The 136,439-nt window shown below is 41.7% G+C and overlaps 11 protein-coding genes across 17 annotated transcripts; 5 read left to right on the forward strand and 6 right to left on the reverse strand.

Moving 5' to 3' along the window:
- The first annotated feature begins 1,987 nt into the window (after positions 1–1,987).
- suox (sulfite oxidase) lies at positions 1,988–9,792 on the forward strand. Of its 2 annotated transcripts, none has more exons than XM_069155988.1 (5): positions 1,988–2,084; positions 4,176–4,243; positions 4,438–4,585; positions 5,538–5,807; positions 8,026–9,792. In XM_069155988.1, the coding sequence occupies exons 2-5, from the start codon at positions 4,188–4,190 to the stop codon at positions 9,247–9,249; spliced, it is 1,698 nt and encodes a 565-aa protein (XP_069012089.1). In that variant the 5' UTR covers positions 1,988–2,084; positions 4,176–4,187; the 3' UTR covers positions 9,250–9,792. The 2 variants fall into 2 exon arrangements, with proteins under 2 accessions (XP_069012089.1, XP_069012099.1); XM_069155998.1 differs by lacking the exon at positions 1,988–2,084 and adding an exon at positions 2,111–2,129.
- A 3,583-nt stretch (positions 9,793–13,375) lies between these two features.
- mmp19 (matrix metallopeptidase 19) lies at positions 13,376–17,644 on the forward strand. Its single transcript, XM_069156011.1, has 9 exons — positions 13,376–13,471; positions 13,638–13,723; positions 13,899–14,029; positions 14,653–14,865; positions 14,947–15,192; positions 15,970–16,095; positions 16,480–16,644; positions 16,751–16,878; positions 16,974–17,644. The coding sequence occupies exons 1-9, from the start codon at positions 13,376–13,378 to the stop codon at positions 17,202–17,204; spliced, it is 1,422 nt and encodes a 473-aa protein (XP_069012112.1). The 3' UTR covers positions 17,205–17,644.
- Positions 17,645–17,992: 348 nt separating this feature from the next.
- LOC138202202 (transmembrane protein 198-like) lies at positions 17,993–30,238 on the reverse strand. Of its 4 annotated transcripts, none has more exons than XM_069156023.1 (5): positions 29,887–30,236; positions 20,512–20,762; positions 19,830–20,405; positions 19,143–19,291; positions 17,993–19,000 (listed from the first exon to the last, which is right to left on the reverse strand). In XM_069156023.1, the coding sequence occupies exons 2-5, from the start codon at positions 20,663–20,665 to the stop codon at positions 18,851–18,853; spliced, it is 1,029 nt and encodes a 342-aa protein (XP_069012124.1). In that variant the 5' UTR covers positions 20,666–20,762; positions 29,887–30,236; the 3' UTR covers positions 17,993–18,850. The 4 variants fall into 4 exon arrangements, with proteins under 4 accessions (XP_069012124.1, XP_069012132.1, XP_069012150.1 ...); XM_069156031.1 differs by lacking the exon at positions 29,887–30,236 and adding an exon at positions 24,939–25,003; XM_069156049.1 differs by having other exon boundaries at positions 18,854–19,000; positions 19,214–19,291; positions 29,887–30,238.
- A 3,643-nt stretch (positions 30,239–33,881) lies between these two features.
- On the reverse strand, positions 33,882–45,553 carry timeless (timeless circadian clock). The gene is made up of 30 exons (XM_069151213.1): positions 45,482–45,553; positions 44,550–44,687; positions 44,307–44,460; positions 43,929–44,043; positions 43,767–43,829; positions 43,565–43,666; positions 43,314–43,469; positions 43,075–43,208; positions 42,185–42,272; positions 41,909–42,085; positions 41,250–41,467; positions 41,062–41,165; positions 39,993–40,162; positions 39,762–39,887; positions 39,506–39,657; positions 39,160–39,257; positions 38,931–39,051; positions 38,616–38,817; positions 38,360–38,499; positions 37,831–37,910; positions 37,607–37,730; positions 37,420–37,502; positions 37,113–37,267; positions 36,766–37,000; positions 36,446–36,514; positions 36,185–36,303; positions 35,774–36,029; positions 34,713–34,764; positions 34,566–34,624; positions 33,882–34,384 (listed from the first exon to the last, which is right to left on the reverse strand). Exons 2-30 carry the CDS (start codon positions 44,629–44,631, stop codon positions 34,254–34,256), a joined length of 3,765 nt encoding a protein of 1,254 aa, XP_069007314.1. The 5' UTR covers positions 44,632–44,687; positions 45,482–45,553; the 3' UTR covers positions 33,882–34,253.
- An 827-nt stretch (positions 45,554–46,380) lies between these two features.
- Positions 46,381–52,147, reverse strand: prph (peripherin). Its single transcript, XM_069151226.1, has 9 exons — positions 51,543–52,147; positions 49,841–49,901; positions 49,626–49,721; positions 48,978–49,142; positions 48,762–48,887; positions 48,445–48,665; positions 48,124–48,176; positions 47,216–47,289; positions 46,381–47,095 (listed from the first exon to the last, which is right to left on the reverse strand). The coding sequence occupies exons 1-9, from the start codon at positions 52,088–52,090 to the stop codon at positions 47,024–47,026; spliced, it is 1,416 nt and encodes a 471-aa protein (XP_069007327.1). The 5' UTR covers positions 52,091–52,147; the 3' UTR covers positions 46,381–47,023.
- A 5,348-nt stretch (positions 52,148–57,495) lies between these two features.
- pmela (premelanosome protein a) lies at positions 57,496–64,439 on the reverse strand. Its single transcript, XM_069151236.1, has 12 exons — positions 64,388–64,439; positions 63,193–63,288; positions 62,938–63,084; positions 62,554–62,688; positions 62,188–62,349; positions 61,823–62,107; positions 60,925–61,740; positions 60,652–60,816; positions 60,435–60,537; positions 59,232–59,437; positions 59,052–59,148; positions 57,496–58,053 (listed from the first exon to the last, which is right to left on the reverse strand). The coding sequence occupies exons 1-12, from the start codon at positions 64,437–64,439 to the stop codon at positions 57,903–57,905; spliced, it is 2,415 nt and encodes an 804-aa protein (XP_069007337.1). The 3' UTR covers positions 57,496–57,902.
- Positions 64,440–78,334: 13,895 nt separating this feature from the next.
- On the forward strand, positions 78,335–81,817 carry cdk2 (cyclin dependent kinase 2). Its single transcript, XM_069156075.1, has 7 exons — positions 78,335–78,776; positions 79,781–79,858; positions 79,971–80,091; positions 80,207–80,377; positions 80,965–81,066; positions 81,155–81,358; positions 81,713–81,817. Exons 1-7 carry the CDS (start codon positions 78,661–78,663, stop codon positions 81,815–81,817), a joined length of 897 nt encoding a protein of 298 aa, XP_069012176.1. The 5' UTR covers positions 78,335–78,660.
- Positions 81,818–82,772: 955 nt separating this feature from the next.
- On the reverse strand, positions 82,773–86,242 carry olfml3b (olfactomedin-like 3b). The gene is made up of 3 exons (XM_069156062.1): positions 86,127–86,242; positions 84,792–85,077; positions 82,773–83,815 (listed from the first exon to the last, which is right to left on the reverse strand). Exons 1-3 carry the CDS (start codon positions 86,223–86,225, stop codon positions 83,031–83,033), a joined length of 1,170 nt encoding a protein of 389 aa, XP_069012163.1. The 5' UTR covers positions 86,226–86,242; the 3' UTR covers positions 82,773–83,030.
- A 4,043-nt stretch (positions 86,243–90,285) lies between these two features.
- Positions 90,286–97,984, forward strand: avil (advillin). 2 transcript variants are annotated; one of them, XM_069156088.1, is made up of 19 exons: positions 90,286–90,345; positions 90,518–90,592; positions 90,751–90,947; positions 91,024–91,132; positions 91,224–91,334; positions 92,167–92,372; positions 92,461–92,539; positions 92,636–92,734; positions 92,824–92,977; positions 93,110–93,210; positions 94,014–94,151; positions 94,264–94,422; positions 94,523–94,702; positions 95,736–95,893; positions 95,980–96,124; positions 96,218–96,406; positions 96,482–96,550; positions 96,735–96,845; positions 97,281–97,984. In XM_069156088.1, exons 1-19 carry the CDS (start codon positions 90,286–90,288, stop codon positions 97,392–97,394), a joined length of 2,454 nt encoding a protein of 817 aa, XP_069012189.1. In that variant the 3' UTR covers positions 97,395–97,984. The 2 variants fall into 2 exon arrangements, with proteins under 2 accessions (XP_069012189.1, XP_069012200.1); XM_069156099.1 differs by having other exon boundaries at positions 96,482–96,535; positions 96,720–96,845.
- LOC138202256 (uncharacterized) lies at positions 97,978–105,147 on the reverse strand. Its single transcript, XM_069156132.1, has 6 exons — positions 104,927–105,147; positions 104,560–104,634; positions 102,048–102,083; positions 101,612–101,773; positions 101,386–101,469; positions 97,978–100,830 (listed from the first exon to the last, which is right to left on the reverse strand). Exons 1-6 carry the CDS (start codon positions 105,023–105,025, stop codon positions 100,300–100,302), a joined length of 987 nt encoding a protein of 328 aa, XP_069012233.1. The 5' UTR covers positions 105,026–105,147; the 3' UTR covers positions 97,978–100,299.
- A 3,144-nt stretch (positions 105,148–108,291) lies between these two features.
- gdf11 (growth differentiation factor 11) lies at positions 108,292–130,917 on the forward strand. Of its 2 annotated transcripts, none has more exons than XM_069156113.1 (3): positions 108,292–109,132; positions 122,981–123,354; positions 127,365–130,917. In XM_069156113.1, the coding sequence occupies exons 1-3, from the start codon at positions 108,718–108,720 to the stop codon at positions 127,743–127,745; spliced, it is 1,170 nt and encodes a 389-aa protein (XP_069012214.1). In that variant the 5' UTR covers positions 108,292–108,717; the 3' UTR covers positions 127,746–130,917. The 2 variants fall into 2 exon arrangements, with proteins under 2 accessions (XP_069012214.1, XP_069012223.1); XM_069156122.1 differs by having other exon boundaries at positions 108,293–109,132; positions 127,368–130,917.
- The last annotated feature ends 5,522 nt before the right edge of the window (positions 130,918–136,439 follow it).

Raw genomic sequence — 136,439 nt, forward strand, 5'->3', positions numbered from 1 at the left:
TCATCTATGGTACAAAATATAATTAAAAGATTCAAAGAGTCTGGAGAAATCTGTGAACGCAAGGAACGAGGCTGAAAAATAATATTGGATAGTCGTGATCTTCGGACCCGCAGGCAGCACTGCATTAAAATCAGACAATTCTGGAGTGGAAATCACTGTATGGGCTCAGGAACACTTTTGAAAACCATCGTCTGTCAAATATAGTTCTTTTCTGCATCCACAAGAATAGGTGAAAGCTGTTATTCAAATATGACTTCCCCCGCTCAGGCTGAAATAATCCTAATTCTGAGCACATAAATAGTTTGCTTCATCGAAAGCAGTCTGACGATGGGTTCCTAAATCCTGGATGAGGTCATCTCGCCCGACAAATAAAAGCAAAGTGAGTAGAGCTGAAATGATGATCAGCTTTCATATAATTGGCTGAGTTGTGATCATGTGATTGCACTGGGGCGGATACTTGGGGATGAACATAGTTACATGGTGCAGCAAACCGTCAAGAAACCTGCACAGATTTCGGGTTTGATAATTTTGTTGATCTGACTTGTTTCAGATTCATTTTAAACCAGCTTCAAAAAGACAGAAACTCCAAACTGATGTTTAAACCATTTTTCATCCATGCATGAATCACAGGGCTGCAACTGGAGGCAAAGTTTACTGAAGATTTGATTTTATATTACCAGTAGATAGCGCCAGAGAGACGAGCAGGAACAAACAACTGGGTCACTATTCAAGATTTATTTGCACAAGTAAGTGACAGAATTTCTCTACAGAGTTAAATACACAGACTCTAGTCTGCATTTGAACTCCTCAGGAAAGATGAAAAACTACAAGTTTTATAAACTAAACAAAAACATAAACTATGTGTAGTTTAAAAAAAATTTTAAAAATGCATTCAACTTATTTTCACCTAAACAGAGCTTCACAGCAAAGATCCTCACAACTCTAAAACTGCACAAACTACACACAGTGTGGCCAAACCATTTTACTTAAAGGTGTGCGTAAAGTTTCCGCTGTGGCTTGTTTGTCTCTACGTATGAAAATGTCAGATTTTTCCAGTAAAAATTAGCTGAAGGAGCAAAATGTTTTAATGAATAACAGGATGTTCTAGTTCGTTCACGTCTACGAAAGATGTCAAAGGTCACCTTAAACACACAGTGAATTACTTGAAAAGCTAAATCGATCGCATGCGTCACTACGCAAATAGAAAAATACAATACTTTTTACATGTCACGTTTTAGATGTCTGAGTTGTTAATAGCTCCAACGAATAGTGATTTAACCTTGCAGGGTGTTCAATGCTGTATATGATTTTATTTGAATGACTATTGTCAATAAATCTCTTTTCTTGTGTGTGTTACTTCTATCTGTCCATGTGGTGGATATTCTCCTTTCTCCCTTACAACAAAATGTGATTTACAATATTCCCTTGACTGATTACAATATTTGATTTTGTTCAAACATCTCTGCATGTCACACTCTGGTGCGTTCAGGGTTTAGTCTGATTACTGGAAGTGATTGTAAAATCAGACATTTGTAGTGTTTTTTTATTCGTATCAGCTGTAAATTCTAATAAATGTTGTCTATTTCCAGCCATTTTTCCAAATATAGTTGATCTTCTTACTTAAAAAGGATTTTTCAACAAGACTTATAACTGAACTTTACTGCTATTTACTGATATTAATAAATTAATATTAAAGTAATTAATTAAATTATTTATTTATTTATAATAATTTAATTATATTCATTTAATTATTAATTAAATTAATAAATTACTACTAATAAAATAAATGTATTAAATAAATTAATAAATTATACCATTTGATGAATTAGCTGCCCGTGTTCATCGACAAAAATAATTCATTGATTTCAAAGAATACACAAACTCATCCAAACAGTTGCTAACAGAAATCGTCCAGGTCGCCTGACGTCACAGAGGATCTGTTTGCAGCACGTGACTTCGAGCAGACGCGAGCAGCAGTTGTCTTGAACGCGCCCCGGTCTGTGATTATGAAACGTCGCGAGCAGCGGAGTTTGTTTCGGGACAGCGTCGCGGAAAACATCTGGATATAAGTCGAGTCAACAGAGGTGAGTTCGCTGGTTTGCAGGAAGAAACAAGGTGCTGTAGTGAAGGTTTGTCCCGTTTATGAATTTACTTAAAATCAGCGGGATAACGAGTGTCTGACTTAAACGTCAGCCAACTTCAGTTGTGAGGATGGTAATGACGTCACGAGAAGCGTTTGTTAGCTAGCTCACGTTAACGAAGCGTTTAGCAGGCGTGTAAATAACCGCGTATGAAACGTGTGTGAGACACGCTGCCGATGATTTTAGTCGGTGTTAAATACCGGCGTTATTTTTAAGACTGATCCTGTCAGACGGTCTCGTCGGTGATGTCCACAGATACCAGAGAAGCTGCGACAGAAAAGGGCAAAATGCGGACAAACTCCGTGATTTAAAGTGTGTTTACAGCTGCAGCTTGTATTTGTAATGTCCTCAAACCTTTTCAACGACACACCTCGTTTTATAACATCCATACTATCTGGTATCTCATTATGATTTAGTGCTTCCCAGTACTGATTATGTTAAACGTAAAGTACCCGGATGTCCGATGGTGCTACAGTGGACGAAGCTTTTGGGTCTGAAAAATTAAGCAGAAGTGTCTTCAGCTGCAGTACCACCGAGGGCCACTAGAGGTCGGCTCCGAAAAGCCTCCGGCTCCATAGACTCCCATTCAACTTCTCTCATCAAATGTGACGTCAATAACAAAAATTCTGCAAGTTATCTCTGTGTTTTTAGCTGAAGTCGCTCCTTCTTATTAGTTTTCTGGTGGTCCATCTGAAAAATAACCCTGTTGTTAATTAGAAAATGAACCTTTAAAAAAAAATAATTAAAAAAAAGATGTTTTTGTGGGCGTGTCTGATTGATTGACAGGCCTGTGGTGCAGTCAGGTTACAGCAATCGGTGGGCGGCACATAGTATCGTCAGGTTTCTAATCAGATTAGTCGGACCCCCAGCTCGTCCAAATATGGTCACTTCCTACTCCAAACCACTTCGAACTAGCAAAGATGGCGACGGACAAAATCCGAACTCAATGCCTCATAACGGCCGTTCACAAACCGACGGGTCCCTTTAGTTTGCTGCTCGGTTGTTTACCGGTACACTGGTACAGTTGTATTATTGTCCTGTGCTCAGTTTGATATTAAAGACTTTTAAAGGGATCAAATCACATGTTATCCATTAAAAGATGTGACTCTGACCTTTTTGTTAACAGAATAATTTTCCCAGCATGGTTTTGAGTGATGCTAACATATGGCTGTCACGCTTTGAGACAGACAGTAATATAATGCTTGAGACAGTTGTGCTGCCACCATGAATGCTGCTTCAAGATAACTGGGAGTAATCTTAATGGCCACGGTGATAAAACAGCTGTAAGCTGCTGATAAAGCAGAGCTCCTTTATGCGCTATACTGTTGTTTTATGAGTTGCCTGGAAGTCGTGCTTTTTGCAGCGTTTTGTCGTTTACTGTAAGCGCTCTACAACCTTCGTCCAGTCAGATTATTTCCACATAAATCAGCCTTATTCTAACATGTTTTCGAAATGCTTGGAGATATTTGTTTCTCTCCTGAATCATCACTTGTTTACTCATTGTACAAAGTGCTGTTAAATTACCTTTTTTTTCCCCCCTCCATTCGATATGAATTTGTTTCATTTAGTTCAGTTATTGTGTGCAGGGCAGGACAACATGTGCGTTTTCACTCCTCGTCCGCTGGTTGGCTGCTTTCTGAAGGTGAAAGCAGCAGCTGGTTGGTCAGTTGAGGAGAAGTCGAGAGGTTTGAAGGTCCAGTTTGTCATTTGACAGGAACACATTTGATGTAAGAGTACAGAAAAGTTTATAATCGTAACGGCATGTTTGTTTATTATGTGAAAAATAAACATCAGCCAGCAGCATTTTTTTTTTATTATTTTTTTTAAACTGCTTTAAACAAAACTGACACTGAAGACAGTTTTTTTTATAATTCAAACTAGCAGGCTGATTATAGAGGATTGATTTGTGGAAATCTGGTTGTTATTCAGCATGTTTTCAATCCCTTTAACATCTCAGGATGTATTCGGTGTTTGTGGGTAAATGTTTTAAATGAGTTTGAGCTCACCTAAGATCATGTTTTTTCTTCTTCCCAGAACATCAATGCAATGCTGCTTCTCCGACGCTGCAGCAGCCTGACTCGACTTCCTCTGAACAGTCAAAGGTACAGAACTGCAACAAGACGCTCGTTTGTTAGCACAAAATACACCTCTTTTTTATGCTTTTGGGGACTTTTACAATTAATCTCTGTCCTGTATTTCGCCGTATTTATGGCTATTTGTGTTTTATATGTCTGTTTCCGTGTTCACCTTGCTCGTCTGGCCGATAAAGCTGATTCTGATTCTTTTCTTTTCTCAGGTATCAGGTGGCCTCGTGTGCAGTTCGTCTGTGCAGCGGCAGCAGCGAGGACCAGAGATTGAACCACCGTCCCAGCTGGAGACATGCCCTCGCCGGGCTGCTGGCTGGGGCCGGAGCCGTGCTGGCGTACGACCTGCACCGCCACAAGGTGAGGACGACATGAGGCCTGCCGGTGCTCCTGAATGTGACGTCTCAGCGGCATCTGGAAGGAATGTCTTCAAATCCAGCGTTTAACCTTTTCTTTGACCCGAGAGGTGAACGGATTTGACTTTTTGGTGGTCAGAGGTCAAAAGGTCACCGTGAACTCGCGGAAACACGTCGGTGGCCATGACTCCGAAATGAATGCGCTAGTTGTGGACAAAATTTCCCACAAAGGTCTTAATACGATAAATTATGAAGGGAAGAAGTTTTATATCCAGAAGGTCAAAGGTCAACTTTACAGCAGCGTCATTATTATTTTCTGCAAAATGTATGTATATATTTTAAACATTATTAAAGTTATTAGTTATTAAACATCATAACTCGGGAACAGACGGAGAGATCGGGGTCATATTTCATGTTTAAGTTAAGTCTTCACTGCATGAGACATGAATGATGTAAACTGTAACAGAGTCAAACCAACACGAGCTGGTAGTTGAAGTTTAACTCCTGTCCAACTTCAAAAGCAATTTGAAATCACACACACACACACACACGCACACACACACACACACACACACGTGAATAATTAACATTTCTGAAGTAGTAGCAGTCGTGGTACGAATCCTGCATCTCGTTCATCTTTCTGCTTTAATGTGTTTCGTCCTTCACAAGTAATGTTTGTTTTTAAATGATGGAAAAAATAACCTGCTACCCGACAAACAAACGCACGTGTTGTTTGCACAGAAAGACGAAGGCCTCCAGTTTCACTGTTGGTGGTGAAAAGGCTGAAACTCGTTACTTTCAAACGTTGAATTTGTTTTTTAATATTTTTCTGCCTGCAAGTGATCGATGACCCGATGAAGTATTAGAAGTCTGCAGGTATCTCGGTGAGTACGTGAATACTCTTGTTGTTTTTTTTGCCGGGTCATTAAAGTGCCGTCGCCTCTTTCCCTGTTCAGGCTAAGCGGGTGGACGTCGCCGTGCCGACCATAGGGAGAAGCTCCTCTCTTCCCGTCTTCAGCCAGGAGGAAGTGGCGAAGCACCGCTCTGTGAAGGACGGCGTGTGGGTCACTTACAAAGGTGGCGTCTATGACATCACCAAGTTTGTGGCCATGCACCCCGGCGGGGATAAAATCTTGATGGCAGCGGGCGGCGCCCTCGAACCCTTCTGGGCGCTGTACGCGGTGCACAACCAGGAACATGTGCTGGAAATCCTCTCGGAGTACAAGGTGGGACACTTGTTGGTTTCTGTTGATGATTAAACTGAAGGGAACTCTGGTGCAGCGTAGATTAGACTTTCCAAGAACCACCAGCGTCAAGAGAATTACAATCATCTTTATTTTGTATTTTTTTACACTAATTTTCTTTGGGCAAGAAAAGACACAAAAAAAAACCCAGAATAAAACTAAACAAAACCACAGCAAAACAAACAACAGTGCAGCACATCAACAAGGTTACCAGACACTTACCTTAACTTCAACCATAAAATTTGTCCAATAAACAGAACAGTCAACATTACTTAAACTTGAATGTAATTATACACAAATGGCACAGCAGCCTGCAAGAGGGAATTCATTAACATTTTAAGAGACAAAAAACAACAACACATGCGTGAGGTTAGGGAGGTGAAGTCACCGGCCGATTTCCTTATTCTGACAAATGTGTCTTAATCTCAAAAGAAAAGTTAGCGTTTACATATCATGAATTTCTTTGATGATTTCAATCCAGTTTTCTACTGAAGGTCAGTTTGTAATCATTTACGAGTATTTGCTTTTCTTTTTTTTTGCGGCTACAGTTAATAGTTTTACCGTTTTCAGGATATAACTGTCATTTCCTGTTATTCCTAGCAGGTGGATCGCCCAGAATAACTCTAATTTAAAGAAAAAGGTTTATTTGAATCTGTCAGTGTTAAGTGGGGTTAACAGCAAAATAATAAACAAAAGAGAACTGTGGTTGAAACTTCTGAACTTACCTACTCAAAAAAAGAGACGAAAAACACAAGGCCCAACCAAACAAGTAACTTTACCAAAAAAAGAAGCAAAAACGGATTAAACAACAATAAAATTAAAAAAAATAAAAAAACTGGAGCTCACCGCTACGAAGTCTCTGCATTTATCAGTTTGTTGAAGAAGAACATGTTTGACTGTCTGGTGCAGCTACAGAGAGGAGAGCCTGCAGTCGCCTTGGCGACCTGACCTTTAACCTGATAGGCTGCAACCAATCGGCTCGGACGGGTCCTCAAACATGCACAGATTCATAATGTCAGAAGAAATGGAAATATTTACTTTTAACGAGCGCTGGAAGAGTTTGTTTAAATCAAAATGCAAAAACAAAAAAACATCAGTCAGACTATAATCTTATATCTTCATAAATACAAACATTTATCTCACTCATCAGTCATGGCTTTTTAACAGTTTTGTCAGTTATTGACCAATTTTCTCCATCATCATCATATATTTTCTAATGATTATGTTTAAGGCTTTTGTAAAGAAGACCCCAAACTTCAGCTGATTACATTTGTGATGGAGGTTTTGAGTATTTACTATGAAACTGGTGGAGAAGAATATCAACGATGGAGTCACTCAGGAAAATACATGTTTTCAGTAAACAGTCTCTCACAGCAGTCAACGATAAACAGTGGAGCATCACTGACCTCCATTTAACATTCAACAATAACAAACCCGGTGTGCAGCTTCACCACGAGTTCTGCTTCACACTGGAAAAAAAAGAACTTAAATGATATTAAAGAGTAGAAAACGCATGCGCGAGGAAAACAGATCAAATTAACGTCGTTCGGTTACAAAAATCCATCACAGATCAGAGTTTCTGGTTCATCTCTGACCTCCAGTTGACCTTAATTTGCTTAAACAGATTTACAGCCAATAAGATCACCTGACAGATCCTGTTTATAACCCAGTAAATCCTCTGGTGTGTAAAGTTTTTAGCACAGCTGATAAAAATCGATGCCAAGTTACAATAAACCTTTGTCTTTATTTCGGTACTTTTCGTGTGTTGCAGTTCAGTCACGATAAACATTTACCAAACTCAGTCATGCAAACCCATTAAATATTGTTTGAGGTGTCTTTGAGACATCCAAACAGACGTTGACATGAAAGTGTCGTTGCCGTGGGTGACATGAATTGAATATCTCCTCACATGAACTTGTCATTTCTGACACACGGCCGCTGCAGACAGGAGAAGGTCTGCTGCGGTCTTCTGAGGAAGAACTGAGTACCAGCACGCTCTCTAGTGGTCAGTGAGAGAACTGCGTGGCTGACATTTATCAGCTTAAAGTGACCCTGTGTAGTTGTTTTTTTTGTTTTTTTTTTGTAAACAAGGTCTTCACCTTTTGGATTCTTATTGTTGATGAAAAGTTGAACATATGTCGACTGGTGGTGTTGGGTTCGTCCCGATGAATAAAACCTGTGTGTCTGCGGTTGATTGAAGGTTGGTGAGCTGAGCCAAGAAGACGTGAAGAAGCAGCAGGCTGTAAAATCCTCGGACCCGTACTCGTCTGACCCGGAGCGCCACCCCGTCCTGCGCATCAACAACCTGAAGCCCTTCAACGCCGAGCCGCCTCCCGAATTCCTCTCCGACAGCTACATCACGCCCTCCGCCTTCTTCTTCAAACGAAACCACCTGCCGGTCCCTCAGGTGGAACCGGCTTCCTATCGGCTCCACGTGGAGGGACTCCCCGGAGGGGCGCTGACGCTGTCCTTAGAGGACCTGAAGACTTGGTTCCCCAAACACACCATCACGGCTACGCTGCAGTGTGCCGGTAACAGACGCAGTGAGATGAATAAGGTCAAGCAGGTGAAAGGACTGAACTGGGGCATCGCCGCCATCAGTAACGCCACGTGGAGCGGCGCCAAGCTCAGGGACGTCCTGCTGGCCGCCGGCTACAGCCCAGACGTGACCCAGTGGGCGCGCCACGTTCAGTTCGAAGGACTAGACTCGGACGTGATGGGGACCACCTACGGAGCTTCGGTCCCTCTCAGCAAGGCGGTCAGCGAGGAAGGTGACGTGCTTCTGGCTTACGAGATGAACGGCGAGGACATCCCTCCGGACCACGGCTTCCCTGTGCGGGTGGTGGTGCCGGGCGTGGTGGGAGCACGCAACGTGAAGTGGCTGGGAAAGATCGTGGTGAGCGGAGAGGAGAGCAGCAGCCACTGGCAGCAGAACGACTACAAAGGCTTCTCCCCCGGGACCGACTGGGACACGGTGGACTTCAAGTCCGCTCCCGCCATCCAAGAGCTGCCCGTTCAGTCCGCCATCACTACGCCGGCGGACGCCGCCGTGATCGACCGCAGCGAGGAGACGCTGACGGTGAAGGGCTACGCGTGGAGCGGCGGCGGCCGGGAGGTGGTGCGTGTCGACGTGTCGCTGGACGGGGGAAAGACGTGGCAGGTGGCCCAGCTGAGGAGCGGCGATAAGGGACGAGCCGCCGAGCCGTCGCCGCCTCTGGGACGAGCCTGGGCCTGGAAGCTGTGGGAGGTCACGGCGCCGCTCCCTGCTGAGGTCGGGGAGCTGGAGATCGTTTGCAAGGCGGTCGACAACAGTTACAACATGCAGCCGGACTCGGTGCCGCCCATCTGGAACCTGAGGGGCGTCCTGAGCAACGCATGGCACCGAGTGAAGGTGAAGATCAGAGAGGACGAGAGCAAGGAATAAATTTTTAAGGTTTTACAGCTGAAGCAGAGTCAGACTGGAGTGAACTTGATTTAAATATTCTGCAGGAATAAGGAAACACAAAGTGCCATATTGTGAAGTATTTTTGAAACACAACTTGGGCTGGGTATATATATATATATTATATTTATAATATATATATATTTATATATTATAAATATATATATTATATTTATAATATATATTTATTATATATATTATAAATATATAATATATATATATATATATTATTATGATTTTATGGGTAATAATTTTAATCAAGGCCAGCAATTAATGTTGAATTATTTGACTGAACAGAGCAGCTGGATACTGAGAGCAGGATCGACCTGAATTATCTCAAACAAAGGAACGCTTCTTTACCTGCAGCTGTGTCTTTGATTAAAAAGTAATCTTGCTGCTCAGGCGACGGCGTGAAGGTTTAGCCGTGTTTATACTGTCCTGGATTTTGTTATTTTGACTTTGAAAAAGCTTGATGCAGTTTTATAAGTAAAAGAAACTCACCAAACATTAAAACATCTTCTTCTACTTTGACTTATTGATTCCTGAATGTGGTCACGGAGGAAACAGGATATGAATGGATTCAAACCACCTCCTGAAAAATGTTGGTTGAATGTGAACAGGAGGTTCAGAGGGGAGGACAGTTTATTCAGGATAAAAACTAATTGGATAGAATACCTTTATTATCTCTGTACATATTTATAAAACAAAATGTGCAGTGCAATACACGCATTTATAATAATATAAAATACAAGTATGATAAAAAGCAGGTGGCATCCTGTCAAACAGTGTATATAAAATATTGCACAATTTCCCGTAAATTATTGCACATCTTGCATCATCGACTCTGAACACATCTACAAGTGAAGCCGTCCTCACAACCAAGCAGCCAACCACGACAGGTTGAAACACCAATGTTCAGATTTATTCCAAATAAACAACTTTAACCATCAAAGAAACATGAAGTGTGAAGATGAGTGTTGAAGGTGGAAGGAAAAGTTCAACCAAACCAAAGCAGGAGATGTGGAGCCTCAAAGAGAGAGAAGGACAATGAGGGCTGGTGTTTGGAGCTCTGGTGGAGACCTGCACAGGTGCCACCACGTTACCTTAACGACCACCACGTTACCTTAACGACCACCACGTTACCTTAACGACCGCAAGCTCATGCAGGAAGAGGCCACATGAGCCACGGCGAGCAGAAATAGTCGTAACAACCTGTATTAAAATCCTGCTTCATAATCTGGTGTTTTCTGGGTTGAGGAATGAACCAGGAGTCAAGATGTTGTAATTTTTATTTGATTTTATACACTTTATTAATCCCCGAGGGGAAATTTCGTCGCTACAGCGGGGGGGCTCTCAGGGGGGAGCTGCTGCAGCAGGCTGCCACTAGTGCGGCGCCAGGTAACCTGACCTGAGGTGCATGTTTTTGGATGATGGGAGGAAGCCAGAGAACCCGGAGAGAACCCACGCAAGCACAGGGAGAACATGCAAACTCCGCACAGAAAGGCCCAGGACCAGATTCGAACCCGGAACCTTTTTGCTGTGAGGCGACAATGCTAACCACTGCACCACCGTGCCGCCCAAATGAAGAGGACAGATGTTCTCCTGCATGTTTAGTACACAAAGAGGTTCAAGTAGTTCCCATAAACCGGATATATTTCAGTAGTTTCAGGGATGCATCTGTGACGCACAACTGACTAAAAGCTGTGGTAAGCAGAGCTGCGTCAAAAACAGATAAAGACATCGATACAAACAAATTGTTTTGTGGTCCTTGTATGAGTGTGTTTGGTGGAGTTCTACGCTTTCATGTGTAAAAGGAAAACAACATTCCTCGTTTCACCAGACTGACCCAAAAGCCAAAAGTGGCGTAATTCTTGCTTGTTCCTGCGTTTGGTTTCTTTATGTTTCCTGTCAGAAGTTTTTAATGACATACACAACAATGACAAATACAGGACGCTGACTCAGACTCAGACAGAGTTTTTCTGTTGCTCAGGTCTGCACATTGTATCACATTGGTGATAAATGCAAACCAGTGCAGGAGAGCTCGGTTTTATTTGGTCTTTGTGGTGAGTTGTGATGCAGTGAGGAATGTGGAGAGTCTTCGAGGATGTTCTTTAATAATCACTGAAGGAAAAGGAGTATTAAGCCCAATTGTCTATATGACAACATTCGAAACTTAGTGCTAATGTGCAAAGGTCTGCATCATAGCATAGTATTGTAGGCTTTATGTTAAATTATTATTACTCTTCCCTCTCAAAAAAATTTAACTTCAAGCTCTGCTGCTGGCATACGGTACAAATATAAACTCTGTGTGGTACCTATGAGGCTGTATGATGCCAACCATGCACTCACATCTTGAGAGCAGCTGGTTGACAGGCTCACACTTCTGTTAATGTCAGTTTCATAAACAGCAGTCTACATGGATCTCCTCCCAAATCTGGAAAGAATGCACATTTTGAGACTTTCATAAGATAAAATCGGCCTTTTTGTAATCCGTAGTTGAATATTTGACATAAAAGCAGATGTTACATTTTACACAACTGCAAACTAATCTAAAATGATCAAAAATATGACACTGCTGATGTGCTTAGATTATCGGGAACCAAAAGGGGAATAAAGATTTGGCTGACAGTGACAAAACCCAAATTATATTCAATTCTTGGAAATAGTCACACATTTCTGGTAAAAACTGATCAGTATGATTCAATTTAACCAGTTCTTCACGAAAGAGACAAAATACATCAGCTGTTAAGTGATCTAAACACCTTAAGTCATCTTAGGGCACCAAATATGGTAAAGTCGAGACAAATTTCACAAGACAGTTTTCCACTTCGCCTCAGTCCATCTGAAATAAGCTCCGCCCAGAGAAGCTTATTGTGTTTCTGCATCATGTTTCCATCCGGTTTCTTCTTTGCATCGAGTTTTAACCTGCATCTGTGGACGCAGCGATGAACCGTGTTCACAGACGATGGTTTTCTGAATCGTTCCTGAGCCCATGCAGTGATTTCCACTACAGATTCATGTCTGTTTTTAATACAGTGCCACCTGAGGACCCGAAGATCACATCCATCCAATATTGGTTTTCAGCTTTGTCCTTTGCGTACAGTGATTTCTCCAGATTCTCTGAATTTTTTCAGGATATTATGAACCGTAGTTGATGAAATCACCAAGTTATTTGCAATTTTAAGTTGAGAAACATTATTCTTAGAAATAGTATTGCACTATATGCCCACGCAGTCTTTCACAGTATAGCGAACCTCTCCGAGATGCTCTTTTATTTCCCAATAATGTTACACACCTGTTGCCAGTTAACCTGATTATCTGAGGTGATCCTCCACTGTTTTTTTTTTTTTTGCATTACACAACTTTTACAGTCTTTTGTTGCTCCTTTAAAAAAAAAAATATTAAACTTGTTGCTGGCATCAAATCAATCAATTTCAACATTTGATATGTTGCCTCAGGTCTATTTTCAACTAAATATGGTTTTAGATGATTTCCAAATCATCGCATTGTTTTTATTGACATTTTACACCGTGAGTTGTAAACATAAATATTTGTCCCAGGTAATACAAGTGTGGTGAGGACAGGAATGTGGAGACCGAGGGCGAGGGTCCTTCTGTGGTTCGGGCCCATAATTGAGCTGTGATACAGGTCATCTAGTACGGTAGTAACACCAGGGATCAACAAAACAGCTGTGAACCTGGAGAATAACATGGGGGGTGTCTTAGAGGTAGATTTGTTCAGGGAGAGTGCCTTCACTTCAGTGCCTTATAAAGAGGCTAAAAGCTCACTACTGTAGGCTCGACTACGGCCTGTTGACGCCATAAATTGGTGGAGATGGAGGAGTTTAGTCCCATGTCCTCCCTCAACAGCTGTATAATTTAACAGCAGACACACTGGCAGGAGGTCAACTGGCTGCTCTTGCAATCCTCATTCTTCAGAGGTGGATCATCACAGCCACGGGGCTGACTCATGCAGCTGACTGATTTAAAAACTGCCGGAGCGCCCAGAGAACAAAGAGTCTGCTGTGGAACTCTGCTGAACACTTCTCAGGCTGTGAAGCACCAGCGGTGGATATCTGGGACCGAATCTCTGGATGATAAATTTGACTATGGACCTCACAGGGCTGCTGGCGCTGCTGCTGGTGCTCAGCCTCAGAGGAGGCTTTTGTGAAGTGGTGCAATGGACAGAGTTAGATGAAGCAAAGGTAAGATTAATGTGTGAAAGCTCACTCTTACAAGATATTTTTAAATGAATCTGAACAGTGAGTCCATATCTTGCATGTGTGGATGTGGCTTTTAATATTTTGTACAAAATAAGTTGATTTAAGGTATTTGTTCAAACTCATGAGAGCTTTGTGGTTTTGCTTTCAGGCGTATTTGAAGCAGTATGGTTACCTGAATGACCCCGCTGACCCACAGGACCCTCTTCACCTGGAGGAGGTCATTGAAGCTCTCAGGTAACATAGCGTGTGTTTAGCCTAGAAAGGGGACTCATCTAAGTATGTTCATTACACAGCAGCTCTTACATCAGGGTCCTCGTGGAGCAACTCTCTCTGACAATTAATGTGGTTAGTGTCTGTGTTTGGTTTTTTTTTAAGTTTGCAGATGTTTGACAGCCTCTTGTCTCACCAGGGTCTTGCAGAGGGTGAATGATCTGCCATCTACTGGAGAATTAGATGAAGCCACCCTGGAGGTGATGAGACAGCCCCGCTGTGGTTTGGAGGATCCCTTCAACAAGAAATTCCACAAGTACAGAGTGATGGGTGAGTCCACAAAAGAATAAAAACAAAAATGACAGGGAAGAAGTTTTTTTTAAAGGCTCCAAATGAATGAATGAAAGCCTTTGTGGAGGAATTTTCTTTGCACAAGAACATCAACCACAGAACACCACATAATTTGACAAGACAACATCAGACAAATAAGGATAATAAAACAACATTAAAACATCACAAAAGCCTCATTTGGAAAATTAAAGGACATTAAGTGCAAAGGATGTGATGCCTTTTTTTGTCCTCATCCTGGACATGCAGTACATTCACCCCAAAGACAGGAGTGTGTATTCAGACCATAGAGGGACCTTGTGAGCTAAACTCGTAGTGTATTGTCTGTCATGTGATGCTGCACATTGGTACAAAAGATAGCTCAATCTTTAAAGGCAGCCATTTCCATCTCCTTCATTTTAAACATGTGGTAAAAGTATGACTGTAGAAGTAGTCTTTCCCATGTTAAAGCTGACAGTCTGATTCTCATGGAGTTTACAAAATGTGTTAAAGGGAGTGAATCAGAACGTTCAGTATACCTATGTTAAATAAAAGTTGCCAATGTAATGTTTTAATGTGGTCAAATCAACAAAGAAAACTTTTTCAACATTTTTGTTCTCCTTCAGGTCATTGGAGAAAAAAGAGTCTGACCTACCGCATCTACAACTACACCCCTGACATGGTGAAGACAAAGGTCAGTGCAGCCATCCGCTCTGCCTTCCAGTACTGGAGCGACGTAGCGGCTTTGACCTTCAGAGAGGTCGACTACGGCAGAGCGGACATAAAGATCTCCTTCCACAAGAAGGACGGCTACTGTGCGGTCCCGTTCGATGGCCGAGGTTAGTTTTCTTCATAAATATACTGTGGAGAATCACCGGGCCAGCCGGGTCATGTAATCTCTTCTGTTGTACCACCTGCAGGTCATGTACTGGCCCACGCTGAGTCACCAGAATCCGGTATTGTCCACTTTGACGAGGACGAGTTCTGGACTGATGGAACATATTATGGCACTAATCTGCGTATTGTAGCGGCCCATGAAATAGGCCACGCCCTCGGCCTGGGTCACTCCCAGTTCAGGAGCGCTCTGATGGCACCGGTCTACGTTGGGTACCGCGCCAACTTCAGGCTGCACTCAGATGATGTGAAAGGCATCCAGGCGCTCTACGGTGAGTGTATCAGTGGAGCTGAAACTGGACCACGACTTCATGTGGTCTCTATGCAACTGTTGACTGTGCAGATATTATAAACCTAATGAACGCAAAACACTAATAAGATGTTAAGAGAACGACTAGGATAATAATTCTGATTGTTATAAAAGAAATTGCAGCAAAGCTAGATTGTCCAACTCAAAACACTGACAGCATTAAATCAGAGTCTCCCGCTCGGAGTGTTCCTGAGCCCATGCATTGATTTTTAATAACATTAAAGGGATCATCATCAAAAAATGTTTGTCATATGTTCATACAAAACTCAAATATCAACCGATACACATAAATACTTGTGGCAATATTGGCAAAAAAAAAAAATCCTGACACTTCAATGTGTGCTGTCCACCATGTTTGCTTCTATTCTGCATTTTTAATTGGTATTTATGATGTCTGATTCAGAACAGAGTGCTTCCTTTTATCAGAAATGGAGCCTGTCCACATTAGAAAATCCATCTGTGTCCCTGTCAATCAACAAAAAATGTTTTAATATCTTCTATTGATGCCACAATTTGTTGTCTGATATTCCTGTTAACTGTATGAGGTCTGTTTAGGACCCTTTCACACTCTGATCCACTAAGTATCTGATAGAAGTAAACAAACAGGAGTCTAAATCATTTAATGTTGAACTATGACGACTGCATCTGTCTGGAACGGAAACTTTATTCATGTAGTTTGCAGATCTCAAAATGAGGAAAACGTTCTTTCATCCTAAAATCTGTAACTTCTCTGTTTTAGGTAAACGCATCAGCAGCACTTTAGCCTCTCCAACAACTCCAGACAGTCTGTTTCCAACAGAAAGCAGCCAAGGAACTGAGGACATCCCTGATCCCTGCACTGCCTCTCTGGATGCCATCATGTTAGGTAAGTTATTGATCAACTGGAAAAAAGCTCCAACTGCATGCATTGTGATCCAATTTAACGTTAGACTATGACGTGTAAACATCCTCAGGGGACAAAATTATGTATTTTTAAGTTAGAAGTATTTGTGAGCTGCAGTGTATAAAACTCCAAAAATGAACATTTCAATCTGTGAGTTTTCAAAGCAACACGAAACAGGAATCAATAAAGTTTCAAAGGAACCAAATCATAAGAGAACATCAGTCAAAAAAGCACCAAGCAGTTTTAACGATCAAGTTTGTGCAACAGATATTTGTTGGCTTCGAGTCCTTAACTATGACGACTTTGCGTTATTTATGTCCTGATTTTTATAAATTGTTATCAACATGTTATCGTTGTTTTAATCAGGTCCATGGAGGAAAACCTTTGCTTTTAGTGGTGATTATGTCTGGACCATCTCCAACCTGGGACACAACACGCCGATGAAGACTGACCAACTGTGGAGGGGTCTCCCTGGAAACCTGAACGCTGCTGTGCACTCTCTGAGAACCAACAAGACATACTTCTTTAAAGGTGGACTCGTGTGCAGTGTACTCTCCGGTCTGCATGTAAAAGCCTGAACGTAAAGTGTTCCTGAGCCCATGCATTGATTTCTAATAAAAGCTCTGTCTGGTCTCAGGCGATAAAGTGTGGAAGTACACCCAGTTCCGGCTGGACTACGGCTACCCCAAACGAGTGAAACGGATCCCTCGTGATATTGATGCAGCCTTGTACCTGGAGATAAACAAGAAGCTGGTCTTCATCAAGGTACCTATGAGGAGAAGCAGCATTAAAAACATCCATATTTAACATCGTTCTTGGGAAGAAATCCTTGATTTGTACTCCCTCTCTTGCCTCTGTAGGGTTCAGAGCACTGGCAGTGGGACGAGCTGAAGTACAACGACTTAACTTTCTACCCCAAACCGCTGAGCATGCTGTTCACCGGAGTCCCGTCCGCTCCCGACGCGGCCTTCACCTGGACCAACGGCAAGATCTTCTTCTTCAAGGGGGACGAGTACTGGCGGGTGAACAAGCTGCTGAGAGTGGACAGAGGATACCCGCTGAGCAAGAAGGAACGCTGGATGCAATGCTAGAGTTTATCCATCGGGGGGCACTAGAGAGCTAAAGCAGGGCTGCTGGTTCCACTCCAAGGGGCATTGACAACCACCCAACCTCAGCCGTAGTCATACATAGTTAATACTCAGTGATCACATGAATACAAAATAAGAGTAATGATTGATTTTATTTCACTGGATCTAATTACAACTAAGCTGGCTGATATTTGTTCAGTCCTTGTAGTTTGTGTTTCTGTGACTCAAACATTGTGCAACCTTTTGTATGATCTGGGGAAGAAATCAAAGCCTTCTGCCTTTTTTTGTTGTTGTTGTTTTGCGTTTTCTTTCAGCCATATGTGTTGGATTATGTGTTGTAATATTTTCCAAAAGATGTAACGTGACGATGGGAGTGTGCACTCCGTTCAGGGCACACGATTTCTCATGAATCACACTGGATCTGTGACAAACAGTGGGACAAATTAAAGAAGACGTAAAGTCCAGTTAAAACTTCCTCTCTGATTGCAGTTCTGTCACCAGAAAAGTTGTTCCCACAAAAAAGGGGAAAAATAGAGAAATATGTAGTATTCACTGTGATGAAAGGGCGGTCTGTCCTGCATTGTGCTGTCTGCAAAAGAGAGAAAAAAAAACAACCATTGGAAGCGCCATGGCAACCCCAACCAATCGCAGAGAAGGAAATCCTCCCCATGACCTCTTTCTTGGGGATGAAAAATCTGGTGAGTAATGCTGCCAGTGTTGCTAAGAGCCCGGAGAGACAAACAGTGCAACCGATCTGACTCGACAGATGAGCAGGACAAAAAAAACCTGTTTTTATCAAACACATTTATTCATCTTTGACATTTCTATCCACAAGTATTTACAGATTCAGGTAACAAGTGCGTTTGTCCCCGCAAGAATTCAAACAACAAACAGATAATTATTTAAAATGCTACAAATTAACAAACATGCTTTGTTTTTTTTGTCCTTTTTTCAACACTACCAGGTATTTTGTCATTTTATAAATTAAATTATAAAAACTTTCCTCCATATGCAACAGTCTAAATTCACCGCCTGCTGTGTTCTGATGGCAGCTACATAACAGGAACATAAAAAAGGCCACAGAGCTGTCAGACTGCTGCTAGAAAAGAGCTTTTAAATACAAACTGTTTCTTATTTGCATCATTTAGTTTTTGCTTCACTTTGTCATACTCCACACATCCACATCATATTTGACACTCACCACACTCCATCTAAAAAAAAGTACACAAAACAAACGTCGCTTTAAACTCCCATAAATCCTACGAGCACACAGTTATACGGGTAATAACACAACAGTTCATGGCGATGACTCACTTCTGAAGTACAGTACGCGTGATGGCAAACAAACTGCTCGGTCGTGTTCACGACCGAAACAGACACACGTCGGTTTTTTGAGGCTCGTACTTGTTGTTATGTATTTAATACACGATGAGTGGAAATGAGTGACTCTACTGTGTTAGTGTCTGTTTTTAAGCGTTCCTCTGAGGAACACGCCGGCTGCAGTGGTTGTTACGTCATAAAAAAAAAAAAATAGAGTTCTTACTTCTTCCCAGAAAGCAGGACTCTTGTTTCTCTGAACGCCCGGCGCTGACTGAGCAGAAAGTCCTTCCGCCGGAGAAGCCGAGAGCACGGAGCCGCCCCTCCTCGTCTCAGACCCTGACGACGGGAGTCGTAGCGGTGAGGGGCACGGTGGAGCCGGTGTCGTAGTCCAAGTCGATCATGGTGTGGTTGGCGGTGCCCAGGCTGCTAAGGGAAGTGCCCGTGCCCATCTGTCTGTCCCGCAGACTTTGCAGGTAGCTCTGAGAGGAGGAGAAAACACAGGGAGAGATGAGAGAGGAGGACAGAAACCATCTGAAAACAAAAGTCTGCTCTGACTCAGCTTTCTGTTGTGAATGATGCAGAATAATCAGGACGGCACACATCATGTTGGGCGACACTGACCGGTGCTAGAAGGTCCCCAGCGTAACGTTTCACTGGGGTGGCTTTACGGCGGTACGTGCCTTCCTGCCCACCTGCCTGCTGCCGCTTCTTGGCATCCTTCTCTCGAATCCTCATCAGCTGGACTCTCTTCTGCCGCCGACTGATAACAACTAGGAGAGGAAGGAGAGTTCGAGAGCACCTTTCAGCATGTAAAATCGATATTAAACGTTTAGTACATGTTTGGACTTAAGTGGAAAAATTTGTTATTATTTGTTTTTCCAAATTTCGACAAAGATTTTCATATTCTATACATATCAAATGTATATCGGTTCCAAATGTCGGTTATCGGTCTCCTTGATTTCCAATAATCGGGATCGGCCCGGAAATTCTTATCGGTCATAGTCCTTATATTCAATAGAGGTTGAATTTAGCCTTTTATTTGCGATGATATATGATTGGATTATTATTTGTTATAAATAAAACACGTTATTGTTTATTCTTAAGTGAATTTCTGGTTCAGGAATTAAGGAATTCACAAAAAAGGTCAGACATTTTTGTATCTTTCCTTTAAATCTTCAGCTCTCGTCTCGGATAAATGTGTTTTACTCTCCACACTCAGGGAAGATTTCTGAGCCTTTTACTGAATGCAATTCTTTCAATTCAGGCCCGACCCAAACCTACAACAGCACCCGTGATTATCACCCTCACCTTCAGTGTGTGAGAAGCTGTCGTCCGTCAGTTTCCACTGGACCAGCACTCCTATGAGGCTGAGCGCCGGCCAGATGCCCAGAATGACCCAGCTGTACCAGCACAGCGCCGGCCCGGGCGTGAGGCGCAAGCAGTCATACACGTGCGTGGCAAGAACCAGCATCTCCACGAAGTAATCCGCGCACACCGTCATGATAGCTGCCCCGAACACAGCGGTGGAGATCATGGTGAAGATCTTCTGCCACTGCAGCGTCAGCACAGCGAACAGCATGCCGGTTCCCAGCAGAGTACCCAGCGGCACCCAGATGGTGGTCGGCGTGTAGAACTGGTGGGTGACCAGCAGGGCGGCGAGAGCCAGGAGGAGGCCCAGCAGCAGGCCGGTCATGAAGAGGCCGACGCTTCGCACCAGCATGGTGACCAGACCGCACAGGAGGCCGATGCCGAGGCCGATACCTGCGCTGGCCTCCACGCTCAGCTGGGTGTCCAGCACATGCTCCTTGTGGCACAGCAGGAAAATGATGACGGAGCCGAACATCAGGCCCGACAGGAACATGACGGCCTTGAAACAGCGATAACCTGGAAGATATTTACATTTTAAAGAATTAGGGAGGGGGAAGGAATTTAATAATAAGCAGTTATCCTGTTATAAGACCGTAATGTGAGCACAGACGGAGATCCTCACCGAAGAAGCAGTAGATGATGCCAAACAGGCAACACATTGAGCAGATGACGGCAGGGATGATATCATACTTCCTCTCGATCTCCAAACTGCAGGTGTCGACCTCAGCAATGCCGGCCCCCGCCCCCTCAGAGCTCGGCCCGGTGGGATCTGCCATGCTGACTGTCGGAGGCTCCGGGACGGGCCGAAGTTCAGGATGAGGGTAGAACTTCAGTGGGCGTTATCTCAGGTCCATCGGAGCAGGTTTTCAGTGACTGGAAGAGAAAGTGGTGACCGATTATGGAGAAATCTCATTTAGGATAAAAGCGTTGTTTTTTTTTTCCAGAGACGAACACAGACGAACAAAGTGCTCCAGAGGTGAAGGTGAAATCTTCAGGTCGACTGCGACTTGTTCCGAGCTGCTCTGTATGTGCAGCTGTCACCGCTGCAGCAAACACACAAACAGCTCATGGACTCACAGACGAACCATGTTCCAGTTTTGTTCCCCCCCGACAAGCTTCAGGTCATGAACTCAGGCGGTGGTGAGTGGGGCGTCGACTGAGTAACTTTATCTTTCTCCTGCTCCATTTACAACTGTGATATTGCATTTAATGTGTTTTTAATCAGTTTATTAATCTTGAAAAGAAAATATTTTTTCTCCAGTTCAGAATTTAGAAACAACCATCAACAATTTGGAGACACATTGTTTAGAGCAATAAAATCAAGATAAACTACACTAGAGTATAAAAAGTCCACTTTTCTGTGTAGCTAGATTCAGAACGGAGGTTATTCTGGTAGTTTATATTTCACCTCCACCGTCTCCCCTCCTTCTTTATCTTTCTCTTTCAGGACCAACTAGTACTCCTGTCAGATTATATATGCTATCCAAGCCGGCAGGCCTGCAGGGAGCCACGGAGGGCTGCAGTGGGGCCGAAGGCTCGTGGGTGGACGGCTCTCTCCGAGGCTGCTGGCGGGCCTCCTGTATGATCTCACCACAGCGGAGATCCGATTACAGCTAACTCACGTTTTCTACTCGAGAGAAGCGGTCAGGAACAGTCGGTCCGGCTGCCTTTTCTCAGCTCCTCTCCGTTCTGTTTACCTCCCCGTCTTCCCACCAAAAGTAAATCTGTTTTCTTGTCCATGCTGAAATGTGGCTTCTTTGTTTTGCCTTGTTGTCAGATGTAGGACTGTGTAAATTGTGTTTCCTGCCTTTGAATGAGTTTAAATGGAAAAAATGAGACCATTGGAAACTTTTCTTCTTCAGTCCCTCAGTTCTTCAGGACTTCTTCTTCTCTCTTTCTGTTTTTTATCTGACAACTACAGTGTCTCAGATCTGTGCTGAAAGACGAGACAGAACTGGGGAAGAAAATACGTGGCCAGCCGCAGCGCGTCAATTAACACTTTAAAGTTCTGCATTTATGACTTTTCTTAACAATAAAAATAAAATTCACCAACAGAAATGACTATTGCTGCCTTCAAATGGAACTCATGAGCTCGTGGTTACAACACGGGAAGTCGTGTGCACCATATGTTTTCCTTTTAAGTGGTTAAGTCGTAAAAACACCGTTACTAAGCAACGGCAACGTGGACGGCGTCTGGACGCCACAGATGCTAACTCTTTAGCACGTTAACAGGGCGGGTAACGCGATGCAGGAAATGCAAAGGCACAGCGGGAAAAGATGAGGCCGGTGGGAAGATCAACATTTTCCTCAGATGTAGAATATCCTCTAAATTATGAAGACAAACTCTAAATGACTAAAATTACAATATCAGCTTAACATCCAACACAAAGTGAACTTCTACGACCTTTGACCTTTCTGTTAACGTCAGCAAACACGTCACAACACCTGAACTCCAGGCGGAGAACATTTCAAGTTCCGACATCGTGAACACCACAAGAGGGCGCCGTTCATACGGACTCTTCTCATTTGAACACAGCAAATGATTTGTCAGGTTTAATATTCTGCTACAAAAATGTGTTTCTTATGAAATAACTTCAAAAACCAAACTTGTGGCAAACTGTCCTGACATCAGCAAAAGGAGAAATTACCTCTCCGTCCTAGAAGACTCAGAGTAAATTCTAAATGTTTATGTGCATCCATGTGTTTTTCTACCCATGTTGCGATAGACCGGATTCTCTTACTCCGTCAGCGAGGACTCCAGCTCCATCTGGCCCCGAACAGGATGAGAGGTTAAGAAAAAAAAAAAGCCCTCCCTGTTACGAGATGTAGTTTGGATGGTGTTTGGGCGGTTCTGCGATCTGCCGTCATACGAGAAGAGAACGTTTTGTTAACGTTTCAAAGCGGAACAGTTAAAATGTCAAACGAGGGTGTGGACCATAAAGATATTTACGTATTAAAGCAAAGCAACAGTCTTCAGAAGATAAACTCTGCCTCTGACATTTAGTACACAACTTGATGCTGCTGCTTCGCCTCCGAGCATTTTTACCTCGTTGGCGTTCGTCCAGTGTGACACCTGTTGTGGATCACCTGGTGTGTCTAGATATGAAATACCTGTCCCAGCCCACTTCCTGCCTGGAGCTTACCTGCTTACCTCTATTTGCCATTCAAGGTATTTACTTTAGAGGGTGTGACGCAAATAAATAAAGAGACGGGACTCCATGTTGTGCTACTCAGCTGGCACCTGTAAGAAACGACATCCTGCAGTTTGTGTTTGAGATAATGACCTAAATCCACACGGCGGATGATCCAATCTGAAGGGAGCTTTGTGGACAGATAATAGCCACATTACAATGAACTGTAGCAGATTATAGTATTTACTCTAATTAGACACTAACAAAATGTGCTTTATTCCACTGCGTGCAGCAGGCTAAGAGCTTGAAAGAATGCTTCGTGGTCAGCTTATTGGATTTAGTTAAACCATGAAAATAAGACATCAGCACCGATCAAAACGAACAAACTCCGGTTCACTTCCTGTCTGCTACACAGCGTATTTGTCAACTGATAAATTCAATACAGAAATAGCACTCAAGAGTGCGAACTAGTTCATATTTCAACACCATCCTAACAGTGATTGACTTAATTCGCACACATACGTACACCCATGTACGTTCCCATGTCTCTGCCTCATGTTACCACCTCCTTCAGCCACAGTGGTGTCCTGTGTCGAGCCGGCATGGGAGTCATTGCTGCTGTGGGAGAATAGCGCCATTATGGGTCGAAACAAAGCCTCTGAGGCCCAGGCTGTGACCTCTAGTGGCACTCAGAGGAAACCAAGCGGACCAAAAAAACAAGGGGCACCGCATAAAGATGCCTGAGAGCTGCGAGGAAACTGCTACATCCCGAGTTGTTTGCTTTAAAATGGGTGCCAAAGTATTTGCCTTGGGAGGGCTGGTGAGTGATGGAGGTGGGGTGTGTGTGTGTGTGGGGGGGGGGGGGGGACTCCTAACAAGAGGCAGAACTATCTATCTTACTGACTGGACTCTCTGGAGGCCCCCAAAAAAAACGCCCAGTGCCGAAGTTCCTACTGAAGCTGCCCGGCAACTAATTCAATACAAGGCAACTAGACCGAGAGGCGGCCGCCATGCTAGCAGCTCTACGAGGCCGAGTTAAATCAGAACGTCACCGTGATTATGGGCCGATCGTGAAAATGGTATTTTTAGAATTAGCACCCGACAAATCCCAATTATTTAACTCTGAATGCTGCTGGAGGTCGTTTTACTTCTACAAGATCAAAGCATCTTTGGTCTATGTTTCCTCTATTTGTCTGTCATGTAAATTGCATTCATTGTTTACTGTTTTATTTGGACTACTTTAACGTCGGGTTGTATGAAAGCGTATCTTTGCATTGTCCACTATGTAAATTACGAGGACCCAAGGCAGGAAGAAGAGCTGCTGCCATGCAAAGGCTGATGGGGATCTAAATAAACAAATAAACAAACAGGATGTACAGGTGAGGCAAAGGACTGAGCAAATTCAAATTTAGACGTGATGATGACAAATCGGTCAGAGAGTTTTCAGAGAGATGTCCTGATAACCACACGGTTCATCCAGTCCTTGTTTCCTGTCTAGCGCAACACTCACATTTAACCCTCGTGTTGTCCTTGGATCAAAATGACCCGCAGCTGTGTTCAACCAAGTTCTATTTTATTTTCATATTTTTTGGGCTCATTGGTGACAAGGAGGCTGTGAGGGTTTCTTTAAAGAATGATGATCCTAAAAAATATAAAAATACAGAAATAAAATAGAACTTGGTTGAACACAGCTGCGGGTCATTTTGACCCGAGGACAACACGAGGGTTAAAAAGCACAAAAATCAACAAACAAAGTAAATCAAAACCAACTGACTGTGGCTGAAACTTTTCGTAACTATTTCACTACAGATGTGGACTTTCTTGGGTATTAGAGGCTATAAAAACTTCAAATCTCATTGAGAGAGTTTCAATCAGTAAACATCTAGATGTTAAAGGCAAGAAATAAAGTGCGACTTACATGAACTCAGAGGTGTCAGACAGGAATTGAGAGTTCGCACACCAGCATCAGCTGCAGATGATCTCTGGGAACATTGTTCTGCCCTCGAGTATCCTCCCCTCCAACAAACCCTGTGGGGGGGCTGAGCCGTGCACATTTGAGTGTTCAGCTGCTGAGGAGCAGGCGAGGCCGACTACGAGTTCCCCGCATATTTGGGTGTGTTTAATCAAGGGGTGGGCGAGCGCGGCCCCAGCCCGGGATCCTGCGAGCGCTCCAACGACTTGACGGCCGCGGCCAGCTGAGACGCCCAGAAACCTGCCGCGTCGTGACTTGGCTGTCAGACAACTTAACTTCGGAGAACTCGGGGAAGAATTCGAGATGCGGCGCGGTCTGAACAGTTGGAGCTGTAAATCACGGCACCTTCAGCTGAACACCCCAACCAGCTGAAAGATGGACAACAGAAGCCAGGGGAATAAAGCAAACCCTCACAGTGCAGGGTGTGTGTGTGTGTGTGTGTGTGTGTGTGTGTGTGTGTGTGTGTGTGTGTGTGTGTGTGTGTGTGTGTGCATATATATATATATATATGATGCCATATTGTGTGAAGCGTAAAACTGTCCATACATCTTAACTCTGAAGCACATTGAGCAAGACATCAAATGTCCCGTCGAGCTTCCTGCCCCGCCACAGCAGGAAGCTCAGGACCAGAAGAGGAAGTGGAACATCAAGTTTCAGCAGGAAGTGACCTCTGTGTTTGTGACACGGAGCGGAGGCACGACGTCACGGTTGGACTGTCAGCATTTAACAAGATTTTAGATTTCAGCTGAGAAATTCAGACTCAAAAAAACAACAAGGGAGTATCCTGGGCTTGTTCTCTGGTAATAAATAAATAAGTGAGAAATTTGGCCTTCGGGAAGCAGCAGGTCAGCAATTCAGAGGAAATAAACCTGTATCTGTCTGGCTCGCAGGCTGATCTGAAACACACACAAGTGGCTCCGCTTGGGTGATTGGGACTATTTCAGAGGGGGTTTTGTGCAGAGCAGCCGCTGAGATATTTGTTTGCTGTAACTACTTACATAATGAACAAAGCACCACATGATGGCCTGTTTTCACTTTAACCAACTCAAAGGTTTCATAATTCTCCTTCATATACTCTGAACTGGAGCCTCGTGTGATCGTACTCAGACCGAACTGATGCACTGATCATCAAAGTGGGATAAAAAAATAAAATAAAAATAAGTGACAAACAAAACCCCTGAGGTTTAGTGACAAGTGTTTGGTCTGCTGTCGGGCTCTGAGTTCAGCCCTTTTACTTACTAATTCAGAATCACCTTTCTCTACTCACACTTCCTAACTGCTGAAAAACCAAACACAAATAAACAAAATAAAACAAAACAGCAATAAAACTAGAACATCGCTGTGATGATTTTGCAACTCAACTCATGTCCTGGCTTTAAATTTTTTTTGGTAAATTTGTAAAAGACACTGCAGAGTTGACTGTATGTGGCCTCTGGGAAACATTTGCACACACGTCACACGTGTCAAACGTGTGCTGCTCTAAGACATCTTCTGGCCTTTTTTCATTCCTGTTTTCTCCACTCGCACTTCCTAAAGATCTAAACATATAAATCAATAAAACTAGTGCATTACAGGTGCTTTTTTTTTTTTACTTAAACTCCAAAAACTGATCCAAGTCAGTCAACCACCATCATTTTTTCATAAGGCTGGTTGAAGATCCTAAATCTCAGACATAACCAAGAATGAGAGTTTTGCAATATTTGGTTGCACTCAATCGCTTGCACGGACGACATGCGAGTCATTCACAATCTCTAATTGATTCCACACCGATCAGTCAAGTTTGTGTTATCGCTGCCAAATCATTTTCCCTATGTGGCTGTGTTTTATTGGTAGTGTGACACTTCTTTTTCCCTCTTAATCTCCCAGTTTCATGCTCGCCTGACTTTAGTCTAAACAATACGGGTCTTTCAGTGTAAGAATGCAGAGAGCTGCTTATAAAGGAAAGAAAAAAGCGAAACACAATGAGGAAACCTTTTGAAGAGAGTCACATGTCGATGGTGCATGAGTGTTTCGCTGCACGTCACGGCGACACGCGGTCCTTAACGCGGTGAAATCCACACTAAGGAGTCGTGTAAAGCCTGCAGTCGTGGTGATTCAGCAGCAGGGGAAGGAGAGCAGCGTAAGGAGGGGCCGACCCACAACGCTCCATTAAGGTCTCTGTGGTGGAGGGCAGAGTTTAGGAGGCGGTGTGGAGGACTCTGATGTCCATATGTTAGAGAAACTGACAGTACAGCACTGTAGAAGAGATAATATATGCTGCTGATGAACACGAGGTTGGAGGACAGAGTCTAAGTGGAACCATGCAGACACCACCACCCTTCATCTCCACCTCCAAGAACAACTTCATCATAGTTTTTATCTTTGCTTTCTACAAAGGGAGTCGCAGCACGACAGACAGAGTAGACATCATTTGTCGATAGATACAGAAGAGGAATCGGGACCCGGCGGTGGTGCAGACCTCCAGTGCAGTGCCTATATATGTCCACAGCACTTCCACTGCAGATCTGTCATTTAGAGCAGCCATTCAACTCTCTTTGTAAAATTCCAGTCTGCAATAATTGTACCTCCTACGGCGATCCCACGGCCCTAAAATATCACGTATGTCCTGCATTTTTCCCAGCCAACCCGACTCCCCTTTCACGTCACAGCTACAACCAATGTTTAAAGCACTATAAGTAGTCTATGGATGGCTGTCTAAATTACTGCCATCTCTTTTTCTTATGCGGTTTCCATGTGACAATAGTGTTTTTCTTGCACCCGGGAGTCACCAGATGCTCCGAAGTCTCCGAGTCTAACACAAACTCGTGTTGTTCTTCAGCTCGGCTCTCCCTTAACTTCTGTCAAAAGTAGAGGTAAACAAGTAGAGGGTTGCCTTATTAAAACCATATTCAGCAATATAAAACATGACTCAAACTCAAAACGACCTGTATTTTACTTTCAGAGTATTTTCCAAACTGATCGGGACAAAGGCCAGAATGAACAGGAAGTAAAGAAAATCAACAGAGACCCAATATTACTGGGATTATTATAACTGTACTCTGTGTGTTTACCTCTCTTTAGTATTGTTCTAGCCTTCATGAATAAATCTGTTCCAGGAATACAACCGTGATGCACTTTCCTGGAAGAGGAGAGAGCCACAGGTACCGAGCGCTATTAGATTAACTACATTAATAAGTCCTGCACAGAGTACATAGTGCGGCTCTTCCTTAACACTGCTCTTATTCACGATGACATACTTATGAGTAAATGCATTTTGTCCACGTGTGAGTGCGTACTGACGAATGCAGGAGGCCACGTGATGATCCAACAGTCAACTCATCTCAACCATCATGATTAAACATGGTCGTGATCAAAGTGCATCGCGTTGCTTGTGATGCCTTCAAATGACACATGATGACTAACATCAGAGTAGAAAGTATGATTTTGTCCCTGGCTCCCAGTGATTACTCGTGAATATAGACTATTAACACTTTTAAATGAATGGCTAAACTGGTTTTTAAGTGACCACACAGAAAGTGATGGAGACTCGTCTTTTTTTCCAACTGAAAATAAAAGTTGAATTTCCCCATTTGAGCAAGATTTTGTATTGAATATGTATTATGACGTAAACGAAAAAGAGAGAAGTATGCCTTTTGTTGATACTATAAAATACTATGGACACGTTTCAAACTGAAGAAGAGGGCAAGCCGACCGATATTTCAATAGGTCTGAAAGAAACTTTTGGCTGTTTAGTTTTGAGGGGAAAAACTAAAACACAGATCCAAAGCAGATCCAAACACAGCCATTATCTTCAGATTAAAACATGTCCTCGTAAAAATTCCTCCTTTGCTGTGCACGCTCTCGTGGTGTTGTCACTAAAGTGTAGTGTTCAATACTTCTTCATATTGTGTGTTTTTAATCATTTAAGGTGTGGTGTTGGCACGCTTCAACACCAAAGTGCTAATTAAAAGGTCCAATGAAAAACAACATGTGCAGTCGAACCTTCATCAAACTGCTCTTCATGCCTCTTTTCCTGCCTTCTCCTTTTCCCCCGAAGCAGGGAAGGGTTTCCTCTCTGCCATTTTCAAAGGGGGCCAAACCATCTGGTGCAGGCTGACAGAGTAGGTCAAGTAAAGATGGGGGGGGGGGGGGGGGGGTGCACTGAGGGGCTGTAACTACAGACTGGGCTCCCCCAGTAAAGACAGGACCTGCAGGCTATCATCACACTGCCCCAAAAAAACCAAAGAGGCACTCCCTGGCTGGATCGCAGAGCAGAACCGCAGGGCTGGGCTCTCTGTCAGGAGGCATGAAGTGTTTTCAAAAGCTCAAAGATGGCTCCACATTGTTTAGCAATACACACTTCAACATCATGGGTGAGTACAGAGGAAGGAACCCAACCACCTGTAGGAGTTCACAGTCCTGGATGGGGATTTCATTTTGGGGGGATTAAAACCTGCAAGGAAAGGCTAAATTTAGCATGTTCCTCTCAGAACTTCAGCAGAACTGACCGAGTCCCGCCAGTAGTGATTAAAGCACATTACACTGGGTCCAAACGTCTGGTTCACTGCACACCAATAAAGCCTGTATTATCCTGGATCATTGTGTCTCTGTCCTCAAAGGCTAAAAGCATAACTTGTGCCTCGAGTGTATAAAAAAACCAAAAAGCCTTGAAAGAGGAGCAGCTATCATTTCCAGCTGGAGAGTTTGGCATCGATCAGTTTGGGATCATTCAAATATAATCAATCATCATCCCTGATGAAATATGAGGCTTTTGTTTCCCTGCTGCTGTAAACTGAAAACAAACGTCCACTGACACGGATTTACAAACAAGCATGCTAAGATCAACAAAGCAGGACGATAAGACTCAGGGATATCTTGATCGTTCGTTGTCTTTAAAGTGAGTTTGAAAACTTACCGATGTTCGGTTGTAACGTCTCCTGTCAGGCAGGAAAACCAGCAGCGGTCGGGTACCGGTCGGGTACCAGGGAGAACCGGTTCTCTCTCACCGTTATCCCCAGGCTCTTTTTTTAAAACGCTCACCACACCGACGGCATGTCGTTTGGTTCCCGTCGCTTCTTTATGCAAATCTTCTTAAGAAGGGACCAAAAAAAACCAAAAACCCAACTGTCTGACGGCAGATGTGAGGAAGGTTAGCTGGCTTCCATTCTCCCCGCGGCCGCCTCACTCTCTCCCGGAGAAACTCTGAAATGAACCGTTGAAGACGTCCACGTCCCGGTCCTCCTCTCCCTCTCCCTCCCTCCCTCTCTCCCTCTCTGTCTCTCTCTCTGGAAAATCTTAACAACCCTCTCTCACACACCTCCTCTCTTTTTCTCTCCCCGCTGTAGTAAATGGCACTTTAAAAAAAACAAAGGAGGAAAAGTTTTCCCTCTCTGCCCTCCCCCTCCCTCCCCCTCATCCAGCCGGGGTTGGCAGTTGAGCCGTTGGAAGGCGGGAAGGGGGGGGGGGCTTCAAAGAGCTACCGCCAGCCGTACCTCATATTAAATGATAACAGTCAGTCAGGATATTTTGAATTTCTGCTCTCTAATTCAATACAATTCAATTTGAAAAAAAAAAAAAGATATTGCCGAAGCATCAAATTAAAGTTTATCCAAATATTTGGATCGTACCAACCGGCAGTGACGTCACCCGTTTGGCCGTTATGAGGCCTCGAGTTCCGATGTTGACCGCCGCAGTTCTTACTTATTTCTGAACGATTTGGAACCAGAAGTGACCATATTTGGACGAGCTGGGGGAGGAGCGAGAGGTGGATCTGACCGGATTTGATTGGATACCCGAAGCTACTACCGCCTGCCCACAGATAGCTTAAACCTGACTGCAATGCAGACCTGTCAATCAAACAGACACGCCCACAGAAATTCAGCATTTGAGGCCTTTTTTTGAATTATTTTTAAATGGATTTATTTGCCAGAAAACCAATAAGAAAGAGCGACTTTAGCTAACGACAACATAAGAACTTGTGAAAAAAATTTATTCACTTTGTATTTCATTGGAGAAGTTGAATGGAAGTCAATGGAGCCAGAGATGTTTTGGAGCCAACCTCTAGTGGCCCTCAGAGGTATTACACTTCAAGGCACTTTCGCATCAGCCTTATTTTTCAGACCCGGAAGCTACGTCCACTTTTATGGACCGTCTATGGATAGTACACAATAACAGCGCTGCATATTTTAATACTGCTGGTCAGCTGAATGTGGCGTGACTGACACAGGACGCTAACATTGGTCAGCCTTCTCGTATTCGTTTCAAATTAAACACCCCATAATATTAAATACACAGTCCAGCTACGTACTAGGCTTTGACCTGCACTGTGGCTGCGTTCCAACTGATGTACTCCTCTCAGTGTACCAGGACAGGGTGTAATACCCCGGCGGAATAAATTCAATTTGCTGGGCTCACTTCAAGCACTGCACAAGTAAGAGTCCCAACTTGTTGGAGAACTGAGTTTCAGTCCTACTTTCCAGCAAATGTTATTCATGTATTACTGTTTATAATTACAGATATCTTATTTGCTTTTGGCTTATTAGAACTGAGAAATATGTGACCCTCATTATTCACTTTTCCCCACATATAACCGAAGATTTCTCTTTCTTCTAATAATGACTTGACTGAGAGGGATTATTTTTCCAATCAAAGACCCCCAAAATTGACCTATTTAATAGCATATACCTGCTCCATAAAAAAAAAAGACAAATTTATGTTTTAAAAAGTTATTTTAGACATTTTTGATCCTTTATATCTTTTTACAAAATGTTAAAGACATGACTAGTGTAAACAAATGTCTACAATAACTCCTATAATGAGGTCCATGAAGACCAGTGTTTGGATGTGAAGATGGACTCATTTAATCCGATGTTAACCTGTTTCTGTTTTTACGTTCATGGAGGGAATTTGCCGGGAACAGAGAGGAACAACTGGTGACACGGGTCCCCGACTGGTCCGACTGGTCCACTCAGGAATGAGCTGCAGCTGTGAGCTCTGTTTGTAGAGGCACTGCTTTTCCTCCGCGGTGTCTACCGGAGGAGGTGTCGTCTGCGTGTGCCAAGGACGGTCTCACAGCCGCATCAACCAACCACAACACCAACAGTTAACACCTCCACGGGTGGTGGTGGTGGTGGTGGTGGTGGTGGTGGAGAGGGGTGGGGGGCACTCCTTCTACACTGACATATGGAAATCAGTCTGATCTGTTCAGTCGAGCTTAACTGAGCAGATAAGTATCGACATGACTTGAAAATACGGCAGAAACCTAATATTTTATTAACACATTTAAACCCTCTTCACTGCATTTCCAGTAAGACAGATGATGCGTCAGCGATGCGCTGCAGGCAGCTGGGAATAACACAAACTCAGATAAGTGCAGGTGAGCTATCGAACGGTTCTCCGATATCACCACCTCATTTTTTTTCTGTTTTAATGTATAGGAAAAGCATTAAGTACTGTGAAGTAGTGCAGAATAAAGCCACTGTTCTCTCCCTCCACATCTCTGAAAGGTCAGAATCACAGCTTGCCAATCGAATCCATAAATACCTGACACACATGAAACCAGAGAGGTAAAAGGCCGCACATCTCTTGCTGTGTTGCAACACGAAGCTCAGTTTCAATCCACGGTGAGTTCTGGGTAAAAGAGACGTATGGCAAACAAATCAGGTAGGTTTGCTTTTTTTCCCCCTCACACAACTCAACAGACATGCAAATCATTTTTCCATGATGAATTACTCGAGCATTAGACTGAACTCCAAGGTAACTCACAGCCCACTTTCTGCAGCCCACATGATGCAACAACCTTTGCACAGATCTGAAATGACATTGTGAGCAGAAAATATACCTTAAGTGTCTTTTCTTATGCATTTCTGTAAAACATAAAACATTATAAGGACCTTGTGGTATTTTTTTTTTCTTAACTGCTGTTTAAATTGTCCAGATTTCACTCTGAAACTCAGATTTTAAGCTTTAATGGGGCAATAAGTGTGCAAAAAAGAAATTCAAACAGCATGAAATGATCCTAACAACTACTAAATGATTGTTTCCTGTTTAAACCAGCATAATTTTTCAGGGGTTATTAACCATGAACATGTTATTTGCTTAGGAAAATATATCAACTTGAAAACTTAAAGACTGATTTCCAACACTTTTATAACTTCTGAATGAAAAGTCATATCTTCATTTGCACAAACAATGCATGTGAATGGTTTCTATTATCCGAATGTTTGATTTAATGACTGGCACAATGCATCTGTTACTCATGTTTATGCATTACGGCCTCCAGAGAACTGCTTTTGGACACAAAACAATGAGTCATGTCTGTTTAATATACAAGCTGTCAAGAGTTTAGCTTCAGTTCTTGGGGAACCTATGGGGCTTTTCTCAGTGCGGTAGGAAGTGATCTACCTTTCACCGCTTAGCTTCACGGTTTCTACCCGCACACCACCGAGCTCACATGCTTAACTCACAACAGTATCTGTGGATTATCATGGTCTGCTTCTGGCTGGGACAGGAAGTTACTAACATGGTCCAGATGTGAGGACAAGAGACCACCTCCGACACAGCTGGAAAACGTGGATGACTGCAGGCGGTGGCTGCAGACGCAGACACAGGGTACGGGATTCATCGGTGGAAGAAAGATCCATCAAAAGACCGTTATTGAGGTCATTTTGCAGAAATATAAAAAATAAAATAAAAATGTATGTCCCTCCTTTTTTTTTGGTGCTGCTCCATAGTCACTACAAATGATCTCTAAATCAGCTGTCAAAAACTACATTTTATGGGTTATTAGGTAAATATAAATAGTTAAAAATGTGTCTATTAATTCAAATGATCCTTTACTCAATCCACAAAGTTAATACGCCCTCTAGTGTTAAAATAGTACATTGCAAGGAAGTCACATTAACAAACAGCCAGAGCCAACAGTGCTGTTTTATTAATCAGTATTCAATAAAGATTATATTTCAAAGTCAATGTGAAAAACTACAGAAAAATATAAAAGAATTTGTACACATGCAACAACTTTCTGATCTGAATTTTTCAAGGAATGATGCAAAACCTTCTCAGACAACTAACAAGAATACAAGTTTGGCAGAAGTTATTTATCACAACAAACCAAAGGCACTAATTCATTTCACATCAAAGAAATGATCAAATGAAATTGCTCAGTAGGACCTCTATTGTTTGGTGCTCCATGAATAGTTTGTGCTGTCTGGACTGCAGACCTCCGGAGGGCTCATCAACATGAGGGACCTTTATGTGTCTCCTGTCCATTAAAGACTGACACTAATCCTCGTCTTCCTCCTCATCGATTAAGACCATCTTCCGCCGTCTCTTCACAGGAGCAGAGACATCCTCCCTGTCCGAATCTGCATCCCCGTTAGTGTCCGTGTCCATCGCCGCGGTGGAATCGTCCTCTGTAAAGACGTCAACGTTTTAGTCACATGCTGCAGTTTTACATCATTAAAAACACTGTTTACTGGTCGTTTAAAGCTTGGCATCAAATGAGAAGCGACGATCTGAACATATTTCACTTTGAACCTTTAGTTTAAAACGTTTTCTGTCTGAGTGGTCTGCTAGTAACAAACGCATTAATACCATTCTCCTCCTCGTCGTCCAAAACTCGGCTCCTTTTAGTTGAAGTCTTCTCCTGGGACCTGATGTGCACAGAAACATATGAAGATTTAAAACAATTCAGAAGACTCTCTGTTGGGAGTTTCATGAAATCGTAGGACAATACTTCACCTCTCAGTTGGACCGTCTGTCTCATCAGCAGCAGTGCAATCTGACACGGCAGCTTAAAAACAACAGAGGCAAAATATGAACAAAGTCATCTCAATCGTGTCTCATCCTGACTGTGATTAGAAGCAGATTTAAGATCTGAACTAGTGTCAAAAACTACAACTTGAAGGCTTTAAACAACATTTAAACATTCAAACAAATCCCAAAAGGTTTTAGAAGTTCCTTCCCATCTCGATTAGACAGTAGCAGAAATATCTTTTAAAACGGAGCAGCAGAGGAATGTTATTATATATGTGTGATTTCACACCTTCCATTTTTAACCTTGTGGTTATGTGTTGCTGCTTATTTATGTTGTTTCTTTCCAGCAACTAACAAAACACAGGATTGGTGGGATTAATTCATCATAAATCAAAAGCACCAATAAATTGCTTGCAAAAGAAATGCCCAAATAAAACTGCTTCAGAGGATCTATGTACCTAAAACAGCAGGTGTAAGCTCCCATTTCTTTGGGTTGTTCGGTATTCATTATTCAGAGTTTCCACCGTCCCGACTGCAGATATCCAGAGGCAACGCGAGGGACCTTAATGGATCTCCTACCTGCCATTTTTACAGTCCATTAAAGGCCGACACTAATCCCCCTCATGCTCAGACTGTCTCCTGGAAACATCCTCCCGGTCTGAATCTACAACATCTGCATTAAGCTGCTGAACTATTTTCTGAACTGATACACCAGAGGAAACAGATTACCATGCGTGAATTTACACTTTCTATTTTTAATCTTGTGTCGCTGTTTTTTTTTTATGTTGCCTTTTCAAACAAAGAGTTGATTCTTTACAATCAAACTTACACTTCTGATTTGAAGATAATCAAATGTCAACATGGCCTTTGTACCGTGTTTCTGTTATACACAGACTATCTACATTTAAGAATATGCAGTATTGATAGCACATTCTTGGCTATGTGACCGGCCAAAGACTCAATAAAAAGCACCGTGTAACTCAATTCTTCACCGTGTGAGAAAGCTGTAATTAAATGGTGCAATGTGATGAAACTCCCACACATACCTGCACCGTTGGTGTGCTGGTGTTTCCTCTTGCGTGCGAGCAGCAGAGCTCTCAGAGCCTGAGCTCTCTGCTCACCTGACACCTCTTCCTCCTCCTCCTTCTCCTCCTCTTCCTCCTCCTGGGGTTCTTGGGTTGGGCTCCCGGGCCCGTCCTGCTCCGCACCGTTTTCAGGCTCGTCCTCTCTCGGGCTGAGAGCTGCGGCTGCACTCCACAGCTGAGACACGGTGATCTTTGCTGGGATCCTCCAGAAGGACTCCTGCAATCAAAATAACTCAAAGTAATTAATAATAATGAATCAACTGTATGATTTAGAAGCCACACTGTCTCAAAGTAAAGCACAACAAGAAGATAGAGGTCAAATGATTGATTTGGTAGTAAAATAAAACACACACAACATGCACACAATCACACCTGTTCATTTGCAGGTGGTCGCATGCCAAGTTTGCGTAGCAGCTTCTGGAAGCTCTTGTTGTCCATGGCGTCTTCAGTCGCCTCAGCCAGAGGGACAATAGGGACCGGCTGGGAAAAACCTGGAGAATGGATCACAATAAACTTTATTATCAGGCCAAAGCACCTCATCACACATGGTGAGAGAAGTTTAAACTACAGCTGATAGAATAAAGAAACAACAAGCAAAATGTTTAAATACGTCTGTTTGTTGGACAAACTCACCTTCGTCTTTGCGATCATTTGCGGTTCTGTTTAGACAATTCTGGATCCACAACAAGGGTCCAGACATGCCTTTTGTAAACAAAACAAACAACAACAACAACAAAATCCTGAGAGTGCATAAAGGAAAAATTTTATTCCTGTAGTCTTAGAGAGATTATTTCTGTGATTCATCTAACTAATGAGAATCTGATAAAAAAAAATAAAAATAAAAAAAACCTAACTTTATCCATATATATTATTCAGTAGTATTACATTTGACCTTTCACCTCTGACCTCCACCCAACTGAAGAGATCACAGAGCAGTTTGCTCTTCGTCTCACCTTCCTGCTGAAGAGCCGACACCATGCTGTCGACGTCCGCTCTCCTCTCCACCGAGCGCTGCGTGCTTCGGTTCCTGCTGCCACCGTTTTGTGATATTTCTCTCTCCTGCGCTTCATCGTCCTCTTCCTCACTCTCCTCAGACTCATCGTCTCTCTCGTCTTCATCATCTCTGTCCGCAGGATCGTCCGGGGAGCCTTGTGTTAGTTCAGCTAGGAAGTCTTCCTCAGTCTGAGGCTGAAAATATGAAATCTCATTTAGATTTATGAGCATCTTCATCTCCAAACTTTTAATAATCTTTTATAATATAAATGTGTGAAACACCAGAGTCCATCGAAAGGAAGCGTACCATTCCTCTTCCAGAGCTCTTTCCTTGAGCACCGCGGCTCCTCTTCTTATAAAGTTCCCGTCTCTCCGACACTAGACCCATGCTGAGCAGCTTGTCCACCACGCGTGCTCGGGACCGCTTCGCTGTGACCTTCTTCAGGATGTTACCCAACACGTCTGTAAAAAAAAATATAGAATCAGTTTTTATCGCTAAAAAGTCACCAGAGAAAACATGAAGTATTCATGAGACGACTGCTGGACGGGGACTGAAACGGAGGACAGAAATATAATCTATAGTAATTAAACAACAGTGATGTGGCGTCCGTTACCGTCAGAGTCTTTGAACTCCTCAAAGAGCATCTGCAGCTCCTCCTCCTGCTCCTCGGTCCACAGAACGATCCGAGTACCTTTCCTTTGAACAAGAAATAAAAAAGTCTTTAACAATCATGTCGCGTAGACTGTCGAGTTATTCTGCAACATGTTCCTCGCTTCATTTACACAAACTAGACTACATACTTCTGCTTCTTCAGCTCTTTGGCGTTGTCCACCAGACCCAGATGCACCAGCTGAGTCACCACCTGCCGCCGGTTGCGGCTGCTGTTGCTGAGTAACGGCAGCAGAGTCTCCACGATGTCCGGCACTGGAGCACAAGAGTCGGCAGTCAAAGGAAGAATCTCGGCGCGGAGTGTGGATGTCCGGTGAGAAAACACGTGCAAACAACAAACAAACGGAAAGCAAACCTTCAGAATCCCGGTGCTCCTCGTAGAGCCGACGCAGCTCCTCCTCCTCCTCTTCAGTCCACGTGGGTTTCTTTCCCTCTCTGACAATGAGTGGCACCACATTAAAACAGGGACATAAAACAAACACTTTACAGTTCTACACGTGTGCATATTTAACCTGTAATCAAGCTCTGCTGAATACGGCACACACACATGAACACCAGACAAACACAGACTAGAGACGGGACACAATTTTCAAATATTAAAAAGAAATGAATTAGTATATGCGACTATCATTCTTTTTGTTATTTCCCCCGTTTTTACCAGCACCTGGTTGTAATATGAAGGTGGAACTAAAGTGCCCTAAAATCTGTCCGTCAGCCGCCATTAAACAACATAAGCAACGAAGACTACAGCCGTCAAAAAGTTTGAAGTTGAACTCAGTCAAACTCTGCAGGGAAAGCTAGCATGACAATCTTAATTTTTTAATAATAGTCATTATTGTTGAAATGCCCATCCCCAACACGGACAGACAATAGAGAGCACCCACCCGTCTTGGCTGTAGCCCTCCGTCATCTCACGTACAGCCCCCACATTTTTCCAGAACAGCAGCTCAACATATGCCTTGTCGTTTTGTGCTGCCAGTGAAAAGAAGCGGTTCAGCACATACTTGGCAAAGGTCACCAGCTCCTGTGAAGAGAAAGAAAGAAGGTGTGTAATCTAGAGGATGATTCTGCATCACCAGCAGTTTACTTGAATGTTTTTCATTCATTTCTCTTGTGGTTTTCAAAAAAAATTTTTTTTACCTTGTACGCAGCTGCAGCCGGGTCGCTCAGGATTTTGTTGAAAAGGTGAAAGACGGACAGCTGGAAAAGCTGCGCGTCCATTTTGAGGTCGACAGCCAAGCGGTGCAGCATTCGAGCGATGCAGTGGTTTGTGTGTGGGGTGTTTTTTGAGTATGATTTTAAAAGGAGGAGGTACGGACGGACAATACTGGGGTTGGCAAACCTGCGAGGGCCGAGAGGAGGAGGAGGAGGGGGTCCCACAGGGAGGTCACAAAATGTGTCACTGTCTGGACGGCATTTTTAAAATATCTAAGTCACTATAACATTTCTCCTCACCTCTTGATGAAGTCTAGATAGTTAAACTCTTTTTCAGAAACCTGGACCGACTCCAACTCTTCCTCCTCCAGCTCTGCTCCATCCTCCTCCTCTTCCTCCACCGCAGTCTCAGGAGATGACCCTGAAATTAACAGCTCGCTTTAAATGCTGCACAGATGCTGGTGACACAAAGGGTTAAACATTCATTTAAAAAAAATAAAATAAATAATAATTTAAAAAAAAATCCTACTTGGCAGGTTGGCATGGAGGATCTGCTTAAGAAGTTCCAGTTCCTCTTCAGGCTCCACGTCAGCTGATCCGAACACGTCTCCCTCCGGCCACACCTCCCTGAGCACGACAGGAAGAAAATCTGAAATAACTGAGTCTGAGAGGATTATGGGACATTTTCTGGATTCATCTTTTAGGTTTGCAGTTTTTAAATCATGTAAAAAGTTCAAATTATTTTGGTTTCAGCTTCTCACGTGCAAATTTGCAGCTCTTCTGTCTTTATTGGATTTTAAATTGAAAATCTACATTTTAAATGTTTAATAGTATAATTAATAATTTTATTGAGAAAAATGCAGAGTCTTACTGACCTGGCTGCACGCAGCAGCCCCAGAGCTTCTGGTCCCAGTCGGAAAAGCAGAGCGTCCTGCACTCGGACCATCGCTTCAGTCCGCTGGTCCTCCAGAGGAGTTTCAGACGTGGCATCAAATGGCACAATGCTCTCCGTTATAGACTCTGACAGCTGCAGACAAAACACACAGAGGTGAAATATATTGTTGGTAAAGTTGTTGTGTTTTGTATCTTGTGTAAAATCTGCTCCCCCTTGTGGTTCCCTCTCACACTAACCTGAAACCCTGCAGCCTTCAGCTCGTCCTCCACAAGCTTCCAGGTGTCCGCGAGGGCCTCTGGACTAGTTTCTAGAGCAGACTGCTTCTTTTTACCTTGAGACTTTCTCCGCCTTGTCTTCTTCCTCTGCATAGATTACAAACTCCAAATTAACTTTCACGGAGGGTCGAAAAGCAAAAAAATAAAAAATAAAATATTTACAAGCACTTAAAATAAAACACCAGAACGGACCTGCACCACCAGGTTTCTGCGACCTTTGCAGAAGCGTTCCAACATGCGCAGGAAGAGATGCGTGGACTCCACCAGGTCTTTGAGGTACGAGTGAGGCTGGCTGGTTTCATCATACTTCCTCAGCAACGTCAGGAAAATCTCCCGGTACTCCATCAGGTAGAAGATGTTACCTACAAGGTGAAGGCGAACACATGAAGCACTTTAGCAGATTTGAAGACACAAACAAGATTATAAACCAGGGTTCCCACTACAAATTAAAAATGTCAAACTCCCTGACTTTTCCCGAGTAAAAACCTGAAACTTCATGACCTCTAACGAACAGGGCTGTTGAGCTGAGCAGATAAGAAACAGACACATTATTTCATTTCCAAAACTTTTCACTGCTTAAACCTTATAAACACACTGAGTCTTGTGCAAAATACTTTTTAAAAAGGGGACAAGTAAGAAGCCAGCAGGTTTCTCATTGTTGCCGTGGCAGCGATCTATTCGATAGAGCTATAGTAGTTTTACAAACTTTACATTCAGCTTTTCTGTTGTCTATTTTTATCAGCCAGTCTTTGAAGTCTTCCATTTGGAGCCAAAACTCTTAAAATCTATATTTTCTTGCATGTTTGCTTCCTAAGCAGGAACAAGAAAAGACATCTCTTTACTGAAGTGTTGACAAACTGAAAAAGGATAAAACCACTCAGGCAATACTGGAAACTACTGAAATGATGCAAAAAAAAAAAAAAAACCGACATGGAAAATATAATTTTTTTGTTAAATGGCAACTAACATATAAACATGCACACAAAATTCCCTGATATTCCAAAAATTGGCCCCAAAAAAATGATCAAATTACCTGACAGTCCCTGTCTGGAAAAGAGTTTTAAAAACTCCCTGATATTCCATGAAATTCCCTGACCAGTGGGAACCCTGTAAAAACTGAACATTGTCCATAAACTTGACGCACTAAGCAAACATGAGACCATTAAAAAAAAAAATCTGTGTTTGACTTCCATAAATCTGATAACATCTTAAAAGTGAACTGCTAAATGAGGAATCTTAATTGGAGCTGGGAGCTTCTTACTTTTAATAACATTACAACTCTGGCGGATGCTTTCATCCTGTGAGCGGTCCATCTCGTTCACAGTCAGCAGAAGCTCCTGATACGCCTTCAGTGCCAAGTGCATCCTAAAAAAAAAGAACAAACGATATTAGTCTGGAAACAACTCGCACGTTTGTTTCTATCCACCTGCCTCCTCACAACCTTCCTACCTGCGGGACCAGGACGTGGCCTCTTTGCGGTCCGTGAGCAGCATCTCGTAGTAGTTGGTGATGTTGCGCTCGATAAAATGAAAAGCACGGATAGACATGGTCTCAGAAACCAAGTCGGCACGGAAACCGTTGCCACGGTTGAAGGCCATGAAAAAGCTGAGCGCCCAGAGGTAATACGTCTCATCGTGCTGCTCCGTCTGCTCTCGAATCAGACTTTCCTGTAGAGGACATGAGGAAGAGCAAAAGTCTGGTGAGTGTCCTGCTTTGTCTGCGTGTAAAGAACTTCTTCCTCGAATAAAACTCTCTCTTATTGCACTAAAAGGATATTGGACAACCTCATAGCATGTTTTATATATATTTCAATTTAAAAAACACAAATAAAAGCACGAGTCTGTTAAGTTCAGGACAGAAAAATAATTAATTTGATCTTTTGTCCAGAAAATGTTTAGATGATGAAGACTTCAGATTTTCTGTGACGTTACTGAACAATTTGAATGAAGGCTGAAATAGATAAAAATCCTTTGCTCCCCCCAGTAAGACATTCCAGTGTGTGTTGCCTAATAAACTACATTTTATATTTTCCTTTTGCGGTGCCGGGCCTCCGTTTCTATTAAAATGCTGCAATAAATAAATAAGTCATTGGTCTCACAGTGGCTTACCTTAACGAGGTACATGAGTCGATTGTAACAGTTCTCCAAGAAGTCGACACAGAACTCTCTCAGGAAGAGTCGAACATTTAAAGCGGAGCGCCGTTTGTCTTTACTCTCCTGCGCCCGGCGATTCCTCTTGGGAACACGCCGCACCGCTTTGCCGACGTCATGAGTGTAATTCTTGAACTGAAAATTTAAAAAAACAGACATTTACATTTCAATTATTATATCTCACGTCACTATTCACATTTATTTTTATATCAAACATCAAGCTGCACAACTCACATCCTGAACCTTCCTGTGATAGATCACATCGTTGTCCCCGATCGCCTTCACGCCTTCAACAACAAAAGAGCCTCCAAAGCGAGAGTGTCTAAAACAAACATCCACATCCGATCAAACAAACAGTTTGAGACACTTCAACGAGCTGTGAAGTGATGACACTTTCAAAATGTAATGCCTCTAGTAGTCTTTATTTGTCAATTAGTTTTACACAACAGCAGAAAACTAAATTAAATCAATAGTTGGTGCAGCCATTCTTTGCTTTGAAGGGATAGATCCAGTTTACATTTCAAGAATAAACTGATTAGAAACCAATATCCAAATTGGTTTGGACAGATCTGGACGACTTGAGTGATTTGTGAAGGTTCACATCTGCTACGCTGTAATTCCAGTTTATCGTGAAGCTACAAACATACAAATATCTGCAATGTTTCACTTTTTTGCAAGAAAAATTTTTGTAAGTCTAAAATCTGATGTTTCCTACTGACACACTGCTGCAAAAATATATATTAAACATATAGGAAAAAAAATGGTTCTGTGCCTTTAGACTCGCATACATCCAGCAACCCTGATTTGTGTTTTCCATTTTGTCTCGTCAGGATAAAAGCGTGAATGTGAGAGTAACATGCAGAAGTTCTGTAATATATTTCATGCCGAAAGAATAAAATTATCCACCTGTTGTTATTGGAAAGAGGCGTGAACACGGTTCACCTGTCGTGGACATTTTTAAAATCAGGTTCGAAGTTTGGTTTGACGAGATGTTTCCTTCCCGCCCAGAAATAGTGTTTGCATATTTTAGTATGAAAATGTATTTTTCTCTACAGCTTCAGCTACACTGAAATCTTTGATTAAGAAAGTCTTGGTGCCATGTTGTAACTTCTGCTCGTCCGTACCTGGTTCCTCTTTGAAATGTGCGAGAACGTTTGGCTGCCTGCTCCTTCTGCCTCAAGCCCTCCAGTTCCTGAGAGTCCTTCTGCTTCTCTTCTGATGAACGAGCGTGACCGGCGCTCACCAGAGCTTCTGGTGTCTGCAGGAGAAAAAAAAAAAAGAAGAAGAAAAGAAGACGACGCTCAAATGCAGAACGAATGGAAATCTTCATGTTTAAAACCAAAAAACGTTTCTTCAGTCCAACCTGGTCTCTGAACATGAGGGAGATTATTTCCAACACATGCAGACTCCACTGCTGCTCGCTCTGGGCCGACGCCAGGAACTTCACCAGGTCGTCAAAACCGCTCATGTGAACGGCCCACAGCACCCGGTCGTGGATGCTGGCGTCATCGTCCACTTTCTACAACCACAGATGAAGGAAAGAGGCAGAAATAAAGGTGAGATGAAAGGTGTAGAAGAAGCACATTCAGCATGAGCAGAAATGTGTTACGTTACCTTTTCTTCACGGGGGTTCGCCGGGACATGAAGCACGTTCCTCACCAGCAGCAGGATCCTCTCGATCAGCAGGTTGTCTTCCTCCTGTCTCTCCTCCCAATCCTGAATGTGAAGAGGTTAGTCGGTAGAAAATCAGAGAGAAACTCATAAAAAAAATTAAAAAAACAGAACCGTCTGACGGTGAGACGATGAAAACACTCACGAGCTGCAGAAGGTTGTACAAAGTCTCACTTAAGATGCCGAACACGCTCTCGCTGGCAAACGCCTGAAAATGAAAGAACAGGACGCGCGGAGGTCACAAAGCTTTTTATAGCCACAAAAAACAACAACTGCAGATATAACAAACTATAAATAGTCACAATACCTCTTTATAGGCTTGTAAATGAGACGTCACTTGCAGGAAGTGATGCCTGAACACCGGGTCGTCTGGGACTTTTCCAAAGCACAGCATGGCAGGCTGAGTGAGGTTGACCATGAGCCTGACAAAAAAACAAAACAGACAGGAGTCATTTGGACAACAGAGTTTCTAATGTAGCTACTTCTTAACCTTCAAAATAAAACAGAAAATAGACAAATAGCTTTGCGAAATGAACGCTAATATGTTCCAGTGTTGTTTTGTACGATGCTGTTGGGAAATGTATTGTTATTATGAGCAAATAAATACTTTTTCATGTGTCTATTTAAAATATTCGTGAGCAGCCGTTTTATTTTGAAGAGAGTAGCTTCCTGTTCGGGCTCCTACCTGATGCAGGCGTCAAATAAAGCCTTGTCTTGTCTGTGCTGAGTGATAATAGGTAGAAGGTCGTTCTGTACGATCTGGCCGGCACCGAGCTGCTGGCGGACGTCGCGGGAGTCATCCTCATGGCGTAAGTACCGGATCAGGTCTTTCACACTCTCTGAAACACAAGAGACCGGATCCAAAACAATTACTCATTTATTCATTACAGAAACTCGATATTTTTTTACCACTTTAAAAGTCACTCACCCAAACAATCAGCCTCCTTGTGGTAGGTGTCTCCCTCCAGATAACCAAGAGCGCTGCACGTTGCCAAAAGTTCACAGTTCATCCTGAAGACGTCCGTCAACCATCAGGGGTTCAGTCTAATGAGCTAAATTTAGAGGCCTATTACACACAAATAGAAAAGCCAATCAAATTTAAAGACCAGCAGAACATCAGAAAAAAGTTATACCGACAAAACTCCATGATATTCAATGAAATCCTCTGACTGTCCATGTCTGGAAAATGTTTTTTTTTTATAATTCCATGATATTCCAGAAAAACCATGGCCGGTGGGAACCTTGTGTTAGAGATGAAACCTGTTTGTCTTCTGACATGTTCCAGATATCGGTGAGTCGTCAGGGTCACTTTTCAGATGTCTGAGTTGTTAACAGCTTCGAAAATAGTAATTTTTTTCCCCCTCTTATCTGTCTTACAAATGAATATCTCACCAAAATTCAAAGATGAGAAAAACATCCTCATTTATTTGCTGTATAAAGTCATTCAGACCAGCTCCAACATGCTGCTGTCTCAGTGATGCTTCAGTATTAATAATCTAATTAAGTCATATAATTATATATCAGTCAGATGGACCAAACCAACACTTTTACTTTAAAACTATTAGACTATGTTTTTTCTACGAAAACTTCTGTGAATTAATTTATGTAGGATTTCTCATGCAGGACTTTTACTTGAAACGGAGTATTTGTATATTTCTGTATTGGTACTTTTACTTAAGTTCAGGCTCTGAATACTTCTTCCTCTGTAAATGTGAATAACTTGAGTTAATTATCCGTATGTTGCTGATGTTATGCAGCCGGAGCAGCTAGCTTCAGATTCAGATTCAGCTTCAGCAGCACTGACCGCGAAATAAATAAAGTTCCGTTCAGACAAAGAAAGAAAAACAACAACAGACTAACCGACCAGTCGTTGCTCTCCCGGTGTCGTGTTCACAAACCGCCGGTTTCCCGTCAATAAACAGTTAGCTTCAACCCGCTGTTGTTTTTTGCGTTCCGACAACTCGGACAAGTCTCGCGCCAACACGGCGGCGTAAGCGGATGTAGAATGTCGTCACGTCCTTCCAAATCTGAAACCCTGAGTCTTGTATTTCAGGCATCACTTTTCCAGGAGAACTGACAAAAGTTACTTTATAATTAGTGACATGCCTGCGAAAGGTCTAGATGAGGAAGGTTGGAAGGCCGTGGTTCACGTCTGGATGAGCCAGACTCCGGAAACTGTGGAATTTAGCTGCGGTTTGAGCTAACGTGTCGCCTGAGAGGTTTTACTCAGGGCACAGTAGATACAAAAGTTTTGCAACACAAAAGTCACTGTGGGCAGAGGAGTTTCCTTTTGACTCATTGTTTTCTAACACATATTTACATATTGTTTTCAGTGCATTACACATTTTTAGAAATGGAGTTTGTTTAAATAAAACAAATTCTAACTTTTTGAATGATGTCGAGAGTCTGCGTGTAATGTGACCTTATAGACAAGTAATATCCCTGTATGGTAACACCTATAGACTGAAGAAAAAAGAAATACCATGAAGTTAAAGTTTTGTTTTCTGAGCTGCTCTGTAAAGTTTCACCCCCAGCTGTTTAAAAGTTGACCAAATTTTCTGAATTAATGTCACAAAATCATTCATTATAGGGTTTTTATGGCCCCTATCCCTGAATATGTGTACGCATCTACGGATCCTGAATAAACTAAAAAAAAAAAAGTAAAGACTACGGACACTTGCTTGAATGGAACAAAAAGGAGGAAATTAGATCAGTGATCAACACAAAAACAATCAACTTACGACACAGATTGGCTCCAATTCATTTTATTTGCACCAACATATTCTTCCATCAGTCGTGCCAGATACACACAGCATTGCAAAAGCACATTCAGCAAAAGTCTTTTCGGTCAGAGACTGTCATATTATCAATGTCATCATTTCCTGTGTTGCATGTTTTCTTAATTCGCCATGTTTTTGGTGAAAATACGGTATGCCTTATAAGTTGGTAGCAAAGCTTGTAAATAAAATGCAAATATGTTTCTTTGTTCTGTCTATTAAGGTGTGTTGGCTAAAGGGCAGTGTCTGGAAGTTTGTTAGTAATTCGTATCTGTGAAACAAACCACTAAAATCGTGTATTTAAACTACCTGTTTTAGTCTGCTACAAACGTGTGGTCGTCCAAGGAGTCCACGGGGATTGCACTGTAACTCAAGGCCTCAAGTGGTACGTTATAAAGTGGTTTTGCTTTATCCTACAGATGACACCAAGTGTTTAGCAAAAGTTGGGTGGCTTAAATAGCACCAAATTCATCCAACATTGCACCTCTGCTGAAAGATGTCACCAGACAATGAAACACATAACTAGAAGGAATGAGGACTATATAGGTTGGTGGTTGTTTTATCTATTTTTTTTTTTTCTTCTATCATGGCACTGGCCTTCACATTGTCTAATTATTTTTTTGATCTACTCGTCATCGTCATCCTTGTCGTTCCTACTTGACTCTCTTTCCTTCTCCCTCTGGGACTCCTTCACCACCTGATGAGGAAAACAACACCCAGATTAGTTTAGAAATTGTATGTTTATGTTTACGTTACAAATGATCAAAATGATGCCAAGCTAGTTATTTTGCATTATGTCTTATGTAAATCATCGTACCTCTCCATCTTTAGTTTCAACTGTCTTTATCACCACAGTCTTCTTCCTCTGGCTGTCTGGAACTCTTTCATAGTCTATGAAAAGTCAGATTGAAGCGCCGCTCAGACTTTTACATACAGATATACTTGCATTCACAAAATAGACGTTTAACTCGTCTGACTTGATTTTGTGAGATTTAGTTCACCTCACTGACATGAAGAGTTACTATTGAAATGCTGCACAACATGATACAAATAATCTGCAAGTAAAAATACATTTAGTTTTCTCCATGAACAAAGAGGACTGAACACCAGATCGCTTCGACGGCTGCTATCAGCAAGAAACTCTCCTCGTTAATCAGAACAAAGATGATCTGATTTTGAAAATCTTTTCAACCTCTTTTTAACTACAACTTCCAAGGTGCATTTCAGCAAAAAAACAGCCAATCACAGCGTTCGATAGAAGCCATAGATTACGCTGTTGAGACACTTTTGCATTACAATTCGCAGCCTTTTGCCAATTTTGAATGAGTTAGGTTCCTATGGTCTGGTGTTTTGTTCCCAGCTACAGCAAAAAAGCATTTTGAACTCACTACGACTAATTGGTGCATCTAACTGGCTTCTTCTCCATAGCAACGGGATCTGAGGCTCATGGGTATTGTAGTATTTAGAATCGTCTCGATACCAAACTGACACATAAAACTAGTTCAAAAAGGAAGCTGAAGTAATTCAAACCTTTATTTTTTCTATGCTGAATTTTAATTGAGGATATAATTAAAATAATAATGTTTAAGAAGAGTCAATCACAGCAGGAAAAGTGTCACCAAATCAGGCAGCTCTCCAATTTCACAACTTTAACTGAAATACAAAAGGGAACTGTGACTTTAACTATCTTACATTTGAGCTTGGAAAAAGAGAATTGAAGCTTACCTCGGTCACTAAAGTGATTGCTCATGCCAAGATTGAGCATGGGAACAGTGATCCTGAAAAGGTAGAATACAAATATGTGTTACATCCTGTAAGGAAAATCTAATTGCTTTACTTTACTTGAGGCTAAATTTGCATGAGGAAAAAAAAAGACCATCTGGATCGTAGAATTGTGCTCAGATCCTTTCAAACATTTAATAAACTGCCCATGTTGAAACAAATTTACAAGAGGACACCAAAATAATTAAAAAAAAGATATATGTAGAAACATTAAAAAAAAATCCAGCCCCGAACCAAACAGTGGAGAAGCCTGTTCTCGCTCACCTGCTCTCCTCTCCCTCCAGCAGTTTGCGGTAAGTGGCGATCTCAATGTCCAGAGCCATTTTGACGTTGAGGAGGTCCTGGTACTCCCGAAGGTGGCGAGCCATCTCATCCTTCAGGTGGCGGATCTCTTCCTCCAGATGGCTCACGTTGTCCTGGTAGTTACCGATCTCGTTACCAAACTGGTCCTCCATTTCACGCATCTGCCTCAGCAGAGCTTCATTCTGGGGGGAAAATTCAAGCAGTTTAAGCATCTGAAATACTGATACCAGTGTATAATACATTATTATTGATTAATGACGGGAGATATTCGGTCTCACCGTGTTCTTCATTGCATCAATTTCACAGTTGAGGGACTGAATCTGCCTCCTGGACTCGTTGGCCTCCTGCTTGGCCGTCCTCAGAGCATCAGTGTTGCGCTTTGCAGACTCAGTCAAATCAGCAAACTGTGAGGACAGAAGATGAATCACACACAGAAAACATTTATAAACTGATTGTTTTTATGTTCAAGTGTGGGTGTCGGTGTCTCTGCCCACCTTGGACTTGTACCAGTCCTCAGATTCCTGCATGTTCTTGGTGGCAATATTCTCGTACTGGGCCCTGATGTCCCTCAGGGCACCGGTGAGGTCGGGCCGGGAGGTGCTGTCCACCTCCATCTTTAGCTGCTGCGTCTGGACGCTCACTTGCACATCCTGGATTTCCTGATAATACGAGCAAACAAATGGACACACGTACAAATGATGAAATCCCTTTTTCTCCTCCAGACACAACATCTACAAGCTCTGTAGAATCTATTTTTCTGCATCATTGATGACACACTCAAAGCTCAGGTTATTTGTTAGCTCAAGCAAATGCTATCAGGATAACCTCTTTTACAAACGTCCTCCCAAACAGGCCTCATGTCTGTTTTCTGTTCCTACAGCGTAGTGATGAAGCTGGCGGTAAATCTCCTACGACAACCTGCACACTAAAAGACTAAAGCATCTGATCTGACACCACTTTAGTGTTTAGTCTTCTCACTATTGATTATCTAATCACTGGAATCAGGTTTAAATCAGATATTCTTCTGGTTTAACACAAAAACGGAGGATCTTTAGGTCCCCAGATGATATATTTTGAAAGGTGCCTCCTGAAAGAAAAGGACTTTCCCATTTCTACTTGCACGCAGGAAAAGAATCACTTACTTCATCATGGAGTTTCTTAAGGAATTCGATCTCATCCATCAGAGACTCGATCTTCCTCTCCAGCTCCAGGCGGGACAGCGTGGCATCATCCACGTCCTAGAAAAGGCCATTTACAAGACACTTCTTATTTCTTATTACAGAGGATAGAACGAAGCTGTTCATTATGACCTGTTATCTGAGACTGTGATGAATATTATGGTCCCGGGAGTGTTTACCTTGCGGAAGGCAACCAGGTTCCCCTCGGCATCTGCCCTCTTCTGGGCTTCTTCATCCAACCTAAGAGCAAGACAAAGTATTTCAAACAGCATCCAGATGTCCTTCAGGGACCAAGAATCTGCTTTCTACAAAAAGGAGAGGGAGAGAAGAACGTGTTCACGTCTTTCCAAAGACACTCTTTGTCTGTGAAAGGTTGCACCCCGGCATCAGCTGGCAAAAAGCTTTCCGAATCAATTTGTTGATTAACTGTCCCGTAAAAAGGATTGTGGCAGTGTGTCCGCTGGGATCAGCAGCCGCTCCCTTCTGCTAATGTGGCATCTCCAGAGTTCAATAAGGTCATCGGCTCACAGTCGGTTTACGTACACTTCTTTTCTTTTGTTTGTGAAATGTGGTTTGGCAAAGTCAGACTTAAGTGGACTGTCAAGAGCCGACATGTCAATTTTCTTCAGCTTCAAAATTGAGCAAAGACATGAAATGAAATGAAAAAATTATTTTTAACTCCATTTCAACCCTTGTCATAACGCTCCACCAGAAAGTTATTGTTCAAGTTATATCTCAGTGCTTAATAAATTGGTTTATTCCCGACTAACTTTGCGACTGAACGTGCTGTGTACGAGGTCGTTACATGAAAGTTCAGGTGAATCCGGCTCCGTCTGTTCTAGTAGACGGCGGTCCTGCCCGAGCTGGACATAAAGTAGATTAGTGGGTCCTGCTTCCTCATCTTTAATTCATGCTGTGTTACACGGGGCCCTTTTTGTCCTAATGGGCTCTTTGGCACCGTCCCATCAGCACAGAGGGACATTAGAAACACACCTAATGGAGTCTATCGAGTCACATTGATTTTTCCTGACGCTCTTTTCACCCCATTTGATATCCAACCTCTCCCCCTCTCGTCCCATTTCCTCTCTCTCATCCCTCCCTGCTCCTCACCCGGCCCCACCCTGAGTCCGCTCCATCCAGCCTCCTCATTCTTCCTCTAATCTCACCAGAATTGTGTGCAAAAGTGTGTAAAGTTGTGTTTTTTTTAGGAAACCCATTATTGTCAGAAACACCCTGACTTAGTTGGTCTTCTATCCATCTCATTTCCTAACTAAAGCACTTTCAGATGAGAGGTGTCCCTCTGAAGAAGTATCTCATGGCGTCCAATCTAATCTATTAAAACAAATTCCACAGCTTGTTTAAAAGGAACAAATAATCTTTGTATGTTCAGTCTACAATTGGTGGGATGACCTCATAGTCTCAAGCACTTTTGTTCCTTTTCCAAAGAAAGTATTGGTTTTCTTTTGATCACGTTTTTGCCTCACGAGCACACGAGAAAGTCAGTAAAGAAAAGTCAGTGAAAATATCTCATCATACATGAGCTCAAGCTGCACACAGACGATGCAGCGCAGCATCCTGTATCATGCCTCTCCTCCTGTGCCACGCCCTACACCACCATCACTGAGGGAGGCAGGTGGCAGATCCCGAGGGACTCTCTGCCTCCTCTGTGTTTAAAGTGGACCGTCTATAGTGCGCAATAAAAGTGTCAGTGGAAGATGAGACGATGATTTGCAGGGTTACTCGCACCGAAGAGGGGGAGATAAATGTTGACTTTGTCAGGATGTCATTGAACAGGACACAAATCTCTGTCTCTCTCTGCATCTACCTGTCTATCTTTCTAATTTTCTGTCTGTCTGTCTGTCTCATTACATTGGTACCCACCTCTGCCTGAGTAGCACCACGTCGTCAGCCAGGTTGTCCCTCTCCAGCTGGTACTGGTCCCTCTCCTTGCCGACGGCGTCCAGCTGGCGTCGCAGCTCCCTCAGCTCGTCCTGGAAGAGGTCGGTGGCCCGGCTCGGCCCGCCCTGCTGCTGCTGGCCCTTGAACTGGTTGAGCTCCTGCTGCAGGGCGCCGTTCTGCTGCTCCAGGTAGCGCACCTTCTCGATGAAGCTGGCAAAGCGGTCGTTGAGCTCCTGCAGCTCGACCTTCTCGTTGCTGCGGGTGGTCAGGAACTCCTGGTTGATGGCCTCGGCCAGGCTGAAGTCCACCTTGTCGTAGGTGAGGCGAGGGGGCTGGGGAGTGGGACGGGAGCGCTGCTGGTGGTAGGTGGTGGGGCGGGACACCACCGCAGGGGGCATCGAGCGCATGTAGCGTGCCCCGGATGCGGGCATGCGAGAGGACACGGGGGAGTAGGAGGACATGGAGATGGGGTGCGGACCTCCGAAGGTGCGTCTGTAGGAGGTGGAGGTGTTCATTGAAGAGTGGCTCATGGTCGGTCTGGTTCTGTTCTTTGTCGCTGTGGAAAAGTAAAGAGCTGGAGGCTTCCAGATGCTCGTGATGCAACAGGACATCAGACCGGAGAGGACTGAGGGCTTTTATCCACTCCGGCCAGCCCCCCCCCCCCCCCCCCCCCCCACACACACACACACACACTCCATTAGCATCAGCTCCTCCCTCCTCACCCCACCCACAGGGAGCTTTCCTCTCTCAATCACTCCCCAGCTTTTGGCCCCTCCCTGCCCCTCAGAGACAGACCCGTCCTCTCTGTGCTGTCTCACTCTGTGTCTCTTCACCAGAACACTTGGCAGGAAGCTTCCCACATTACTGTTCTGATAACTAAAGATGTCTCCCCCTCCTCCCCTCTCTGATTCATGCCCTCGTTGACACTCTGCACTGCTGCTTACCGAATCACTTTTAGATCCATATGGTTCACACAGCACAGAAACATATGGCTTCGACTCTCTCCTACACTTCTAAACTTCTTCATATTACTACCAAACGTGTGTCGAGGATTGTGTTACCTGACTCTCGATAGGAAAATGTGAAATTCTAACCTTAAATTGAATCACATGGGCGCATTGATTCGATTCTTTCCCCCCTCCATTTGTCTCCCTCCGTCTCCTCTCTGTCTCTCTCCTTTTACTGTAATGGAACACTTTATTGGTATTCTGGGCGTCTGGGGCAGAGCTATGACTCTGCAGTTATTCCATCCTTCGGCGGTCCAGTAATTCCTGTTAGAGTATGAATGGTCAGATAAATGTTTGTATTTCTGACCAGATGAAGGATTTTCACAGGTCACAGGAAGTTACTGTCCATGAACTCAGTGAACGACCAAACACAAACACCAGCCAGCTTCAGAGGCTCTGAGTTTGGAGTAACCTTGAAAGTGATGGTTTGATAAGATGTTGCACCAGCTGTCACGGTTTTAGTCTGTGTACTCATTTTAGGTTTAGTTTGTTCTCTGTGTTTCTCATTGAAGGATTGTATGACAGTAAGTCACATTTTCCACGACACCCTGTTTGTACTTGTGACTGTTTCCTCATGCTTAGACTCACTGTTGCCTCCTGTTTTAGACTTACCTGTTTCTTCGTGTATTTCACTGTTTCATCTTGTTTCAGACTAACTGTTTTGTCGTGGTTTGGACTAACTGGTCCCTCATCTTTTGGACTTACCTTTCTCCTCCTGTTTTGAACTTTACTTTTCCTTTGTGTTTGTCCCCATTACCTGTATTTAATTTGTAAGTAAAGTTCTTTTGTTTCCCTTATTTTTGCGTCATTCTGTCGTGCGTTTGGATCCTTTTCTCTGTGACATGTGACACCACTCAAGCACAGTTAATGCTGACACTTTAGTACATTTAAAAACCCACGTTTTATTATAACATATCTCAAACAATGTATTTTGCCATTTTATATTTGGTATCATCATATATCTTCCATAGTTCATCAGGTATCAGCTGAAGTGACTGCAGCCAATATAAAACACATGAAAAGGGATTTAAGGGACAAACTAAAAACTAGAAATAAAATAAAATCGGATATAAAGATATCAAAGGCTGATGAACAAAAAGCACAAGAGTAAAAAAAACTCAAAACTTATGATTTTGAAATATTAAATCATGGAGTTTTAACTCAGGATGACATGGCAAAAAAAAATACTTTATCTATATTTAAAAGGTCCAGTATTTTCTATTAAATGTCAGAATATTTTTACATATACAAGTATGTACCATCATTTTAATCTGGTATATGCTTTAGTACATCTTTTTCAAATCTTTCTGCAGTCTGTGTGTACATGTGTGTGTAAGTCATTTTAATTAAGTTCTGCAGACAGGCTACAAATCCAGCAGAAAGTTGACGTAATACAGAGCATGCTCTGTGTGGACTGGGTGTGGCACTCTCCTCCCTTTGTGTCCCCGTTGATGCTCGGGACTTTTAGCAGAACTGAATGCATCCAATCCTCTTGTATATTACTATAATACACAACCAAATGTCACTGTGCCATATTTGTGTCTCCTTTAAACACACAAAATGTTATATATGAATCAACAGTGAAACTCAGCCTTTTTCTGATGAAATTAAACTTTGGGTTTCCTCTTCCTAATGGAGCATCTGCAGCACATTGATGTGGTCATCTCTTTTTCTGTCTGTCATTCACAAACACACAGGCTCGGTTTGGTTTCTTCTACATGTGCAGGGCCTGCTACTGTCACGGTCTGCCTTCTCCAGCTCTGTAATCTAATAAACCTGCCTCATGGTCAGTAACTCTCTCCTCCTCCCCCCTTCACACAGAGCACGTCACAATTTCTATTCTTTCTCTAGATCCTGCTTCAAACTGCCATAATGGACTCTGTCAGAGTTTCTTATCAATGTTAATACTGCAGTTCTGCACTATAATTAACAGGTTCAGTAGACTTACAATCACGTGCAAGAAAAAGGCCTACACCTCCCTGATTTTACACTGGACTGTATCAGTGATACTAACCATCAGCCAGATGTTACCATTAGTAATTCATCCCTCTTGGAGGATTCACCGAGGGGCCATAAATTCAATTTTTTGTCTTCGACACTGACAGGCTATAGCAGATCTGTTCCCACTGCAACGCACTGAACACAGTGTATGTGTCATGTTTCAACTCTAAACAGGCATTTAGATGTCATGTGGGAAAATATAAAATAAATATAAGCTGTTCTGATTTTATTATGGGGGTGATGGGATCCAGCCTATATTCCTATATGAAGTTCATGTGTTGGGTGTGGTCTCTGATGGGAAACCTGATCATACTTGACTTAAACAGCAGCCAGCAAAAAACAGGACAGAATATTACTGCATAAAAAAACTGAGCTTTAATTTTATGTAATTTCTTGATCACCTTTTATGTAGGATCTAAAAAAAAAATCGGATTCTACTGAATATACACAGAAAGATTACTGCAAAGAAACCACAGTTGTTTCTATGCTATAAACTATTACATCTAAACAATGAGTGAACATGCAACACTGGATGTGTCCAACTAAGTTTTAAAACTTCTAAGTTTTTTAAGTACTTCATGAAGAGAAAAGAAATTTGATGTTGAATGTTACAAATCAAATCAAATCTGCCACTTTAGGAAGTTTAGGAAGCTAAAAATCAATATATGCAGAATTCAGTGGGAGCTCAAACAGGGCAATACAGGAAGAACCATGATGGCGAATGCTTTCAAACAGTTTCTCTTTGAACTGCTGTACACTTAAAGAGTGATGACATAGTGTGAAGTATGAAGGGACAACCTGAGAGAGAAATTTGAAAAGCTGCTCACTGCACATGTGGCTGGCCAATCACTTTCTGAAATGGGCATGAACGTGGAGGTTGTTGAGCCCACAGACGAAGCCTCAGGGGTCTGAAACGTGAGACCAATGCTATAGTGCCTTAATGCAATACCACTGGTGGTCACTAGGGGCTGGCTCCAAAAAAACCCTCTGACTCCAATCGATTCAAAGTTAAAAAATATCAACTTTTTAAAGTCAGTAATTCTTTTCCAAGTGTCATTAAGGTGTCTTTAGTTCTCAAGGTCCATCTGTAAACATGTCCATAATTAATCAGATATTAAGCATGAAAGAGGGGAGTCATGTGCACCGTACGCTTGCCGTTCAAGTGATTATATCATAAAAACACTGTTGCTGGGCTGATTGTGGGCTGCAACAACATTATCAGTCCATCCTTTTTGTCACTGCAGCGTTGAGGAAAGATGAGGGAAGCTGCATCCCTTTTAAGATCTGTTGCCAGGGAGTGGCGACCAATAAAGAATCACTCATATTAATCAGAGCTGTGCGGCTCACCTCTCCGGGTCGTCTCTCTTTCACAGCCTGGGATGAGTTAAAAAGGTCAAGAAAAACCTAAAACCTTGTGAATATTCTCGGTGTCTGCTCTGACTGGGAAACGTGTGGAGGACGCAGCGACTTATTGAAAAGCTAACAGGGCTGAGATAAAGATCATCTGTGCAAAATGACGGCCTCCCTGAAGGGCTGTTGGGTTGTGTGTGCAGAGCGGATCATGTCGGGAGTGAACAGAGGGAACATGTGACCGGGAGACATGTTAATGGTCGGAGCATGATGGACGGCTGTGTTCGACAATTACTGTAATGGACCACTGCAGTGTGTTGGAGTGTGAGTGTTGCATGTGTGCAAGTACAGAGAGGGACGGTGAAGGGACGTTGTGGACGAGTGGACGCAGGAATGATACAAACCCTGTCTGGGTTTTAAACGTCGAACGATGTGCATCTGTTTCATCTCATTCTGCCGCCTACATGACCTCAGTGACTCTTTCCCCCCACACAACGAAGCGACTAGAATAAAAAGAAAGAGAAAAATATGATATAAATGAATGCAATGTTATGATAATCCATTTCCTTTTACTTCCACACCTTTTGTTCCTGCCATGTTGTCCCACAGCTTCTTCCATTCAAGATTCTGCTGCAGTGACGTCAACCCTTTTTCTTCCTGCACTGCAGCGTGTCATACGAACTAAATATTTCTATCAGAAGTGCTTCGTTGGTGCAATGCATGAAGGAAGCCTGTAAAATGAGAGCTGTGTCTGATGGTAGTATTTTTTTTTTTTTTGTACACTCAGCTACAGTAGTTCCTATAACCACAACACTTCCTGACCGGATGTGCTGCTCCCAAATGGGCATCTAAATGTTCACGATATGGTTTATGCATATTTAATAAAGTAGTAGTTTGCTGCAGTCCAAACTCATTTCATACGCATTTAATTTCAAGTTTAATGTGTTTAAAGTCAAATATTTTATTTAAAGTTCATTTAAAATCAACTCTAACTTTAAAAAAGCAGTTAAAAGATAGAGATTTATGTAAAAATAAAAAAAAGTGGCCATGAATTTGTTATAATGTAGTTAAATCATTAACAATCTTTAAGATTTAACTAAAACGCTATTACAAAAATACTAATAATAAATACTAATGCTACATTAAAGTAAGGGAGTAAATGAATTACCCAGTTGAATTGGATATAATTAAAATAAACTAATGCAGTTACTTGAAGGTATAACTTTTTTTCTATTAGAAATTGTAAAATGTGTTTTGTTTCTGTACCTGAGAATTTCCTGCGTTTGTGTACAACATGAAGGTAAACAGTATTGTAATATCTCAAAAAGGAAAATGTGGCTGCATCACACGTGGAAATAAATCTTGGTTTATCTTAATCTCAGTTATTTAAAATTAATGCACCCTTGAATCAGAACAAAGGGTTTTCAATGGTAATGCCACATGGTAATTCAAATATTTTTTTATTTCTGTTTGTAATGATCAGATTGAAAATGGTCTCCAGCTTCATCTCCTCCTTCACCGCTGAGGACATCAGGATGAATGTAGATACACCAGAGAAACACACGGTGGTGATAAAGTTCCACTTTATTCATCTCAGAGTAGCAAACATCATAATGTTGTGTGATAAAACTTGATTTAAATTACATTATATAAAGAAAATAAACTAAATAGTGTTAGCATTCATTTTTCTAATTGTTTGGTGCGAGTTGGCCACAAATAAAAACATGTCATGGCTTCTCTAAACTACCGGTGCCGATTAATACAAATATTAGAGGTCAAAATAAATATAACTTTGCTCTACAAATGTTTCAACATCTTTAATACACTTTGTTTTTGTTTATTACACAAAGGACTCTGATTCCTTCACAATGTTGCACATGAACATGGTCTGGTTTAACGTCTGGGAGTTACAGGGTCACTACAGACAGTATTTGTCTATAAAGCTGTTAGCGGATGTCGAAGATGTTCAAATTGATGCTGATATTCACACAATCCGTCCCTGAAGCAGCGGACGACTTTCTCCCGGCGACTGTCGACTCAGCAGGTTCCACAACAGCAGAGGCACCGACGTCACTCCGGAGCTGCCGCCGTTGTCGGCACGGTCATCTCTCAGCGGCTGGTACTGCTTGAACCGCCTGTTCACAAGCAGGACACAGGTGAGACAGGTGAGGAGAGTCCACTCGGGATGAAGTTAAACAAAATATAAAGAACTTCCTTTATATATGTTTACAGTGTGTGGGAATAAGTAAAGGAGAAACTAAAAAAAAAAAAAACAACAACCACTAAACACATTAAAAACACTGGAGATAGGTGGAAACAGTCCGCCCTGTTTTTCCCAAACTTTGACAATGTAAATAACAGCAGCATCACTAAAGCTCAGTAATTACCATGTTTTCTTTTTTTTATTTCTTTTCTTTTTTTTATCAGTACACACTGAAATATAAAAACACTGCATTCCTGACTTCCTGAATCTTGTTGCTGAGCAACGAGCAGGCGGTCAACACATAACCACCTAAAAAACACAAGTTTGCTTTCTACAATTTAATTTGTTCAAAATTTTAAAAAACAGAAAACAAAAGAACAAGATGTGTGTTAATTATAGACTGCATAGAAATCTTGAGTTCATGGAGGCGAATTTTTTTAAAATTTGGTACAAATTTCAAAAATCAGACTGTTTCCCAGACATTATATCAAACTCGGCAAACATGCTGCTTATTGTAGCAACATATTTAGTTTAAATTATATTAAGTTACTCTTTTAATTTGAAAAATATTTATTTTGTTTGTACAGGTTGATGATTTTCTTTCTTGCATTATATAACTTACAAACAGACCTAAAAGTAACTGCGGCAAAAAAAAACTATTTTTTTATGTGTGCTTTTCTTTCAATCAAAAGTCAAAATACGATCAAAATATGAAAAAGGGAATTATGACTGATGCTGAGGATGACATTAAAGTAAACAAGAGAGTCAAAAGAACTTCTATATATAATGATTTACCATAATAAAAGCATCCTTGCTTGAAACTTGTTAATTTATGTTTAATTAAATTTTCTACATTCATATTTTTCCTGTTTTTGCTCTCAATCTTTTCATTCATTGACCATCATTTAATTTCTTAAATCCGGCACTCACCTGTACATCAGACCAATGCAACAGATGACACAAGCCAGGATCATAACACTCAGCACTATGGCAGCAGTTCCAGCTGGAGTACCGCCGATGGCTGAAACTGAAGCACATCATACTTTCTAGAAAGAAAAACCTAAAAGATGAATTTTAGTGGCCTTGAATAAAGATTTTCTTTTCACTCACTTGTTGTCACGCTGACTTTAGCGCTCGTTACAGCGAGACTGACATCGTTGGTGAGGGAGACGTTGAGGCAGAAGACTCCGGAGTCGTTGAAGAACTGACGGAGGATCATCTGACAGTCCGGAGACGGTGTGGCCGCGTTACAGACCGTTTCTACCGGCGTGATACAGTCGGCATCAGAAATGATGGTGCAGATCTCAAGTGGCAAACTTCAGGAAGGAGAGAGAGGAGGAATGATGCTTCAAGGTCATTAAAATATACTTAAAAGAAAATAAGAAATTCATGTCAGGTGTTAAATTCATAAAAATATAACTAAAAAGAGAAAAAACAAAATTACTCAAAAAGTCTGGAGGCTAATTTGAAAATCCTAATGTTAAATTAAAAGATACGATTATCAAATTATTGCTTTATTAGTTATTTTAAAAGCATCCAGATGAAACCAAATCCATTCATCTCTCATGATTTTGATTTGGAGGAACTTTATTTCTGTTTGTGTAGAAACAACTTTTCCTAATTGTGTCTATAGTAAAGTTTGTAATTCACCTTTGTTTTTATATCCTAATTAAGGTTTTTTTTGTAAATTTGTACAAAATGAATGCAGGTGATTTCACAAAATTATCACAGGAGACCAAATGTCAAAAATATCATGAAGAACAAACTGGAGAAATCAATGAAGTGTTGGCTGTTTCAGTGTTTTTTACATCTGTACCTTTGATAAAAAAATTATATTGAGGCCTGAAGATACTAAATTGTTTGAACGAGATAAGTTTATATATAATGATGCAGCGTATTGCCAATAATATAATCCATAAACTCTTAATATCATCGTTAATTGCCTTTTACTAACAATAATCCTTTCCATCTCTTACATTACAGCTTTCCTCAGTAAATGGAGTTTGTTTGCTTCACAACAGCCAGTCTGACTAATCCATGACATATTTTCGCATCTCGTGGCCTCGATATAATATTTTTCTCTCTATGGTCACTCCCGGGCTCCGTAGATATCAGAGAAGTCAAGAAAACATGGTTACGGATCAACAATAGTCTGGATTAAATGTGCTCCAATGTTTTTGACATGCAGATGACTAGAAATCTACTTTGGGATTATTTTTGATTTGTGTGACTTTTGACTAAACTGAATCAAGCACAACAACCGCCCTGCTGTTCAGTTAGTTTGTGAATTTACTGGATGAATGTTGTACCCACCTTCCCTGACATGTGATCGTGATGTCCACTGCGTTCTGATCCAACTCAGTCGCCAGAGATACAACATTGGACACCTGCACAATCTCCACACTTTCAATCCCCTCTGCAGAGGGAGAGAGTGGGTGGAAGAGCGATTATAACACTTTTATAAACCAGATACTGCTTGAGTGTTTGTCCCCGTTTAATGTATGAGACACAAAGAAACGTGTTGACTTACGGACAACATCCACAGACTTGGCGAGGGAGCCGTAACGGTACACCGTGCAGTCAGCTGTCAGCTCTGGTGCTTGTCTTTTAGCCAGAACGAGGGCGACCTGTGTCGCATCCGCTTCCACCTCAGCCTGAACTTCAGCTTCAGCTGGAACAGCCTCCTCTTCACCTGCTGGTTACCCCGAAGAAAAAAAAGAAAGAAAGAGAGATTTGATCCTTAAACTTTTCATACAAGAAACATCAGACTGTTTTGTGTACAGCTATTTGAGTAAAAGTTCACCTGCTGCTACTTCATTCTCAGTTTCTACAACTTCAGCTTCAGCTGCTGCCTCCTCTACAGCTTCAGCTGCCGCCTCCTCTACATCTGTTGCTGCCGCCTCCTCTACATCTGTTGCTGCCGCCTCCTCTACATCTGTTGCTGCCGCCTCCTCTACAGCTTCAGCTGCCGCCTCCTCTACATCTGTTGCTGCTGCTTCCTCTACATCTGCGGGCTCAGCAGGCGCCTCCGTTCCAGCTGGGGCGAGCTCTGCAGCAGCAGCGGCGAGAGCTTCAGCTGCTTCAAGAGCAGCGTCAGCTTCAACTTCTTGCTCCAAGGCTGCCACGGCGGTGGTCACGACCTCAACATCAGCAACTTCTTCCGCTGCGACAGGAGCGACGACATCAACAATCACAGGTTCATCATCTTCAACTGCGTCAGTCACCGCCGCAGTGTCGTCTGCAGCGACTGCATCAGCATCTGCAGCTACCGCGTCAGCATCTGCAGCTACTGCATCAGCATCTGCAGCATCAGCATCTTCAGCAGCATCCATCTCCTCTGCAGCAACATCTGCAGTGAGAGCGGCAGCGTCGGCGGGATCTTCTTCTACAGCCGCAGGTGTCACCGGGACGACCTCCACGACCTCCACGACCGCCGTGCCGGCGTCAACGACTGCATCATCTGTGTTTGTGTCTGCGTCTGCAGCGAGTGCAGTGGCAACAGAAACGGGAACGTCCAGAACAACCGCGTCTCCTCCGTTGACGGGGTCCGCTGAGAGAGCCGCGGCGGTGAACGCCGTCACGACTGTCGCCGGAACAACGGACGCCTCAACAGGTGCAGCTGGAAGAAAAGTGTGAAACAGCTGAGACAAGCAGGATGTGTGCAGAAACTAAACGGGGAGAGATCGGTTTAAACATCTCACCGGCGGTCGGGTTTTCACAGCCGTTGGGGATGCTCGCCATCAGCACCACCTGAGGCTCGAAGGTCCCGACTGAGAGGTACGTGTGCGTGACGGTGAAGTCCCTGGAGATTAGAGTCCCGCTGTTGTCGCCGAAGTCCCAGCTGAAGCTGACATCGGCGTTGGTCAGGTACTGGCTGGGGTCGTGGAGCTTGATGGTAAAACCAATGGCTTGGTTCCGGATGAAGTTCTGGTCGTTCTGGTTTACGTCATTGATTTGGGTGAGTGATAAGGTGAAGGGAACCTGGTCTGATAGAGGAGGAGGAGATAAGAGCCGTTAAAGACGTACAGATGTTGGAGAATAATTTAGAAACCGTTGGATGGGTCACCTGTGATGGAGAAGACGGTGGAAGCGTAGCCGAGCGGGATGAACTTGTCTCTGCCCCGGCAATGATAGATGACCAGCTCCATGTTGTAGGAGCCCAGAGGGACGTTGTCTGTGCTGATGGTGAGCGAGGAGGACGGTCCATCAGCCACCTGCCAGTAACGCCCTGTTAATCAGTAAGAACTTAGTTTAAAGCTTTCATTGTGTTGCTTTGGGACAATTTGAGGATAATTTTTTTTTACCACATACAGGTGTTATATAACCGTGTAATATCATAAACCTCAAGTGACCCACAATGTTATAATCTATAATAATTGCAAAACGTCAGTCAAAAGCTGCTTATGTTTCAAACAGGCTGGTTATTATTTACCCCACGTCTTCCAGACGAACACATAGTGAGGTTTCTTGCTCTGCTTCCGGCTGAACGGCGTGCCGTCTGGGAAAACTTCGGTCCCGTTGGTGCCCCGGTCCGGATACACAGCCTGACCCTTCTGGTACTGTCGCCCTGAAGAAAAAGACAAAAAACATAAACTTCTGATAAATCTGATAAAATATCTTCTTATAAGAAAACAAGTTAATGAATAGATTGAAATAAAGCAACTGGAAATGTCAATATTTTCATCATCTATGAATTAATTAAAGAGAAAACTTCTTATGAGGAGATTCATAAAAACAATTCAATGAAGCGCAAAAGTCTAATTGTTTATTTAGATTTTTTTTTATGTTATATTTATTTGTTCTACAGTTTTCTCACCGTCGACGGTGCAGTTGCGCGACCACACCACCTGCCCGTCGGGGAGCACCGTCTGGTTCGGTGGGAAGTTCAGCTGAATGGTGAAGGTCGCTCTTGCTCCAGTCAGGGTGGGTGCGTCATTCTTAAGGTTAAAGGTTACTTCACCACCTAGGAAAAAAAATAACAAAAATAAATTCCATTGCATATACAAGTTTAACATCTTTAGACAGACTGGCAGGAAGAATGAGAGTAAGTAAAGTAAAGAACGAGCCTCACCGGACCAACAGTTTCTGAATCTGGAGTCTCCATCTTTCCACACCGGGTACATCCGCGAGTTCCACGACCGATAACGTGTGAACTGACTTCTTTGCTCTGCGAGGAATATCACAAATTATTTATTCAACTCAAAAGTCCGCCAAATACCCCCGAACAACCTGCAATTATTGACTGAAAGAATTCAATCACACAGCTGGAAAAATATATTTTTAAGTTTTTCTTTTGTCAGTGAAGTTTGTTAGATTTCAATAATCAACGTAATGTTTGAGATGCTTATGTAAATAAGAGCAGGTCCATGTTTCACAGGGGGTGAGGAGAGTCAGGGTTCAGTGGGAGTCACATGACTTGCAATCCCCTCCCCCCCTCCCCCACCGCCCTGCAATCCCTTTCATGTGACTGTCAGCTGAGGAGAAACATCAGTAATCCCAGTGAGAGGAATGAGGGCTCCCACACACCGACTTACTGGTGTTTCTTTTTTTTTGTGTGCGTGAACGGATGTGAAAAAGACAAATCAGATAATCTGATAATAAGAGAAAGAAAACACCTCATGCAGTTCTCTGAATTAACGCACACACCTCGGAAATGATTTAAGTCTGTGGTCATGAATAGAAAAATTGTCATAAGAAATACCGTAATGGTGTCATATTGTAAGTCGCTTTGGATAAAAAGCATCAGCTAAATGAAATGTAATGTAATGTGTAAAATAGGTGTGTGAAAAATTTATACATCCGTCCCTGTCTTGAACAAAGCGCAGTGTGTCTCAGCATGAAACGAGCGTGATAGCTGCTTAATGTTTTGTCCAAACTCAAAGACTGAAACCAGACCTTGTAATTGAAAAGGAAACAGAAAAGTGTCAAATTAAGCACTTTATTTAGACTCGTATTCAACTTTTAAACTTGGATTTTCCTAAAAAGACAAACTTTCATTGGGGTGAGATAATTATTTTATCCCTTTGCTAATATCTTTTTTTTTATATAGATATTATATATATTAAGTTCAAACAGCTGCTTTGAAAAACAAGAGTTTAACAATCAAGAATGTACTTTAAAAAGTTGTTTCAGCTTTTGTTTGCAGAACGGTGATAATTTAATGTATATGACATATATGAGAAAATGTAGGTCTCTCAAGATATTCACTTGCAGCACAACCGACACGAACATGTCTGACTAAAACCTGCAGTTTCATTTGTACTCACTTGTTGCGGTGGCCGCAGCGAAAGCCAAAACGAGGAGCACTAAAGTCCTCATCCTGTATTTGGTCGTCCGTCTCCTGTCTGAGCCCTGATCCTCACCCTGCAGTCCTGAACCCGAACACAACTCCCAGAGGCCTGGCAGAGGTCGTCTCGCTCTCTTTAAGAGGGCCTTGGTCCTGAATTACCATAAAATGTTCTCCTCACCTCTGACATCATTGGGAGTCTGCAAACTGGCACCACCCCTGTTAAGAACAATAACAAGTACAGTTTTGCAAACCAGTGCTGCGTTTAGCCAGAACTGTTTGTTTTTACCTTTCTTATTATTTTATTATGAAATTTTACATTCTCACCTGAGCTAACACTGTTTTTACTTCAAATAAAATGTGTTTTTCCATGGTGGGTCACATTTAAGACAAATTTAATCACCGTTTTATCTCCAGAAAAAAAGCATCAAAGTGAAATGTAATACTTCAAATAAAAACAAAGTAAGAGACATCCTTCATAAGTGCATCATTAGAGGATCAGAAGATCCTTTCTGCACATTATAAACTCAAATGTTGTCTGTGATTTCCGCTTTAGGATGGAGAGTGTGAGAGTAAAGCTGGAGCCGAGCCTGTGTTTGACATATGACCTAACAGTTATGCGTGCATGCAGGTCACAAGATGAGTGTGTGCACTGAAAATCAATAGCATCCTTTTATTTCCTGTGCCATTCCTCCGCATGCTCCTGTTCACCTCGGGCTGCTGCAGCTCGAGGAAATCTGCGCTCGCAGTGACGCGGTTTCATTCAGAGGAGGAGAGGAACACATTCAGGGTGGAATTAAGAAATGATTAAAAAAATATATATACAAAACCAGTATTTTTTACATTATTAGTTAGTTTCCACAATGATTGTTTTCCTGTTGTTTTCAGTTTTCTTTGCAAATATGAATGTAATGAAACATCCCTATGCAGCATCTTCAAGAAGCATCCGTGTCCTGATCAGCTACATGAATTCTTGAAGTCTAGCGTGGCTCCACCATGCGTTTCTATTTTCTTCTTCTTGCTCTGACTTAGGTTTATAACTTCTTCTTGAAATATGAACGAATCCAGAAATTAGATATCACTCATATATTGCAATTTATTATTTGTTATTCTGATGTGCAACAGTGAAACTTGTATAAAGCTGGAGCAGAGAAGCAATGTTTTATTTTGTAATGTTATAACAGGTAAGAGATCCTGCAGTCATAGACTCAGACCTGTTTGTGATACTTTACAACATTAAAGTTAGTAGTAGTAGTTAATAGTTAGTAAGGAACCATTTCAAGTTAAGGTACTCCTAATTTTTTTTTTAAATGTGGAAATTGACATTTTACTTGAATGGGAAAAGTTTTTACAAAAAAGTTGAGTTAAAAAAAGCATTTTTTCTTTCATTATTTATACAGTTTGAAAAATATAAAAAATAAAATTAATATTTTGATTCATTAATAATTAGATAACAGATCTGGACTCTGAAGACAGAGTCGTTCTCTTCTCTCTCCTCAGTGATTGGTTTCCCGTTGTCTCATGCCCGTCAGACTGTTCAGGCTGCACTACATGTGACCCCTCATGTGCTCACAACACAGTTCAGGAGGAAATAAATCCTCCCAGAGAGCACCTGACTTAACATACCACAAATAGTCAACCGTTCGCTTCTTTCCTCATTAATCTCCACTTTTCATTATCTTGAAGCCGTTTCTGGGATTCAGGAATATCTGGAATTACCAATGGATTTAAATGGGATATCATGGGAAATATGCTAAAGATATATTTCTTAATGTAATGTAACATCAGGACTTCATCTCAGGAATTTTCTACACAAAAAGTTCAAGTTGGATTATTACTGATTTTGAAAACAAAGCATGACACAATTTGATTTTTTTTTTTGCAGCTGAAACTGCCAGTAAAAAAGTAATGAAAGGTCATTTAGAATTGACCAAATGCCAGATCAATGAGGCCATCTGTTATTTAAAAGTCAATATAAGACCAGACAAGACAGAATAAAGCAGCAAACCCCCTTCAGTGGATTCACAAGGCTTAAACAAACTGATCCTAATTCATTCCGTTCAGTAATTTGTAAAACATAAAAAAAATGGAACAAAAGATTGGCCTAATTCGCACCATGAAACAGGGAGCTTACAGTACGAACACTTCTGCAGATGTAAAACAGAATTATACTCGTCCAGCGGTGAAAAAAAATCCAGAGTATGAAAAACCATCAAACTGCCTAATCTGCTGTACCTATGCCAAGACGACTCACTGATTGATTGCTTGATGGGAACTAACTGAGTTTTATGAAACAAAATCATATCACAATGTCAGAGTAATGATTTAGGAAAAAGTAGATCCGCTGACAGGAAACATGCTTCTTAATTAACAATGTCCAGATGGATTATTTCAAAATTTATGAAACCAACACTTTAGGATGAGCCATTTAGCTATTAGAAATAAACTTTAGACAACACTTGTGCCTTTATAAAATCCATGAAATGAGAAATAACTGTGGTGCCATGAGATGTCACTTCACATAAATCTGCAGGGTGGAGATGTGTCAAGCCTCCGGCCTTTGATCATGTGCAGTGTTGGTATGAATGCTTTCTATGTCTGGAAACCAGACTGTTTCTTCATGCAGCAGAGGAAATGTAATGACTTAGACAATCCTGCTTCATATTTCAGATCAATAAAAACTTTTTTTTTTTTTTTTTAAAGAAGACAAACGTTCTTGTCATGTTGGAAAAAGCACATATTTGCCTGTTGACATCAACGATGACTGTATTGTCCTCAAGCGTCACAGTGAGCCTCTATATCAGGACCACACACACTCTATATAAAAGTGTTCTTAGCGTCCAAGTCTAAAAAATAAGGCCGATGCGGAAGTGCTTTAAGGTGCAATACCACCGAGGACCACTAGGTCGGCTCCAAAAAGCCTCCGGCTCCATAGACTCCCATTCAACTTCTCTCATGGAATACAAAGTCTATAAAAAAAAAATGTTCCACAAGTTATCTCGGTGTTGTTAGCTAAAATCACTCATTAGTTTTCTGGAGATCCATCTGAAAATAAACTTAAAAAACATATTTTTGGGGGCATGTCTGTTTGATTGACAGGTCTAAAGGTGCAGTCAGATCTAACTCCTCCCCAGCTCGTCCAAATATGGTCACTTCCTGCTCCAAACTAGCAAGACGGCGCCGGCCAAAATCCAAACTCGAGGCGTCATATCAGCCGTTCACAAACTAACGGGTGACGTCGCTGTTGGTTGCTGCTCGGTCAAGACATATTACTATTCACACGTTCTTTTGCTAATGTGCAAAGTCAAAATATCCTCTGTGGCACCGCTACATCCTGCATTTATTTATGGTCAGACCACAGAGGTGTTTTCCCTCATCCAAGCTGAGTAACCGCCCTGCTGAAAGTTTCCTGTCATCACCAAACTCCATAGTAGAGAATACTTAAAGGTGGAGTAGGCAGGTCTGTTGGGAAAAGCAAAAAACTAAATTTGAAACTACATCCCAACCCTTTACCCTTTCTCTAAACCCCGACCACCGGACAAGCGGGCGCTTGGTACGAACATGCAACCCAACGGCTGCCTGCATGGCCGCCCGATTCTGGGTGGGCCGCCGTGCTCTCCTCAAGTCTCCTCCATTGTTGAGGGTCTGCAGAAGTGCTGACTGGTCGTCAGCCACAAAGGCCCAACCGAAGCACAACGTCCAACGCTGCCCGGCCCTCTCGGCACCGAGGTAGCAGCGACTGAAGCTCAGCCAACAGGAACGCCCTCTCTGAAGTTACCAACAGAGTTGGTTACCAACAATTATCCTGAAGTCTCTATCAAGGAGTACATATTATAAACCATCCAAGGGTAAGTGCAGAGGTTGAGTGTTGTCTTAAACCACTTGAAATACAATTTGCTGAAAAGTTATTTTGCCAGTTTATTACAGGTTCAGAGAAAAATAAATAAATTTAAAAAAAAGACCAAACTAGTCATGCTACAGTTAAACAGACATTATATTAACTTGCCAAATACAGGTGCATCTTATGAAGTTGTTAATCCCTGGGGTGTATGATAATTGCTGCAACAATGCCTTCATTAATGTTTTTAAATACATCAGTTTTTCCAAATCAAAATGTGAAAAATGTCAAAGAAAAGTTTACTTTGGCGCAAAAGGGAAATAAAGGGAGAAAATTAAGAATTCTCTCCAGACCAGGGTGTGATTAGTTGGACTTGCTGCCACTAGAGGGTGCTGGTCTTTTCTCTCCTCTCCCCACAGTAAAAATAAAATAAAATACTGCTTTAATTTCACAACAGATGATTTACTCACAAAAATTGTACAAAATGCTTCCATCTATGTCCTTTAAATGTATCATTCAAATTTGGAAAACAACTTTAGAGACTTTAAAAGTGTGATTGTATGATCAAATAATATCAATGGATTTTTATTTTTGTTAGATGGTCTAAATTTTTGAAAACACTTGTAGAATAAAAGCTCAATGCATCTCAGGAGAACAAAGTATTTCATTTTCTCCATAACTATGATCAGCCCAACCTGTTGATAAGATTTAGATGACAGATATGAACCAGGTGAAAAAAAAACTTAAATTATAAATAATTTTACTTAAGATAAACATTTTAACATACAATACCAATCAAGATTTTTAAATCATTACAGCTGTTGTAGACATCACTAGATTCATCTTTATAATCAATCCTATTACATTTAAAAATCAAGTTTGCAGAAAAAAAAGTGGAATGTGATTTAAAAAAAAAACTCAGATAAATGCTAAATATATAAATGCAAAGATGTGACAAAGTCACCTTCACAGTAGTCAAAGTATTATATGGTCAGGGAGAGGAAGGCAAGGTATCACCATTCAAACAAAACAATCCAAAGTACATCAAGCTATTTAGAAAATAAGATGACACTTAAATGAATAAATCATCATTACATTTGGAGACATTAAAAGAAGGTAAACGATTACCCTGACAGCTTATCAACTGTTTTTATAGTCGTTGCGCTCGTCCTCATCACCACGGGATAGAAAATAAGCAAATAAACCCAAACTGGGTGTTCAGTAACTTACCGTGGTCATTTGAGCTGTCTGAGTCGAACTCTGTCAGGCTGACTTCATTCAGAGAAACTAAATGCAACGCTGCCTGCCTAACAAGGACACCCCCCCCCCTCACGAAAATGGCCAATCTATCATCTCATCTACGAATCTCCAGCAATTTTAAATCACTGAAGTAACGCTGTGCAGGGGTCAGCTGTAACGCCCCCTGCTGGGAGGCCTCCCAATATACAAAAGGATGCGAATTCAACACTAACACACCCGAACTACTCGTCTTCTCTTGAGTCAAACTTGGCAGAGCAAGACCAGACAGTAATAACCACAATATTTAATTAACAATGCTGAGAAATTAATAAAAATGTAGGTGGTGATTTGGACAGCAGAACAACTACAATCACTGAAGTTGATTAAAGGATTAATATTAATCTATAAATCCAGCATGCTTACAAGCACAGATGTACATGAATTGACAGTTTTAGCATTTGAAATGATACAATTAGTATCTTAGTCCTTGTTAAGACCCTGAACATCTGCATTAAGCACGACAGTCTTTTCAACAGTGGGAGGTGAAGAGATGTGACATCAGCTGCTGATGAAGACGTTGTGAGATGAGGAGGCAGAAGTCTGTTTTTGAAGGGGCAGGAGAGCTGGTGGCAGACACTCATTTTGCATTCTGTCCTATTATTTAATCGTCCTCCAATTTACACAGTTTAATAAATTACATACCTTTATTTCAGCCGAGTTGTTTCTTGGCAAGCTGTGAAGATGGTGGCGTAGAGGATGGATGGGCCTTCGTGGCGCTGGGCCTTCATTTTGGGCAAAAGTGTTTGGCTTACATCTGAATTTTGTTCCTAAATGCCTCGAGGTCAGCCGAAGATCTATGACAAAACATTTTCAGTGTATTCATTTCCCAATGTTGAGGTCTTTCTCATGAATAAAACCAAAATTACCTGAAGGTCAAGTTTGCTCACATCCTTCAGCCACCACATGCGCTAAAGCACATTCAGGACAGCCTTGTTGCGTCAGGAGGTTTCCTGGGTGAACTCCTTGTGGCTCCAGACAACCTCGACTCCAACAGCTCAGGTGTGACTGTCAAACACAAGGTGGATAAATCCAATCTGAAAGGCTTTACACCATTAGAACTCAATATGTGTTCTGTTTGTCAAAAGTTTCCTTCCCTCTGCAGTTGACCACCACCTGCTGATTATTAATTAAAACAGACATGCAACATTGTCTACCCTTCAAGTTACTTACAGATTACTTGGAAGTCATTTGTGAGCGAAGTTGGAGCTCTTCAGCAGGTCAAAGGAGTCTCCATCTCCAGAAAAAACAGACCAGTATTGAACCTGGTCTTCCTTCTGTCTGAGGCCTTTTTAGCTGAATAGTGTAGTTTCTTTGGACACTGAAATATCACCATCTTTGTCACTGCGTCAGCGGCATAGTCATCAAGGCACAGCTTCATCTTCTTTACAGCCATCTGGGATCCAACTTCCAGCATCTCACATCACGTCCTCTGGTGGCCATGAATCTGCTGCAGTCATCATCTTCATCCATGACATCCCAGATTAAGTCTTGTGATGATATAAATGGCTTTTGTGTCCAACTAGTCAACCAAAACAACCTAATAGGCTTTTCAATTAGGTTCACAGTCATCACTGCTGTTCACTTCATCACCACTAGATGGCAAACAAGTACCTGAGCTGTATGTCCAATAGCTTCTTTTTATTTGATTTAAGCAGTCATCTCTCTGCCAAGCTTACTCCAGTGCAAGAACCTAAACACATTACAGCCTGGTATCCTGCAGTCGAACCCTCCCGTCTCCAGCCTGACCCCCAAGCCATCTGACGTTGCAACGGCCCAACATATTGCTGAGTCAGTGAATCCTGTCAACGGTTGACACTACTGGATATTAAAGACAACACTTTGCAGGGGTGGAATAACATCCCCTGCTGGGAGGCCTACCAAAATAGCAAAACTAACACGCCACGCCTGCTTGCACTGGAATTCAACTCTGCAGAGAAAGACAAGACAGGATTTACCTCAACAGCTAATGACTGATGAGGTAAAATAAACAAAGATTCTGTTAAAATCTGGGTGGTGATAAACTGAACAGCACAACTCTCGCTTTGGAAGATTATCAATAATCTAGAATAAATTCTGCTCAATGATAGAATTAACTACTTCTAACTGGTCTCTGGTCTCCTGTTCACCAGCACTGAAAGTTTCAGGAGGTCAAATTCGTAAAATTAGTACAATATGGTTGTTCTTGTTAAGTGTGTGTGCGGGGCATAATGAAGGTGTTTGGGAAGGTTGCTCTTCACAGGGAACAGTTCTGTTCAGTCACAAGCTGATGATTATGATGATGAAGAAGTCCTGAGGAAAGGAGGCAGAGGACTCTTCCATCAGTCTGACCTGCCCCTTCAAAACCAGGCAAAAATTAAAACATTTAACAGTATTTGTTTCAATCGTATAATCTCTGTACATTAATATCTTCCAATTACATATGTACAAGATTTTATGAACTACATACCAACAGCTTTTCATTGATTCTTGAAACGTAATTTAGTTGGTGGAAGCGGTCCAAACCTTGCCGGGTCTTCTGGGGAAAGAGTCCTGAGCGATGCAGGGCCACAATCCTGACCAGCTGTTTCCTGAGGTATTAATATATTTTGGGAGTCGTGCCAGCTTACAGGTACGTAGAGGCCTCGCAATGTGAAACAGCTGTCCAATAGACAGAAAAACAACATGCATTGCTGTCAAAAAAAAAAAGTTCTTAGGAATTGAACATGAATATGCTTGTGTGGCTTTAAAAACTCACGTATTGAGAGAGTGACAGCTGTCCGTTCAGGTGAAAGTTGTAGTCGAGTAGGAAGGAAAGCAGAACTGTGGCTTCATCTTCTGGTGTTGAGAAAACACAGCGTTAGCTGACGTACATCTGAATGTGGTTCCTGAATACCTCCGAATCAGAGAATCTATGAAGACTTCAAACATATTTGTGCATTTATTTACCATTTTTAGGGTTTTACATTAAAAAAAAAAAATTTACCTGCAAGTTAAGTGTTTGCAGACATCGTTTAACCACTGCGTGTTGTGAAGTATATTCAGAAGGCCGTGATGTTTCCTGAGTGAATTCTTCATGGCTCAAGTCCTCCAGATGGCATCGAGCCCAACAGTCCAGGAGTGACTGCCAAACACATGATGGATGATTCAATCTGAAGGGCCTTACAGTAATAGAAATCAATACAGTTAATCATATTTGTTCATCATCATTAATTCAGCAGCGGCCCACAACTCTAACCACCGCTAAATGCTGGTCACTAATGAAAACCGACATGTAACACAAGATACTTACGCATCAAGATACGACGTTTGAGTCCAGTTGGAGCTCTTCAGCAGGTCCTTCGTTCAGCATCTCTGATACGGACCCCAGTCTTTCTTTTTGAAGTCTTTTTAGTGGCAGCGTGCAGTTTTTGTTGGACATTCTGGAAGGTCGCCATCTTTGGTTTCTTTATTAAATGTGAGGAGAGCCAACAGCTCACCACAGCCGGACCATCTACAAAAGCAAAGAAGCTTAGATTAACAAAGAAACTTCTATATCTTTACATTTAAAAAAATAGTATGTTATCTTAGAGATCACTGCGTCACAAAGAAGTTTGGACTTAAACACAAAGAAGGGGTTTTAATTTATCGTCTACTCAGGACACCATTACGCCACCCTATTGAAGAAAGAAAATAGCATGTTACCTTTCAGACATCACTGGGTCAAAGCACAGCGTCGTTCTTTGTTACAGCTTTCCAGGACTCTACTTCTGCGCTGCACTTCCACATCAGTTCCTCCGGAGGCCTGGTGAACCGCTAAATCCACTCCAGCCGCCATCTTCATGCAGGAACCCACCCCAGATGAAGTCTAGTGATAGCTTAGCTGGTGCGTCCTGAAACTATATAACTAAAGAGTAGAAGGAGACGTGTTCCCTCTCTCGCCACCTCTGATGCTCCAGAAATGGGATTTGTGAAGGAGAATAAACACAAAAACCTTAAAGAAATAAAAGTTTGCACCAATAGTGTTGAAAGCAGATTAGACAGACAGAAAAGGTCACCATGGTGGAGTTCTTGGAGAGAAAAGGATGAGAGGTACAGAGACAATAGATTGTTGTCAGGTAAACACCTTCAATGCAGGAAAGACGACCAGCTGATGGGACAGCTGGTGGGAGAGGGATGAAAACACCTAAAACCAAAGAGTAACAGACAGTCAGTGACCAAGAAAGAAACTAGATTAGAGAAAATTACACTTACTGTGTGTAGTGATACCTGAAGAGTTGCCTCCCTCTGGTTGGGCCGTCTATGATTGACGGTTTGGAGTCATGTGACCTCGGCATCGTGGTCGATGGTAAACTAGTGTGGTGAGTGGGCGAGTGGTATTTGGGTTTGCTGCCGGTGCTAATGGAGGTTTGATTGGTTTATTTAGCATTATTTTTTCATTAAATAAATTAAGCGTCTGAGTATTTTGAATAGCACTACATAAACTACAATTTAAGTAAGTTTTACAGTCGTTTGAGGAAAGCTGACTTGTGTAAATATAATTTGCTGATTGCAGTGAAGCGAGCTGAATTTTATTTTAAGTAGCGGAAGTTTTTTTGGAAAGCTTTTAAAAGGACCGGCCGACACGGCAGTCGACATGGCACGGCGCCCATGTTGGACAGAGAGATGGAAAAAGAGGGAAAGATAGAAGGAGGCACGGCTCCCCACACAAGGCGAAGTCACAGCACAGCGGCCATGTAAACAGTTAATTAAAATGACACTTACCCTTTGTTGATATACCTGAAAAAAAAATCAAGTAGAAAAGCTTGGAAATGAAAGCTATGGCAAGGCAGCCATGTTGAAAAGATAGACATGGACACGGCCATGAGAAAGGACAGACCTGGCACGGCGACCAAGAGAAGGCCCGGCAGCCAAGGACAGCAGGAAATAAATAAAATGGTACTTGCTGTTTGTAGATCTGACTGCAGCCTGTGGGGGAGAAAGAAAAAAAAAAGTCAAGTTTGTAGCTTCTAAAACTTCAATGTTAATTGGCCCTACTATTTACACACAGCACTGGTGGTTGGACTGATGCACACAGGTGGGGAGTGAATTCAAATGTGGCAGAGCAAATTATGGTAAACAGAGAACCAATGCTTAAAAAAAAACAAAAAAAAACGTTTCTGGCACTGCTGATTCTCTCACTGAACTTGTCCATATGCAGTGAAATATTCAGTGCTGTCAAGTTCATATAATTGTTATAATCATGTTTTTGTAGATTACAGAAGCTCATCAATAAATAATATCATTAATATTATAATAAAGAATTGTCCTTCTCTGTCACCAGAACACTGATCAGAAGGAGTGAAAATAGCTTTTGACACCATAATGAATTGCAGGAAAAAAAAGATTGCATTTCATGAAAGGCGAGTCTTTTTGAATGAGAGAGGTGAGCCGGAGGCCCTCAGTGGTATTACACTTTATGAAACTTCCAGAGTCACTTTTTAGAATCAGAGACTAACTAAAAAAACAAGTTTTTTTTAAATACACAGTCAGGCAGGAGCAAGTTCACATGACTGGGGAAGACAATGAGCAAAACTGGTGAGCAGGCAAAGAAGGTCTGATATGGTGGTGGTGGACAGGTAAGTTGTGAACAAAGCATTCACAAAATACTTTTCATACAGAGGTTTTCATAAATACAGGACAAGCATAATTAAGGGTTAATTATGGTTCTTTTCAGAAAAAGTAAGAACACTGACATTAGATGAAGCAGTGAGCGGTTGAACTTGGGCAGTTACAGGAAAGGCAGGAAAGGTTTAACAGGACAATTTGAGGCTTAAATAAACAATATTATTGCGCAACTTAAATTGCTCAACAGTTATTCACAGCATTAACAAAAAAAAAAAAAGGTGCCAAAAAACTCAGTATGTTGAGCTCAGCAATGCAATTTCCCTTGAAGTGGTGAATGGGAAGCCAACTTCCGCTTCCCACCAGCAACAAGACAGCGAGCCTGAACGCAGACCAACACACTTGACAGCAATTAAACTCTCCATTGCCACAAATGTTACACTCAAGTCACAAATAAGTTAAATTACAGACTTTAACTGACCTTTTTGAGTGAGTTTTGTCAACCCGGTGCTCGCAAAGTCCATCCAGCTGAGCACGTGTCCGCCGTTGGGCCGTCTCAAGTCTCACACCTGGTAATAGACAGAAGCACTGTGAGCTAAACACTTACAGGAGAAAGAATTAAAACTTCCCTGTCAAAAAAAAAAACTGCTAAATAAAACAGTATTTTAAGAGCAAAATTAACTTACTTACTCGATGACACTCTCCGTCCGGCTTGAACACGAAACCTTTTGGCTAAGAGGCACCAGCACTAACCACTGCACCACCAATCTTCCCAGGATAAGCTCTGCATTGTGACAAATCTTTAGCTCACTGTAACCTATAACTCCACCATCCACAAATATTCATTCAAATGCGACCAGAATTGCCGCAGACATTCTTTGGATAGTAGATATACGTGTTTTCAAGGGGGTCTGCAGTGATATTAAATATCTTCCTGTAATGTGTAGTGTCTGCAAAACGTTTTCAATTTCTCCAAGCGTTTCAACTTCACTTGTTGAATCTCCATCAGCAGGCCAGGGTGGAATCTGAACCATTAATATCAACCTTGGTGAAGTAGAATCTTTTACCGGTTGAGTTAACCAGACTGTCGGTTGAGTCGCTGAAAGCTCTGAGTGAACTCCATGAAACACTTTCTCCTGCCGCATCATATCCTCCGGTGCCGAAGATAGTCGAGCAGTCTACGACTACGCTTCAGAGCTGGAAATGACTTCATTAAAACACCAGTTTGAGCACCGCTCAAAGGTAATACACATTGTTCATGGTTCATGGAGCACAAGTCCCCCTAAGGCGATTCCCTCTAAGGGTAAGCCACATACGTTTGGGTTTGCATTGCATTCACACTAATACCAAACTAAAGGTCAACAACAAAACAAAATCCTAAAACTAGAGGGTGTCTTTAAATCTTCTTGGATTTCTGTCCGAACTACCACAAACATCCCATTAATACATTTGAATGTCATGGTATGACTCTTTTTTCATATTTGGGACAACATGCTGTAACCAGTAGAGCAGTTTCCTCATAGTGAGAAGTAACAGGGTTCAATCCCAACTTGAGGCATGCATGTCAGTGATAAAAAAGTCATATAGCATGTCGACCCGCTGGATCCCCAACGTGAGGGCCCACATATCACTGGTTGCAGTCTTAATTTTATGTTCTTATTGGCTGTTGGACAACTGTTTCAGTCCTAAATGATATTCAAAGAGCCTCTTTACATTTAGCAGTAGACAGAATAGTTGGTTTTGTTACATTGGATGCGTTTATTTCAATAGTTAGTAGCTTGCTATACATATAACTGTAGCTAAATGGTGAAGAGGGCCACTTAAGAAAGGCTTTTGTTCTTGTGTACAGTATTGAGGTTCAGTTCATGCAAACATTTTATCATTCAAAACACACGTGTTCACTTTTGTCACAGAAACTACATGCAATCGATTTAAATTTGATGATACCAGTAAAATCAGTGCTGGTAGGCCTTCTTCTGAAATACTTTGACTTGTGGAGGATGTCAACCTTCATACGAGTAAGAGATGAGAGCACATTTCTTATGAATGGTAAAAAAAACAAAAAACTTTTTTTTTGTTGAGTTAGTGGAAAACACACCACAAATCTTTGCAAATAGATGTATTAAAATGCAGAATACCCAAAATGAACGACAACAAGATGGCAGTTTTCTTTGCTTTGGATTTTTTTTTTTTTTTTTTTTTTTTTTTTACCCAAATGCATTCTTGTACTTATTGTACATAATGCTTTCACACTGACATGTATTGCACTATGAGCACCCAGAAAATGTTTCAACGGTCCAAAAACTGTGATTCAAATGTTGCCTGGAAAGTGGACCAGAGCAGGTGTCAGAAAGCTGCAGTGAAGGAAGTACAGGAAGTCACAGAAAGACTCAAATCCAGTTACATCTGATTCAGATTTAATAAAATGTTATCGGTCTGTCTCCATTTTTTTGTAATGACAGGAGAGCAGATTAAAATGCAATAAAGGCAAGCTGCAAACTTAAATGAACCTTTGCTGCTGTAAATGAATCCATTGACCAGACCTGTCCCTCTCAAACTGCATGAATAAACTGAATACATTAATAAGTAAAAATAAAAAATACAGAGGAAAGAAATACAAGACAATAGTTTTCTTTTCTTTTTTATATGTTAGATATTGAAACTGCAGGACTCCACATCTGTACAGATGTAATTTTAAGAATTCCCATCCCACTTACCAGAAGGTTTTACATTATGTAAAATACTTTAATAAATAAATCAGTCCAATGTTTATACAGCAGACTAGAACAGAGATATACAATCAGTATGTTATCAGAATAAACTTTAAAAATCATCTGGAAATACAATGAAAATCTCCTCAATTCAATGGAGTTAAGATAAGATGAAACAAACAAAAACAATTCTCCAATTGACGTTAATGACGTTAAACGTCATCACCGTCTGACCATGTGACCTGTGGGGTTCGTTCGTTGGTTGCTCTTTCTTACCCCGGCGTCGCATGACTTCATCTCCCGCCCTCCAAACATCTGCAAGAAAACGAAGAATTTAAACTGAACCGGCAGCGAATCTAAAAAGTATTTTACTTACTCGCCGACGTCAGTGTCACACACAACAGTTTCCACGGAGGACGCTGCGGGAGGAGCAACCGCAAAAACTTTAAAACTCCACCCACGTCCGCTATTCGGTGTGTCCTGGATGAAAAAGCGAACGCTCCCCGGCACAACGCGGGAAATGCTGTTATGTGAGTTCGGTGTTTTCTACCGAGGAGGAGAAGCTGTCGCGCCAATCCGCATATTTATTATTACCAGGGACGACAAATGAGCCTCTCTCCCGTGTCGAGCTGCCTCCCTCGGTCCTGAGAGAAAGTTCGTCCTCGACGGGATCCGTATCCTGAAGCCGCCGCGGGTCCGGACCGCTCGAAGCAGCCGTTTGTTGTATGTCGGTGCTCGCGCTGCTCGGTAACGTCCGCCGCCGTAGCCGCCGAGCAGTTGTTAGCTCCGACACAAAGAGAGGAGACGCGCTAACCGGCTGAACGCGCTCCGGACCGGCCGCGGAACATGGACACGTTTCAGAAGGTGGAGAAGATCGGAGAAGGGACGTACGGGGTGGTTTACAAAGCCAAGAACAAGGTGACCGGAGAAACCGTCGCTCTGAAGAAAATCCGACTGGACACGTAAGTTACCACCCCGGTGTGCTCGGTTATCACCTGGGTACCACCGGGGGGGACACGGGAGGGACACGGGAGGACACGGGAGGGACACGGTGCTTCAGAGGTTATAAAACTGTTGCGTCCTCGTGGCCCATCAGGGCGTGACAGGGAGACGTTTCACTCCGCTGGTTGTTCTCCGGATAAATAGATTCCCTGTTTGGGTTTTAAAACAACAGAAAATGGTCAAAAGTAAAACATGTCAACCGGTGTTTCCCAAAGTGCAGCTTAAAATGTCTCGTCACAGTCCACAACCGAAATACATTTATCATCAACACCCGGAAATATTTACATTCAAGAAGCTGGAATCAGAGAAATAAAATAAAAAATGTCATCAAAAATTACTCAAAACAATCGATTGATTATCGGAATAATTTGACTCACCAGTTAACTTCCTACAACCGCACTGACAATAATAACGTGACTCAATGTTTTCTTGAAGCCGCAGCTGGACTTGAAGTTCATATCGGAGATGAAGTGCTTCATATACAGACATTAATCTAACTCTTGTGTAATATAAATGAACACAGAAGCGATGGTAGGCGTCCCAAACCTGAAATAAATCTGAGACGTCACGATATTAAAAAAAAAAAAAAATCGGATTTTTCTGCAAGTTTAGATTTATTTTTTTTCGTTTAGATTGAACTAAACTCAACTTTGCTTAAACTGCTCACAACTTTATGTCTAGAATATTTGTGATTAGCGGTCACGAAACAAAAAGGGTGGGAACCGTTACATATGCATATTTACAAAGTTTACTCATTTATTTGGAGTTGTGCCAATTATCAAATATTTCCAGGGCTTCAGCAGGTGGCATCAGAGAGTCACCGAATCCAGTGTTAGTGCAGGAAACCTCATTTTATTACTGGACATGTAACCCAGATGATGTAAATACCAACAAAAGTGAAAATGATGTTATTATAACCTGGAATGAGTGAAAGATCTTTTGTTGTTGTTGTTGTGTATTTCAGGGAAACGGAGGGCGTCCCAAGCACAGCCATCAGAGAGATTTCACTTCTCAAAGAACTCAGTCACCCGAATATTGTCAAGTAAGTACCCGACGTCACAGCGTCGCCTGAAATCCTGTCGGCTCGATTCTCGTCTCGCTGGTTTTTATGCATGTTTTTTTTTGGAGCCAACCTTCCCGTGAACGTGTTTCAGGTTGCGGGACGTCATCCACACCGAGAACAAACTCTACCTTGTGTTCGAGTTCCTGCATCAGGATCTTAAAAAGTTCATGGACTCCTCCTCGGTCGCCGGCATCCCGCTGCCTCTGGTGAAGGTAATCGCCTCGTCGTCTGTTGGAAAACAGACCCGTCTTTAATATCTTCAGGGATTAAATGTCCTCTGGATGACTTACCTCGGGTTCATATGTTGTTGTTGTTTTTTTGTTGCAGAGTTATCTTTTCCAGTTGCTGCAGGGTCTGGCCTTCTGCCACTCTCACAGAGTCCTTCATCGAGACCTGAAGCCCCAGAACCTCCTCATCAACGCCCAGGGCGAGATCAAGCTGGCCGACTTCGGTTTGGCGAGAGCCTTCGGAGTACCGGTCCGCACGTACACGCACGAAGTACGGAGTGCACCAGAGTTACATCGCACGCAAGATGCTCTCTGATCAAAAATCATTCTGCGTAATCGGCAGAAATATTTCCATTAATCTGTATAAAAACAGCTTTCTGAAACCGAGAGACGTCATATTTACGTCAATATTTCCACTTCATTTTCCACCACATGACGTCTGACCGGCGCCCCGATTAATGATGTCATCTCGTTCTGCTACGGTATAATGGACCTTTCTGACGGCAGACATTTGGACACGAGTGGAGAATTGTCTCCTGATGGACGTCATTGATGAATTTACTTTCATCGCCAAACATCACAGCCAACAAAGAGCTCATTCAGTATTCACTAAACCATGATGAGGATTATACTCCACCAGTGACATGAAATGCACGGAAAGAGAGAATTTTATTTATAAAATAAAAATTTGCTCCGGTCACAGCAACGGAGGTTCATGACACTTCAAATTCAGACAAAATAGACAGAAATCATTTGCATGTGAATGTCAGAGCTGTTTCACATTTGTTTGGATATTCTGCCTTGATTTATTTCTGTCGGAGAAACTGTATTTCCTCACCACGCTGTGATTTCCATCAGGTGGTAACACTTTGGTACCGAGCACCGGAAATCCTCCTGGGCTGTAAATACTACTCCACAGCTGTTGACATCTGGAGTCTGGGGTGCATCTTTGCTGAAATGGTGAGGCCGTCTCACAAAACGTCGGCGGTGCGTTTACGCGTCAAGACGCATCGACGTCTAACCGGCGTTTGTACCTTTCCGTCCGCAGATCACCAGGAGGGCTTTATTCCCCGGCGACTCGGAGATCGATCAGTTATTCCGCATCTTTCGCACTTTGGGAACGCCCGACGAGACCGCCTGGCCCGGAGTCACCTCGATGCCCGACTACAAGCCGTCCTTCCCCAAGTGGGCTCGGCAGGATTTATCCAAAGTGGTGCCTCTTCTCGACGAGGACGGGAGAGAGCTGCTCGGAGTGAGGGACATTTCTGATTGTTAAACGCATCTATTGTATTTACGTGTGCGCTCTGTCACGTCTGCTCGTCCTGTTTTATTGTGTGCCGGGGAGCAGAAAGTCTTCACAAACTAGTCGACAGATTTAGAAAGATTTGACGAGGAAGAAGTGTTTTCGTTTTCCCGTTGATCCAGGAAATCTTTCATGGATTCCAATGCAAATTCTTATTTATTTATTTTTTTCCTGGCAAACTTCTGCTCTCACTCATTAGAAAACAATCAGACGTTCATAGGAGTGGAATAGATTTTCCACTGAAGTAGTGACCAGATGTTCATGGATATATTGATTGACTGCCTCTGTTGTTGTGTCTTGCAGGAACTGCTGAATTATGATCCCAACAAAAGGCTGTCAGCCAAAAACGCGCTGGTTCATCGATTCTTCCGTGACGTCACCATGCCGCTCCCTCATCTGAGACTCTGATTTATGCGTTAATTATCAGGCTGCTTTAATGCCAATGATATAAAAGCAATAAGGACCCTCTCGCCTCACTTCAGGTCCACGACCGGAGTGGACAGAAAAGGAGGAACACTTCAGGGTGCGTTGGATTTTTCAGTACTTAAAACCAGCCGTGAAGAAGCCACATGTCCCGTGAGCTTTGCTGTTTTTTTTCAGCTGCGATGTTCAAATAGTTCTGATGATGATGATTACTTTACATCTTTATGCGCAACCTGCCATATTTGATGTAAATGGGTTTTTTGTGATTGGGAGAGACAAATTTAGAGTTACATTCCATTAGATTTCACAATTCAAAGGATGTTTAGGCTTTAGAGATGACCAAATTGATGATTGAATGAGTCTGAGGGATAGTGCAAAGGACAAAACGGCATGCTCAACACGCAGCACACATCAGCTGATGTAAAACTGTTTGTGGTAAAGGAAGGTGAGATAACAACGTGCTCTTCTAGGTCAATATTTTTTATTTTTTTGAATTTATATATTCAACATTTGGATCCAGGTATCCTGAAGTGATTTTTAAAACTGCACCTTTGTTTGCTTAAAATGTTTATTGGGCGTTCAGTTTTTCTGGGAGGATTTTTTTTTTTTTCTGGTGTACAAATGTCCAATGTTGTAAGTCAGATTTTACAGAATTGAATGTGCTGTTGCATCATTCTCACTTTAGATTTTATCCAAACTTGAGTAACTGTTTTTATAGATATGGTTTATTTACAGTTCAAAAAATAAACTTGTTTAACTATTTGTAACTGGTTGTGTGCATATGTTATAACTTTAACAGTTGTTTTGGTCTCAAGTCTGCTGTACAGACTTTTATTTTGAAGGGTCAGAAGAGTTTCACACTTGGTAAATTTGAGCCAAACGTTTCTACTGTGCCAAATACTTTGAGACAAATACCAGGCCTTACTGTTTTCTATTTTTCTCTGGAGTTTGGCTTTTAAACAGGGTTGTGGATATTAATAACCCCGGCTACTATTTTCTCTTTTGTCATAAAAAAAAATACAAAAAAATACCCAAATTCAGAATACAATAAATGTCTGTCATCACCGGCTGTGATATGATTTAAATGTTAACAGATACCTAACAGAAACTACCGTCGATAAGTCTGACGTAGGCATTGAAAATAATTCACAGGAGCTGAAACGTTGCACAACACCGGTATGGTTCGGTGTGAAGGAACTCAAATTTCGAGTTTCTTTTTCATGATGAGCTTGTAGAGGATCTGGTAGCCGTCGTCCCAGGCGTAGAGCAGCTGCTCGTGCGGATTGTACTTCAGGCTGGAGTGAGAGCCGTAGCGTTTGGGAAAGTAAACCAGCGGCGCGTCTTCGTTGGTCACCATGCCGTTGACGTCGAACACGCACTGTATCCGTGAGCGGCCGGGCTGCTTGGTGTTGTACACCACGTACAGAGTGCCGCAGATGACGAAAGCCCCCTCCGCGTTCTCTCGTGGACAGTTCGTGTCCCACATCTGCTCGATGTCCAGCGCCTTGGGGTCCATTTTAGCCACAGAGATGTGCCGCTCGTTCTGCCGCGTGGCGTAAATGGCCCACAGGCCTTCCTCGTCCACGGCCAGGTCTATCGGCGTGTCGGGGTTCAGGCCGTACACGGGGAGGTGGTCCTGCACCGGGAACACCGCGCTGTCCGTCATAGAGTTATTCTTCATGTCGTACTTGGCCACCGATATCTCCTGGACTTGGTTGATGTAGTAGGCGTGGTTGTCGTAGACCACGTGTCCCGTTCCCTTCCAGGCCGACGGCAGCTTCAGGCCGGTGGACAGCGACGTGCCCGGCGAGCGGGTGAAGTCCTGCACGGAGGGGAACTCCAGGATGGTGTCTTCGTCCGTCCCGTTAAAGACGAAGACCTTCCCGGAGGCCTTGCTCGTGTCTTTGGTCCACATGCCCTTCGGTCCGCCGACTCGCTTCAGGATCTTCATGGCTTTTATACTGGAGATCATGTCGCTGCAGTCTGGAAGATCAGAGCGCTTCATAAGACAACAAATCTCAAACACTTTCACGCCGTCTGTGTGCTTATATCATTTTAATCTCTGTGTCTACACGTACGCTATCATCCAAGTCATGAAGACAATTTATTATATTATTTTAGCTTCCGTGACCTCTGACATTTCTGTAAACGTCAGTAAACTCGTCACAACTCCTGAACTGGAGGCTTTTAGAAAATGGAGTTCCTGCTTTGTGAATACCACAAAAGGGCGCCGTTGATGCGGACTCTGCTCTGGAACACGGTAAATGTGACGTCATTTGAACGCAGCAACTGTCCTGACAAATATGAAGTGGATTTCCAATAGATTTGACCCACAGGTTCGTGATCCCCAGAGGATGGATCCTCAGGACTTTGTTCGGTTGTATTTGGCTCCAACAGAATGAATCTTAAGGACTTCCCTCAAACTTTTTGACATTTGCCGTGAAATGTCGACGATGTGGACAATAACTAATCATTTGGTCTTCGCATCTATCGGTTCGGTTCTTTGGTTTACCTGCAAAACTATTCCAATCAACAGTGTTTCAGGAGAATTAGAAAATCTCAGCGTGCACACAGACTAAACAAAGATTTTCTTATCGCCAATTGATCCCACGAAAAACTCCTGACCAACGATGTCTTCATCGCACGAACACGTGTTGCATCTACGGACAAAGTCTGATGTTAAAACAACATCAGTGTTAAACGCTCTTCCACCGAGCGACATGTTCTTTTATTTCTATAATTTTTAAATATCCATGTCCTCTGTAGGAACCAAGGCCTTGAGTTGACTCATAGAGAAGGTAAGAGACCTTAATAAGTACTAATGAATTGTTTATTTTTTAATCCTATCATGAGATTCCGTGACACCAAAGAAATTTGAATTTAATGGTGACAGCTTTATAAACTACAGATTTTAGGTATGCATTTAAATAAAAATAGTTTAAGATCAGAGATATCTCACCTGAGAGTTTTAAATATTTGCTCCTCTGCTTCTCCTTCACCAGAGTCACCTGCTGCTCGATCAGCTTGTCGTCCACGTCCACACACGGCTGAGCCCCGTTCTGCGTCTCCAGGTAGTCCAGTTCCCGCTCGACCCGGTCCACCCTCGTCCCCACGCCGTCCAGACTCGTCCTCAGAGTCTCTTTTTCTTTGTCCAGGTTCTCCAGCTGGGAAACCATCTGTTGCTTCAGCTCCCGCAGCTCCGAGGCGTAGCGGGTGGTCTGTTCGTGCCACAGGGAGATCCTGTCCTGTTTTTAATAAAGTTACAGGAGTTCAAACACGAGCAGAGAGGATCAGACATGTCTCCGTCTTCCCTGTTTGTGGTGAATAATAGAAAGATGACACAGTGAACTCAAATGGATTTCTAGAAATCACTCAAAGCCATAATTTGATGTTCTTTTCAGGCTCTGTAAATACACTGCAGAAGCCCATAATGAGGAGGAAACTGGTTCTTCAAATGACCAGGTTCGGCCCACACGTGGCAAGAATCCACCCGGTCTCAAGTGTCTTTCAGCAAAATGCTGAGTCGTACCGGCTCGGCCTGCCATCGCTGCTGCTGCTGCTTTGGAGCAGAGCCTGACCTTTGACCTCACCGCAGAGGGAGGAAATGAAAAGAGATCTCTCCTACAGGTGATCAGCCAACATCTGAACAATGCAGAGGCAGGAGGAGGTGGACGAATCCTTATTTTTGGGGAGTTTAGTTTAAATAAACTGTCTTAGATGATAGATTTGATGAGAAAGAAAGTACCACCTTTTATGGTGTAGTTTATAATATGAAAATACCCCACATTATTAAAGTAATAAATGAACGTTTGTTCTGGTATTTTACTCTGACATTTATTTTTATCCATCACAAACATTTTCACACTGGAAACAAGATTCTTTCTGAGAGATTTGCAAAATATCCCAATGAAGTACATCATTTTGTGATGGCAGCACATTACAAGTCTTCTCAACAGAAAAAAAATGTCCCCTCGGGGATTAATAAAGTAACTACCTAACCTAACCTAACAGATTTTCTTTTTCATGATATAATTTTTGCCAGTTTTTTTTTTAAATTTTTTTAAATTTATATCATCTTCTGTCTGCACATTGAGACTCCTGAAACTTCTCAGTTTCATAACCTAGACAAGAAGCTCACAGTCCTCATACGTTTTTTTTTTGTGTGATTTTCCAGCATTTTCTCCAGGATTTGCCCACATCTGCATTCCATTGCCGTCTCCGTCTCCCGGGAAGTTTCCCCTCAGAGGGAGTCTGGAGCGCAGGGCTCGGCAGGAAGGTGAAGAGGGAGTCTTACCTCGATAGCGAGCAGCCTCCGCTCCAAGTAGTCAATCAGTGCTTGGTGCTGAGCGCTGGCTAAGCAGGCCAAAGTAACCAAGACAATAAGTCCTCTCATTTTGTGTCAGCTCCCCGTCTGCTTTCAGCTCTGGTGAAATGTTGAGTTGAGTGCGGAGGAGCCAGCAGATCCCCAGAGGTGGGCTGGAATGTTTTACTGAGGCTGTCTGGGAGGAGCCAGAAACATCTGGTGGAGATGGAGGCACACAGACAGGACGGGGCTTCTTATTTCTTACTTTCACCGTGTGGGCAAATTGAAAAGCCAGAACATTACGTATCCTGGTGTTTAAATATAGATTTGGCTTTGAGGGGGTTGGGACCTCTTCTGTCCTTTAAAACACAGGAAAAGACCTCGAGTTACTCTGGAGGAGGGCGTGTAATGCGAGTCGGGAGTCAGAGACACTGTCCTCCTGGATAAAGAGGAAGAGATCTGCGGATTTGAATCAGGATGAATGTATTCTAATCTCTGCAGCATTTCACATTTTAAATTGTATTTTTTAGTGAGTATTTTCCAAAGTTTGTCTTTTTGATTCAAAATTCGCTCCTCGTGGACTTTGTTGTTCCACAGATGAGCAAAGAATCGACCGTGTGTCTTGTTTCCTGTGTAGTTTTAGTACAGCTGGGGGACTTTGAGAGGTAATCCTCAAACTTTGCTGCTGTTTGGGTCGAAGTTATGTTTGAATTAGAGGCTCCATTGTTTTACATGTTTTAGATTTTACTTTACAATCACTACTTCTTTTGTTTTTAGATAACACGAAGGCTGAGCTTTATTTTGATTCGACGTTGTCTCTTGCAAGAATGCCACATTGCTGCTAAATGAATAAAGAGGAAACATAAAGAGGGAAGTGTGCACAGGGCTGTGAAATTGATCACTTTATGGTCTTGACCTCACTATGTATAGTTTGGTAACTATATCGATAAAAGTAAATTGTCATTTTACATGTGTCAGCTGTGTTTTCCAGCTGTAATATCTCTAATCTAAGGAATGATGTCCTTAGTGTAACAAAATTAGTAGTTAAGACGGAAGCAAATAGCCCAATTATATGCCCACCTTGCATTAAAAAAGCCATGTGATGTCACTAATCAAACATTTTCCAAAAGGTTTGTTTCACAATGTTTTTCCTCTAAAACTCAACTGAAGCCAGAAGGACTTCTGTGTATGATATAATTAATACCATTAAATATGTACAGGTGCATCGTTCATTACATTTGGTCTGTTTTAGATGTATTACATAATATCTAGTAGAGACACATGGAAAAATGGTGAAAGAAGGATTTTTTTTTTTTAATACTTTCTGAGATTGAGGGCTCAAAGGTGTAATCCCATATGTTTGCTCTTAATTTAGTGCAGTCTGTTTCCCTTCATGACAGCAGAACACTCGGTACATCTTGAAGTGGTAAATGGACTTTGCAAATCAAAACATTACTATCCACCTTCCATATGAGCTGCATTAGAGTTGCTTTGCATGTTCATATTTGCAGAACCACCGCAGCAGGTCAGCAGTCCACCGGCATTCATCCTCGCACTGACCAAACTGACGTTCGTTCTCCACTGTCGGTTACACCCTGAACTCATCTCTCCGAGAAATATTTCATAAGGGATATAAAAGTCGACCCTAAAAGTTGGATGTTGTGACATCTTAATCGTATTTATTTGCAGTGTAGTCCTCTGACAGGCTGATGACCTGTGCTGGCCGTCATCCAGCTTGGATTGTCTGTGGCTCCAAACAAACCTGAGCAGAATAAGAAGCTTAGATGGTGAATCGTGGAATAGAAAGATCATGCAGCAGCATCACAGTGTTTACAATATGCATTCAATGATAAAAAAAAAAAAAAAATATTGAGATATTCTTGACTTTTGGCAGAATTCATGCCTTTGGACGTATTTATCTCACCTTTTGCTGATTAAAAAGCCAATTTACTATTGTGCTTCAAATAATTTGAGGAACCGTCAGATTTTAAAAGAAAATCTGACAAATTCTGGCAACAGATGTTGAAATATCTGTTTGTTGTGTCAACAAAAAACACTGAATCATTTACAAGAATCTGTTTCAGAGTTTCCCCCATAATAAAATTGAGAAGTTCCTCATCTCAGACTTTAGAAAAGCTGTTTAAAACTGTCAGAGTGCACCTTTAAACTAACACCTAAATTACTATTACATACTAGTTAGAGGACTTAGAGGTTTTTAATTTCTGTACAAACGTCACGGTTACCAAATAAACGTGTCACTCAAAGCCCAGAAAGATCTGTGTGTGTGTTTCATCTGGAAACAGAGCAGATCGTATAGACACCTCCTCTGAGCTATAATAAGAGCTTTTTATCCAAACATCTTTCCAAATTCGTCTACAATCAAGAGGTGTGGTAATTACCCTGCTTTGCTTTAATTTCCTCCTTCCAACAGTAACCTATTGTACTTGGATGCTGCTCATTTGAAAGCCTACCACACCTGCACACAGCGGCTGTTCAGTATTAAAGGTCCGCTGTACTGCTCGTCATTTACAACACGGTCGTGGTAACGTGGTGATGAAGTTCGAGGCGTGTTTACAACGCTCGAAAGTTTTTGTTTGTGTGAAGATAAGATGATTTTAATGGGAGTCATTTCATGTTCGATTTAGTTTTTTGTTTTTTTTAAATGTGAAGTGTTGAAACACAAAACAAACCAGGGCATAAAAAATATCAATAAATAATAAGTTTATAACAGAATAAGATTAATTCATGACTTGGCACAAACCTGACACATTAAAAAAACATACAAAAAACGCAGTTCTTTTATGCAGGATTATGAGTTATCAAATAATTTTAGTAGCCCTTGATTGACAGGGTTTCAATGTGCTGCTAACACTGTGTTTCTGTGTAGAGACTGCATTAAACGAAAACTTGAATGGCTTGTTAGTTCAGAGAATTCCTGCAGGAAACCTTTTGCCTAAAAGTTGCCTATTTTAGTTATAAGTATTTTAATTTTCAGACTAACAGAGATTTCAGGAGTGTTCAGGAGCACTCTATTGAATCACGACACATGTATCTCCCTGTTGGAGATCTTTAGTCACCTTTAATGATATAAAGTAGTTTTGTCTGTGGTTGCAGTTGATATCAGATAAGAGACAAATTCTTCAGGAATCTTCTTTCCCACAATATTTGTGCCGGGGAAGGACTGAGCCTCCTGAACACGGCTTAAAGGTGTGCAGCTCTATTTTTTTGCTTTTCAAAAGATTACTGACTCAGCATTGCACTCCTGTGAGACTGTCCAGACTGTCCCTGGGCAGGTAAAAACAACAACAACATTACACTATACAGAAGATCCAAAGATATCATCTCTTGTAGTTAATGTCATGTATTTAAGCCATATTGGGTATTTCAGGTACACAATAATAAGAAAGTTACTTCTGCTATGGCTACTAATAATATGAATTATTTACAAGAAGTGTTTTGTTTTAGGAAATATTCCACTCTTGTAAAAGCTCATTAACATGTGTTTTACTTACAGACAGTAAATCTACTCGTACAGCTGGATACGTTTCCATATATGGAGCGAATGTGGTCTCGTAGGGCCGAGAGGGCTTGGAGAAAAAAGATGGACGTGATCGAGATGATCAGTGTTACTGTGTGTGTGTGTGCGTATATGTGTGTATTTGAATATGAGTCAGTCCTTCTTTTCAGCACATTTGCCTATAGGATTTGGTCTCCTCCTCAGCGATTGGGCAGAGCACCGTCAGAGGTCCTGAAACATGCAAACACAGGCAAATCTGTCAGGAGCACTGTCAGGACCAGAAGTGAGGGGCTTTTGTCATCAGACAATCAGCTGTTGGAGAGGTCATATAAGCGGATAGGAATCTCTTCATACAACAATACCAGGTTTGTACTGTTTAATAATTTTAAATGAAATAGAAATTGAAGCTTGCATTTCGGTTTATTATAAATCTGGAGGTCAGTGTTTTGTGCAGTTTATCAAGAGAATAGAGACTAAAACTACTGAAATTAAAGTTCAGTACAGAAGGAAATTATTTTCAATGCATTGAAATAAAGGAAGTTGGAGGTTTGCATCAATTGTAAATACAATGATTTCCTGTTTCAGAGAAAGAAAAACAAAGTTTGCCACAGAAACTGAGCACGTTCGAGCAACATGGAGCACACATTCAGAGCAGTGACCCACAACCCCGGGATCATCATCTGGAGAGTTGAGGTAAACCGATGTCACTTGCTGCACGGATGGCCTGTTTTCTCCAATTAAGATAACGATTTCATCCAAGATGAGCTGTGATGATTGAGGGTCACTCGGAAATAGTTTTCAAACCTGAAATGTTGTTTTCTTCGGTGAAAATAAGATGACTGGCCTTCTTCTCTCTGTGTAACAGAAAATGGAGCTGGTCCAAGTTCCTGAGAAGACTTATGGAAACTTTTATGAAGGCGACTGCTACATACTGCTGTCGGTAAGTCTGGGAAGGTGCCTGATGAATCACTGGTGCCAGGACTGCTTGTTGTCCAGTTAAAGCTGCTCTACTGTTCATAGACTTCGGTTATGTGCTTTCCTTGGGTGCTAAATGCTCTTTCCTCTCCGTAAAGTTTCTCCACCTCTGTATCTCTCCAGACCCAGAAAGTGAGCAGCTCTCTGTGTTATGACATCCACTACTGGATCGGCTCCCAGTCGTCTCAGGACGAGCAGGGCGCAGCTGCTGTTTACACCATACAGCTCGATGAGTTTCTGGGCTTCACCCCGGTTCAGCACCGGGAGGTCCAGGACCACGAGTCGGATACTTTCAGGGGATACTTCAAACAGGGAATAATGTGAGTGAGAAATGCTGGTACTGTAGGCCTTTAATGAAAGTAACAGAAACCATAAATTCCTCCTGTTTCTGTTCAGCCATAAGAAAGGTGGAATTGCAACCGGCATGAGACACACCGAAACCAACACATACAACGTGAAGAGACTGCTTCATGTGAAAGGAAAGAAAAGAGTGATTGCCAAGGAGGTGAGCCGTGATTCACAGTGGTTATTTATAACACTGTGGGACAGAGGATGTCACATAAAGAGTGTGTGTGCTGTGTTTGGATGTGTTTTAGGTGGAGATGGACTGGAAGAGCTTTAACCTGGGAGATGTGTTCTTGTTGGACATCGGCAAGACCATCGTTCAGTGGAACGGCCCGAAGTCTAACAGACAGGAAAAGCTTAAAGTAAGAGTTTGGTGACTGTGTGGCTGGCTGGGTGTGTTGTAGGATGCAGGATTCATATAGAACTAGAAACTAGACTTTTATACGTGTTCATATGTTTGGACAATAAAGCGGATTCTGCTAAAAAAAAAAAAAAAAATTTGCAGCCATGACAAATATAGATGTTGCTGCAAAGAAGCAACAAACTCTAAAAACATGGATGCTTCACACACGTCTTCAGCAGAGAAGGTCTAAACAATGAGCACAGTTTCAGTTAGACAGATACACACACAGAAATCTGGATCAAAAGGCAGAAAAACAAAATAAACAACCAATAAAAACTCAATAAAAATAGTGTCATCATTTCAGTATCAGACCAAAAGTTAAACTTGCGTCAGTCTTGTTCTCTGGATGTAAAACGTTACCACTTATCCTATATTACACATTTGCATTAAATGTCATGATTGGCATGCACATTTTTGGATTATGTTGTGAGGACACCGCGACCTTTGACCTCCAACAGCTTATCATTTTATCCTTCAGTAGCCATATTTGAATAAATTCCCTCAATGTGTTTCAAACAACCGGAACACATAATACCTGCAGCCACCTGTCGCCAGAGAGGAAGCATGAAAAATACCAAAAGTAGAATTGTTGTGGAGAAGATAAAAATAAAATAAAGTAAAGTACGAGGACCTCACATTTTTACTTGAGTAAATGTACTTTGTTACGTCCCTCTTCTGTGTTTGTCAAAAGTAAAAAGTAAAAAACGAACTTACCAAAACTCAGTTAGTGAATAGTCTTTTAAAACAGACTTTTATTCCGGACTACAGTGTGAAGTCTGTGTGCTTCTCAGGGCATGTTGTTGGCCAAAGACATCCGAGACAGAGAGAGAGGAGGTCGGGCGGAGGTCCGAGTGGTCGAGGGTGACGCGGAGAGCAGCGCTCCTCAGACCATGGAGATCATGAACGACGTTCTCGGAGGAAGAACCTCCGTGCTGACGGCCGGGTCTCCCGATGAAACCGCCGACCAGGAGCAGAAGGCCAAACTCACCCTCTACCAGTGAGTTTATCCATTATCCAATATCCTAAATGTATCCATATTCAGTGAAAGGTTTTTTGCATTTAATATGTTTCTCCTTTTATTCCAGCGTGTCGGATGCTGAAGGTCTGATGGTGGTCACAGAGGTCGCTACAAGGCCGCTGGTTCAGGATTTCCTCAACCACAATGTGAGCTGGTGCAATATTTACCAAATAAAGAAGGCATATACTAAAAGCTAAAATATCTCTTTTACTGAAAATAAGTTAATTGTTTTTATATTTTAGGACTGCTACTTCCTGGACCAGGGAGGAACAAAGATCTTCGTGTGGAAGGGGAAGAAAGCAAACAAAAATGAAAGACAGGCGGCCATGGCCCGAGCTTTGGTGAGTGGCTCCTCACTCTCATCTTTTTTGCTTGATTTATCCAGCCTGACCTATTTATCTCCTCCGTTGTACTTCGCTGGTTGTTACAGGAGTTCATGAAAGGCAAAAACTACCCAGTCACCACAAACGTGGAGATGGTGAATGATGGGGCGGAGTCAGCCCTCTTCAAGCAGCTGTTCCAGAGGTGGACCGTGAAGGACCAGACTCAAGGCCTGGGGAAGGTCACCACGAGGGGGAAAATTGGTACGCATGTCCGTAAATTCACACAGTAAAAGTGACCTCTAAATAATAATAATAATAATAATAAAACAAAAAAGACACCATTTTCTTGCACTAAAAGTCAGCTGTTTGTTGAGTTATGATTTTGTTTCTCAGCTCATGTCACACAGGAGAAATTTGATGCCTCTCTGATGCACGTGATGCCGGAGGTCGCTGCACAGGAGAGAATGGTGGACAACGGCACGGGTCAAGTGGAGGTACAAAGTTTAATTCAACAAAGCACTCTGACTTTAAAATCATTTCTGGTGTTGGTTGCCGTCGATCCACAAAACCTTAAAAATGATTTGGATTCGTTCAAAAAAACTGCTCACTGATGGAGATTACTGTCATAATATGTTAATGTCATTGTTCTAAAATATGAAACTTTACATGATCACAGCTGTCAGTGGAGCTGAGACGAACGTGGGTGGGTTACCAACCGACAAAGAGGCCTCTCTCGTAACAGACATTCAGACTTAGAAAACAGGAATAACAATTATTATTTCGTTTCATCAATATGCTTTTCCTGTTTTCACATGTACAAAAAAGCATCTATGGTCCCTCAACTTGTATTTAGCCCTGAAGCCCCCTAATGGCTTTATCTGGTGCTGCAGACAAGGTAGAGCCCTGTTTAATGACAACTGAGTGAAGTTAGGTGTTGCAGAGATGAGCTGGACGGGAGAGTCTCCTGCCGTGGTCACCATGCACACAGTAAATGCTTTGATTTTGATCCTGCTGCTGTTGCTGCTCTGGTTTGTTCATTCAACGGTGCACCAGTGATTTTCTGCCATTTGTGATTCATAGATACAAGAGATAGATATATAGATAAATACTTTAATCATTCAAACAGGGACATTTAAATGTCCAGCAGCATCAGAAGGCAGAAAAATAAAAATAAAACAACCATTAAAATGTCAATTGTGGGCAAAAAACAGGGCCAAGAAAACAAAAAGGATTCAATCAATGAATAAATAAATAGATGTATAAAATATCCTTGTTAATTTGCTTTGGTTGTTCCCAGGTGTGGAGAATTGAGAATGTGGAGCTGGTGCCTGTGGAGCCTCAGTGGCACGGATACTTCTACGGAGGAGACTGCTACCTGATCCTCTACACCTACCTGGTCAACAACAAGCAGTGCTACCTGCTGTATATATGGCAGGTGAGGGACACAATCAATTATAGTAGAATATTAAGCTTCTCATAAGAGAAATCTCTGCTCTGTTTTTATTTTTCTGATTATTGAAGTTTACCTTGGTCTCCGTTTGTTTCAGGGACGTCATACAACCCCGGATGAACTGGCAGCTTCGGCGTTTCAGGCCGTAGATTTAGATCAGAAGTACAACGGCGAGCCAGTTCAAGTGAGGGTTACGATGGGCAAAGAGCCGAGACACTTCATGGCGATGTTCAAGGGAAAAATGGTGGTTTTTGAGGTACGACTCTTTACTGAACTTACATTCATTTAATTGAAAAAACAAAACAAAAAAACAGCTGGGGATGTCGTACTTACAGATTGTTTGTTTTTTCTGTTAGGGAGGAACATCCAGGAACGGTTCCTCTGACCCAGAGCCTCCTGTGAGACTGTTCCAGGTTCATGGCTCCGACCCAACCAACACAAAGACCATCGAGGTTCCAGCCCTGGCCGCCTCTCTGAACTCCAACGACGTGTTCCTACTGAAGAGCCAGTCAGGGATCTACCTGTGGTGTGGGAAGGTAAAAAGACACTGATGTAATGAGACGGAGAAGCTGAGGCTTCATCGTAGTGTTGGAAGTATTTTTGGATCTGTGTCCAAGGCTGCAAACATAAATCTGGTATGTGGACACCAACACATACAGCTATTTCTATGCATTTGTTTTTCATGGTGTGAGCTGGGCTTCATGTAAAACTACGGTTTCAAAAGCAATTTAAAGGAGGATACTGATTTTGCAAAGCTGAGTTCATCTGTAACTTCTTTCCATAGCTGAGATGACTGAACAGCACAAGCTCACCTTCTTCTTGCTCCTTGACGTGAAGGCACCAGAGGGGTTTGAGTGATTGACTCTGAGATACAGTCTGTGACCAGGCCTTTAAAGGAAACTAAAAACTAAATCTTAAAATCAACTAGCCAATGTAAAAACGGCAGGAATAAAAAAAAAAAAAAAAAAGATCTATTCTGACGTTTCTTAGACAACTAGTTGATGAATTTTGTACAGTTTAAGGTCTGTGGATTGATTTCTGATTTATGCCCGTTAGGAGATTATCACACTAATCTAAACACCAGGAAATGAAAGCGTACATGAAGCTTTCAGATGATAAAAATAAGAATCAAACAGTACACCAAAGGTTTTAATAAAAAGGATTAGGATTGTTGCAGAGAGAGCAAAGACAGTTGTGTTTTCTTCAATTTAGTCACAGAAAGTTTGCAGATATTCTGGTTTTATGATCATAACAGTGGTGTAAGAAAATGTTTTTCCTAGTTTGGCGTGGAGGACCTTGAGTGGCCTGATTTTCCAGTATGAGGGTCCATTGTAATGATCCTCTGGCTGAGAGGAAGCTGTTAAAGCTGCAGATTGGTGCTCAATAACTCATGTTGGTTTATAGCGTATTATGTCTAAGTACTGAGACAGAAATGAATCGCTTCCAGCCGGTCTGGCCGCGGATATCTGCCATGTCACTCACTACTTTTGATCCACGTTACATTTGATGAAATTATATCATAATCTCACACTTTCCAGCACTGACTTCAGGTAACTTTGTCTTTACCAGGGGTCAAGTGGAGATGAGAGAGCCATGGCCAAACAGGTGAGCGCGGTGATCATTCAGGGCTCCCAGAGAGTCTGTGAAGAGATCGTGGCCGAGGGTCAGGAGTCCCTCGAGTTCTGGGAGCTGCTTGGAGGGAAAGCTCCGTACGCAAGTGACAAGAAGTGAGGATGAAACTAATACCTGCACTGACAAGCTTCCAGTGCTTCAGTCACTCGTGGAGGAAACGCATTTGTGTTGTTGTCTACAGATTACAGCAGATGGTTTTGGACCACCAGCCGCGCCTGTTTGAGTGCTCCAATAAGACGGGCCGTTTCATCACCACGGAAGTGACTCAGTTCATACAGGAGGACCTCAGCGAGGATGACATCATGCTGTTGGACACGTGGGACCAGGTATGATATGTAACACTGTTTTTTTTGTTTTTGTTTAATGACCACTGCCAAACAAATTTGACCATTTTAACTTTTTGTGTGTGCTTTTTTCAGGTGTTTCTCTGGATCGGTAAAGAGGCCAACGAGGTCGAGCGTAAAGAAGCGGTGGTCACAAGCCAGGAGTACCTGCGCACCCACCCGGGCAACAGAGATCCAGACACCCCCATCGTCTTGATCAAGCAAGGGTTCGAGCCGCCCACCTTCACCGGGTGGTTCGTAGGCTGGGATCCCTCCAAGTGGAGCGTGAGTGTCGTCGAGTAGAGAATTACTGTGTTTTCATGAATAAACCAAAAAAACAACAAGATTTCTATGTTTCAGGGAGGAAAGAGCTACGAGGAGCTGAAGAGGGAGCTGGGAGATGGAGCAGCACCCGTCACTGTAAAACCTGTATGATGGGATAAAGTTTCTATGTTTGTTCTGTCCAGTCTCAGCTTTTAATCCTCTTATTTCTAACTATTTCCTGGATGCATACCTGTATTTATAAAGTACTCTACCTTCATAACTTTAGGTGATATATTAGGAATGATACATAGGTCAAAATCTGTGTTTCTTTCAGGTGACTTTGCAGGAGCAGGACTGTGTTGAGCAGAGTCAGACAAACTTTCCATCTTTTCCACCCGACACTTTGATCAACAAGTCTAGCAGTGAGCTGCCTGAAGGTGTTGACCCCTCCCAGAAAGAGGTGTGTGTGTGTGTGTGTGTGTGTGTGTGTGTGTGTGTGTGTGTGTGTGTGTGTGTGTGTGTGTGTGTGTGTGTGTGTGCAAAATGTCACCTTAAATCACTCAAAGTAGAAATTATATATTTGTGTTTAAGTTGTATTTTACCACATTACTTTTTTTTGTGCCCAAAAGAAGATTAATTCACCACCTGTTTTATACGGAGAACTTTATTTTCCATAAACTGTATGTTAAACTGAAAAGTTTTACATTTTTAATCACAGATCCATAGAAAATTACATTAATTTCCCCCCCAATTCTAAAATTTTGAATCATAATGTGCCATTTTGAATTCGGTCAGACAGTTATTTCCAGATTTTTTTTATGAATTTATCATGTGCATCTAGTTGTGAGGCTTTAATACGATGCTTCTGTAAATCGTCCGGTGAACTGTTTTTCAGAGATACCTCTCCGACTCCGACTTCAGCAGCGTTTTCGGGATCACCAAAGACGCCTTCGTGACTCTGCCGCCGTGGAAACAGCTGAGCATGAAGAAAGAAAAAGGGATGTTTTAATGTCTTTGAAACAAGTTATTTCCTGTTAAAAGTAAAGTGTAGGGCTTTCTTTGTGTCATCTCCACTGCTACTGATTTTCCTTAGAACAGAGTTTAGATGTTTCTTAGTAAATTTCTATTTATGTCTTTCTGACATTCACACATTTGATTCAAATCACTCATTATTTTTTCATCTTTGCTGACTTTTGAGCTCTTGTAGGAAGATTACTTCAATAACTATAAACTACAGTATATCTTCTGTGCATGTTCGTGTAATTGTTTACATCCTCTGATCCCTGTAGGAGGCAAAATATCACAGAAGTTAAATAAACAGGTAAATTAGATTATGTATTGAACCCAGCACAGGACCAAAGATGTATTGATCTTTTATTAACTTCCTTATAATCACCAAACCAAACGTAAGGAAGCTCTGATTTCCCTTTTGAACAGACTAGTTTGTCATCTGTCAACACGTGAGGCGTTCATCCAACATCATCTGACCCGCTCAGCCCTTGATATTTAACTTTGAATGACAGGCCACATTAAAGCAGCTTATGATGACGTTCCTCCATATTTTAAATGTAAACACAAATGACGAACCAGCATCCGCTTCATTCACTCGTTTTATTTTGATATAAATGTATTTCATTTACATCTGAACATTTAATTCCCAAAGTCAAAACATGTTGATCAACAGAAGGCATGAAATTACAATAAGGACACATATTTCACTTTTTTTGCATTGATGTGTGAAAATGAAAACAACTTGATAAATTGTGAAAAACTCTGCTGAACATGTCGAACAGTCACTGCAACACTTAAAGATGTGTTTTGATTTGAACAGTTGGACTTGAATTCACAATGAACTAAAATCCTTTTACCTGATTCAAAATAAAATGATCTGCTGCAGACTAACACCCGTGGATGTTATGATTGATTTGATATGAATGAACTGACCACAGCAACAGAAGAACCTCCTACAATTCATGTTGTGGACAAAACAGCGTCAGATTTCTTTGTGCTTTTCGGCAGCCAACACAACAGATAAAGCTTAATGCTGAGACACAAGTCCGTGATAAATATTGAAAAAAAGGCAAACGAGTAAATGTACAAACATTGAAATGCAGCATTAAACCATCAAAATCATCATACGAAGCTAAATGCAGACCTTCTACCTGTTTTCAAGTATCCGTAAATGTATTAATATCTTTATGCTCTTGTCCTCCGTAAAACAATCATTTATCAAGTTGGAGATTTTCAGTTGAATCATTTTAATCAAGTTTGATATGTAAAAAAAAAAAAAAAAAAAAAAAAAAATGCAAGCAATTTCTTAATTTTGCCAAAATGAACAAAGAATGATACAAAACAAAATTCAAACGGAAAATGACTTCAAAAACCCACATTTCTGCAGTAATTACCTTTGATTGGAGTATTATTCAGTATATATATATATGTGCGTGCAACAGTATTGATAAATGTCATGTGCAGTTTGGAAATCATTATACATTCGTAGGTGCTCATGCTAATTATTGATCACAAACGGGGCGAGGGGGGAGGGGGGGGGGGTCTACTGTTGCTTCTAGCACACAAAAAAGAAGGAATGTTACATTGTAAAAAATTAACATACAAAACTGCGACTACATACAAAATGTTTACAGCAATCAAAGACATCCAAAAGAGACGAATTTCAGCAAGTTCCACTAAAAAAATGTGCAAACATACGGTGTTACTTTGCAGGCAGACAGAAAGCAACCCGTGTCAGTTCTTGCTGACATGTTTGGTTGTAAAGGGAATGTTGTTTCTGGTGTAATCTGACAGATTTATGCCACAATACAAGACGTTTAAAAAGTGCAAATGCAGCCAAATTATTCTCCCTCATTTTTCTACAACAAAACAGAGATAAAGGGATCGTAACAAAAAATAATAACTGTTCTTTTCAAGATTGGAGAGGCAGTAAATTGGAGCCATTTTTCCATGCTTGATAAAAATCCCCATAAATTTCATGTAATTGATGCTGGATTACAAAGATCAGTGTCTTAACATGATGTAAACCTGCTTTACAAGAGGTTCTGCTACTTAATACAGCCGGGCCAAATATCCTCTGGTTCGGATGCGAGATTATTGTTAAGTCAGTGAGACTCGTCCCATCTGGAAAAGAAACCTCGCTGTGTTTTGAATGCGTAGTTGTGATTGTAACCAAACAGTCCCGGTCCAAATTCCTACAGAGCTCAATGAGTTTTGTATACAGATAAATCCTGATTTGTGTCGCGGCAGCTCCTTAGTGTACGAAAACAACTTTCTTAGAAGAGGTAAAGAGTCAAAGCACTGTGGAGTATTTTCCACGTTTACCCACATTTAAAAAAACAAGTTAAGACAGATTTATAAGAAACGATTGGCAAATAACATAAAGTAGTCATTAGTGGAATTCCAGGTAGTAAAACATCTGGATCCTGAGTTCTTTGTTGTTAGTTTAAAACTGAAACTTCCATTTCTACTACAGTGCACTACAACTACGGGCTGCGACTAACCATTTCCCCAATTCATCCTTTAATTATTAAGTTACAAAAGGTTGTAAAACAGTGAAAAATGACCATCTTAGTTCCCCAAAAAGTGACATCAAACTGCTCGTTTTGTCCCACCGGCAGTTTATAGCAAAGATATCTCAATGACTTTAACATGTAACAGTGAAAAACAGCAAATCCTCACATCTAAGAAGCTGAAACCAACCGGCACATGTTTGGCAATTCATTTGGCAGCTCAAATTACAACAACTCTGAGTGTTCCTGGTGACCTCAGAGTTTCCTAACAGAAAAATCACATGTTGGAAAACTGCAAATCAAAGTAGGAGCTCTTGAATTTCACCAAAGGATCAACGATAACCTTTGATTTTTTTTCTTTGTGCCCAGCAGTAGATCAAACAGGTACCGTTAAGACAGAACGCAGGCGTCTGGGTTTTTGGGATCCTGCGTCTCACCGTCGGCCTGACGGTTGTTAGTCGGACTTTTCTCTCGATCCTCTGAATCGTCGGGCAGCTCCAAAGCGTCTCCGTCCCCCGGAAACACCCTGTCCTGCTCTGGAATTTCCGCCGACGCATCCTCGTAGGCGCTTATGCTGTCCGAGTCGTCCCTGTCCGGCGAAGGATCTCGTCTGTCCTCGACGCCGTTTTCGTAGGGCCTCCGGAGGACCCCGTCTACGGAGACGTGGTTGTCCAGCGCGAGAGACGGGGTGCGAGCCGGGGACTTACTGACCATCCTCCACGGCTTCGCCTGGACGCCTCCCACGTCCTCCGCCCCGTCGGCCGGTCCCCCTTCAGCAGCCGGTCCTCCGTTGCTGCGAGGTTCACACAGCGAGGAGTCTTCTCTGTGAGTAGCGTGAATTAATTCCTCGGCATCGGTGTTGATTTGGTGTCCCGGTTCGTCCGTCGTGTTCACGGGAGCAGGAGGTTTGTTGTTCCTTTCCTGCAGCGAGAAAACAAATCGTCCATTATTTGTGAAATCTAAAGAAGAAAAATGTCACTACTAAAAAAAATTGCCTCTGGAAATGTCAAAGGAGGGGAATTGAAGTTATTATGCAAGAGCTACCTGTTTAAACCAACTGTGTCGGGTGCCCATGAAATTGTGATTTATTTTCTGCCGATCGATTCATCAATTAACTGAGTATCACTGCTGCTCAGTGGGCAGAGAGAGCTGGAGGTCTCCGACTCGGCTATCTGTGGCACTTTTAAGGGTGAAAACGTAATGCAACACTCTGAAACGTGCCGTCTTCATCGTGTTTAAACAATATTGCATCGCCAGCATCTCCGACGTTTGGCTTTTGATTCGGAACGATAATAAACGCGTCTGATTTAAGGACTAAATCAGCTCTCAGATACGCAGAGAAAAAAGAAAAGAAATCATCCCCGTTATTCATTCAATCACAACAAGTCATCACACTCCTGATGAACTGTTGCGTAACAGGTGGCATCGTCTTTACCCACCAATCCAGCGCCTGCGTGATGTTATGCAACACGTTACCTCTGTTAATCTCTCCACCTCCTGCCTCAGAGAGCACACCATGCTCTCCAGCTTCCTCTTGGCATCCCTCTCTCGCTCCAGCTCCTGCAAATGCAGAGAGACACGTCGGCGTCACCAGGGGCAACCGGCCGCTTGCTAGCGTCAAACTCGGTTGCGGTCAGGAACAGCGAACTCCACAACAGAGAGGACGAGGAGCGAAAGCGGTGTTTCAGACGCTGTAACGTACCGAAGCGGCCTGTCCAGCTTCCCTCTGGGCTTCGGCCAGCAGCTCCTCGACACCCTCCAGCGTGTCCTGCAGGACGTCCACCTGGAACAACAGAGTCTCTCGCTCGACCTCCAGCCCACGCACCTCCTGCACCGCCTCGTCGTAGCTGGCCTGCAGCTCCAGCTACGACGCAAACACAGACGCAAAATCAGTGTGGGCAACTTCAGAGGGACGCGTGCCAGCTCAGTGGGAGTGCAAGTGCTTAGCGAGCTCTCGGAGGCAACCGTATGTGGGAAGCCTCATGTGGAAGCGTGACAATCCCTCCATATGTGGAGGAATATTTTCCACCGCACTGATTTATTATTGGAGCTGAAAGTGCGAACGAGACTTTAAATAGCAATAAGTGTCGGTATTTATAACGACAATAACAAGAATAACAACAGTGAGAAATAGTCACCATTTCTGGAAGTCCCATGAAGAGGTCCTGCTCAGACTGCAGGAGAGAAAGAAAAACTTGTGTTTACTTTCCTTTATAAAAAAAAAAATACTTGAGTGGTTTGAAATCAGGTCGATGAAGACAAACGGGTTCAGATATAAGATCCTTCGCTGTTGGTCAACTCAAACACAATAAATACAGAACAACAAAAATTATGGCTTTAAAAGTGACTATAGCCTGAATCTTCATCATCATTCACAAAGTTGTTTTTGTTATTTAGGCTTTCCTCATAAATATAGATCGTACATACTTTAAAAGAGTTTCAACAAAACCTGAACATTCAAACGTTTTAACTGCTCTATGACACTCTGTTTATTTTATCTACATGAACCCAACAAACTGAGTGTAATATTACAGTAGAAAACATTTTTGAAAGTATTTTATATTGAATACATTTATGCGTTCTGGAAGAACACGTTTTTTTCTTTCTTTTTAAATTCCATTTGATTTGATTTAAATTGCCCCAAATCTCAACATAACTCAACAACTCAGGGTGTTTTACATAGTGAGGTTAAGATCTGGAAATAATTAGAGAGAAACACTTGGAAACGGCCGGAAGGAAAAACTACGTCATTAAATTACAGTTACGATTCAACGTGTTGAAAAGGGGATTACATCTGAATATATTAGTATCTGTAAAAAGCTTGTATGTAGAATTATGATATATATTCTGTTGCTTTGCATCTTTTTGCTGCACAGTAATAGTTTTTGATTGGTTGTCTTGTTTGGACTCACTTTGCCTCGTCTCAAATATTGAACAAGATGGGAATTCACGAATATTTTCATTCTGAAATCAGACAAAGACTCCAACTTGACTGTAAGCTTGTTTACCTGCTGTCAAGATCGGAGGAAACATCTGTACAGGTAAATTAACGTAAACGCAGTCAGTCACGTAAAATAAAGTATCGCCTGCCACTCTTATGTTTTTAATTTGTTTAAGATTTAATTCAGCTGTATATTTATTGCTGCTCTGTAAGATACATATTCATGTCAATATAAATATGCATCCTGTGCAGGTTTACACTGCCTGGTTTCAAGTTGTTTTGCAGGACTTTTCAGCTTTATTTCCAGGTTGAAAAACATTTGTTAGAAATGAATTGAAGCGGTAGTTAGGAGTGAATTAAGAAGTAGAGATCTGTAACCTCTTACATTCAACCTTCTCAACATGTCGGGGTTTTTTTCTATTTCTAACCAGGTAGTTAACTTGGAGTATTTTGGTTACATGTTTGAACACATCTAACCAGGTAGTTAACTCGTGGAGTATTTTGGTTACATGTTTGAACATATCTAACCAGGTAGTTAACTCGTGGAGTATTTTGGTTACATGTTTGAACACATCTAACCAGGTAGTTAACTCGTGGAGTATTTTGGTTACATGTTTGAACACATCTAACCAGGTAGTTAACTCGTGGAGTATTTTGGTTACATGTTTGAACACATCTAACGAGGTAGTTAACTCGTGGAGTATTTTGGTTACATGTTTGAACATATCTAACCAGGTAGTTAACTCGTGGAGTATTTTGGTTACATGTTTGAACACATCTAACCAGGTAGTTAACTCGTGGAGTATTTTGGTTACATGTTTGAACATATCTAACCAGGTAGTTAACTCGTGGAGTATTTTGGTTACATGTTTGAACATATCTAACCAGGTAGTTAACTCGTGGAGTATTTTGGTTACATGTTTGAACACATCTAACCAGGTAGTTAACTCGTGGAGTATTTTGGTTACATGTTTGAACACATCTAACCAGGTAGTTAACTCGTGGAGTATTTTGGTTACATGTTTGAACATATCTAACCAGGTAGTTAACTCGTGGAGTATTTTGGTTACATGTTTGAACATATCTAACCAGGCAGTTAACTCGTGGAGTATTTTGGTTACATGTTTGAACATATCTAACCAGGTAGTTAACTCGTGGAGTATTTTGGTTACATGTTTGAACATATCTAACCAGGCAGTTAACTCGTGGAGTATTTTGGTTACACGTTTGAACATATCTAACCAGGCAGTTAACTCGTGGAGTATTTTGGTTACACGTTTGAACATATCTAACCAGGTAGTTAACTCGTGGAGTATTTTGGTTACACGTTTGAACATATCTAACCAGGTAGTTAACTCGTGGAGTATTTTGGTTACACGTTTGAACATATCTAACCAGGTAGTTAACTCGTGGAGTATTTTGGTTACACGTTTGAACACATCTAACCAGGTAGTTAACTCGTGGAGTATTTTGGTTACACGTTTGAACACATCTAACCAGGTAGTTAACTCGTGGAGTATTTTGGTTACATGTTTGAACACATCTAACCAGGTAGTTAACTCGTGGAGTATTTTGGTTACATGTTTGAACATATCTAACCAGGTAGTTAACTCGTGGAGTATTTTGGTTACATGTTTGAACATATCTAACCAGGCACCGCTCGGCCCGGGTGTTCAGGTGTGTCTGCGGTCATCTCGTCCGGCTCCTACCTGGCTGTCACTCCGCCTCTTCAGGGTCCCCGCTCGGCTGTCGCTTCGTGTCAGACGTCTGGAGGAGCTCTCGGTCTGGTGAGGAGACACGAACAGACCTCAGCATCGCACTCGGTGACGGTGACGACGACAACAACAACAACAACAAGCTAACTCGGCTAATAAACAGGAAGTGAAGCTCCGGGCCTGAGAAAAGAAAACTCTTGTTTACTTCGCTCTTGTTTAGAGTCAATTTAGAGTCAACAGTCAATGAAAATATCATAAAAGAGTCAAACCGAGTTGATTTTCTTCCGTTAAACCGTTTAGAAACGTGCCACTAATTAGCCTCGGCGCCGTTAAACGGTGATGACGTCGTGATTTCCCCCACCTCTTTTATAATACTGCGGAGCGACTCGTCCTCGCTTATTCCCCGAGAAAACGTCCGTTTCTTTGGCGAGCCGCTGCTGTCTATGGCGACGGAGTGCATTTTAGCAGTTTATGTTAAGTTTTTTTTTTTTGTTGTTTTTGTTTACGTAACAGCTACACCTCCGTACTGTCGGTCTGAGGCGGTGTTCGTTTCCTACGCACGAAGATGAGCACCGCCCAGGCCGTGATCTACGGAACACCGCGAGGGACAAACTGTCTCGAACACCGCCCGCACTCCGCCCACTCTCACCGGAGGAGTCAAAGATCAGCCTTTCAGCATGCTGGGAGCAGTGGCGTCACACGTTTAAAGGTGTTTTTGTTTGTTTTAAGGTTCAGATAAGCAATCTGGCGCGTGGCAAGTTCTGCGTGCCGAAATGAATCAATGACGAGGCCTGAAAAATGTTTTTACGGTGAGTTTGAGGGGCAATTAGTAGCATGGCTTCTGGAAACAGGAGGTCATCGTAGATGAAGGTGTATTTAGGGAAAGTGGTCACAATTACCTCATTAAATTTTCCTCTTTGACAGTCTCATTCAAGAAAATAGGATAAGTTATATTTATACAGGCACAATACAATTTTCTGCCAAGATCTCAAAGATCAAATTAAATGAAATTATAGGGAAATGTCCATAAAATTATGCACACACATTCTAGACTTTCCACTTTCACAGTGGTAGAAGTATTCAGATGCTTAACTTAAGTAAAAGTACCAGTATACCAGTGCAAAAATATTCAAAAAGTCAAATTCCTCCAGGAAAAATCCTACTTAATTAAAGTATTAGCAGTAAAATGTGGTGAGTATTAAAGTAAAAGTCCTGTTTGGTCCCTCTGACTAATTTTATATAATATATGACAACATTAGATTATTAACACTGAAGCGGCATGTTATATATATCAGATAAAATAGAACAAAATTAGATCAGATAAAGCAGTTCAGCACCTCATCTATGCCGGCCAGATTTATTTTATATCCATGAATCTCTTTTATTTATCAATCTTGGGCAGATCTTCTGGGCTGTGAACACAGCTGTCCCAATCATAACAGTTTAGCAGATTATTAATCGTCATACAAATGCTTGCAAAGAACCATTTGATTGCCGTTTTCTTTTCATTTTATGCCGCTATTATAGTATGAGCCTCATTAAAGTTTAATAATATACAGTACATATGCTCCTTATGAAGAAGAAGAGCCATTTATTGGCATTGAAAATCGGAATATAGAAATAAAAATAAGATTTCTGTTTTCCTTTTGGCTTTGTAAACAAAAATTGCATCAGGGCAGATTAGACAAAAATAATGAGCTAAAAATACAAAGCCGACTTAAATTTACAAAGAAATTACTGACCATGACAGGCGCAAAGAGATGACATCAGTCAAGAAGCATCAGTCAAACTCGAATGGTGGAAATAATGATGGAAATATGACATTGCTGTTGTTTTTGAAACAAGCATACGGTTAAAAACAACTACTTTGAATTATGTCTGGACTCTTTTCAGCTTTCCTCTGAATAATACTTTTTGTCGGAGTGTAGCTTTAAAATAGTGGTTGCTGCTCACTGTCAGTGGTGACAAACACCGGCCTGTTATTTGATGTTTAATTCTGAAATAGACTGGCCCTGTTATTTATAGCTTTTGTTCAATGACCATTCAAGTAAATACAGATGTTCCATTCATATAGAGTATATTCATATGGAAATGTTGGGTTGGGAAACTTTGTATAAATGGTTCACATTTTGTCTAACATACAAACAGGCAGAGCAGGGACGTGTTGGTGGAAATAAAAAAGAGTGAGCAGAGAGTCTCGTCTGATCCCTTCAGCGCTCAGTAGTTTATGGTTTTGATTCAGCTGAACTGCCAATTAGGACTTTTTTTTTTAACAAGAGATAAAGAAAAGGAAGGAAAGTGGCACTAAAAATGTTAACCACACATTAATGTCTGTCTTCAACCATTAAAAGTTCATTTTCATGCTTCAGTATTGTACGACGCCGGCAGACTTGCACGAGACAGATTTGGTTTGTTTATGCAAAGTCATCAAGTTCTGTGGACTTTTTGTCCTCACATTCATCAAAACGTCCTAAAACACAGCATGAACAATTTCCTCAGATTTGACTGAATTAGTGTGGTCCGTTTCTTATGACAAGTAAATTGACTTTGGCTATAAAATTGGTGAAGTGCCCCTTTAACAGATGACAGAGGATTCATTTCAGGTACAAACAACCTCAGTGACTTTGCTTAATCAGTCTGAATTTGAGCAATATTTAAACCAGCTGAGGGGGAGGACTGTGACCTAATGACCTCCGGCTGCCTGTTTTCAAACTCCAGACATGCTCAGTCTGACCCCAGTGAGCAGAGGGCTGCAGCTCCAACATCCAATCTTCTCTCCAGCAGACGGCGCTAGTGGGTCAGTAATGACACACAAGCAACTCGCTGCTCTGAAACATGCAACTGTAGTCATATCATAACTTGTATTACAAATCACACAATAATACACACATAAACAGGAGTGCGCTGTTCCTGGGCAACGTTTAGATTACATCCTGACATGTTTGTTCATTGTGGGATGACACAAAATTTAAATGCCACAATTCATAATAAATCCCGGAGAGACAATTTAAATAAAATGCGTGACGTTTTTATTAGGCTTCATTGATTAGATATAATTTTAAATGGGCCTATAAACATTATTTAGTCTATCTGCATTGAAATAAAGACATACCTGCTGCAACTTCATGACTGAAAATATCTTAATATGGGATATTAATCATAATTTTGATATTACCTATGTAATGTTCATCCTTTTTTAGTCCACTCTTGGGCATTTAGATCTCCTGGGTTTGTAAGAAAAGATCAGTAGTTACTTTTCTGGCTGCTTTAAAGAGACACTTTGTCGCACAGTTTGGAAAGCATTGCATTGGACAAGCACGTGCAACTTCCAAATAATATTAATGTAACGATCTTACGTGAATAATTCAGTGGGTTTCATGTTGAAATGCACCATAAATGTTTATTTCTGTGATTTAGAGGAGGATATGGTGAATTCGAGAGAAATCCAAGAAGCTTTTCTGAATATAAACCATAAAACAAACATTTGTAACAACAGGCGCAGTGAGCCACAGTCTGGCATCATCCTAATAACCTAATTGGTCAATATCTCTGACGTGAGACATTGTTTGTGCACTGTAAAAACATTTATACTCTCATAACAGTGCGCTCACCCTCCCTTCGCTCTGTCCCTCTTGAGTTGGTGACAGACCTAAAAGCCTTTTGTTGCAATCTTAGCCAATGGAGACGGATTACGACACCGGGCAGCTGAGATATATAAAGAGCCCCTTTTTGACCGCACTTGCACATTTTTCAGTGACACTTCTGAACACACACACACCTCCATGGACTAAAATTGTACAGAAGACCCCACAACAACCATCATACTACATGTGAGCGGGCTATGCATTCACCAGGCAGATAATTTGTTAACTTTCAATCAAACCAGCCTGTATCGAGACGCACTGGAACGCACTTTTTTTTTTAGGGGGGGGGGGGGGTAAACTTATTGCCAAAAGCTCCTGCTGCAACAAAAAAACAGCAACTTTGGGGTGATCGTATTGGATTAGATGCATGTCACTGATTCCCTGCCTTTTGTAGGCTGAGGCAAGGAGCGCCGCAGATCCAAGAGAGGATATATAACAGGATAAAGCGCGTTGAAAGACAAGAAAAGGAAGACGAAAAGTTGCATTTTTCTGGTGTCCGCGCATCGTCATGCCGAGGTACAACTTCTTACTGTGTTTAATGGTGCTCGTTTCCCTGGGACAGTCTGGGAGCGATGAGCCCAATCTGCTGCTACCTCCTGCCAGCGAGACGCCCACGGATGCCGGGCTGTCCCTGCTGGACGAGGACGCCGGTTCCCACGAGTGCTCCGCCTGCGTTTGGAGGGAGCAGAGCAAAGTGCTGAGACTGGAGACCATCAAGTCCCAGATCCTGAGCAAGCTGCGTCTGAAGCAGGCGCCCAACATCAGTCGGGAGGTGGTCAATCAGCTGCTGCCCAAAGCGCCTCCGCTCCAGCAGCTCCTGGACCATCATGACTTCCAGGGAGACGCGTCGTCCCAGGATGAGTTTATGGAGGAGGATGAGTACCACGCCACCACGGAGTCCGTGATCACTATGGCCTCTGAGCGTGAGTAATAGTTTACAACCCAACAACGATATTGTCTCCAAATGCGTCATGCGCGTAATAGCGGAGCAGATAGGTTCAAGTGAATCAGGCCTGCTGCGCCGACAGTGGAGCCACCAGTGACCCAGCTACTTTTTGAGATTGGGGGGTTCACTCTGTGTGTCTGAAGCTGGCTGATAACATTAGACAAATGGATGTGGTCATCTGCTGCCCACGGCTGTCAGAACAGGGATTATGTGTGAAGCTGATAAATCAATAATCAGCAGCATAAAGAGCCTCGTCACTCTGAAAGGGACAGCTCCTGTATGGCCGGATGAACTTTTGTTTTCATGCTGATGATGATGATGATGATGATGATGATGATGATGATAATGATGATGATGATGATGATGATGATGATGATGATAATAAAGGAGTGGAGTCATTAGTATTTAGCTGTTGCACGCTGTAGTCCTCCTCCTGCTGTCATCTTCAAACTTTCCAGCTCTCCCATAATCTTTGTGTTTGAGAGGCAGTGACGGCACCTCAGGACAGTTTGAATGTCAAGTGCATTATTAATGATAATGCAGCATTTGGCTGCCAGTTGCACCACTTTATGTCTTCTTTTGCATAAAGGCCTTAAATTGGGGTTATGATCATGTCGCGAGGCGCTCTGATTATTACCTCCTAACAATTTGCTTGCCCTCTTCTACTTGCCCATAATTCCGCAGATAAACCGCAGGCAGGCCCCTTGGAGACATTTTATAAAATTACTGTTGAACCCTGGCAGCTGTGCTCTATCGGTCTTTTATAGGAGCCTCTACCGGTTTCCCTGCTGTTCATCGCAGTGAGAAAAAGTGTGTCCAAAAAGCTGCTATTGTTCCGCTCATGCAGCGGCCCCCCTCGGCCGCACTTGCCTTTTAAATGCGAAGTTTATAGGCGCAGCTCGTTTTTTTTTTTTCACCACGGGTACACAAAGGCAGAGAATCACTTAGGGTCGAGGGGAGTGTGTGACCTTTTCCCGGCGAATCGCGGGGTTCAACAACATTTACACACGTAATATATTCTGCACAAGGCGGATGAAACACACTCCACATAATCACCTCTTTCACTGTGTGACTGAACAAAGGCAGGCCTTTATCTATCTATCTATCTATCTATCGATAGATAGATAGATCTATCTGTTTGTTTTCCTTCCTCACCTGCTCTGTCAGGACCACTTGTTTCTGTCATTATATTATATCATAGGTCACACATATTTCATTACATTATATCATAGGTCACATATTTCATTACATTATATCAAAGGACACATATATTACATTACATTATATCATAGGTCACATATTTCATGACATTATATCAGAGGTCACATATTTCATTACATTATATTATAGGTCACATATATTTCATTACATTATATCATAGGTCACATATTTCATTATATTATATTATAGGTCACATATTTCATTATATTATATCATAGGACACATATATTTCATTACATTATATCATAAGTCACATATTTCATTACATTATATCATAGGTCACATATTTCATTATATTATATCATAGGTCACATATATGTCATTATATTATATCAAAGGTCACATATATTTCATTATATTATACCATAGGTCACATATATTTCATTATATTATATCAAAGGTCACATATTTCATTACAATATATCAAAGGTCACATATATTTCATTACATTATATCATAGGTCACATATTTCATTACATTATATCAAAGGTCACATATATTTCATTACATTATATCAAAGGACACACATATTTCATTACATTATATCATAGGACACACATATTTCATTACATTATATTATAGGACACATACATTTCATTACATTATATTATGGGACACATATATTTCATTACATTATATCATAGGTCACATACATTTCATTACATTATATTATAGGTCACATATATTTCATTATATTATATCAAAAGGCACATATTTCATTACATTATATCAAAGGTCACATATATTTCATTTCATTATATTATGGGACACATATATTTCATTACATTATATTATAGAACACATATATTTCATTACATTAAAGTATAGGACACACATATTTCATTACATTATATTATAGGACACATATATTTCATTACATTATATTATGGGACACATATTTCATTACATTATATCAAAGGTCACATATATTTCATTACATTATATTATGGGACACATATTTCATTACATTATATCAAAGGTCACATATATTTCATTACATTATATCATAGGACACATATATTTCATTGCATTATATTATAGGACACATATATTTCATTACATTATATTATAGGACACATATATTTCATTACATTATATCATAGGACACATATATTTCATTACATTATATTATAGGACACATATATTTCATTACATTATATCATAGGACACATATATTTCATTACATTATATTATAGGACACATATATTTCATTACATTATATTATAGGACACATATATTTCATTACATTATATTATAGGACACATATATTTCATTACATTATATTATAGGACACATATATTTCATTACATTATATAATAGGACACATATATTTCATTACATTATATTATAGGACACATATATTTCATTACATTATGGCAGAAAAGCGCGAAGCTGATATGTCATCTGAATGTCCATCCTTTTTTATCACCGTTTGGATTTTGCCGTCATTATTTTTCAGTTGTCACGTCATTTCCGTGCAGCGCTTGTGCGTCTGAGGGTTGTTGTTGTTCTGGATGAAGCTCATCCTTTAGAAGATCAGTGCACAGCTGATGTCTGACATACTACAGGAAAATTATATTATTTGTCAGAGTTTATACGGAAACTATGACAGTTATTTAACAGGCCATTTTCACAGAATAATCAGTAGCTGCATCTGTCTTTCCATCTCAGTTTATCTCTTATTACTTGATCACAAACAGACACATATGATGCACATCATATGATGTACATGATAGAAGAAGGAAAACGAAGTCTTTCGGTTATAACTTCCTGTCGTCTCTGATGTGTGGATTAATAAACCAGATTCACTCACTGTTTATTAGTTGCTCTCAAATTATGTTGAACTCTCGCTTCACACTTTCTCTCTCTTTCACACACAAAACCACTCGTGCAAAGAGATTTGATACCTTGTCAGGCCACAAAGAGGCATCACACACGACGTCGGCTTAATTGTGGATTTGTGACGGCCCCTCGGCAGCCAGAGGAGCTAATGACTGACATGAATGCTGAATCCGTCATGTTACCGCATTTCCTCTCTCATCTGTTCGCCTCATCTTTTTACGTCAGCTGCAGTTTTCTATCATCTGCCCCCCCCCTCCTCCTTCTCCTCCTCACGCCCGCCCCCACCTTCTTCTTCCCCGTTAGCCCCCTCTCTTCTTCTTCTTCTTCTTCTTCTTCCTCTTCTTCTTCCTCTTCTTTTTCCCCTCCGGTACTCGTGGAAGAAGAGTTGAGTGAACGTGTGCATCTCTGTTGCCTGTGGCGCCGTAGTGAACCCAGGGGATTAAAAGTGCCTTTTTCTGTCTCTCTGATAGAGGGAGGGACTTAAAACACTATTCCCTGCGCACCTCAAACCCAATCACCCTTTCACGATCGTGCGCGCTGCCTTTGATGGGCCACGGGGGTTCACGCGGTGCGTACTGAATTGGACCCGTGCCAGAGTTGCTTCTTAGTATTCACTCAAGGTACGTGGGTGCCGCAGTGGGGGTTGAGAGGGTCCATGCTTCCTGGTCTCTAATTACTATGAAATTTCATGGAATAGTACATCTATTTATATCATAGTGCGGCACTTTATGCACCGACGCATCTCCCTCTATACAGCGCGTTGTGGAGGTAACCGCTCGACGCGCGGAAGAACAAGTGACTCAGTTTTCGTGCAGTTTATCGGGGTCGTTTTTCAAAGTGCAGCAGAGATTTTTCTCACCAACAAACACGTGTGTATCAGAATATGAGGGGAAACATCAGTGTGTGTGTGTGTGTGTGTGTGTGTGTGTGGGTGTGGGTGGGTGTGTGTGTGTAATTGTGTGTGTGTGTGTGTGTGTGTGTGTATGTGTGTGTGTGTGTGTAATTGTGTGTGTGTGTGTGTGTGTGTGTGTAATTGTGTGTGTGTTTTGGAGTTTGTTTTGCCTGAGGTGGGGTGAGGATTTGACCTCACTCGTCTACCATTTGTCACCTGTCCACAACATGTAGAGCAGACCTTCCTCTGCCAGCAGCGACCTCCTCCTCCTCCTCCTCCTCCTCTCTCTGTATGTTTTCATGCTCATTAACAACACGGTACCAAAAAAACTCACAAATATCAGGACTAAATCGGAGGAGAAGCTGCACCTCTCACGACTACGATCACAGCTCTCGTGGTTGTGTTGTTGTTTGTTGCACGAAAGTGAAAAAGCCACAGAAAGCTTTGCTGTGTTATTGTTTAATTTGTGTAAATTCATTTTCCGTGCTGTGGCTGTAATTTGAAGAACGGAGGGTCCAGCAGGGAGCAGCATTCGCTTACCCTCCCTTCTAGTCTTTATTCCATGTTTAAAGTTTATTCCTGCAAACACACACGTGTGTGTGTCCAAAATTTGAAAAAAAAAAAAAAATCAGAGACAGTTTGCAGGGAAACATTTAACCGTTAATGGGATTCATACTGAGGTTTAAACTGGCTGAAGAATGTCAGATTTTCAAATGTTTGCTTTTAAACTATTTTCTTGCCACATTTAGTTTCCTGCATCCTGATTATGCGTAGGCCAACATTAGGGAGCCCGATCCCGCTCTTATTATGTAATCCTGTTAAGATGAGGCACATTCAGCGTGAACACAGGCTTACACAACTCCTGAGCACCAGAGGCACACCTACACACATGTAAAGGTACGGACGGTGCAAATTTCCACATGTGCACGCTTGTGTGCGCACATGAGGATGCTCACACACACACCTACTCACACAGTCACACACACACTCCAGAGAAAAGTTCTCCTATTGACAAAAAGGGTCACAGAGTTCACAGCTATGTGATATATTGGACGAGGAGACTATTAACCTCATCAGGTCTCTTTCTTTGGCAGCAAAGACGAACCGGTAGTAACTTGAACACTTATCCCCCACCGCACACACACACGCACACGCACGCACGCGCACGCACACACACGCACACACACACACGCACACACACACACACACACACACACACCCACTAACCACTCCCACAAAAAAACAAGTCTTTTATAGTGTTGACCCTATAAAAGGGTCATTTCCTGAAGGTGCAGGAACCATAAAAATTAAGAGGGAGAGCGCTAAAAGGCCAGAGCAGCAGAAGTCGGACTGTCTTCAGCTCACTGGTCAGTGTTTGCTGGAAGTTGATGACTATGTGAGGTTTTTATAGATTTATTTATTCCATGGAGGTCTCAGTTTGACGATGACACCTGCTCTCCTTGTGTTAGCTGCTGGCATTAGTGCAGGGAAAGATAAACTTTGGTGTTGAATTGTTTGGACGCCAAGGCACGACCGGCTTGTTTAAAAAGAAGTAAAAACTTAAGAAAGGTCTGTAGGGACTGTAGAAATTGCACAACATACTGTCAACTTTATGGCTAATAAAATTTCAAAGGGACCAAAGTCTATTAATACGTGGACAAAATTTCCCCAGCACCTCAGGAATCTCGCTCCTTCCTCTCTTCCCACGCTCCCATCTTCCTGTCCCTGCAGCCGCTTTGGGCTCTTGGCATGTGGGAATATGTTTCTTTAGGATTTAATGCTTACTTTATCAAAAAATAAAACAGCAGTGAGATGTTGAGGAGAATGCACAAAAGACTACAATGATCTAATCCATTAATGGTACGAACAAATCAACAAATACAGCTTGATTTGCAGGCATTGCTGTGCACGTGTCATTTTTTATTCTGCTGAGCCTCCTCGTTGCTTCTTTACAGGATTTCAAAGAGCGTGATCGAGTTAGGTGCACCGCAACTCATGAAGGAGGGGTGGAGGGAAGAAGAAGGGAGTGAGTCCACAGGGAGCAACAAGCAGCCCATTCCTATCCTAAAGGGACAGAAATAATGGAAGGGTTTTATAGGTACAATTAAAAAGACCTGAAACAGATGTTATGTTTCGCTAATAAAGGAAATAATTACTTCACACCAGTAATTAAGCCCTGTGTAGGGACATGAGTGAGGAGGAGGAGGAGGAGGAGGAGGAGGAGGAGGAGGAGGGGGAGGAGGAGGAGGAGGGGGGGGGGGAGATAAAATGGAGATCATTGAGGGGATTATTGTTGATGGATGCGTTCAGGCTCTGTGTGGTCGTGTGTGAGGAGGTGCCGAGGATCCGTTTATGGAAGAGTCCATTAAATCTAAGAGGCATTTAGGCAAACAAAATGCTGCGTGGGCACAATGTCGAATCCCACGAGGGAGCCGCCGTGTCGGAAAGAAGCACAATTAACAGTGGATTACCTCATGATTATCTACATGAATATTTAATTCACTCCTTTTCTTCTTCCTGCGGCGAAGGAGAGCAGCTTCTCGCCGTATTTATCACCTGTGGTTGTATTTCTCCCACATCACCCCGGGGCATTCATTATGGAAGTGTTCAAGTGATTTCTTTAGGGACAAGTTTGATTTATATAATGTACAGCACAGATGGATGAAGAGACGCTCATAAAGGGAGCTATAGATGTTTGGTGTTGCTCGAAAATCCTGAATGAAACGGTATAGAGGAAAATGCTTCCTAGAGGGAGGTTTGGCACAATCTGGTCACACTGACTTTGTCTTTAGAGAAAACTCTTGGCTCCGGCTCTGACAGATTTGGGTGGCTTCAGGCATTTTTTTATTTCTTTTTCAGTAGCTGAGAGTTCAAAACAGAAAAAACTTCCAGGGAGATTTGTTGTAATTCGTTTTTTTTGTTTAAGACGATGAGATGAATGCGTGAGGGAAAGATTAGGACTGGAAAGGAAAAGGTTTTGGAGAACAGAATCAAAAAGAGCGGTTCACATTTCAGCTGGCATGTTTTCAAAGAAAAGCTGTTTATTTTATATTTATATGAAACAATTTCATTTACATGTCAAATAAGTCATGAAGTCAGTGATAAGTATATTTAAGAGATCTTATGAGAGTTGTGACAAGTATGTATCCTCTGGAAATGTTGCTGCTTGTGGCTATCCACTAATGGATGAAAACATTGTTTGTATTTAGACACTTCGAATCACAGATTTCTTTTTGAAGTGTTGTAACTTGGCGTTGGAGGAAAATGGAGGGGTCATCTGCATAATTATCAACTGTGATTCATTATTTTGGGGGTAAAGTTTCAAAACTACCAAAAACAGTGATGCTAATGGCAAAACTTTGATTACCTGTGGCGGTACCTCTGAGTTAGTTTTATATCCCTACATAAAACTACTGGATGTGTTCGTGGATGAGAAGCTTGAGTGGAGAGGAGAGCGATCGTGGTCTGGTATGAATTATCAACAAATACAACTTGATTCTAAAAACATGTTCACGTGACATAAGAAATCATCCTTGAAAGAAACAGCCGCTGGTTTTCCACAGAAATATGCCCCCCCCCCCCTCCCCTACCCACCATCACCACATTTTATATATTAATATTATTTTCATATGGTGGTGAAAAGAAAGTAGAAATGTGTGTCCTTGGATTCATTTCGTAGAGACTTGAGGTTGGGGGCTGTAGTGGTCATGTGCCCCCTCTAAAATCCAACACGTTTAAATCGCTGCTTCATCCCGGACATTAAATATTATGTAAATTGTTGTTGCGTAAATTTGTGTTTTCTGTGTAGAAAGTTGTCATTGTTGTTTCTTAAAAAAAGTGACGTTACACTCCTGATCTGATAAGTGAGTCTTGGTGCAGATGTGGATGTCAGATGAAGGTTAGACTCTGCAGATGTTATGTAATGCATCTTCACAGCGTTTTAAGGATTTCCAACACAGATGTAAATCCATGGAGCTGTTTTTTTTAGACGGTTAGTTTGACCTGTAGTTCCTATTTTGGTGTGATGGATCTGTGTTAAACTCCATTCTCTGGACAAACAGCAGATATTCAGACATGTGGAATGCAGTTTTATAATTGACTGTATAACTGTTTTGCTTTATGCTATTCAAACAAGTAAAGAAGTAAGATCTTCAAGGTCAAAGTTGAGTTTAACAACACCTAAATGTACAGCGTGGGCTGTTGTTGTTCACTCTTGTAGCATGTGATAATATGGACGTGGCTTGTGCACATGCAGGTGGTGATGATGCTTAGAAATATATTACATGAAATAACCCTGATAATGATGACTGAAGGAATACTGATGTTATCAGCGTATTCTGTGACGTATGGCGAGCCTGCTTCTCAGAGGATGACCTACGAGTTTTGAGTTTCTGTCATTAATATCGGTCACCTCCGAGTTCCATCCTCGGAGAAGCTGATGTCTTGTGCTTCAGCTGTTTCTGAAATCTCGAGTTTCGTGTCAGACACACTTTTGAGTAAATGAACTGTTTAGTCACTACACATTTCAGAAGACAAAGACATAAAGCTTATTTTTTACAAGTACGTTTGGTACGATGCCTGTGAAGCGACTGACAGAATTTCAGGGCAGTTGTGATGAAAAGTGTGCGAGTTGAAACACACACGGACAGTTTGCATTTTGGGAGACGTGGCTGAAACTCTCAGGAAGTAAAGATAAAATATAAATGTGAATAAAGTTAGCGAGGAAAACCAAGAGATGAGAAGTTTATGTAAACATGAAAAGAAACTCAACTTTAGAGCTCAAATCTGTGCTGCTACTTCTGATCACTTATCAAAAGTCTGCTCCGTTTCTTTTTCTTTTGGCCTCATCACTTTAGTTTAAAATGTAAAATCTGAACTGTGGTGGCTAAAACGCATAAAGTATTGTGTATATTAATCTTGAAAAATAATAACTGTTAACTCTTATTGTATATTTTTTAACTTGCAGTGGAGCTTCCTTTCAATAACATATAAAAATAACCTTTGTACTTTATACCGTGACTGAAGCAGCAGCTCCACAACAAAACAGGAATGTAAACCGTCTGTTTCGGTGTCCGCGGATGTAAAGTGTGGAAACACTTTTGCATTTTTGACTTTTTGAAACGGAGCAGAAAATCGTCCCGTGGCGTTAATGTCTTGCATGGATGTGTGGGTGCACACGAACACAAGCGGTGGGACCCCAGCACGCTGCATGCTGTCCAGCTGTCTATCTTATTGCACTTCACTGCACGCTCGTCTCTCCCCGTCCTGCTGTCCAGCAGACGTCCCCCTTAAAACGCCAACACGTAGAACACGCCAAACAATGAGTTCGGAGTGTGTTTCCTGAAGACACTCAGTTTGGAGCTTGTGCATGTTGTGTGTTTATGTGTGGCTGCATGTTTCCGTGTGTGTGTGTTCAGTGAGCTAGAACAGGGAGCATTAGGAGGTGTCTTTTGTTGCTCCTGGGGGGCTACTGTGCTCAGTCCTAATAGGAGTCTTGTGCCTGCCGTTGTCCCAGGGGAGGGCTTCTGAATGAGGGGGTCTAACTTCACACACACACACACACGCTCACACCCCCTCCGTCCTCAGCTCGAGCTCGGCTTCCCCCACCACCCCCTCCGCTCCCTTGGGACTGGCCAAGAGACAAAGAGGGAGTGAGGGTGGGGTGGGATGGGATGTTTGGGGGGGTGCACTGTGGCCCCTGTCTTATTAGAAGGGTCGTGAACGTGTCACGATGATTAATATGCCGAGGTGCGTGGGGATACCCTAGAGTCACATTTATTCAACACGAAGGCTCTCAAACACACACTCACCACAAAATGGCACATTTGCATTTCCCATTAAGAAAAGAAAATATAGATATATATGCAAATGAAAGTCCTATCTAGGTTTATACCATTATGCATTATCCATTTGGACATTAACAATAGATGACCATTTCTCTCCCCGCCCCATCTGAGCTGCGTATGTTGCCGCACTTCTGCACAACACGCAGAGAGTTTGGACAAAGAAGTAAACTTGAATTATTCTTTTTCTCACACGTGAAGTCGACACAAGCGTGACAGCCGATTTGAAAAACATCTGTGATGAATACGGTCAGTTTATTTATGACTTTTTTTTTTTTTTTTTTTACTTTATTTGACAAAAGAATTAACATAAGGAGATAAAAAAAAGATTAATCAATTTTTTTGTTATCTCATCCTGTTGAGAGGAAGAAGAGGTGAGGTTTCCATTGCAGTAAAATATAGTAACGTTGCCCTTTATTGCTAAAGTTCACAGCGTGAGGAAGTTTGATAACCAGCAGTCTTCATCGAAAAAAAAAAAGAAACCTCATCTCTCCTTTTTCTTTATTTCTTGAAGACATTTTAATACAAATTTATCTTTTATAAGCACACTCATTGTATTCATGCCACGTTTTCAGTGCCTAACTACGCCCTCACATCCCCATCCATCTGTTTTTAAACACTCTAACCAGCTCTGGCCTCGTCTCATTACTGCGTTTAGTTATTAAAAAGCATTTAAAACGGGCTACGATGGTATTAAAACGGACAGATGGCACAATGGTGAATAAACCTCTTATATGCTATATGCCTCCCCTCTTATAGGAGACTAACTATGGAACACAGGTACCCAGGGAGTCCGCCAGATGTTTGATAGGCTCACCTGCAGGCCCGCTGTGTGCTGGCAGTAAAATCCATGCGCTGCATATGCTGCAATTATACCACAGGGAAATAAGCAGCTGTAATAATGAAGCGGGCTGGAAACATGAGGAGGAAAAGCAAACAAACCTGTTTCCTTTGGAAAACCGCAGCCTCCGTGCGCACTTCACATGGCTTTTAGTAGGAGTGAAACCCGAGGAGGGTTCTTACTGTAAAGGAATTAGTTTGTACCTTCATCTTCAGTGTTTGCTCCAGTAGGTGGTGCTGAACGCAAAATCGGAGTTCATGTCTTTGCTGCCCAATTGAAACCAGAGTGTCGAAGCTCTGAGCTGCAACCAAGCAAATTGTCCCGGAAATTAAGCCGTAAAAACAGTCCTGCAGTTAAAGTGTGAGCTTTTCATCAGTCGTGTGTTCTGGTAGCAGCAGAGAAGTTAGTTCAGGTCGGAGGATTAAATGTCCCGTTGCGTTTTCTGATCTTTACAAGCTAGCCTCGCTCGTTTTGCACAAGTGGAAACATTCTGCCGAGACGTGGGCTGTAATTAAACTGCAGGCCTTCTCTGCCTCTAGCTTGTGCACTTACAGGATCTATAAAGGCACAAATTGATTTCACCTATCAATGCAGTCATTGTTTGACATGACGCAGCTCATGTGTTGTGCATGTGTGTTTAATAACTGGGGGTCCTAAATGGATCGGGGCGTACAGGCCCCCGCTTCTCAGATTACTCCTCCTCCAGAAAGGCCTCCGCTTGAGAAACTCAACCTTTTTTCAGCTCTGCCATGTTTTTGCCGGATTGTTTCTTTTTTCTTTCTTTTTTTTTTTAACCGGGAACTCGACGAAAAACAATGAAAGCTGTTGGCGAAGGGACGAGCTGGTGTGTGTCCGTCCTCATCTGCAGCGATTTAAAAACAAGTAGTAATCACAAGTAAACCCCAAGCAAACTGCACAATCATTCATTCCCAGTTTTGTGCTGATGAGCAAACACAACACCACCCACGTTAATTGCTGTGACCCCAACAACCCACCAAAAGGAACATTGACATATTGTTTGTCCAGCGTGAGACACTGTATAATTTACACTCACTAATGACTGTCTTTGGAAATACAGGCTGAAGGACCATGTCTGTCCCTGGCTTGGCCCTTATTCAATGTTCGCCCTGGACTCTTTCTAATGGATAGTTCATCTGTACCTCGGTGAATTCATATCGCTCAATGCATGCCCATAATTCAATTACAACACTTGTTTAGTGTAAAAGAAAAGCGTCCCGGTGCAGTGTTCCCTCCTGGTCAGTTCAAGTTTGATAAACAAAGCACGATTGGCTAGAGAATCTCCACCCTGATCCAAACAAAAACAAAAACAAAAACAAACTGTGGCTGATTTCAGCGCTGTTGTGTCTATCCAAGATTTCAAATGATTCTCCGGTGAAAAGCCGTGATGTGAAGAAAGATATATTACCATTGCCATAGGGTCGACCTTGACCTTCAAACTCAATCTGGCTGTTAGGGCCGCCCCTCCCCAGCACCCCTGAGATGTAAAGAGGCTGACGGTTTTGACCCCTGATCCCATTTCTTAACTAGGCTGAGGTGCCAAATAACCTTTTGACCCAGGAAGCATTTGCAGTTTGCCTGAGCAACCTCAGATTTAGCAATGATTGACAGGTCCATACAGGTTTTTTTTTTCTTCTTTTTTTAATGGAGGAGAAACAACAACTCCTCTTTAAGACAAATGACAGAAAATGTCATTTTTCTTTGCCTAAATCCGGAGCTGTAATAAGTCAAATTTGCGCCGAGAAAACAGGCAGATTAAATATTCTATTGTACTCTGTTGGCACATTATTATGCCAGATAGATACAGAATAAATTTCCCTTAATAAATGAACGCTTTACATGGAAATGAATGTATGAATGCAATGGATAGACGTCATTATATCAGATGGAGGTCTATGTAAATGAAGCGTGTGCAAGTTTGACATGTGGTGCAAATCACAGAAACACCAGAGCCCGAGATCTTCACAGGAATAAATCTGCCTATTTTAGGAGACGCCTGACGTCACCCTTAATCCATACCCCAGGTATATTTCCAACAAGAGGGGGAGACACTTAAAAAAAAAAAAACTTGAGATGTTTTCATTTTATTAGTTGTAACGTCGGGAACGACCATTTCATTATGATGACCCAGGGGAATCTAAGGTTACCATCTGGCCACTGGCCACCATTACTGAGTCTTGTTTTAATATGCAAATGTGTCTGTTTTCCAACCTTAATGTAATCACACATGTAACCTAACTGAATAGAGCAAACAACAGGACGTATGTGCACGTATGATAAACGACAGGCTTCATGCAGACAGACAGAGGACGGCTGTCAGCTCACCACGAACATGGCGTTTCTGTTTTACCATATCAAACACTGACCTTCTGGAAATTACACAAACCAAAGTGTGTGTCAAGTTTTGTAAATTTAAATTAAAATTAATTTAAAACAGCGGTAGACCACTGAGCTACAAACTGTGCACAACCCTCCGTCAGTCCTTCACTCGTCACTTCTTTGTGACGTGCATCGTGTTTGGCTTCACGATCTAAATGCTGAACATGTTTCATCAACTGTGTTCGACCGTGTCAACCGCTCCAGCAAAATATAGCACTCGTAAGTATTATATGAACTGCACTTCCACTTCAGTAATAAAACCTTTCTGTTTGCTTTGTGAATTTAAGAAAGCTGCAGCATCATTTTAAATGAACGCTTGACAGATGTTGCTGATTCTGTGCGGCACTTATTGGAGTAAATTCACTTTTATCTTCATAAGTCCTCACTCGGCTCCATCGGATGGATCTCGTTCAGTTACTGACAAAGTAAAAACTACAAATTTGTGTTTTCTTCCTTTTGCAGGATGCAGGATTTTTTTCTCGAAGCGGCAGCAGTAATGTTTTGTTGTTGTTGTTGTTTGTTGTCTTGGAGTGAATAATGACGATTCGCTGCAGGGAGAGACTGCCATCATGATGTAACACATACAGGAAATAAATCACAACAAAAATGTAGCGTTAATCTTCATCAGCAGAGGTGAAGGCAAAATAGAAATACGGATAATTAACTTGGAATTGGATTTTGCATTCACATTGAAACAAAACAAATACTGCGATTAGAAGTGACTCAAGTGAAACAGTGATGTGTGTGTGTGGACCGTATGTTCACATGTGACTGTCCTCTGTCCCGCAGCGGAGCCCCTGGTGCAGGTGAACGGGAAGCCCAGCTGCTGCTTCTTCAAGTTCAGCCCCAAGCTGATGTTCACCAAGGTGCTGAAAGCCCAGCTGTGGGTGTACCTGCGGCCGCTGCAGCAGACCTCCACCGTCTATCTGCAGATCCTGCGGCTGAAGCCCGTCACGGAGCAGGGCAGCCGCCACATCCGCATCCGCTCCCTGAAGATAGAGCTCAACTCCCGGGTCGGCCACTGGCAAAGCATTGACTTTAAGCACGTGTTGCAGAACTGGTTCAAACAGCCGCACACCAACTGGGGGATCGACATCAACGCCTTCGATGAGAGCGGCAATGACCTGGCAGTTACCTCGCTGCGACCCGGGGAGGAGGGGCTGGTAAGGACCCTCAGACCTGTCCCTGGGGCAAGAGGGGGAGGGGGGAGGAGGGGGATCACTTCCATCACAGCTCACATTTAGGCAAATGCCATGTCAAATTTCAGTCAAAGAATGGCAGTCAAAATCTCATTAGAAAGAAAAACTGAAGAAAAATCTGGACTAAATGTTCATGAGGATTAATGAGGGCAGTGACTCCTTCTCGACACATTTTTGCTGCTAATCTCTAAAAAAAAATACTTAAAAATGATAAACTGAGAAGTTAAATATTAATTAATATGTTTATTAATAAGTATTATGAGGATGCAATACAGCCTTTTATACTGATGTATAACAGTTTTTAGATTTACTGTTGCCTTACAAAACTTTTCTTCTATCCTCAGTGCAATATATTTGTTTTAAACTATTTCGTTATCATGCTGGTGCATTTTGAGTCTCTAAATAGTGTTTCTACCTTCTGATGAGCCATTATCACCTCCATCAACATGTCAAAGTCCTGCAGAGACTTCAGACTTTCTCATGTCAAGTAGGGTTAGATGTTGGAGAGCAAAGTTATTTCTCATATTGGAATGAAATGAATACAAATCACTGGCTGCAGAGAGAAATGGAAAACACGTTCAAAATGTTCTGTGATAAAAAATGAACAAAAAAAGAACTCATGTAAAAATCAATCTGCATTATAAATATTAAAAAGTAGAACATATTGCAATGTAGTGTTGACAGTAGCAGCGAGAGGTTATTTACTGTCAACCACGGCCAACAACAGCCGTACTTCTTTAAATAGCTAACAGTTTTAAACTGCATTTTCTTCTGTGATGTAACTTCCTAAACCGCCTCCACAGCTTCACCCTGCGGTCCTAATACAGCAGTGACGGCTTCTGTCACCTCCATCACTTCCGAGCACTGAAAGCATCAGCCGGACATTTAGTTTGTTTTGAAGATATTTTTGAAGTTTGCATGTAGGAGACACGGAAAGGGGAGATATTCTTTAAACTGTTTTTAAATCATATCTATGTGACCAAATGACAGATTTGAAAATAATTAGTCAACTAAGAATTTTAATTATGAACCAGGCTTGTGGTGAAGTTTTATCTTGAAATACTGTAACCACAATACCGCTTTTAAACATGTTCGTCTGACCACTCTATATTTAGTTCCAGAGAAAACACAGCTGCTTAGTTGGTTTGGATCAGCCTTCATCATCATCAGCATCGTCACTGCATCTTCAAATGTGGTGCAACTAACAACATCTAACACTTTAAAAACACACCTTTTTTGTACATTTTCTTCTTTTTTTTTTTTTTACTTGACGATAGAAACATTGACAACATCATTATTTCATTAAAAGTGGCTGACAGGGTGAAAACATCTGTTTTCTTTTCTTGAGGACACATTTCAGTGACACACATTGTAAAACACATTTCCCCTGATAGTTTGGCTGTTTTTATTAAACAGTATTTTTAAATGTACACAACATACATCACTGGAGCTGCGTATTTGCTCAGATTCTGTTTTTAATGATAATTGATTTTGGCTGCACAGATGAGTTCAAACTGCAGTCTCACAGCAAAAACCAGCCGTGAACCATTAATCTGGTTAGAAAGCCCAGAGTCACTGCGACTGACAGTTACATGCGACATCTATGTTGAATTATGTAGGCCACTTATCCCAGTTAAGCAACACCAAATATTTACCAAGTGGTTATTTGGGTCAGATCTTCACAACACATATCAGAGGTCAGCTCTGGTGTCTCGGCCAATAAATCGCTGCCCTCGGAGCACACAGCAGTGTGCAATATTATTCTTCAACAGAAAAAAGGGAACAGATCAAAAACACAGGCGAAGTGTAAAAAAAATAAAACAAAACACAACCAGCAAGAAAGAGTCAAACTCCGCTTCTCCCTGATCCGCCGGCTCTTTTTTTTTTTTCTCCAACAAAAGCCCTAAAGGCCAAGCTGACATGGTCTCACCCCGACAGCCTTTCAGCCTATTTCCTCCTTTGAATGCGTCACAAAAACTGTGCTCGAGCCCAGCTGGAATCACTGTGGGGAGAAAGAGGCTTTGTAAAACAAACACGACAAAGTAAAATATTTGATCCGCCTGCTTTGCCCAAAGGTCAAGGTTATGGGAGCCTGCGGATGACCCCGCGGGTCACGGATCAAACCGAGTGAACAGAGTCGGCGTTAGAAACGGCTCGTTCCTGTCGCCGCCCCGCGAGTCATCGTGTCACCTCTCATTCAAATACTTTGGGTAATTTAATTAGTCAATTGTTTTTTCTTTGTCACTCAGGAGTGAGGCTTATTATTTAATGTTCATCTAAATCAGGAAGTAACCTCCTCTTTCAGTCAACATCAAATGGTGTTACAGCTGAGATGTTCAAATACCTCAGATTATAGTAGGAAAAAAGAGTTTGGAAGATTTAACAGTGGACTCGTGTCCGAAGATGATTCTCATGTAAACTACAGGGGAAAAAAATTAAATAAATCTTTTCTTCTTCTTTCTTCTTATTTTTTGTATGTCAGAAACAAGATGAGGTAGTTATGTAACTTAATGTAACTTCAGATATTGATGACTTGGCTGAGCAGGAAGCGCGTGGCTAACATTAAAGTTGGCTCTGTTTAAGTGTCTCAGTCTTACAGTGACCTCGAGCCAGCATTTGCAATCATTCATCACTATCATGCATATTAATCTGATTCTATTCTTGTTATACCTTCTACGGCCTGTTTGTGCTGCTTCTTTAACCGTTTACGTTGATCATTATTGTGCAGAAATCATTCATTTATTTATGAATTGCTCTCATTTTGAGAGAAAAATCTGAACATGCCACATTTTTTGAGATTCTTCCTATTTTATTTAGTTCTTGTTGAACGTTACTCTTCTGAAATAAGCCTGTTGGCAGAAATCACTAAACTTTTCAGCGGTTGGTTAATTTTGTGTCTTTACTGAAAGATAAACACACGTTCTGTTCTACTCAGCGTAACTAAAATGTTTGTGAAGCTCTTTGTCTCCATCAGTCTGACAAAGATCATATTTATTACTTGTTGACCTAAAGTGGAACCTTCAGTCAGCGCTGTTTCATTGTTGTTTATGGGGAACTCTAAAGAAACACGCACTTTATTGACCTACCGTGTAAAACAACAGAGAAATAGCTCCGTGTTTTGGGGGAAATATGCTTCTTCTTTTCATGAGAACACACAGATTAATAATTCTGAATATGAAGCTGGAGCTGAGCAATGTTTAGCTTAGCTTAGCACAACAGCTGGAAACAGGGACGAACATCTGGCCGCGCTCTTACTGGTTAACACGCTTCATCTTGATTGTTTAATATTTTCACAAACGGAGAAAAGTTGAACAGAAACGCGTGCTGTAACTTTTCCTTTGGTGAGTAACGGCCAGGTGATTTTCCAGCGTCTTGTTGTTGTTGTTCTGAAGTTGCCAGGCAACCAGCAAAGATGCTGCACATAAGGCCATGTGGACATGAAAATATACCGCAGTAAAACCATGACATTGTCATTTTTACATTTCTGTTCTTGTGTAGGTGAAACAGAAAGACTCAGGCTGGTAATTAAAGAGACTTTGAGGTGAAATTTTAAAACTTTGGAGCGAGTCAAGCTCCCAGTTTGTCGTCCTTATGCTAAGCTAAACTGCTTCCTGCCTCTAGCTCAAGTGGTAACCAGCAGTGAGGTCACCCATTGGTTTTTGAGTTTGACTTCACTGCCGTCGCCATCTTGCTCGTTCAGGGCCGGAAGTGAGCGTATTCAACGTGCCCACCTCCCAGATCTCAGCTGCACTCCTAGTTTCCCACCAAAAAACAAAAACTGACAAAAAATGCCAAAGGACATAAAATGTCGATGCCTTGTAAGGACATGAAGGGACATTTTAAAGAATGATCTAAAACACGAGACCACCGTTAATTGTATTTCTCCAGTCCGGATATGTCAGCCACGTCTCTGCCGTCGTTCTCTTATAACCACCTCTTTCTGTCCGTCCTGCTCCTCCTCCCCCTGATTCCAGCAGCCATTCCTGGAAGTGAAGGTTCTGGAGACCACCAAACGTTCCCGGAGAAACTTGGGCCTGGACTGCGACGAGCACTCCACCGAGTCCCGCTGCTGCCGCTACCCTCTGACGGTGGACTTCGAGGCGTTCGGCTGGGACTGGATCATCGCCCCCAAACGCTACAAAGCCAACTACTGCTCCGGCCAGTGCGAGTACATGTTCATGCAGAAGTACCCGCACACCCACCTGGTGCAGCACGCCAACCCCCGCGGCTCCGCAGGGCCCTGCTGCACCCCGACCAAGATGTCCCCCATTAACATGCTCTACTTCAATGACAAGCAGCAGATCATTCACGGCAAGATCCCGGGGATGGTGGTGGATCGATGTGGCTGCTCTTAAGGCTGCAGGAGGAGACACACACACTTGTGTACGGCCCACATCAAACCACCCAAAACCCTTACGGAGCTCTCCCCAGGCACCCACTCCTCGGCACCAGATTTCACTTCTGCTCAGCCACAAAAAGCCTCCCGCTGGGTTTCCATTTTTCCAGTAATTAAATTGATTCTAACTGTACAAAAAAAAAGAAGTTATGAATCAAATATGAATATAAAAAAAAAGAACTGAGTGATGGAAATACAGTACATTATGAATGATTTAAAGAGGTTGTACTTGTGGAGCAGCTTCAGAAAACGGTAAATGAGACAAAACTATGTTATAGAGTACGTGTTAGTTTTGTGGGTTTTTTAAAGATTTTTTTTCAATGGCATCTTTGTGAAAATGTCCAGGTTAGTGGATTGAGATGACAGGAGACGTAAGCATTTACGATGTTTTAAAGCAAATTTGAGTTTCGGAGATGCTGAATTTTCACAGATACACTTGCTTACAGGCGAGATTTGATCCACAAAAAAAAAACGTTTGCAAGGGGGCACGATCAGACTTATTTTTGCAATCTCATCACTTTAACAAAAACTCATCACAGAAAATACATACTTAATTTTGAGGAGGTTCAACTTCTGGAGATACCGTTAGGATAAATCCAAAATCTTGTTTACAGATGTTTAGAGATGTAAAGTGTTACGGATATCCAAAACCAAACCTAAACCCTCTATTAATGTATAACACCCCGGTGTGACATTCTCGAGTATCTACGAAACCTCTTCACAGTTACTTTGATCTTTTATTTGTAGTCCTGTAAAAAAAAAAAAGCAAAAAGAAAGAGAACAGATTCCACTAGTTTAAACTCCATCTTTCAGAGCAGAGAAAGTCAGTGCCGCTGCCTCGGCCTCTCTGCAGAAGTAGAAGTTACAGTTTTAGTTTGCCTTGCGCACTAAAGTCTAAAACAAAACTGAAATGTAGATGCACTCTCGAGTCATTTGGTACCATTTGGGCGAGGAGGAGGAGAAGGAGGAGGAGGAGGAGGAAGGGCAAGTCCTGCAGGATAACAAGAACCTGACAGGTTTTTTTTCTCTTTCTATTCAACACAGGAAAATTCACTTTCCCCACAATTCAGCTTTTGTAGTAAAAGAGAAGTAAATGCACTGTTCTGTAGCTTGAAGAGGGACCGAACATGTCGTAACAACTGTTTCATCACGAGCAGTTTGTGTAAAGACAAAATTCAAGTACGAAGGTATGAAGCTGCGTTTGTCCTGTGAAGTCCGGTCAGTCAGTCGCTTTTTCTCTGTGATAGTTTCTGAAAGGAAAAAGATGAAACTGCAACGTCGTTAAACTGCAGTGCTCTACTAAGAAATAATAGCTTTTATCATTCAACCACATAGCGTGCAAAAAAACGACAAAAAAAAAAAGGAACATCACCAAGAGAATGTAACTCAACCACGGACTTTAGTTTATGTTTGATTGCATTTTGAAATGCCCCATCCACCTCAACTGTGTCATCACCATCATGATGGAGAAAATATTGTTAGTGCTCGAACACAGAGTAGATTAGCACGCTTGAAGCTTGTCTTTGTCTCTTGGATGTCAAAGCAAAGATATCCTTTTGTTGTAAACGAAAGCACTATGCTGTTGGATAAAGGAAGAGCCTTCTGACATTATATATAAATGATATATGTATATATTAAAAAAAAAAAGAAAAAAAAGGGTACAAAAACCTTTTTTTGGGGCACTCTACCTTACCAACAATAAATTTTGCACTATGGGACGTTCATGGCGTGAGGAGGTGAAGTGTTGTTTGTGTTTTACCAAGCACAAGAGAGCTTGTACAGTATAGCATTAAAAAAAAGAACAAAAAAACAAAACAAAAAAAAGAACAAAAAAAAAAAAAACTATTCAAGCTTCTGGTGATAAACCGTAAAACTAGAAAGAGGTTATCACTTCTTTTTGATACCATCACACTTTCCTTGACTTTGTCTGAAGCGGGGGCCTGTCCATACACTCACACGCTTCGATCCAATCTGGAACCTGGACCAGCGGCCTGAAAGGCCTCCACGCCCACTCGGGTGATGAGTCATGTGTGTAATATGTGTCCGGATGGATGAACGTAGAATGCTTTAACTGGAAGTGGCCCGCCCATCAACTGTAATCTGTTACCACGTTAGAGAGACTACATCCTTTTGACTTAAAGCAATGTGTCGACTGTCTTGCATAGACGTGTTTTTTTTTTGCCTCTGTGTGTATTTTAAGTGAAAGCGCCCATGTGAGAATGGGAGGAGTATCCAGGGACTGTTAGCCAAAGTAGAGGACGACATGTTGTGTGCTGTAACTGTTGTGAACGCAGGAATATGCTAGAACATTTCAAAGGGATAAAAAAAAATTTAAAAAAAAAATAAAAACATAAAAAAAAAATAAAAAAATAAAAAAAAAAAAAAGCTGGTTTAGGGGGCAGTGGTTGGAAATAATTCAACTGGTCAATTGTCTATTTATTAATAATAATTATAATGCATTTCAAAGTCTGTCTACCTCACTTTAGCCTTCTAAAAAAAACCTTGCTTTTAAAAAAAAAAAAACGACAAAAAAACCCCAATTGTCATCAATTAAACTGTGCGAGCACTCAACTCGTAAATTGAACGTTCGCACATTCAATTTACGAGTACCCTTACCCCCCCAACCCCACCCCACCCCTCCACCCCCAACGTCTCCAAAACAAAAATAGTAGAAGAAAACCACAGGGTCCCCTTGCTCTCAGGTTCAGATGGAGTTATCGACAGAGTGACTGATGGCTCTGGTAATGTGTGGTCAAGAGAAGATAATTAGCTGTGCCCTCATCTGTGGCTTAACTTTGGTTAAAACTGTTGAGAAGTTGCATTTTGAATTTTAGTGTTTGTATGTGTGAGAGTTTTTTCATATAAATATATGAGAGTAAGAAATCTCTATGTAAAAAAAAACAAAACCCAAATGTTGACATTTTATGATGTTTTGGACAGGTTCACCGCTTCTAACGTTTTTCTCACTTTCCCCCTTCATTCCTCCGTTCTTTGTGTAGTTAAAAAAAAAAAAACACCCCAAATTTGTAGTTTAATGGTTGTGCATATGAATAACTGTTCAATTATTTTTGCCTTTTGTTGTTTATTTACTGTCATTTTTCTTTTGTACAATAAATCATTTATTTAGCTTATGGGATTTGCTGTTTTTTTTTTCCCCGTTCTGTGCAGACGTGTAACTTCGCTGATGTCTTTGCTGCATTTTATTTGAAGTTTGCTAAAAAGTTGCCGCCATGCTACGGAAGCCCAGAATGGACAAACCAAAACACTGGTTTGAGAGAGGGCCTTTTGTCTTTGCCAGCTCATATTTTCTTACGTGCACAGATCTGTCTTGTCATGTGTGCACAGCTTTCATTCTCCACCGAGAGCATTTCAGACGCTACGTGGTTTTTTTTCTTCCTGATTTGGTCATTTTTCTCTTGATTTTTGAACTTCTTGCGGGTCATCGTTGTTAAATGATTTCTTCGTTGTCCGTTTTGTGTTTGTTGTTGTTATTTGCTACTTTGTGAAGTAGCCTGCACACAAAGTTAATACAGCTTGCTGTGTTTTAGTCATTAAAAAGAACGTCCATCCTCCTGATTATTTTTATGGACAGTTTTGTTAATACATTGGCATTGCCTGCTTAAAAGTTTTTTTTTTTTTTAATCTATATCGCATATGTTCCTTGTTTTGTTGTTTGTTTCATGGTTTTCACATGTAATCCCATGGATTTCCCATGGCAGTGCATATGGGTTTAACATAGTATTTAATATATAAATATTTGGGTTTATATGGGACATGTCATTTCATAGGTTCACATATAATCCTCTGGGTTTGTTGCATCTGCCCCTGAAACATCATGTGACCTGCAGTAACCTCTCTCAGAGCAGCTCCCCCTTCCTTCTCTCTTTGTGTTTGTGTGATTGTCTGCAGGTGTGCCAGAGTGGGGGGGGAGGGGGGGGCGGAGCCACCAGCTGCACCTCATCACAATAATCAGGACCTCTTCATCTACTAAGATCTGCCATCGCCACGCTGCTGGATCGTGTTTTGGCCTTTTCGTGACTAACTTCATTCTCTATCTCTTCCCTGTCCTGGCTCCCTGCCTCGTCTTCCTCACCTGCCTTGTCTTCCTCGTCTTCCTCACCTGCCTCTGTCCCTGGCCCTCACTGTTGGATACCTGCTCACTCACATCAGCTGGAGACTTCTTTGGACCTGTACACCTGCGCACCGCTCCGCCCGTTACCAGCGTCCCTCTGCGGACTCACCTTCATCCAGTCAATATGTTCTTCTGTTAAATCCCCTCAACTGCTTCCTGCCTCCGTAGTGTGTCTGCATTTGGGTTCACTGGTGGAGCACCTGACAGGCTTTCCACATACAATCCCCTGTTTTTACGTAAGTAAATGTATGTGTTTCATGTGGGACTACATGGGTGTCACATGTAATACCATAGATTTCAGATTTGGGAATCTCTGTGGGTTACACTCTGTTCCAAAAACACATTTGTCGAGGGAAAAATACGTTTCACATTTACAAGCACGTGTTCTCTAAATATTTCAAGTTTTCACATTTTGTGTTTTACACGTGTAAAATCACATACATAGTCACATGTCGTCACGTGTTTTTGAATGTGAATTTTTTAGTAAGGGTGTGTTTTATTTTGAAAATTGATTTCATGCTCTTTGCTTTCCTCTTCCTGCCCGCCGTGTCTGCTACAGATCGATGCGATCTCCGTCGTCAGCGCGGCACCGAACCGTTTGTGGGATTCTGCTGACGCTGCAAATATCAACCGTTGACTTGAACTTCTGCGACGAGTCGGAAAACACGAAACGGATGGAACCGGTGGGAAAATAGCCTTTACATGTTTGTTGGGCGGAACGACGCCAAGGGTAGGTGCAATCTGTAACCTCACCACTAGAGGCCTCTAAATCCTACATAGTGCTCCTTTTAACTGGGTTTATGTGTAATTCTCAACGTCGCTAACATGCTATAACTATGCTAAGTTAATGTGATAATGTGATTTTATTTATTTAATTTTTTTTTCTCTTTCTCTCTCTGTTCTTTGATCAAAATGTGATGCGTTGTGTTTCTGTGAAGTTGGTTGTACCAGCTCCTCTTAACTTCTCTACAAATGTGCTTAATGCTTTTTACAAAGTAGAGATTTAAGCATTACCAAATGTGAACGGGTTAGATTATTCACACTGTTTACACACAAAACTAATGTTAGCATATAGGCTACACACTAAAATAAAATGTTTTCAATGTGAAATGGGAAATTTTTTTAATTACTTTTCACAGAAGTACCACAATATGCATAAAACTACAAAATGTCATAATACCATCAAATGAAATGAGCAAGTTTTTGGTTAGGTTAGCATAATAACACATTTCAACCGAACTCTAGCAAACATTTGCCTGCGAAGGATTTGCCAGTTACGCTTAAAAAAAAATCTCGTCACCCCTGAGTTGCAATTTTTTGGCAGTCTGATGTATACAGTGAATTTCTGGAGGGAAATGCTGAAACATTTATTTATCGTTGTGGTAAAAGTAGCTACATTTACATATTGAGTGATCACTGTTGTCAGCAGGAGTCAAACCTGTCTTCTTCCACCTCGATACACACACACACACACACTTACTTTGGTACTTAAGCCACTGGTGGCATCATGATTCTTAGAAAACAGTAACGGGCAGCAGAGGTGGCAGGAAGCAGATTCACTGCGAGGCTAATTGTTGAAAGAGCTTTCAGGGGACAAAGGTTTAGTGTTGGGGTTTTGCTTGCCATTATTTGGATTTCATATAAGATCCAGCCTGACCCAATTAATATGCCACCTGATAGGAGGGCCTCTCATCAACCTAATTTAGAGAATCAATAGGGGACAATTGAGAGTGAGAACGAAGCTCTTTACGGATGCAAACAGACAAAGACCACCCAGTACAAGCTCGAGGAGCCTGATGCCAGCAATGACATAAACCTTTTGACAAATTCTCACTCGACATAAACAAACATTCACACAGTCCCCTGCACCTCGAGTGCATCAATGTGCCGCACACATCATCAGTCATACCCGCCCTACATAGACAAGGGAGGACATTGATGGATGTTTTTATTGTTTTGGCACATAAGAAGCAGTTGTACAAGTTGGACGTGAAGTGTTAGAGGTTGAATGCTGCATCCAAAGCCTTAAGACTGCTAACATGATGAACTCTGACCCAACTTCATTAAATAAAGACTAAACTACATGGAGGCCCACAGAAAAAAAAAAAAAAAAAGTACTGTACAATGGAAATATTGAACACGTTACAAAGCCTTCAAGAAGAGCCCTGTGGGGCTGGGAGGATTTAGGAGGAGCTTTATGGCAATTATAGCCATAAAGTTTAGAAAGAAGGTGAATTGGGGGCATCACTCAATGGCTTAAATTGCTGGACACAGTCATCAGTAACACCTTTTTGTCTGGCTCGGTGACTGGCTGCTGTTTAGAGACGGGGGCACTGTTCAGGAAAGATCACACACATACTCTTATGGGATGAAAGACTCTCGCATGACAATAAAATAAACTCTCACAATGACAAATATTCCTCTAATAATCACTGCAGGACAGTTCATCTTTTTATTTGGTCGCAATATGTGATTTTTTGTTTTTCCTTTTTATAAGACATAAATCTGAAATCCTCTCCACTCTTGTTATAATGGAATATAAATGAAACACTTTTATCTTACCAGTCATAGTTTTTATACATTAAGTTCGCACTTAGTTTCATGTTTTAGAAATGTTGTTTTGAATGGAGCTTAGAGATATTTCACCAGTGTAAAGACGGTCTTTTGTTTACAAGTGTCTATGCACTTTATAGGTGCAAATATTTTTGAAATTGCTGCTCTATGACCAAAGAAAACAGAGAAAATGGGCTTAAGTATCAATATTATTTTCCAAAATTTTTTAAAATAACAATTTCTTCTCTATTTTAGATGCATTCTTTGCATTTCTTGCATTGTAATCTTTATATTTTGAGTTAAAATATCACTAAATCCCTGATCTCATACTGTAGCACAGGGGTGTCAAACTCATTTTAGTTAAGGGGCCACATACTGCCCACTTTGATCTCAAGTGGGCCAGACCAGTAAAATCATAGCATAATAACGCATACATAACGACAATATTTATCTTTGTTTAAATCATTGGTGAAGGTTTTTGGATGATAAACCCTATTTTAAGGTCTTTCTACAATAAACTAGAAACATAAAGACCAAAAACTCAGACATCAGCCCATTTACGCTGTTTTTGAAGCAATTACTGGATCGATTAAAAACAAAAAACGTTTGTACTCATAAACCTCCATTTTCTCAAAGAAATGCAATTTATGTCTTTCTGTAATTTTCACACTTAGCAAAATCATCCGGCGGGCCGAGCTGGACCCCCTGGCGGGCCGGATCCGGCCCGCGGGCCGTATGTTTGACACCCCTGCTGTAGCAGCTGCATCTTTATTACCAGGAGTACACAGTGTAAAAATACGCTCAATATCTTTCCTTCAGAATCAGAAAGAAATCTTTAAAACATGAACTTTATATCTACAATAATCTATTTCTATTTCCCCCCGTGCATCCATGCAGTCATGAACTCCCAGCTCACTGCAGAGGTTTCTGTGTCTCGGCTCTCATGAGTGACAGCTGTCACTCTTTTGTGCTCCCGGCCACACCATCTGGTTCACAACTGACAATTGCCGGCTCTGCTGTAGATGTGTGGAGAGCTGCAGTCCTGCCGGGGCATGTTGATGTACGGCCCCACAGAGCTAAGAGTATACCTGGGGACCGGACGACCACCCCTACCCTGAAGGTTTTCCTTTCTAACAGTCGGGCCCAAATAGGAAGTAACAAAAGTCTAAATGATACCCAGGTTGGACCATCCTCCTGCTTTTTGACCACTTCGGATGCAGTGAAGATCTTTTCATTCTCACCACTGCAGCACCATAAAAAAAAAAAAAATCGACAATCTGTTTGAATTTCAGCTCTTACAAATGCTGGAAAACAGATTCAGTTTAAAGTTATTTAATAAGGACCTGAATCTGTCATAAAAGTGTGTATTATAACATGACTTGAAGGAACAGATCAATTATGGTCTAGATTACATTTAACACTCAAAAAAAGCATCTGTAAAGGAAAAAAAAAATGTACCCTAGAGTTTTTTTTAAAAGCAACAAGTAAGCCAAAGTGTCACAGGCTTTCTTCTGTGAGCATCTTTACCTTTAAAGCTAAGACTTGTGTTTCAAAACTGGCAGGTGAATTGTTTAATTAAATCCATATTTAGTTACGTAGCTCTAAAAACTCTCTGGTCAATATGCGACTTCAAGAACACTGCAATTATCTGCTGCTGGTTTATTGGAGGTTGCCAGCAACAGCCAGAAGAAAATCTGGGGTGCAGCTTTTGTCCGTTCTTCTCCAAAGCTGTGGAAGAAACTACCTGTAGATCTCAGGGAAGCTCGATCAGTAAATACTATTAAAAGAAAGCTGAATACGTATTATTTTACTTGAATCTACTCCTGAAGCTCTCTTGCACTTTGCACTCCTTTGCCTTTTAAATGCACTTATTCTATATTTCAACTCTTTAACTTGTCTTGTGTTTCAGTTGATCTGTTCCTATGCATTTTATTTCTTTTTTTATATTCTTAAATTACATTTTTGTTC

This window comes from Embiotoca jacksoni, unplaced genomic scaffold (assembly GCF_022577435.1).
Source record: "Embiotoca jacksoni isolate LCO1_2020_lvr unplaced genomic scaffold, fEmbJac1.0.p SCAF_1, whole genome shotgun sequence".
Lineage (NCBI taxonomy): Eukaryota > Metazoa > Chordata > Actinopteri > Embiotocidae > Embiotoca > Embiotoca jacksoni.

What these genes read in the sequence shown, in the direction of transcription:
- suox (XM_069155988.1), top strand. Translation starts at nt 4,188, where the DNA reads ATGCTGCTTCTCCGACGCTGCAGCAGCCTGACTCGACTTCCTCTGAAC. An exon ending in ACGACCTGCACCGCCACAAG is followed by an intron (nt 4,586 to 5,537) that starts GTGAGGACGACA and finishes TTCCCTGTTCAG; the next exon opens with GCTAAGCGGGTGGACGTCGC. An exon ending in AAATCCTCTCGGAGTACAAG is followed by an intron (nt 5,808 to 8,025) that starts GTGGGACACTTG and finishes GGTTGATTGAAG; the next exon opens with GTTGGTGAGCTGAGCCAAGA.
- mmp19 (XM_069156011.1), top strand. Translation starts at nt 13,376, where the DNA reads ATGGACCTCACAGGGCTGCTGGCGCTGCTGCTGGTGCTCAGCCTCAGA. An exon ending in GAGGTCATTGAAGCTCTCAG is followed by an intron (nt 13,724 to 13,898) that starts GTAACATAGCGT and finishes TTGTCTCACCAG; the next exon opens with GGTCTTGCAGAGGGTGAATG. An exon ending in CAAGACATACTTCTTTAAAG is followed by an intron (nt 16,645 to 16,750) that starts GTGGACTCGTGT and finishes GTCTGGTCTCAG; the next exon opens with GCGATAAAGTGTGGAAGTAC.
- LOC138202202 (XM_069156023.1), bottom strand. Translation starts at nt 20,665, where the DNA reads ATGGCAGATCCCACCGGGCCGAGCTCTGAGGGGGCGGGGGCCGGCATT. An exon ending in CATCATCTACTGCTTCTTCG is followed by an intron (nt 20,406 to 20,511) that starts GTGAGGATCTCC and finishes AATATCTTCCAG; the next exon opens with GTTATCGCTGTTTCAAGGCC. An exon ending in CTGGGGACCTTCTAGCACCG is followed by an intron (nt 19,001 to 19,142) that starts GTCAGTGTCGCC and finishes TCCTCCTCTCAG; the next exon opens with AGCTACCTGCAAAGTCTGCG.
- timeless (XM_069151213.1), bottom strand. Translation starts at nt 44,631, where the DNA reads ATGAACTGTGAACTTTTGGCAACGTGCAGCGCTCTTGGTTATCTGGAG. An exon ending in CAAGGAGGCTGATTGTTTGG is followed by an intron (nt 44,461 to 44,549) that starts GTGAGTGACTTT and finishes CTTGTGTTTCAG; the next exon opens with AGAGTGTGAAAGACCTGATC. An exon ending in TGAAGGCTGCAGGGTTTCAG is followed by an intron (nt 39,658 to 39,761) that starts GTTAGTGTGAGA and finishes TTTTGTCTGCAG; the next exon opens with CTGTCAGAGTCTATAACGGA.
- prph (XM_069151226.1), bottom strand. Translation starts at nt 52,090, where the DNA reads ATGAGCCACTCTTCAATGAACACCTCCACCTCCTACAGACGCACCTTC. An exon ending in CTGGAGGGAGAGGAGAGCAG is followed by an intron (nt 48,177 to 48,444) that starts GTGAGCGAGAAC and finishes CTACCTTTTCAG; the next exon opens with GATCACTGTTCCCATGCTCA. An exon ending in CAATCACTTTAGTGACCGAG is followed by an intron (nt 47,290 to 48,123) that starts GTAAGCTTCAAT and finishes GACTTTTCATAG; the next exon opens with ACTATGAAAGAGTTCCAGAC.
- pmela (XM_069151236.1), bottom strand. Translation starts at nt 64,439, where the DNA reads ATGAGGACTTTAGTGCTCCTCGTTTTGGCTTTCGCTGCGGCCACCGCA. An exon ending in TGAGAATGAAGTAGCAGCAG is followed by an intron (nt 60,817 to 60,924) that starts GTGAACTTTTAC and finishes CGGGGTAACCAG; the next exon opens with CAGGTGAAGAGGAGGCTGTT. An exon ending in TGCATTGGTCTGATGTACAG is followed by an intron (nt 58,054 to 59,051) that starts GTGAGTGCCGGA and finishes GCTTGTGAACAG; the next exon opens with GCGGTTCAAGCAGTACCAGC.
- cdk2 (XM_069156075.1), top strand. Translation starts at nt 78,661, where the DNA reads ATGGACACGTTTCAGAAGGTGGAGAAGATCGGAGAAGGGACGTACGGG. An exon ending in AAGAAAATCCGACTGGACAC is followed by an intron (nt 78,777 to 79,780) that starts GTAAGTTACCAC and finishes TGTGTATTTCAG; the next exon opens with GGAAACGGAGGGCGTCCCAA. An exon ending in TCCGCACGTACACGCACGAA is followed by an intron (nt 80,378 to 80,964) that starts GTACGGAGTGCA and finishes GATTTCCATCAG; the next exon opens with GTGGTAACACTTTGGTACCG.
- olfml3b (XM_069156062.1), bottom strand. Translation starts at nt 86,225, where the DNA reads ATGAGAGGACTTATTGTCTTGGTTACTTTGGCCTGCTTAGCCAGCGCT. An exon ending in GGAGGCTGCTCGCTATCGAG is followed by an intron (nt 85,078 to 86,126) that starts GTAAGACTCCCT and finishes TATTAAAAACAG; the next exon opens with GACAGGATCTCCCTGTGGCA. An exon ending in CAAATATTTAAAACTCTCAG is followed by an intron (nt 83,816 to 84,791) that starts GTGAGATATCTC and finishes CTGATCTTCCAG; the next exon opens with ACTGCAGCGACATGATCTCC.
- avil (XM_069156088.1), top strand. Translation starts at nt 90,286, where the DNA reads ATGGAGCACACATTCAGAGCAGTGACCCACAACCCCGGGATCATCATC. An exon ending in ACAGACAGGAAAAGCTTAAA is followed by an intron (nt 91,335 to 92,166) that starts GTAAGAGTTTGG and finishes TGTGCTTCTCAG; the next exon opens with GGCATGTTGTTGGCCAAAGA. An exon ending in GGGATCCCTCCAAGTGGAGC is followed by an intron (nt 96,407 to 96,481) that starts GTGAGTGTCGTC and finishes TCTATGTTTCAG; the next exon opens with GGAGGAAAGAGCTACGAGGA.
- LOC138202256 (XM_069156132.1), bottom strand. Translation starts at nt 105,025, where the DNA reads ATGCACTCCGTCGCCATAGACAGCAGCGGCTCGCCAAAGAAACGGACG. An exon ending in AGAGGCGGAGTGACAGCCAG is followed by an intron (nt 102,084 to 104,559) that starts GTAGGAGCCGGA and finishes TCTCTCCTGCAG; the next exon opens with TCTGAGCAGGACCTCTTCAT. An exon ending in TCATGGGACTTCCAGAAATG is followed by an intron (nt 101,774 to 102,047) that starts GTGACTATTTCT and finishes TTTGCGTCGTAG; the next exon opens with CTGGAGCTGCAGGCCAGCTA.
- gdf11 (XM_069156113.1), top strand. Translation starts at nt 108,718, where the DNA reads ATGCCGAGGTACAACTTCTTACTGTGTTTAATGGTGCTCGTTTCCCTG. An exon ending in GATCACTATGGCCTCTGAGC is followed by an intron (nt 109,133 to 122,980) that starts GTGAGTAATAGT and finishes TCTGTCCCGCAG; the next exon opens with CGGAGCCCCTGGTGCAGGTG. An exon ending in GACCCGGGGAGGAGGGGCTG is followed by an intron (nt 123,355 to 127,364) that starts GTAAGGACCCTC and finishes CCCTGATTCCAG; the next exon opens with CAGCCATTCCTGGAAGTGAA.